The sequence below is a fragment of the Jaculus jaculus genome, chromosome 23 (assembly GCF_020740685.1).
Source record: "Jaculus jaculus isolate mJacJac1 chromosome 23, mJacJac1.mat.Y.cur, whole genome shotgun sequence".
Lineage (NCBI taxonomy): Eukaryota > Metazoa > Chordata > Mammalia > Rodentia > Dipodidae > Jaculus > Jaculus jaculus.
In genome coordinates, this window is record NC_059124.1 from 9,971,767 (window position 1) to 10,112,263 (window position 140,497).

Below are 140,497 nucleotides of genomic sequence, written 5' to 3' on the forward strand. Positions count from 1 at the left end.
GTTACTGTAAGGGACTTTGATATAAGAGACATAGTGAGAGAATGGGCACACCAGGGCCTCCAGCCACTGCAAACTCCAGATGCATGTGCCACCTTGTGCATCTGGCTTGTGTGGGTTCTGCAGAATTGAACCTGGGTCCTTAGGCTTTGCAGACAACTGCCTTAACCACTAAGCCATCTCTCCAGCCCATGGGATGAACGTGTATATATATATATATACATACACGTGTATATATATATATATATATGTATATATATATATATATATATATATATATATATATATATATATATATATATATATATGTGTGTTGAGGTAGGTCTCACTCTAGCCTAGGCTGACCTGTAATTCTCTCTGCAGTCTCAGGCTGGCCTCAAACTCACAGCAATCTTCCTACTTCTGCCTCTTGAGTGCTGGGATTAAAGGCAGGTGCCACCATGCCTGGCAGTTCTTTGTAATATTTCAGAAAACAAAATACAATTAAAATCCCTTCCCAAGGACTGGAGAGTTGGCTTTAGTGGTTAAAGACACTTGCTTGCGAAGCTTGACAGACTGGGTTCAGTTCCCTAGCACCCATGAAAGCCAGACGCATCGAACAGTACTTGCATCCGGAGTTCGTTTGCCACAGCAAGAGGACCTGATGTGCCCATTCTCATTAGTACTCTTTCTCTCTCTGTCTTTCTCTGTAAACAAATAAATATTTGAAAACAAAATCCCTTCCCCTTACCCATGCCCTGTGAACAAGGAGTGAGAAGGTGAGTTGCCCACAGGTAAGTACAGAAAAACGGTCAGAAAACACTGGGGAGAAGGCTCACCAGGCAAGGGTGCTCGCCTCTCACGCATGAGGACTTGAGTTCGATCCCCAGCATCCGTGTAAAAAGCTGGGCATGGCTGTTCACACCAGCAATCCCAGTGCTGAGGGGCTGGAGACAGGACTGCCAGGGCATCAGGTCTAACTGAAAGCATGGTGAGGTCTAGGCTCAGGGAGAAGCTCTGTCTCAAGGAAATACGGTGGAGGAAAGGGACACTCAGTGTCTTCCTCTGGCCTCTGCATGCGTGTACACAAGATGCATACATCTACACACACCCATGCATGTGCCATATACACTGTGTGTACGCGTGTGTATGCATGCACGCACACACCCTCAATTTTTTTTTTTAAATAAAATCAAAAGATGTTTAAGGAGCTGGAGAAATGGCTTAGCGGTTAGGGCACTTGCCTGTGACATCTAAGGACCCAGGCTTGGTTTGCCAGTATGCAGGTAAAGCCAAATGCACAAAGTGACACATGCGTCTGGAGTTCATTTGCAGCAGCTAGAGGCCTTGGCATGCCCATTCTCTCTCTCTTCCCACCTCTCTCCAATAAATAAATATTATTAAAAATATTAGTGCCGGGCGTGGTGGCGCACGCCTTTAATCCCAGCACTCGGGAGGCAGAGGTAGGAGGATCGCCATGAGTTCAAGGCCACCCTGAGACTACAGAGTTAATTCCAGGTCAGCCTGGACCAGAGTGAGACCCTACCTCGAAAAACCAAAAAAAAAAAAAAAAAAAAATTGTATTTTTAGTTATTTTTCAGAGAAAGAGAGACAGAGAGAATGGGCGCGCCAGGGACTGCAGCCACCGCAAACGAACTGCAGATGCGCGCGCCCCCTTGTGCATCTGGCTAACGTGGGTCCTGGGGAATCGAACCTGAGTCATTTGACTTTGCAGGCAAACGCCTTCACTGCCAAGCCATCCCTCCAGCCCAAACATTTTCTTTTGAAGACAGAAGATGTTTAAGGTGATGGGTCCCGGTATAGTGGCGCACCCCTGTAATCTGGGCGCTCGGGATTACCATGAGGTGGGGGGCCATCCTGGGCCGCAGAGTCAAACCCTGTTCACAAACAAACGATGGACAGACAGGGTCCTCCAAGTGGAGACTGCTTCTCCGGTACAGGGCTCCCGCGACGCAAAACTCGGGCAAGCAGAGGGGATGCTGGGGTTAGAGGCGGCTCAGCCCGGGATCCCGTCCCGCGCCTGGCCGGTCCTCCGTGCCAGAGCGCCCGGGTGCCCCCCGCCCCGCCCCGCCCCGCGCGGGCCGCTCAGTCCCCGCCGCCCATCACCGCCTCGATCCAGTCCACGTGGTTGAGCACTTTGGTGTAGAAGCCATAGCCCTCGCCGCAGCCCGCGCCCCACGACACGACGCCCGCGGCCACCCACTGGAGGGCGAGCTCGTCCCACACCGCGAACACGCTGCCGCTGTCGCCCTGGCAGACGCCGCCGCCGGGCCGCGCGCGCTCGCGGGCGCAGAACATGTCCTCGGAGAAGACCTCGCGGCGGCCGCGGTCGCGCAGCCAGGCCCGGCAGTCGCCGGCGGGCGCCACCCGCAGGCGCGAGAACTTCAGCGCGGCGGGCAGCCGGCCGCGGTCCACGCCGAAGCCGCTCACGACGCCCTCGCGGCCCGCGCGGTAGAGGCGGCGGCGGCGCGGCAGGCACACGGGCCGCAGGCGCGGGCCCAGGGCCGCGGGGCGCGCCAGCTCCAGCAGCGCCAGGTCGGCGCCGAAGTGCCCGGGCGCGCGCGCGCGGTACGCGGGGTGCACGACCACGCGGCGCACCGCGCGGCGCCCCAGCCGCAGCAGCTCGGCCACCTCGGTGCCGCCCAGGAACACGCCCGCGCTCCGGTTGCCGCGGGCCGGCGCGCCGCCCTTGGGGTAGACGGTGTGCGCCGCGGTGAGCACCCACCGGTCGCCCAGCAGGGCTCCGCCCCCGCGGCCGTGGATGTAGATCAAGGCTTGCCACGGGAAGTCGCCCGGCTGCGCCCGCGAAGAGCTCTGCGCCACCAGGGTCACCGGCCAGCCGCACACTGGGAGAGAGGAGAGGGGAGGGGAGGGACCATCAGCGGCTGCGGGGGAAGATGTCCCGGGAGCCGAGCCGGGGAGGCAGAGGTGGGAGGATCGCCGTGAGTTCGAGGCCACCCTGAGACTACATAGTGAGTTCCAGGTCAGCCTGGGCTAGAGTGAGAACCTCCCTTGAAAAACAAACAAGTAATTCCAGCCATGAGCCTGGCGTGGTGGCGCAAGCCTTTAATCCCAGCACTCCGAAGGCAGAGGTGGAAGGATCGCGGTGAGTTCGAGGCCACCCTGAGACTCCATAGTGAGTTCCAGGTCAGGCTGGACTAGAGTGAGAGCCTACCTCGGAAAAACAACAACAACAAAAATAAATAAATAAATAAATAAAAATAAAAATAATTCCAGCCATAAACCGGGCATGGTGGTGCATGCCTTTAATCCTAGCACTCGGGAGGCAGAAGTGGGAGGATTCGCCATGAGTTCGAGGCCACCCTGAGACTACATAGTGAATGCTAGGTCAGCCTGTCCTAGAGCGAGACTCTATCTCGAAACCCACCGCCCCCCCCAATTAAAAAAAAAAAGATGCCCAGTGAGGTGCTGTGGTGGGCCAAGGTGCGGCTCTGGGGGCCAGAACCTCACGCAATATTGAGCTGGGCAGTGACTCAATCCTGACCCCACAGCACACGTATCCTGTATGGCACAGGACAGTGCAGTGAGGGGTGGACAGCCAATCCAGCAGTGGGCTCTCCTCCATCTTTAAGCCGCTCCGGACCTCTTGGTGGGACCATGCCAGCATACTCCTACGATTTGCCTTTGGTGCCTCTTGTCTGCTGTCCGTCTCACTTCTCCATTTCTAGCATCTCCCACAGCGCCCTCCCAGGAAGCTTCAGGCTGCCTTCCGAGGGATCTGTGCACCAGATGGCCTGAGGGAGGCACTGCTTTGATTTTAAAATGTGGATTTTAGGGCTGGGGAGAAGGCTTAGCGGTTAGGCGCTTGTCTGTGAAGTGTAAGGACCCAAGTTCAAGGCTTGATTCCCCAGGACCCACATAAGCCAGATGCACAAGGGGTGCATATATCTGGAGTTTGTTTGCAGTGGCTGGAGGGCCTGGCCTGCCCATTCTCTCTCTCTCTCCCTCTCTGTCACTCTCAAATAAAAATAAAATGTGGATTTTAGCTGGGATCCACTTCAAGATGCGTGCTTAGCAAGGGCTAGGCCTCAGGTCCAATCCCAAGTGCCCCGGCCCTCCCACACAAGTGGGTTTCACCAGCTGCAGTAAGTAGTACAAGCTTGTAATCTGAACACTTGGAGGAAGAGATCAAGAGTTCAAGTTACATGAAACCCTGTGTCAAAAGAACACAATAAAAAAGAAAAAGTAGATTTCAGAACTGATGCACTTGAACTCTGGTAGTGCTGCCCAGATGCACAGTGGTGCGGTGGCCGTGGAAACAGCACGGTGGCTCCTCAAAAAGCTACACACAGCCCGGCGTGGTGGCGCACGCCTTTAATCCCAGCACTGGGGAGGCAGAGGTAGGAGGATCGCTGTGAGTTCAAGGCCACCCTGAGACTCCATAGTGAATTCCAGGTCAGCCTGGGCCAGAGTGAGACCCTACCTTGAAAAACAAAAACCAAAACAAAACAAAAAAGCTACACACAGAATCCTCATAGGCTACAGCACCTCCAGTCCACCAGATCTGGAAACGTGTGCTATACAAAAACTTGTGCACACTCATACCAGTATTATTCACAAAAGATAAAAACCGAAAACCAGGGCTGGAGAGATGGCTTAGTGGTTAACGCACTTGCCTGTGAAGCCTAAGGACCCAGGTTCAATCCCCCAGTACCCATGTAAGCCAGATGCACAAGGTGGCACATGCATTTGGAGTTCGTTTGCAGTGGCTAGAGGCCCTGGTACGCCCACTCTCTATCTGCCTCTTTCTCTCTCTCAAATAAATATAAATAAGAAATATTACAACAAAGCAAAAACTGAAAACCAACCTAAATCCAAAATGCCCATCATTAATAAAATGTATTGTATCCAGTAAGCAAAGGGATGTTACTTAGCCATAAAAGAATGAAATAGTGGGGCTGGGGATATAGCTAAGTGGTAGAGCTCTTGCAGGGTATGCAGGAGGCCCCAGGTTTGAAACCCAGCACCACAGAGCGTGAGAATGTAGAAAGAAGCTGGTGGTACATGCTTGCTTACTGTGCTTGAGGCTATGAGTCAAGCCCCAGTAACACACACACAGGCACATGCATGCACGCGCACACACGCATACGCTATCCCAGCTCTAGGGAGGTGGAGGCAGGAAGAGCAGGAGTTCAAAATTATTTTTGGCTATACAGGGAGTTTGAGGCCTGCCTGGCCTACATGAGACTGTCTCAGAAAAACCACCAAAGCAAAACAATCAAAAGAACGAAGTACTGTTATAACATGTGGTAAGCATTGCAGACATTGTGGTAAAGGCGAGAGGCCAATCGTAAAGATTGAATACATGATCACATCTGCATGAAACATCCAGAATAAGCAAATGCAGAGAGGCAGATGATAGATTGCCAGAGGACTGTGTAGGAGCAACTTGTAGGTCCTGTTTTTCAATTTTTAATTTATTTTTAGTTTTTTTTTTTTTCCTGTGGTAAGCCCCACAGACTGCCCCCTTTTATGAGAGGGAGAGAGGGAGGTACAGGGAGAGAGAATTGCCATGCCAGGGCCTGAGCCACTACAATAGAACTCCAGATGCGTGTGCCACCGAGTGGGCACGTGTGACCTTGTGCTTGTGTCACTGTGTGTCTGGCTTAGGTGGGACCCGGAGAATCAAACATGGGTCCTCGGGCTTCACAGACACACTGCTGGCATTGTTTTTATAGGGAAGAAGGATGCAGAGGTTCTGGAATCAGTTGTAATGTTTTTGCCTTATTTATTTATTTTTGTTGAGGCAGGGTCTCGCTCTAGCCCAGGCTGACCTGGAACTCGCTCTGGAGCTCAGGCTGGCCTCAGATTCATGGCCACCCTCCTACCTCAGCTTCCTGAGTGCTGAGATTAAAGGCGTGGGCCACCATGCCCGGCTTATTTATGCCTTTTCAGTATTGAGAGTATACTAAAAACTACTCAATCATGTACTTCCAAGTGGGCATCTCAAAGTCAGAGGGCTGGAAGACAGGTGGAGCACTCACTTGGCGTAAGGCCCTACGTGTGAGCTCTCGCACAGGAAAGAACAAAAGTGGAGCTGCTGCCTACAAGGCATGCCTGTTGGGTAAGTTTTGAGGGCCACAGAACCTGGCTGTGTCCTTGGAAACAGCACCATTCAAAGACGGCGGCCCTTTAAAACTTAATGAATGATTAATTAATTTTTTGGTGGTTCTGAGGATTGAGCCCAGGACCTTGTGCATTCCACAGAATGAAGGGAAGAGAGAGAGAGAGAGAGAGAGAGAGAGAGAGAGAGAATGGGTGCTCCAGGTCCTCCAGCCACTGCAAACGAATTCGAGACACCTGGCATCTGGCTTATGTGGGTCCTGGGGAATTGAACCTGAGTCTTTTGGCTTTTCAGGCAGGTGCCTTAATTGCTAAGCCATCCTTCCAGCCCAAGTCCTCCTTCTCTAATGGGCCTTCTTGATAGCCCTTTCCATGCAAGCCTTCTGCTTTCCTGTTCCCTTTCTATTTCCAAGCACACTACATATCCCACAGCTTCCAGTACAGACAAGGCTTACTGAAGATGTGGCCACTGGAACAGGAAGCAGGTAGCTACTCACCAGGCACACACCGAGGAACCTCCTCCCCGTTCTGTTTGTCCTTCCTAGTCCCTTGGGCTGGGCAGCTGAGTGTCCCTGAGGGGCAAAGTGAGGGGAGGAAAAATAGGAAGGTTAGGACTGGAGTTGTTGGGCTAACAGGGCAGGTGCTCAAGGGGCTTCAGGGTTTGGGGAGGAAGCAAGATGGTTGGGAACTCCCTCCTTAGCAGGTGGACACTCACCAGCGGATTCCACCTCATAATAGGGGTCCTGGCAGTGGTTCTGGATATTGTGGGAATCCGCTAAAGGCGTCATGACAGCCTCGGAGGTCCCTCTGGCCTGGACGACAGTCTGACTATTGCCTGCAGCTAAAGGACAGCAAAAGTCGTTAAGGCCCCCAGACAACTACCTGACAGCTCAGGTGCTGTTTCTGACCATGGCTATATTTAGTTTAACCCGATCAATACTTTAAAAAATTTAGCTCATTAAGAATATGATAGCCTGACATGGTGGCTCCTGGTTGTTGTTTTTTGTTTTTTTTTTTTCGAGGTAGGGTCTCACTCTGGTCCAGGCTGACCTGGAATTCACTATGTAGTCTCAGGGTGGCCTCGAACTCATGGTGATCCTCCTACCTCTGCCTCCTGAGTACGGGGATTAAAGGTGTGCACCACCACGCCCAGTTCATGGCTCATGTTTTTAGTCCCAGCTCTTGGGAGGCCGAGGTAAGAGGATGGCCTTGAGTTTGAGGCCACCCTGAGACTACGTAGTGGATTCCAGGTCAGCCTGGGCTACAGCAAAACCCTACCTTAAAAACCAAAATAAACAAAAACAAACAAGTGTAATAAAAGCATTGAGGCTGGGGAGATGGTTCAGTGGTGAAGAGCACTTGCTGCTTAAGCATGAGGGCTACTCCAGCAAGAGACAGCTGAGTTCAACCCCCAAGAGCCCACATAAAGCCGGGCGTGGTGGTGCACACCTTTAATCCCAGCACTCGGGAGGCAGAGGTAGGAGGGTCCCCACGAGTTCGAGGCCACCATGAGACTCCATAATGAATTCCAGGTCAGCCTGTGCTAGAGAGAGACCCTACCTCGAAAAACCAAAACAAACAAACAAACAGAACCCATGTAAAAGCTGGGTAACCCCAGTCCATGGGGTTGAGGTGCCAGTGGAGTTGGAAATTTGCTGGGGCTTGCTGACAAAGAGCAGCTCCCAGATGAGGGAGAGATTTTGTCTTGAGAAGTAGAGATGGGGCTGGAGAGATGGCATAGTGGTTAAGGCATTTGCCTGTAAAGCCAAAGGACCCAGGTTCGATTCTCCTGGACCCATATAAGCCAGATGCACAAGGGGGCGTATGCATCTAGAGTTCATTTGCAGTGGCTGGAGGCCCTGGAGCACCAATTCTCTCTCTCCGTCTCTCTTTCTCTCTCAAATAAATAACAAATTATATATATATATGGAGAGATGAGTGATGAGAGAAGGACACTGGTTGCTCTCCTGGCCCACACAAACACACAGACACACCACTCCACAATATTATACAAACACATGCACACTACATATGACATACATGTATACATACAACATGCATCACACACACACTACTCCACATTATTACACACACACACAGATGAGTGTTGAGAGAAGCACACCTGATGTTCTCCTCTGGCCTCTGCACACACGCATAGACTACACATCACACACACTACAGTATCACAAATACACACACACATGCCTACACCACATATCACACACACCACACCACAAATGACACACACAGACATATGCCACATACCACACAACAGTATTATACACACACATGCACACATACATACGCCATACATCACACACACATGCATACATCACACGTCACACACCACAATATCACAAATATACACACATACCCACATGTATACACCACACATGACACATACCATGCCACCCACACCGCACCACAATTACACACACATGCATATACCACACATCACACACACCACAATATTATACACATGCACACACATGAATACACTACACATCACACACACCACACTATACCATACATACACATACACACCACAATACATTACACCACAATGTCACACACACACACATGTGCATACACATCTCACATACCACACCACAATATTACACATATCTACCCACACATGCATATAACACATATCACACACACCACACCAAATCTTTCCCTCTCTTTCTCTCTCTCTCTCTCTCACACACACACACACACACACACACACACACACAAAAGAGTAATTTATTTAATTTCTCAATTTTTGAGACAAAGAGAGGGAGAAAGAGGCAAAGAGAGAGAGACATACACAGAGAAAGACAGAGAGAGAAAATGGGCATGCCAGGGCCTTTCAGCCACTGTGAACAAACCCCAGATGTGTGATACACCCTTATACACATGTGTTATATACCCTTATACACATGTGCAACATTACATGCGTGTATCACTTTTGCATCTGGCTATATGTGGGACCTAGAGATTTGAACAAGTGTTTTTAGGCTTTTCGGGCAAGTGCCTTAACTGCTAAGCCATCTCTCCAGCCTGATATATTTAATTTTTAATTAGTTTTCATTGATCAGATGTTTGGCACTCAGAGTTTGGAAGTGGCTGTGATGAGTGGAGGATGAAGAAACAGGCACTTCGAAACATGAGGGGTGGGAGTGTAAATTACCAAGTTCTTTTGGGAGGGGTATTAAAATTTTCAAGGGCTGCAGTAAGCACTCCTCTAAATGTTCATACCCATATATTAATGCTACTCTCACTTTTGGTAGAGATTCATATCCATCCATAAGACAAGAAGATAGCTAACTACCCACCACGATACTGGCCACCTCTACTACATCTTCCAGAGCCCAAAAGAAATTGCAGAGGAAGAGGTGACATGAACATGGCTCTTACTGCTAGCCTGACAACCAGCTCCAAAATGATGGTGACAAATACGGTGATCAATCAAAACATATCAAAGCATAAATCCAGAGGCTACAAAGAACTCAACACTAAATCAGACTGCCAACAGGTCTTCCATGGCTCAGGGAACATTGTGGAAGAGTGGGCAGAAAGATTGTAAGAGCCACAGGGTGGGCAGGAATGCCCTGAGGCATGGTCTCTCTGCCCCATTGCCCTATAGAGTCTGACCAAGGCTTTCATGACCCCATAGTGAATACCATAACCCCACTGAGGAGTGCCTCAGGGTAAGGGCAGCTGGGGCAATGGGATATAAGAGTATATCCTATTATAATATGTATAAAATAAAAAATTTAAAAAATTACCATTAGAAAACCTGGAATTTCACTTAAAAATCTGGATTTCTGATTTCTCCTAGTCTGTACAATGGGCTTATCGACCTGCCTGGGAATATGACTGGAGCCAAGTACTGCCTGCCTCTTAACTGGGCTGCGGGAAGGTTGGGCAGTCCAGGTGTCCTGAAGTCCAGCCACAGCAGTCACTCATGCTTCCACTTGGCCCTGCAAGATAACAGGGGCTAGGGCCAGGGTCACAGAGGGTCCTTCCCTCTCCCTAGGAGGGACACTCACCCACGGCCTGGTAGACGGCCAGGAATCCTCTGTGGAGATGGGTGGCTTTGCTCTTGGAGGAAGAATGTGTCTGGAAGATCAGCTGCAAACTCCTCCCTGGAGACACAAACTCTCTGTGGCCAGGGCTGCCCAGTGGGGAGCCCTGATGCCCACACAGCTGGGTCTGATCCATCCCACCGGTTGAAATCTGAAAGGGAAGGCACAGTGAGGGGACAGCCAGTATGGGGCAAATCCGCACCACTGGCAAGGTCACGTTTGTCCTCACACAAGTTATGTGTGGAGGGTCCCGGGCTTACAAGCTGTTCCTGTTTTAGTCCTGTTAAGAAACTTCTTGTCTAAAAGCTGGGTGTGATGGCACATGCCTTTAATCCCAGCACTTGGGAGGCATGGGTGGGAGGATTGCCATGAGTTCAAGGCCAGCCTGAGACTCCATAGTGAATTCCAGGTCAGCCTGGGCCAGAGTGAGACCCTACCTCAAAAAAAGAAACAGAAAAAAATATCTTGTCTCATTATTGCCTTTGGTGCTTCTTCCAGAACAACACAGAGAAATAACAGTCTCTCTCTCTCCATATATATATATATATATATATATATATATATATATATATGCACATACATATATATATATATGTATGTATGTACGTATCTCTCCCTCTCTCTCTTGGGTTTTTTGAGGTAGGGTCTCACTCTAGTCCAGGCTGACCTGGGATTCTCAGGGTGGCCTTGAACTCACAGCAATCCTCCTACCTCAGCCTCCCAAGTACTGGAATTAAAGGTGTGTGCCACCATGCCCGGCCTAGAGTGTTGAATTCATTCTTCTTCTAAGATACTGCTTGGGAACCCCAGGCTTCCTGCCATTTTCACTGGATCGTCAATTCTAAGAAGAAACGATATCTGTGCTGCCCAGCACTGAGTCCCTTATGCTCACCACAGGGTCTCTAGCGCCCCGGCCGTGAGTCAGCGTGTGTGCATGTGCAGCCCTGTGCTGTATGGATAGGAAGGCCTTACAACACCAGGCCCTCCTCTCCATCCTTATACCCAGTACATCAGCTCTCTCTAGACTGCTCTGGTAGAAGGTGTGAACGTGGACCTTGTTGCAGTCGGGTTCACGTCGCTGGCAGAAAACACCCAACCAAGAGCAGCTTGTGGGGAAAAAAGGGGTTATTTTGGCTTTCAGACTTGAGAGGATTCTCCATAATGGCAGGGGAAAGTGATGGTATGAGCATAGGGTGTACATCACATCCTGGCCAACATCAGATAGACAACGGCAATGGGAGAGTGTGTCAAACGATGGCAAGAGGAAGCTGGTTATAACACCCATAAGCCCCCCCCCCAATAATACATTACGTCCAGGAGGCTTTAATTCCCAAGTTGCCATCAGCTGGGAACCTTGTATTCAGAACATCGAAGTTTATGGGGGACCCCTGAATCAAGCCACCACATTCTGCCTCTAATCCCCATAAATTGATAACCAAACAAGATGTAAAATGCACTGCACACATCCAATTTTAAAAGTCCCATAGATTTGATCAATTCCAATGATATTCAAACATCCCCATAGTCCAAGGTTTTTTAACTGAGCCATCATTAAAAAAAAAACCAAAAATGCCCCCCAAAATCAATAATGGCACAGAATAAATACTCACAGTACAAATGATGGCATTGGGCATAGCAAAGAAATATTCAACCAATATAGGATTTAAACAAGACAAACATCAAACTGTGTAGCCCCAAGTCCAACAACTATAGTCAGTGACAAGTCTTCACGTTTGATAATTCTAACCAAAGAAAAGTCTCTGAAGTTCCAATTCCACCTATCCAGCTAGGCTATTCACAGTTCCAGAAAACTTTGTATGGTGTCAGCAGCTCTCCTGGGCAGCCATCTAATAGTCCTGGAATCTTCACTGGGTCTCCACTGCAACCCACAGTTCATCCTCATGGCTGTATTGGGCTCCACATGTAATTCAACAAGCCTGCTTCATACTGCCCATGACCATTTCCAAATTATAACATTGTTTTTCAAATTCAATGGCCCTCTCTTTCCTACATTTGTTATTCTCCATAATACCAAGTGGGTTACCAACTAGTTAATCCAGAGGGGAATAAAGCAGACTATGAAGAACAGGACACTCCTTGAGCATTTAGGTCCCTTCAAAAAAAACTACATTCTTCCTGTCATTTCAGTGCAGGTGAGCTGGTCCAATTTCAATGGTTGTAATCAATTGCAGCTGAACAGGCAGCAGTTTCACCCAAAGACTTTATTATTATTTTTTTTTCTGTGCTATATCCCTCGGCTCACACCAGTTCATTTCTACACAATGCAACCCTGAACAAGTTCTCAGGACCCAGGCAAAACAGCAAGCCTCTCACACAAACTGCTTCTAGTCCGGTCCAGGCAAAGCTCTTTTTCACCCTCATAAGCCAAACCTTACAGTACATAGTTCTTACTGCATTCAGGTCTTTCAACTCTGACTGCAATAGTCCATCAAGTTGTACTTACAGCACTGCAAGGCATCTCTCAGGCCAAGGTTTCAAATTCGTCCACATCCTCCTGCAAAGCGGCTCCAAAAGACCAAAGCCACACAGATAGGTGTCCAGCAGCAATGACATCACTTCTCAGAACCAACTTCACTGTTGCAGTCAGGTTTGCATTGCTGGCAAAAAACACCTGACCAAGAGCAGCTTGTGGGAAAAAGAGTTTATTCTGGCTTGAAGACTGAAGGGGAAGCTTCACCATGTCAGGGGAAAGTGATGGCATGAGCAGAGGGTGGACATCACCTCCTGGCCAACATCAGATGGACAACAGCAACAGGAGAGTGTGCCAAACACTGGCAAGAGGAAGCTGGTTATAACACCCATCCATTAGCCCTCCCCCAACAATAACTGCTTCCAGAAGACTTTAATTCCCGAATTGCCATCAGCTAGGGACGTAGCATTCAGAGCACCTAAATTGATGGAGGACACCTGAGTCAAACCAGCACAAATCTGAAACTTTGGACTTGAGGCTCTAAGTTCACTTGACAGGTGAAGGGCAACACTAAAAACAGAGGGATCAAGAGAAAGTGTATCACTCAGGAGCATCTTCCTCCCTGCTTCCTTTTCTCAGCTTGTTTCCAGAATGTTGGGACCCCTGAGTGGGAGACTGGTGGAGGCCTATTCAGAGAATCTGTTCCAAAGGAAATGCTTCTGTGCACTGACCACTTGGAGATGCCCAACACACCTCCAGGTCATCCTGCTGATAACGTCATGCTGTGATGTAAATAGTTACAAAGCTCAGGTTGAAATGTAACTGCGGTGTAATAGTGCCACAGGTGAAACTGAAGAGAGAAGGAACAGACGAGCGCCTTCATTGTGGGAATCAGTTACTTGTTGCAGGAATGAGTTCCTGATAAAAGTAATGAGGTGGGCCCGTGTTTTCCTTTCAGTGTACTGCATGCTTCTTGCTTTTCCACCGCGTTGTGACTCTGTGAAGCCCTCCACACTGCCAGATGCAGTGGCATGCTCTTCGATTTCCCAGGCTTCAGACATGAGCCAGACTAACTTCTATCCAGTCTGTTGTGCTTTGTTAGACAGACAAAAAAAATGAACAGAGAAACTATTTTAAGCCCATCACTTGGCAAATTTTAGTTGTTCAGACAGAACTTCAAATCAGCATTTTAGTATTTTATTCTTAAAGATGAATGGGCAAAGATTATTAGACATTACAGGAAATTCTCTAAGAAACAAAGACGAGATTGAGACAGGCAAACAGTGAAGAGACTTGTATGAAATAGAATAAAAGAAACAGAAGTTTGATGGCTAATATTGAATCAATTTGACAGGGTTTAGAATTGAAGGAGGATACAAGAAATCTAGATTAAAAAAATATTTTATTTATGTGTTTATTGGAGAGAGAGAGAGCAAGAGGCAGATATAGAGAGAAAATGGCTGTGCCAGAGTCTCCAGCCACTGCAAACAAACTCCAGAAGCATGTACCGCCTTGCGCATCTGGCTTATGTGGGTACTGGCGAATCGAACCTGGGTTCTTAGGCTCCACAGGCAAGTACCTTAACCTCTAAACCATCCCTCCAGCCCAAAAGCTAGCTTTTAAAAAAATTTTACATATTTATTTGAGAGAGAGAGAGAGAGAGAGAGACAGAGGAAGAGGCCAATAGAGAGAATGGGCACGCCAGGGCCTCCAGCCACTGCAAACGAACTCTAGACGCATGCGCCCCTTGTGCATCTGGCTTACATGGGGCTTGGGGAATTGAACCAGGGTCCTTAGGATTCACAGGCAACCACCTTTAACCACTAAGCCATTTCCCCAGCCTGAAAGCTAGCTTTTTAAAGGGCAGTTCTAGTTAAAGATTGAGGCCCAAAGAGAACCAGGAGATGCCACCCACATGCCACCTCACCCTGGCACAACAGTGGAACTCTTGGCAGAAATGGAACTTGTGTCTGATGTAGACTGATGTTTAGGCCTCCTGTTGCCCACGGTCTAGCACACTACCTAGATGGGCCGGCTGTGGACCCATCCTCCAAATCTATAAACCAATGGGGCCTTCCCCTTGCCTATAAAGGTTGCTGTTTTCTTTATGTCACTAGCTCCACCTAGCTTTGCCCCCCTTCCTCCAAGCTCTGCTTAGCTCCACTCCGCTTTTCTGTTAAATATTTTATTTATTTACTTACTCACTTTGAGAGAGAAAGAGAGAGAGAGAGAGAGAAAGACATATATATATAGAGAAAATGAGCATGCCAAGGCCTCCACCCACTGCAAATGAACTCCAGACGCATGTTCCCCCTTGTGCATCTGGCTTATGCGGGCCCTGAGGAATCAAAACTGGGTCATTAGGCTTTGCAGGCAAGTGCCTTAACTGTAAGCCATCTCTCCACCACCTCTTTGCTCCTGATGGTACTAAAGCTCTCCAGAGGCTAACTGCTCTACTACTGAACTGGTCAAGAATTTCTCTAACCTGATGAAACAATGGTTTATTTGTTTTGGTTATTTTTATTTATTTGAGAGTGACAGACAGAGGGAGAAAGAGGCAGAAAGAGAGAGAGAGATTGGGCACGCCAGGGCCTCCAGCCACTGCAAATGAGTTCCAGATGCATGTGCCCCTTGTGCATCTGGCTAACGTGGGTCCTGGGGAATTGAACCTCAAACTGGGGTCCTTAGGCTTCACAGGCAAGTGCTTAACCACTAGGTCATCTCTCCAGCCCCTATTATAGTTTTAAGAGTGATGACCATGGTGAAATGCCGCCTAATCCCATGTGTCCAGGAACAGATCAAAAGACTAACAGAAAGCGTCATGACTAAGCAAATCCTAAGGTCTGACAAAAACAGCTTACTACTATTAAAGGGCTCACAGACTAAAGGCCCAAGAATGTTAGACAACGTTGATGAAAAGATTAATGGTGTGTGATAAAAGAGGGAGGGATTGGGAGAAATACAGAGACATGCTATCTTTTCTGTTAAAGGGTTAAAAAGAGGAACTGACTTTTGGAAGGTCACCATTCTGTGGGAAGCCACCTTCCTGAGTCAGTCTCTTTGAGACCAAAAGAGTTAAGAGTTCTGAGACCAAGAGAGTCAGTGTCCTTGAGATAAACAATCCTTGAAAGCAAAGCTTCCATTTCTGCACCTGCTAAAGTGTCCCTAAATCTTCCTTGCTTTGCTTTACCTCGGAAATCATGTCATTTTTACTTATTTATTTTCCTTGCTTTATTTTATTTTTTTAAAATTTTTATTAGCATTTTCCATGATTATAAAAAAATATCCCATGGTAATTCCCTCCCTCCTCCCCCCCATCATGTCACTTTTATGTTAGCCAATCACATGTGATTGTGAAGCCAAACTCTGACTCAGATAATTCTCAGGAGCCTGCTATGTTGGGGAAACATCAGCAGGACCATTCCTTGTGTGCCTGCTTGCCAGAATTTATTATTATTATTATTATTATTATTATTATTATTATTATTATTACTTTAATGAGAGAGAATTGGCACACCAGGGCCTCCAGCCGCTGCAGTTGAACTCCAGACGCACGCACCACCTGTGTGCTTATGCGACCTTGTGCTTGTGTCACCTTGTGAGTCTGGCTTATGTGGGATGTGGAGAGTTGAACACTGGTCCCTGGGCTTCTCAGGCAAGCGATTTAACTGCTAAGCCATCTCTCCAGCCCACCAGAATTCTTTGAAAAGCTATGCACCCTTTTGCAGAGGTAAACATCATCTTACCAATGTACTTCGGACTGTGTGGTCATTCCCAAACCCTAGACTTATCTCTAACGTGGCACTCAGGTCAGCATAGGTCAGGCAAAGGAAAAGTCCAGAAAGAGGGAGCGCAGCACTCCCCAGATGTGGGAAGGCTGGCAAATCAAAGAGCCCTGGCAGAGGAGATAAATTAACAAACGCCTTCAGGAAGGACGGGGTCAACAACAACAGGGCCTGGTAGACTGAACTCCATGTTTGAGTGCTTTAGGAGAAGATTTAAAGCCCTGGCCAAGAGTTCGGGGAGATTAGTTATTGACAGAACTAAACAAACTGAACATCAAAACCAAACCATCTACCATCCTCCCTTCAAAGAGCTCCATGACTTTGCTGACTCTTGGGAAACCCACAAGTCAGAGAAAGAATTACCATATAGCATGCATTCAGATGTGAATGCTTTTGTACTGGCTATATTTCTTGTTGCTGGAATGAAATATCTAACACAAGTCAGCTTATGGGAGGAATGTTTACTCCAGTTCACAGTTCAAGGTTACAGTCTACCACAGCAAGGAAGGCATGGCAGCTGGTCACTTTCAGTCCACGCAACGAAGGCTGGTGCTCAGCGAGCTTCATCCTTTCCTTCAGTTCAGGACCCCAGCCCATGGAACGGTGCCACCCACAGCTAAGGTGAGCCCTCCAGCTTCTATTTAGAGAATGTGGAATCTCCCTCATAGGCATGCCAGAAACTCATCTCCGTAGTCACTCACTCACAGGCAAACCCACTGGTTTACTTCCCAGGAGATTCTTGGTCCTGTGAAGATGACAACAGAAGCCAACACAGTTTTATAGTAATAACTATAAAATATTGATTTTTATTAATATGATGATATAGGAAAATAGGAGAATGGGGGAAGGGAGACGTGAGTAGGGAAGGTCCAACTGATAGATGAAAAACCAAAAGCAAATACCAGATTGTCATTCACACGTGAGGAGGTACATGCCCGCTGAGACGGCTGTGTCAGTTGGAAATGACTGCCCCTGGGGAGCGCTTAAATGGACGAGGCTGTTTCTCTTTATAATCCTTAAAGGACTCTGGTGTTTTTTTTTTTTAAAAAAACTTTATTTTTATTTATTTATTATATAGAGAGAGGCAGAGAGAGGGTGAGAGAGAATGGGCATGTCAGGGCCTCCAGCCACTGCAAACAAACTCCAGACACATGCGCTCCCTTGTGCATCTGGCTTGCGTGGATTCTAAGGAATTGAACCTGGGTCCTTTGGCTTTGCAGGCAAATGCCTTAACCACTAAGCCATCTCTCCAGCCCAATTTCTGCTTTTTTATGGATTGAATTTAGGGCACTGTTTATGATTAGCAAGCAGTCTACCACTGAGCTAGCTACCTCCTAGTCCTTTAAAAAAGTTTTGAATCTGGGCATGGTGGTGTAGACTTGTAATCCAGACACTCAAGAAGCAGTAGAGTTACGGGTTCAAGGTTAGCATGGGCAACTGTTATTTTTTTAAGACAGGATCTCTCTAATGTAGTTCAGGCAGATCTTGATCTTTTGACCCTCCTGTCTTAGCCTCCCAAGATAAAAGGCTTGTGCCATCACATCTGGTTAGAACATTTTTTGTCTTTGTTCTCTGAGGTAGGGTCTTGCTCTAGCCCAGACTGACCTGGAGTTTACTATGTAGTCTCAGGGTGGTCTCAAACTCACACCGATCCTTGTGTTGGGATTAAAGGAATGCACTGCCATGCCTGGCAGAACACTTTAAAACAATTATGTGTGTGTCTTATTTTGACATAAATAAAACTTAAACGAAAAGATAATATAAAGTGCAGGATCATTTTTAATTTTCAATAGCACCCCTGCTGTGAGTTTTGTGACATACCCTCTAAGGTGAACTCAGTCTTTACTATGATCTTGCACGATTATTAATGTCCAGCTTTCTAACCCAGCAAAGCAGGAGCCCAACACCACCTTACAAGTGAGGCCCTGACCTTTTTCTCTACATAACTGTAGTGGTTTTGGGTCACTTTTAAATCTTCTGAACTGCAGCCCCCTCTCCCTTGCTCGTTGGGCCCCAGATGGTAGCCAGGGACAGATAAGGTCGTGAGAGGCCATGTGAGGGGCCGGCAGCACCCGGGCCCCTGACTTGGGCTCTTTCCTCCTCTTCTAGATGGGTGATTCAGGGGCCCACCACCCCTCTCCTGACTGCCCACACCCCCAGCTCACTGTGACAGAGTCCCCTTCACAGTCCACAGATGGCTCTAGGTCGAAGTCCTGGAAGACCAGCCTCACGGCAAAGCCCTCTGGAGCCCAGATGTGTGTGCGGCTCTCCTGGCCTTTGAGGTATGGCTCTGGATATCCTGGGGACGTCAGCTGCTTCGGGAGTTGTTGGGCCAAGAGCACCGAGCCCCATGTGGGGCCAGCCTGGAAGACTTCCCAAAGGAGCAGCCAGTACCTGTGAGTCGGGGAGACAAGATAAAGCTCGGCTCGGTGGCAGGGCTGGGGATGCAAGTGATGGGGAGGCTGGCAGAGGCAGGGGCCAGCAGCGCAGACCACGCTCCCGAGGCCCGGGGCCTGCCCCAGGGGCCTGTCCTCAGCCCCAGTCCCTCCAGCCTCTGGCACGATCCGAGCTCCAAGGCTGCAGGGTGCACCCTTGGGAGAGCTTGCCCCGCTCCCCTGCCTGGAAAGCCTTGTGGACTTGTGCCCCAGCCATTGCAACCCCTGACTGGGGCACAAGTAAGGGGCACTTAAACATGCTTCCTGGCTCCAGGTATCGAGCAGACCTCCTTCAGGGGGGGCCACAGGCAAGTTCCGGTTTCCCCTGGGTCAGATCACTTGCCCTCTCCCTCCCTCTCTCTCTCTCTCTGTGTGTGTTCATATGCAACCTTGTATCCCATTTTCCCCTCTGCCAGCCCCTTCCTCCTGTAGGCCCCTCTGGGGGCAAACTCACATCTTGCCCAGGCAGCTTGCGTTGGGAGAGCCCCGGCGGGATAGTCTCCCCACTCTGGGACTAGGCCTCTGGAACTGGCCCGAGGGCTTGGGGCCAGGGCACAGGAAGGTGGGGCTGGAAAGGAGAAGTTACTGGAAATGAGTTGAGCAAGTCTACCCGTTCCTTTTGCTAATAGTCTGGGTTGAGCGTCACCTGCTGTCAGGCCAAGGAATACTCCTTGGGCACAATGTGAGAGAAAAAGAGATTGCCAAAAACCACCCTGGTCTTCAGAGATCAGGGTGGAAGGACACTCACCCTTGAGGTTTTTGTATCTTTCTGTGTTGTTTTCAGATAGAGCTTCATGCAGCCCATGGTGACCCCAAACTCACTATGCAACCAAGGCTGCCCTTGAACTCCTGACCCACCTGCCTCCTCTTCCTGAGTGCTGGGGTTGGTTAAAGGCTACCACGTGTGTGCCTCCATGACGGCTGTTATTTTATTATTATTATTTTTTTTTTTTTTGAGACAGGGTTTCATTCTTTAGCTCAGCCAGCATGGAACTTATGGCAATCTTCCTGCCTCAGCACCCATCCCCCCGTACTAAATTACAGGTGTGCACCTTCACTCCTGGCTCTTTTGTGCTACTTAAAAATAATTTGACCATATTTTGAGAGACAGAGAGAGAGAGAATATGGGTGGTGTGCCAGGGCCTTTTGGCTGCTGCAAACAAACTCCAGATGGGTGTGTCCCCTTGTGCACATGTGTGATATTGCACGTTTGAGTCACTGCATCTTTTTTTTTTTTTTAACATGCTTTCATTCTATTATGTGGGGCCTGGAGATTCGCCCATTCTTAGGTCTCACAGCAAGTGCTTTATCTGCTAAGCCGTCTCTCCAGCCTGACTGCGGCTCTTCACGGGCCCTATCACGTCCTCCTTGCCCTTCCCATTCAGTTACAGAAGCAGCTTGTCTCTTGGAGAGCTTGAAGCATGTGACCCGAACACTCCTGAGCCTTCTTTTCCCAGAGTCAGTGGGGTTATGCATTTAGCCTTTTGAATCCCACCCACAACCTCTGGAGGTCCACCAGATTCCTGTTAAAGTATGCCCATATCTCCAGGGGCTCAGTGCAGCTTCCCCTCACGGAAACTGAGGCAGACACCAGATCCGAGGCTCTCCCTGCACCCACCAGGAAGGATTCTCACTCGTGGCCTGGCGGGCGTGGGTATCGGGAAGGCTGTGAGGAGGGTGGTGCTGTCCCGAGAGGCAGGAGATATGGTTCTAGACTCTCCCACCTTTCTCAAAGGAACTAGGACTCCCTCCACTTTGCGGGTGGTAATGTGGCTTTTCACAAAGGCAGCAGGAGACTAACCGAAACAGTATGCTTTGGATCTTTGGCCTTTGAGGATGTCAGTGCCAGGAGGGCACAGCCTGTGGTAGTGAGGTTATGGCAGAAGGCAAGGGTCAGGGCACACATGATTTTGCAGGTACAGTCCTGAGATCAAGTCTACCCTGTCAGTCACACACCAACCACAAACACACCTGTGGGTGGTCTCTCATAGCTATCCTTTTCTTTTTCTGGCTGGGGATGGAACCCAGAGCCTTGTACGTGCTAGGTAATCACTCTACCACTGAGCTACAGATAGAGCTGTCATTAAAAAAAAAAATTGCTTTTTTTTATTTACTTATTTGAGAGGGATAGACAGAGAGAGAAAGAGGCAGATAGAGAGAGAGAGAGAATGGGTGCTCCAGAGCCTCTAGCCACTGCGAACGAACTCCGGACATGTGCGCCCCTTTGTGCATCTGGCTAACGTGGGTTCTGGGGAATCAAGCCTTGAACCAGGGTCCTCAGACTTCACAGGCAAGCACTTAACCATCTCTCCAGCCCAGCCCAGCCCAGCCCTCTTTTTTTTTTTATTCTAAATCTATCTATCCTTTTCTTTCTTCCTTCCTTCCTTCCTTCCTTCCTTCCTTCCTTCCTTCCTTCCTTCCTTCCTTCCTTCCTTCGAGAAAGGGTGGGGGGGGGAGAGAGAGGGGCATGCCAGGGCCTCCAGCCACTTCAAGCTCCAGACACATGTGCCACCATGTGCATTTGGCTTATGTGGGACCTCGGAATTGAACTGCTGAATCATCTCCCTAGCCCTTTAAAACATATGCTTTTATCCTATTACTAATTACACTTCATATATACTTGAGGATATAATACAATATGAACATTTTAAAATCATAATTCCCTCCTATTTCCTTCTTCTGTCTACCCTGCACATCTCCCTTCCACTGAACCCCTTCTTCTTTTCAACCAGCCCCTTTCCTGCTTTGATGCCTTTTCCTCTCCTCTTCCACAGTCCATGAAGGGATGTTGATGGCTCCAACATTGTGCAGATCTTGTGCAGGTAATAACAATTGCTGCGAAATCACGAATGCAACAGCCAGTGGATATCCAGAGACACGTTCCAAAGCACACCTCCCCGTCCCCTGGCTCTTATGTTCATTCTACCCTTGCTTCTTCATGTCCCTGATCCTTAGAGGGGAGGTCAGAGATGACTCATTTAGTGCCAAGCACTCAAGAGTCGCTTATTCTCAGAAATGTTATGATTTTTAAAAAATTAATTAATTAATTAATTAATGATGAAGGAGGGGAGAGACAGAAAATGGGTACTCCAGGGCCTCCAGCCACAGCTAACATACTCCAGATGCATATGCCACCATGTGCATCTGGCTGGGGAATTGAATGTGGGTCCTTATGCTTTGCAGGCGAATGCTTTAATTGCTAAGCCATCTTTCCAGCCCTCTTGATGAGTTTTGAGTCTCTTTAGTAGTCAATGACATCTGCAAAAAGAATGAGAAAATGTGAAAGCTTCACTAATCTATGGGCGTGCATATAGATATTCAGAGCGTGACTTGACGGACACAATTTACCATTTAGCCAGACAAGCTGTGGTAGTTTGAGGGTGGAATATCCCCCATTTCCTTACGTGTTTGTAATTAAGCCTCATATTGAATCCTTCCTTGGTGGCAATTTGGGAAGTAGAGCCTTGACGGGGGAGGTACGCCACTTGGGGTGAGCCTTGCAAACCCCCTTTGCCAGAGTGAGCTCACTTGCTTGCTGCTTCCTGCCAGCTGCTGAGGCAAGATGCGACACTTAGCCTCTGCTCTGCCATGCTTTGTTGCTGCAATGAAACTTCTCAAAACCGGAAACTGAACCAAACCTTTCCTCCCATCATCTGCTTCTGGTCAGGTGATTTCTTCCAGCAACGTGAAGGTAACAGCAACAGAGAATTGGCGCCTGCAAGTGGGGTTGTTGCTTTGATGAACCTGACTGTGTGCTTTTTAGTCATTTCAAACTGATTTGTGGGGGGAGAGGGTGGAGGGAGATGGAAGGATTTGGAATTTTGGACTAGCGAGGCCTTTCAGTGCTGCAAGCAGAGCTTGGTAGGCCATTCTAGTGAGATTTTGAAAGGCCTAAATTCAAAGAGAACAGTGGACTATGGAGGCTAAGCTTATGAGGTCTAAAAGGGCAAAGAGAACTTTCCTGCGAATTGAGCTAAAAGTTGCATTCTGCCTGTGTCCTGAAAACTTGTGGAAAGGTGAATTTCAAAGTGATGACCCGATGTGTTTGGTAGAGGAGGTGTGAGCAGGCTTGAAACCTGGGCACATAGACGGCAGTCTTCAGCTGCGATTGTTTAAGAGCACTGCCGTTGGGGGTGGCCGTCGGTTCTGCATTGGGACCACAGAAAGAGTGCTTAGGGTTCCTAAGGGATGAAAGCTGAAGGAGTTTCTTCTCAAAATTGTTTTTTTTCCCCTCTATGTTGTCAAATCTGGTAGCGCGCCTGGGACTGGGTTTGGAAGTATGACCAATGCAGAAAAGAGAGGGTCATGGGAGTTCCAGTTTGGTGTTTTGGAGCTGACCCCCTAGGTAATGTGGAGCAGGGTCATAGTTCCTGTGCAGAGAACATGAAACACCATGGCAAGGAGCCATGGGGATGAACTGAGGTTTGCAGTGGAGGCTCTAGAATTGTGAAGATGCCGGGTCTATGAGGCAGCCACCGAGGCAAGCTTCTTGCTCTGGTTCAGGTGGATTTGCCTGGAAAGTAGACAGCCAAGGCTGGAGTAGAATTTGGAGCCAAGTGACGTTGTCACGTGTCCCAGATGCTGGACATAGAGATGCAGGGTGGGATGTTTGCCTTGCTTGTTTTTGATTTTGCATTAGTCCAATCTTTCCTTGCTATGCCCAGTTTTTTTCTTTATGAAATGAGAATGTTTATTCTGTGCTATTATGTGTTAAAAGTATTTAATGTTGTTTTGATTTTACAAGCTCACAGTTAAGGGATTGTTTTGAGCTGCAGATGAGATGAAATGAGATCATGAGCTGGTCATGGGTCGGTCTCTCTCTCTCTCTCTCTGTGTGTGTGTGTAATGTGGTATTTTGAATGCGAAAGATCCCTTGAAGCCTCTGTGTCTTTGATGAACCCTCATACTTAATTCCCAGCTGGTGGTACTTCGGGAGGCAATGCCTCTCTGGAGGAGGTGTATTGTTGCGACAGGTTTGGGTGTGTCACAGGCCATGCCCGCCTGGACAGAGCTGGCTCAGTCTCCTGCTCGTTCTTGCCAGCTGCTATGGTGAGATGCGATGCCCAGCCTGTGCTCTTCTATGCTTTGCTGCATGGTGAAACTTCTAGAAATTGTAAGATGAAGGAGGACTCTTTCCTCCCGTCTGTTGCTTCAGGTTATGTGCTTTATTCTGGCAATATGAAGGTAACCGCGATAAAAGTTAGTGTCACGGGCTCTGGAACTGTGGGCAGAGGAGCAGTTCCAAGGCTGAGCTGGCACTCCTTCCTTAATGTTCCCATCTCTAGATGAAGAAGCTGGCACTCCTTCCTTAATGTTTCCATCTCCAGAGGAAGAGGCCACAGCTGGCAGTCTCTGGCTTTCCCCTGGATCCTGAGCTCTGCAAGTGCTTTTGTTTTCCTTCTCATTGTATGATGTACGGCTCATATCCAGACTGATAGCTACTTGCAGGAACCAGGTATTTCTACCTTGGCTCCCTTAAACAATGCATACATGGCATAGCCTACAAGAAGCCTAGTTAATGCTGGGAAGATTGGAGCCTGCATTTGAGCCACTGCTCATTTCAAGATAGTTTGCAGTTAAGTTAAGTTCATTGCCTGCTTGAAAAACTGAGGATGCACTGCAGAAGATCCTCACAGTGGTTTTCTATGAGTCACTTACTCTGCTACGGTTTGAATGTGGTCTATAAAATTCATATTTACAATTAAATTACCATACTATGGTTTGAATGTGGTCTCAAAAATTTGTGTTTTGGAAACCTAATCTGCAAATTCATGTTAATGACATTTGGCGGCGGGAGCCTCTGAGAAGCGATGGGGGTTAGATGAGGTGTTGAGGCTAGATCCTCGGGATGGCATTCTGCTGCCTTTCTAAGAAGAGGAAGAGAAACCGAGGTAGCACACTTGTCACATGATGCCCTCTTCCATGTTATGACGTAGTAAACGAGGCCCTCACCAGTGGACAAGCAGGTCTGGATATCATGCTCTTGGACTACCCAACTATCCAAACTGTGAGAAATACATTTCGTTTCTCTAAAATTTTCTCAGTCTAAGGTATTTTGTGATGACAAAAGAGAGTGGACTAAGACATATCATATCAAGGACATAATCTGTGACATAATCTTCACTGCTTGATTGATGTGATTTGGAATCATAGCTGATCTTCATTGTTTGCTTACTGGGCTTTGGAATCACTTGGAGGTCAATCTCTGCGCTTGTCTGTGCCGAAGCTTCTAGATATGTTTAGCTAAGGAGGCAAGATCTACTCTTAATGTAGATTAATGTAAATTGGGCATAGCAAGCTGTTATGCTTCTCCTACCACGATAGACCTGAATCCTCTCAAATTGTGTCCAAAATAAACCTTTCTACGTTAAGTTGCTTTCCTCAGGTATTTTGTCACAACAACAAGGAAAGTAATGAATATAAAATACAAGATTAGGGCTGGAGAGATGGCTTAGTGGTTAAGCGCTTGCCTGTGAAGCCTAAGGACCCCGGTTCGAGGCTCGGTTCCCCAGGTCCCACGTTAGCCAGATGCACAAGGGGGCACACGTGTCTGGAGTTCGTTTGTAAAGGCTGGAAGCCCTGGCATGCCCATTCTCTCTCTCTCCCTCTGTCTTTCTCTCTATGTCTGTCGCTCTCAAATAAATAAATAAATAAATAAATAAATAAATTTAAAATACAAGATTATTTTAAAAATAGATGAGAGGAAAAATAGCCATGCTCATGAGAAAAGTCAATTTATAAAGACAAGCCTTCAAAGTGACTCTGATATTAGTGTCAGTAACAGGATTTTAGTCTATAAGGATATAAAGAAAAATAGGATCATAATAAAGAAAGAAGATAGGAACTACACAGAGCAGTAAACTTTCATGATAATTAAATTTATGTCACAAGACATGCCTACTTCTAGTGAAGGCCTTCATTACCAATGATAGCCACTATGACTGAATAGACAAATTCACCAGCAGAAACGTACCATCCAGAATCACTGGGGTAGACAAAACCTTGAAAGAACTAATTTGTTTATAAAACATGTCTACCCAGATGCCAGGAAGAAGGGCACACAGTTCAGTTTTAAAACTATTCATTTACCTATTAGCTACTTACTTATTTGAGATAAGCCTAATGTAATCCAACTTGTCCTTAAACAGTCTATGTAGCTGAGGATGACCTTAATGATGCCTCCATATTACATGCTCAAAGTGACAGAATTACAGGTGTGCACCACAACGCCAGGCACAGTGGATGTTACAACTCACACAGGACCTGGAAATTGAGTTAAGGACACTGGAAGCAGCATGAATGGGAGAAGGGGACCGACACTTCCATGAATTTGCAGTTGTAGAAGTTACAAATAGACACAGTGACTGCCCCTCCAAATTGAGCAGAACCTCCTTTAGGTCATGTGAGACCATATTATGTTCTATTTACCCTCTAATTTGTTTTTTCGGTCAGTTATGTAAAATAAATTTACACATACTCTTGTCCTCCCAGATATTTGCAGAGAAGTCTTCAAATTCTAAATAAATTGTAATAGATTTAATGAGCAGCTGCAAAGTCTGTATGTCTTACCCGTCTGTAGCATATGAAGAAAAGTGCACTTAGCATCCTGTGTAAAATGTGTCTGTGTAATCAGAAAAAGAAGAGCAATACACCAACAACCACAATTGAATTATAGGACAGAAGAAAGTAATGTATGAAGGAGAACAGATTTGAAAGTGCATGCCTGTGATGACAGCACTCAGGTGATGACCAGGTGTTGTGCATTCCTGTGATGACAGCACCCTGGAATTTACCAGAATTTAGCAGAATTATGAGGTATATTTGGGGTCCTCCCTTGAAAATTTACTGTATTTGTTTAATGGAATAATGAAGTGTCAGAAACAATTATTATTGGGCTTGAGAATGGATAAATAGAGATGATCATGTTATGGGAAACTATGTCACTCAGAGATCGCAACAGAGATAGAATGGGGAACCAGCACATTTATTCATGTCAACATAGACTCAGTGGAATATCTTCCCAAGCCTGAGTTCTGGTCTGTGATAGCTTGGAGCTTTATAGACAAATATGGCATGCAGTGGGGAATTGTCTTGCATTCTTTCCATGGTTAGTGGGTTACAGTTTTCTAAAGTTACACTATTTGCATGCACAAACATTCAGTTGGAAGTACAAATGTTGAACAGAAAGCTCTGTGCTCGGGGTGTCTGTTTCCATGGCTGCACCTGCTAGATACAAGCAGGGTGCAGCTGCATAGTTTGGTCAGAAACTCAGGGTCATGATGTCTCCTTGGTAAAGCTAGTACAGTAGAAATTGTGTCCTAGAATATTATCTGAGCCTGGTTTCTTTATTAAATTTCTTCTAATAGAATCCCACCTGAGGAATAGGAAAACATTGTTTTAGAAATTAGCAGAAACTCACGAGGGACTTCTGGTGTTTTATTGGCCATTCCAAAGCAGCCTGGGGGGGCAGGGGTTGGAAGGAGATGGAATAAGCAGAAAATACCACAATACACTCCTCTACCGAAAAGTGAGAGTGTATAAGGAGCTGTCAAGCACAGCAGAGAAGCAGGAAGACTCAGTGCTTCCAGTCCCCATGCAGACAGCAAGGTCCAGCGCCTGCTGCTGCACTGGCGGTCCTCGTGCAAGCCCCCACTGGTCCTTGGGGTGCAGGAGCAGAACCCAGGTGAAGGGATTTTCCACTCACACCACCCCCATCACAAAGTCAAGAAACATGAAGTGGAAGACAAATGGGACCAGCTGAGCAGCTGTGGTACATCAGACACCCTCCTCACCGCAAGGGCCAGCTCTGGGGAACCACTGGAGAACCACCCAAACCTACACAGCAGCCTGGCACGTAGGCCTGCATTTAAGTGCTGATCACACTGCCCACGTCAGCATGGATCTGCCATTCTTAAGTAAGCTGCATTTGGGGGTTGACTTTTGGGCCTTTTGATGATCTCTGATTTACAATGCCTTTTTCTTCTTCTGTCATTACCCGGGGCAGGGTCTCACTCAGCCACAGGCTGACCTGGAACCCTTTCCAGACCAGAAATCTCAGCCTCCCAGTTGACAAGACTCAGGGTGGGGGGCAACCCACTCCCTTGGGGACTTTGACTTTATTAGATTATCTGTTTGTTTCAATGCCCAGTTTTACAAGAGTGCTCTGTGCTAGTCATGATTGAGTGTGCATATTGCTCAGTCGAATTTTAGAATTCACCTGTATTTTAGTCCACACATCCTACTAGGACACTTGCACAGTAGGCAAAGCCAACACCTAGGGTCCCTTCTGGTGTTACTCTGGGAGTAATGTAAGAGCCACACCTGGCACCTTAAAGCTCCTACCCTGAAGATATATAATACAAGATTTACATGTCTAAGAATACTTCAGATAATTAGAAAACTCAAGCATCAAATTGACTCATGATGAAAAAAATCCCTACATTATAATACAAGAAACACAAAAGTCTAGACAATTATAATTCCACCAAAAATTATAAGTCCATCAGAAATGTCTAATTTAATGAGACTGATTTAGATGAAATAACTGAGGAAGAATTCAAAAGAATGATTATAACTATGTTCAAAGAAATTAAAGAATGGGAATGCAATCTGGTCCAGCCATTGTGGAAAACAGTGTGGAGGTTCCTAAAACAGCTAAAGATTGATCTACCATATGACCCAGCTATAGCACTCCTAGGCATATATCCAAAGGACTCATCTCATTTCCTTAGAAGTACGTGCTCAACCATGTTTATTGCTGCTCAATTTATATTAGCCGGGAAATGGAACCAGCCTAGATGTCCCTCAACTGATGAGTGGATAATGAAGATGTGGCACATTTATACAATGGAGTTCTACTCAGTGGTAAAGAAAAATGAAGTTATGAAATTTGCAGAAAAATGGATGGACCTGGAAAGGATTATACTAAGTGAGGTAACCCAGGTCCAGAAAGCCAAGCGCCACATGTTCTCTCTCATATGTGGATCCTAGCTACAGATGATTGGGCTTCTGTGTGAGAATGAAAATACTTAGTAGCAGAGGCCAGTAAGTTGAAAAGGAGACATAAAGGGAAGAGAAAGGAAGGAAGGAGGATACTTAATAGGCTGATATTGTATATATGTAATTACAATGATTGTAATGGGGAGGTAATATGATGGAGAATGGAATTTCAAATGGGAAAGTGTGGGGGTGGGGAGGGAGGGAATTACCATGGGATATATTTTTTAATCATGGAAAATGTTAATAAAAATTAAAAAAAAAAGAAATTAAAGAAGAAATCACAGGAATCAAAGAAGAAAACAAACTCATGAGGAACATAGGAAACCAACCTAATGAAATAAGGAAGTTAACACAAAACATGAGTAAGGAAATAGAAGTAAAGAAAAAAATTCTAATCAGAAATACTAGAAACAAAAATCAAGGTAAGTCAAGTAGAAAACTCTGTAGCAAGTTCCACCAGGAGAATGGATGAAGGAGAGGACAGAGTATCTAAGGTAGAAGACCAGGTGGCAGATTTACTATAGTCCAACAAAGAGAAAGACAAACTAATAGGAAGGCATGAATGGGAATTTCAAAACATTCAAGATACTATGAAGAGATCAAACATAAGAATTCATGGCATAGAAGGAGAAGAATTTCACTCTGAAGGCATAATAAGCATTTTCAACAAAATCATAGAAGAAAATTTCCCCCCGACAGGGAAAGAGATGCCAGTGCAGATACAGGAAGCCTACAGAATGTCAAACAGACAAAACCTGGAAAGAACCTCTCCTCACCATATTATAATTAAACTACAAAACACACAAACCAACAAAAATACATTGAAAGCAGCAAAAGTGAGGCATCAAGTCACCTATGAAGACCAGCCCATCAGGATCACAGCAGATTACTCAACACAAACTTTAAAAGCAATAAGGGCTTAGAATGATGTATTCCAAGTTCTGAAAGATAACAACTATCAACAAAGGCTACTTTATCCTGCAAAGCTATATATCCAAATGGATGGAGAAATAAGGACATTCCACAACAAAAACAGGCTAAAGGAATATATGACAACTAAGCCAACTCTACAGAAATGCTTCAAGGGATCTTCCACACAGAAGAGAAAAAGCACACACAAAACCCTTAGGAGTAAAGTAAGAGTAAAAGATGATGACATCAAAATAAAAGAGACTATTTGAGAAGGGGAGGTGATATGATGGAGAGTAGATTTGTGAAGGGGAAAGTGTGGGAGGGGGCAACTATCATGGTTTATTGTCTATAATTATGAAAGTTCTCAATAAAACAACTTAAAAAAGAAAAAAAAAATATCAGAGAGCCAGAGACCCAGAGGCCCCCAACACCTCATCACTGAAGCAGACCAAAAATGAACCCAACATGGCTCAGGGAAATTTTGTGGAAGAGGGGGCGGAAAGAATGTCAGAGCCACATGTTGGGTCATGATATGCAGAGACATTTATCCTACCCATAACTGAGGGCTAACTCCACAATGCACGACCCATATACCTCAACAAGGAGGGGCCAAGGGGAGAGGGTAAGTTTGAGATGTAGCTCAGTTGGTACAGTGGTAGCCTAGCATTCATGGGGCCCTGGGTTTTACCCCAAACACCTAGTAAACTGGGTGTGTTGGCACATGCTTGCAATCCCAGTGCTGTGGATTGTGAGGGCGAGGGACTCTTTCTGGGTTTTGGTTGGGCTCAGTTTAGGGGTTAGGGTGTCAGATAGTCAATGGTTACTGGGACTCCCCAAAGCCAGTGAGTCTTGAGTCCTACTACCCACAAAGAATTGGCATGTGCTGATAAAGTAGAGGGGCAAAAGTTCATTTTCAGAAAGTTTGAAAGCCAGGCCACCAGGCTTTAAGAGCAAGCACCTTGAACCACTGAGCCAGCTCTCCAGCCTCAAGGATGTTATCTAGTGAAATGTCCATAATGTTGAATCACTTCTATAGTTAAAAGAATAAGTTTATTTAAAATTATAAACAGGCAGCTGGAGAGATGGCTCAGTGGTTAAAGTGCTTGCATGCAAAGCCCAACGTCCCAGGTTCAATTCCTCAGTATCCACATAAAGCCAGATGCACAAGGTCACACACACTTCTGGAGTTCATTTGCAGAGGCTGGAGACCCTGGTGCACCCATTCTCTCTGTCTCTCTGTACTTGCAAACAAAAATAATAAATAAAATATTCTAAAATCACAAGTGTAAACTGGATGTTGTGGGGACACACGTGTAATTCCTTATTACACTCAGGATGCCGAGGCAGGGTTGTGAGTTTGAGATGATCCTGGGATAATGAGGAGATGCTGACTCAAGAAAATAACAACAACAACAAAAATACAAAACAAACAAACAAACAAACAAAACCAAACACCCTAAAAGGTGGGGGGCGGGTCATAATTGTGACTGGTCTTTTTTAAGCTGGTTAGGAATCTATGTTGCCCTCAATACACAGCATTACCCCCTCTCAGCTTCTCAAGTGCTGGGATTACAGGTGAGAGCCCCCACTCCGGTCCCAAATGAGCGATCTGGAGAGAGCCGGTTTTGGGAGCGTCTTGGCTGCGTGTGGTCCCCCTCCTAAGGTGGCCCTGGGACTTCTTTGTCTTCAGATATAAACCTGGACTCGCGCGTGGATCCTTCCTTCCAAGTTTGGAGAGCCCCGAGCCAGGGCAAGGTGCTCCAGGGACCAGGACGTGTCTGAGAGCAAGCTGATATGCCTCCCTCAGCCTCTAGCTTCCACTCTCATCTAAGTTTGCTTGACTTGTTTCTCATTAACCGAGGAGGGCAAAGAGCGCAGGCAGGGACGGGGAACGAAGGAAAGCAGAGAGGAGCCGTGGATGGAAGTCTAGGAAGGACAGAAAGACCCGCCCCCTCTATTTACTTACTTATTTATTTATTTAGGTTTTTTGAGGTAGGGTCTCACTCTGGCCCAGGCTGACCTGGAATTCACTATGTAGTCTGAAGGTGGCCTCGAACTCACGGCGATCCTCCTACCTCTGCCTCCCGAGTGCTGGGATTAAAGGCGTGCGCCACCACGCCCGGGCTAGAAATATACACTTTTGAAGTTTGGGCTTTTTTTCAAAAAGAAAGTTGTTTTACTTTGAAAAAAAAAAATAAAAAAAAACAACCCAAAATCCCTGCTGGTGCTGCCACCTGCTGTCTCGTTGGGAAATGCCCGACCGAGGAGACCTCTCGTCCCACCACTGCGGCTTTTCCGCACCTCGATTTGGGGAGGAATGCGCCCTCCTGCGCAAACCCCTGCGGGGGGCCAAGGGCCGGGCAGAGCTGGGTGTCCCGCTCCGACTTCGCTGGGGAAGGGACCCTGGGCCCTCTGGGTTCAGAAGGGAGGTGCCAGGCGGCAGCAGGGGTTCTGTGGCCTCACTTGGGTCGGGAGCCTAGACTCCCGTCCTGAAGGGACCTCAGGGACGTGGGCAGGCCAAGGGACAAGGTGGTTCTGGTGAGCCTTGGTTTGTCTTGTAGCCTCACGTGTGTCAGGTTTGCAAAGTGGGGCTGTGACTCCCGTAGGCCTGGGGCCTCAAGCTCTCAAGACCACCCTCCTCACCCGGGTCAGGACCCTCCTTAGCGGAGCACTTCGAAGACTGAGCCTGTAAATGGGCCAAAGACGAAGCCCGCATGCGGGTGGCCTCTTCCTGCTTGTTAACATAGATGGACCCTGTGGAACTGAGCCTGGCTCCTTCGTCCTTGCAGGCATGTGCCTGAACCGCCGAGCCACCCCTACGGCCCCTCTTCTTGCTTTGTAGCCGGTTGCGGTTGTCCTCGTGGCCTCGAGGTTTGGCCATGCGAGTGCGCTCCAGGCCCACGGCTGATCCCACACAGCACCAGAAATGTGGCTTCCATCTGCATGCGTGGCACCCTGGTCAGCACCGTGGTCTTCAGTGATCAGAGCCCAAAGACCAGCAGGAGGCAGAGGTAGAAAGGACGGCTCCATGCCACAGTGAGCAGGTTCAGACCCAGGCACCACTACTTAGACGCTCTGTGACTGTGGCCAGCTGGTATAATTTCTGTGCTGCCCATGTTCTCCGCTGGAGAACACAGCATGGAGACCCGCACCTGAGGGCTTGTTGGGAGATCAAATGGGTTAGTAACAACCGAAATTGCTTAGGACAGTAACCATCAGCGCTTGCTTAAGGAGACAAAACAAGAAAATGATTAGGTCAGTGGCTCCCAACCAGGAGCAGTGAATGTTTGCTAGCTAGAGATTAAAAAATAGATATATAAATAAATAAAATAAATACTACTGCCACCTGGTGGACCGCGACTGGCAATGCTTCTGGGCTTTTTTTCACAGAGTCGCCAGGCTTAAATGCCAAGGTTGACAAAGCCTGGATTAAGTGGTCAACTGCAATCTGCTTGGTTTCAAATCCTACATTTATTTTATAGCTTACGTAAAACTTTTTTTTTTCTAAAGTGATTCCTTATGACATCTTTACTGTTGTGTGAAAGTTAATTTCCTTAACTGTAAAGTGGGGCAATAAGGTGATGGGTCTCATTTTCCTTCCTCTCCTTCCCTCCCTCCCCTTCTCTCTCTTGCTGGCAGTAAGGCCTCGTGCATCCCAGCCCAGCCAAACCTTGCTGTGTAGCCAAGGTGACTTTGAACTGATCTTCCTGCCTCTACCTCCGAAATGCTACGGTAATAGGCATGTACTACTAAGCAGGCTGAGATACACTCTTAAAAAAAATTTTTTTAATTTACTTATGATGAGAGAGAAAGAGAGGAGAGAATGGTGGGCCAGGACCTCTTGATGCTGCAAAATTAACTCTAGATGCATACACCACTTTGTGCATCTGGCTTTATGTGGGTCCTGGGGAATTGAACCTGGACCTGCAGGCTTTTTGAACAAGTGCCTTTAACTACTGAACCAGCTCCCCAGCCCCAAGATAGGATTCTCAGGAGGAGTAAATGATGCCTGGCATGTGGCATTTACACCACAGATGCCAGCCATCATGTCTCCTCTGGCAAGCCTTACTTGGCCTTGGGTGACATGACTCTCTCTGTGCTTATTGGACACTTGAAGGTATGATGCATGATATCTTCTGTCCCTTTGCCTGTGTCTCTCAGACGACTGGAAGTGCCTTGAGGGAAGGCCCAGAGACTTACTCCTGCAAGGTTCAGCGCCGCAGGACTGAGTGCAGCCCTGTGATGTACAGGTAACACCTGTGTCTGTGGGCAGGTGAGGCAGAGCAGGGAAGTAGGGACCGGGTCCTGGACTTGGAGTTGAGGGAGGAAGAAGAGCAGGTGGTGGGCAGGTGTGTCCAGGACTCGGGGTGCTAATGAGTGCCAACGGCCTGAGCATGGTCCTGCTCCGTTTTCTGTTTTCCAGTGATAGTTCTGGCCTTTGCCATGTGACCTCACTGTTCGCTGTTGGCTACTATTATGGGCTGGGGGTAAAATGTCCCCATAGACTCAGGAGTTTAACATTTGGCCTTAAGTGGTGGCACTATTTTGGGAGGCTGGGGAACCTTTGGTGAGCAGAAGTGGGTGGCTGGGGGAGGGCCTAAAGTCGTGTGTGCTTCTGGCACTGGTCTAAGAGTCCTGCTTCCTGACCCCCCAGGGTGTGAGCTCGTTACACCTCAAGCTCCACTTCAGCAGACTACGGGCTCTGCTCCTGTCTCCTTGCCTTCTCCAGCACGGCGGACTGGAGATCCATGAGCAAAATGAGCCCTTCTTCCCCCAGTTGTTCTCTGTCCTGGTGACTCCAGAAGTAACGAACACTGGTGCCTCCCTCTTCATTGATGGGAACAGGAACAATCCTGTGACTGGAGAGAGCAGGATCTGCCCTGGAGCTGGCCTAGCTGCTCCTCACTAAGGCTCTACCACCTGGTAGTGGGGGTCTGGTGGCTGGCAGATCTGGCCCGCTGGTTACTCTGCTTTGATTGCTGGCAGCAGAAGGTGGGCATGGTCTCTGGATGCTAAGGACAGAGCTATAGAAAGGCATTGTTGTCGCCTTCCCTGGAGCCCTCCTCCCTCAGCTGTCAGATCTGGTTCCGCAGCCTCCCACCGCTGGCCTCTCATCCTCTTTTGTTAGAAGCTTTTTTGTTTGGCAGGACTGGGGTAGGGTTTTGCTGTAGCACGGGCTGGCTTGGAACTCGCTATGTAGTCTCAGGCTGGCCTCAAACTCACAGTGATCCTACCCCTGCCTTCCCAGTGCTGGGATTAAAGTCACAGAGAGAAAGAAAGAGAGAGAATGTATGAGAACGGGTGCTCCAGGGCCTTGAGCCACTGCAAACAAACTACAGACACATGCACTACTTTGTGCATCTGGCTTTCCGTGCGTGCACGTGTGCGTACTGGGGAATCAAACCTGGGCCATCAGGCTTTGCCAGCAAGTGCCTTTAATCATTGAGCCATCTCTCCAGCCCCATTAAAACCTTTTTTTAAAAATATTTTTTGTTCATTATTTATTTATTTATTTGAGAGTGACAGACACAGGGAGAAAGACAGATAGAGGTAGAGAGAGAGAATGGGCATCCAGCCACTGCAAACGAACTCCAGACGCGTGCGCCCCCTTGTGCATCTGGCTAACGTGGGACCTGGGGAACCGAGCCTCAAACCGGGGTCCTTAGGCTTCATAGGCAAGCGCTTAACCACTAAGCCATCTCTCTAGCCCCATTAAAACCTTTTTTTATTCACAGTTTTCACACATGTACATTATATATGTTGATCATAATCCCCCCTGTTACCTTCTTTTACCTTTTTTGTACCCCCTCCTCTGTCCTCCTTCCACTGAACTCTTTCCTGTTTCCAACCAGCTCCTATTCTATTTGTTTGTTTACTTGTTTTGTTTTTCTTTTTTCCTCTCTATCTTGTTTTTTGGTCCCCTTCTCCCAGTGCTGGGACTAAAAGCATGTGCCACCACACCTGATTATTCCCTTTTTTCTTTTATGTCTTGTCTTTTTTTTTTTAATTTTTAATTTTAATTTTAATTTATTTATTTGAAAGCAATGGACAGAGAGAGAAAGAGGCAGAAAGAGAGAGAGAGACAGAGAGAGAATGGGCGCACCAGAGCCTCCAGCCACTGCAAATGAACTCCAGATGTGTGCGCCCCCTTGTGCATCTGGCTAACGTGGGTCCCGGGGAATTGAACCTGAGTCCTTTGGCTTTGCAGGCAAGCACCTTAACCACTAAGCCACCTCTCCAGCCTTTCCTGTTGAAGCCATGGAATCAGGTCACATACCTGTGAAAGTGGTGGGGAGTCACTTGAGATGCAAGATGTTCCGGAGACCTGGGTCCTTTGTCAGCACTTAGAGGTGGAGCTTGCAGAGGGGAAAAGGGGAAAGCTGCCTATGTCTGAACTTTACTCTTTTGATACTGGGATATGGCCCTGTGCTGGGTTGTCCGATGGTATTGGGGTTTCCAGCTAGGATAGGAGGCCTGTAAGCACTGAGTATAGAGCAGCATCTTTTTATTTTTAGCTTTTGGTTTTTGGAGGTGGGGTCTCACTCTAGCCCAGGCTGACCTGGAATTCACTCAGGGTGGTCTCAAACTCATGCGATCCTCCTACCTCTGCCTCTTGAGTGCTGGGATTAAAGGCGTGCACCACCACACCTGGCTCCTATTTGTTTTTGTTTTGTTTTGTTTCTTAAGTAGGGCCTCCTTCTAGCCCAGGCTGGCCTGGAATTCACTGTGTAGTCTCAGGCTGGCCTCAGACTCAGTGATCCTCCTACCTCAGCCTTCTGAGTGTTGGGATTAAAGCTGTGTGCCACCATGCCCGGCTTAGAGCTGCATCTTTTTGTGTCTGGACCTGTTTTTATTACCCCAGGTCACCCCACCCCATTCTTTTGCCAGTTTTGTAGATACCGAGGCTTAGGATGGATGGAAGTCACTTATGATGAAGTTTAAGAACTATGTGATGGTTATCTGTTGTGTAACAAATTGCCCAAGCTCTTAGCAGTTTAAAGTGACCAACGTATGATTCCTCACAGTTGCTGGAAATGAGGAATGCAGAAGCATCTAGAAGGGCGCTCTTGACTCCGAGCCTCTCACAAGGCTCCAGTGCAGGGATCTCTTCCTCCATGCATGATGAGATATCCACAGGCTCAATCTTTTCAGGAATCCACAGGTGTTGTGAATTCATGAGTGTAAAGCCATATTGTGTCCAGAAGACAGTGTTTTGCCCCCCCCCCCCCAATCCTTCTGCTCTTAAATTCACTCCCTCTTCTGTGAAGTTCCCTGAGCCTTGAGGGAGTGATTTAGATGTCCCGTTTAAGGCTGAGCACACAGTAGTCTCTTATTCCTGGCCTTCTGGGGTCAAGGCTGCAAGAAGTACTAATCTATGGGAGCAGATTAGATATTTGGAAAGCCGTTGAACACACTGTCCATTTAGCATAACCATAGTGGTAGGTTCCCCCTAGGGTCCATGTCCCTAGCCACAGGCTTTTGCTGGGCTTACAGCATCAGGCATGGATGTACTCTTGTGAAGTGGGTCCAAATCCAATCTTAAAGCAGTTGGTTACCCCCATAACCTTTATGCCATGGCTGCACCAGTGGGCATCTCTTGAACAGTAGGTTGGCTATGGAATACATGGGGTTCACATCCAGATAGGACTGCTGATGGCTTTTCCACTCCAGCAGCTCCCACAGCACGTTCTGATATAAAGACAGTCAGCTGTCAGGGAGGGCACTGGGCAGAACAAGGTGTAACCCACAGGGAGCCACATACAAGGGGAGGCGAGGCTTAGGTAGGAGAGCAAAGAGTTAATAAGACCCAAGGAGTTGTTGAAAAGGAGAGAGGCAGGTTAGAGAAGCCTCAGGTAATCTTACTATCCTAATGGAGTTTAATCACTGCGTGTCCTGAGAATCCTACACGAGTTTATTTCCTAAGGGAGTGCACTCCAAGGCTGAGGAGTCCTGTTCTAAACCTCACGGACCGTACATCCACCTTCTCTTGCAGGAACATCCCAAGTCAAGTCTCCGTAAGCACATTGCCTATGCACTAAGCTTACTCAGTGTGGAGATTCTGCTGCCCAGTGCACTATCCCAGCCACCCAATGCAGAACCCATGGGCAGGGTGGTACTTGTGCCTCAGCCAATCACACTGTGTATTTCACTGTTCCATTGCCCTCTTCTTCCTCCAAGACTAGTAAACCCTTATTCAAACAGTCCACCTTATCCTTTCTGTAAAACTTAGACATGTAGTGGCTGTGGGGACAGTAAGCCCAGACTGGGATGGGGAGCAGCCTCACGGCGAGGGGGCTTTGCCCTCTGGTCACCCATTTCCAAATGTGTTCTCTCAGCTCTGGGGACCCAGCAGGGTAAACTTTAGTCTAAGGATGACAAAGGATTTCTTGCTGCTGTGTAAAGGACATGGAACAAACTTCTTCCTAAAATAGGTAGAGAGAGGAAGGGGGAGGCCAAGGGAAGGGGCTGGTGCAGAAGGCAAGAGCATCGCCGACAGGGAGCTGAAGAGGGCCAGCTGGTGATGAGATGTGGGCACGCAGAGGTGAAGCAGCTCGTCAAGGGCCACACAGGGTTGTTGTAGCAGTGACTCCTCCAGAGGTGTCTCTAGCTCCTCCTGCTGCCACCTGCCTTGGTCCATGAAGAAGCCACAACTGGCTGGAGAGATGGGTTAGTGGTTAAGGCGCTTAACCACTTCCCGTGAAACCCAAGGACTCATGTTCAACTCTCCAGGTCCCACGTCAGCACAAAGGTGATGCAAACGCCTGGAGTTCGATGGCAGTGGTTGAGGTCCTGGCATGCCAATTCTTTCTCTCTCTCTCTGTCTCTATCTCTCTGAAGAAGCTGTTAGCCCAGGCTTGGACAGGAAAGAGGCTGTAACCCAATCAGTGTGGAAAGTGAGCCCCAGGCAGTTCTGCAGTTCTGGGGGACAGAAGGAGGAGTGGAGGCCAACTGTACAGCCAACACATGTGGCTGGCACTCCTTTCCCTGCCTTTCAGCTTCCCCTTGGCTGGCAGGAAAGCAAGAGTGGCCAACACAGGAGCAGAACGAGGCTCCTCCACACTGGTGCACAGACTCTTTTGGGCACCGGGAGTTGGGCTATGTTGGAATATTATAGTCTGGGGCTCTAGTAGGGGGCAACTCCGTGGCAAGTGACCTATCTATGAACCTATGGCACTTGGCTATGAGGTGACCCTCTGGGTAGGGGAGCAGGATGCTCACCCTCCAGCAAGATGGCAGACCTGGAAGCTGTGAAGAAGGGGCCATGTTGCTCTTGATATAGGGCAGGTAGGGAAGGTCAGTCCATCATCCCGTGGAGGCTGAGTGCCCTCTGATGTGCAGTGGGTGTTCATCCAAGAGCACTGGTGCCCACGGAACTGGTTCTGGCCCACCCTGGTGGCTGGGATCTGAGGGTGGGGGAAGGCAACTGGCTCCTGGTCAGGCATCTTGGCCTCAGGGTCGGGACAGGGGCCCTGCCTTGTAGGAGAGTAGCTGTTCCATCATTTACAGATGTAAATGAGCATTCTGGATTTCTGATCATGTCCCTGGGATCTAAAACTCTGATCAGCAAAGCCCACTTCATAATTTAGAATGCCCTAGGAAGGGCCAAGAACGGGGCTCACTCCATCTGTGGCTATCGCCTCTCCTTGACTTTTCTTTCTTTCTTTTTTTTTTTAATATTTATTTATTTGCAAGGAGAGAGAGAGAGGGAGGGAGGAGAGAGACAAACAGAATGGGCATGCTGGGGCCTCTAGTCACTACAAATGCACTTCAGATGCATGCACCACTTTGTGCAGCTGGCTTATGTGGGTCCTAGGGAATCGAACCTGGGTCCTTTGGCTTTGCAGGTAAATGTCTTAACCACTAAGCTATCTCTTCAGTCCTCCCTTGCATTCTCCCTTTTTTTTTAATTTTTATTTATTTATTTGAGAGCGACAGACAGAGAGAAAGAGGCAGATAGAGAGAAAGAATGGGCATGCCAGGGCCTCCAGCCACTGCAAACGAACTCCAGACATGTGTGCTCCCTTGTGCATCTGGCTAAAGTGGGTCCTGGGGAATCGACCTCGAACTGGGGTTCTTAGGCTTCACAGACAAGCGATTAACCGCTAAGCCATCTCTCCAGCCCTCTTCTTTTTTTAAAAAAAATATTTTTATTTTTATTTATTTATTTGAGAGAAAGAATTGGGCGACTCCAGTCCCTGCAAACAAACTCTGGACGCATGCACCATCTTGTGCATCTGGCTTATGTGGGTCCTGGAGAACTGAACCTGGGTCCTTTGGCTTTGCAGGCAAACACCTTAACTGCTGAGCCATCTCTCCAGCACTCCCTGCCTTTTATTTACTTCCATGCGGGTCCCCCTGGCAGCAATCTCTTCCCTGTAAGGATCAATGGAGCTAGATTGGAATGAGGGGCAAGGTCTTGGGAGGGCAGTGCATGGGTTTGGAAATGGGGTGTGGGGGGGGTGGAGTGGGCGGGGTGGGAGAAAGGTGATGGAGGAGGGAAGAATTGAGTTGGGAGGACCTCTGGTTTCCGCTGCAGAGTCGCGCCCCCTGCTGCCCACAGGGAAAACAGCACCCTGGCTGCTCAGTCTTGGTAGCGTGAGGCTTCCTGGGCGGCTTCCCTGAACCCCTCAATCACTCTGTGCCTGCTGTGCTCCTTAGGAGTCTCCCGGATGAACGGTCTCGGGGGTCTTGGGGGCACACAGTCGGACGGAGGATGGGGCCTGCAGTGGGAGTGCTGGGGAGCATCATGTCACAGTGAGGTGAGCCTGCAACTGAGCCCCAGGGATTCTGGGGTTGTCACGTCCCACAAGGCTGGGGTTACAAGCATGTGCGGCCAATCGAAGATGTTTATGTGGGTGCTGGGGAATTGAACTCAGGGCAGCCGGCCCCTCTCAGGTCCGCAAGCTTGTACAGCAAGCATTCTCCCCCACCGAGCAATCTCCCCAGCCCCCACTGCGAATTTTGAGGACCTACACCCACTTCACACTTTGGCTCTGACAGCGAGGAGCTTTCCTGCTCCCGAGGCAGACCCTTTAGCAGGATGCAGTGAGAACAGCGGGCAGACCCCTGAACTCAGAGCCCCAAGGCTGCTGACTGGGGTGCTGGCTTGAGAAGGAACATGGCAGGCACATGGGAAGCTGGGGTGTCTATGAGGGTGGCGGAGCCGCTCTTGGCTTTGGTTGGGCCCTGACCCAGGAGTTAGGGTGCCAAATGGCCACAGTAACACACTCCAGCTTCTTATCTTATGAATTTGAAGAATAAACGCCACAAACTACAGTTTAAGAAGATTTTATTATGGAAGAAAGAAGGCAGGAGGGGGTTCCAGGCAGTGGGGAGAGTTGCTGGTCAGGGTCTTTTATGGGAACGTCCTGGGCGGGGGCTGAGCCTGTGAGTCCAGTCAGTCCCCATGCCAGGTGTCCAGGCACCTTGTAGTCTCACTCACAGCTTTCTTTCAGGTTTCCAGGGAGGGGGATTCCTTTAGGAAAAAGACATGAGGAGAAACCAGATTCCTCCTTACAGGCTCAAGGGTATTTCCTGCTTCTAGCCCTCTGCTCCCTGGCCGATTTCGATCTCTTTCTCCTCTCTAGCGAGGCAACTGTAACTGCCTCAGGAGGATCCGAGGAGGTCCTGTTGGTGGCTTTCAGTGGCTCATCAACTTCCCGCTGTGCTCAGAATGTTCAGGGAGAGGTTGGCCAGAGGAAAACTCTTCAGTCTAACCCAGGCCTATCACAGGGTCCGACCTAGTTCTTGGCCAGAGCCCAGTGACTGCTTTTCTGTGAGCCATGCCTCACAACACCTGGTACTTTATTACCACTGTTGTTGTTATTAATTATTTTAAGTACTGGACCTCACCACACAGTTCACACTGGCCTCAAACTTGATGATCTTGTCTCAATCTCCCAAGAGCCTGGATTTTACCTGTGTACAATCATACCTGGATTCCAGGGGGTTTCCAACCTCTACCCTCCATCCCTCCACCTGGCTTTGTCCTTACCCCCACTCTGAGCCCCTTTCTCTGTGACACTTGCTCGACAGTACTTCTATTGTGAAAGAACCAAGGCCCTCGGAGGTAGGGTAGAGGCTGAGCTAGCCCTGACCCTGAACCAGCTCCTCTCTTCTGCGCTGTTTTCCAGAGCAGCGACTCTGCCATCCGTGGACAGGTCCTGCTCTCCTCAGCCGTCTCCCTTGTCCTCTGCCTCCAGCCTTGCTAGCAGAGGGTCCCTACAGTCACGCCTGCTGGCCTCCTTCCTGCCACTTTCACCCCCAGATGCTCCTCATCCCTCGGTAGCTTCGTCCCTTTTTTCAGTCCCCCTTGGCCTTCTTGCTGCCTGTTGTTCTGAAGGTCGCCATAGAGGTCTGGGCGTTGTTTGGAAGCTTGAAGCCTCCCCCAGAACTGGACGAAGGTCTTGCTCAGCCCTTTCCTTTTCTTCAGCAAGTAGGACAGAAGCGTGAACACCAGACATCCGCAGCTGTGCGTGGGGTACAGTCTGGGGCGCTCTGTGGGTGGCGACCACACCTCGGGCCTCGTTCTGTTGGTCACACAGGGGGCTGCGGCTACAGCTCAGTAAGTAGAAGCCCCGCGTAGCGTGCATGGGGCCATGGGTTTGATTCCTAGCATGAGCTTGTAAAGCAGGCACAGTGGGGCACGCCTGTAGTCCTAGCATGAGCTTGCGAAGCAGGCACGGTGGGGCACGCCTGCAGTCCTAGCATGAGCTTATAAAGCAGGCACGGTGGGGCACGCCTGCAGTCCTAGCATGAGCTTGTAAAGCAGACATGGTGGGGCACGCCTGCAGTCCTAGCATGAGCTTGTAAAGCAGACATGGTGGGGCACGCCTGCAGTCCTAGCATGAGCTTGTAAAGCAGACACGGTGGGGCACGCCTGCAGTCCTAGCATGAGCTTGTAAAGCAGGCACGGTGGGGCACGCCTGCAGTCCTAGCATGAGCTTGTAAAGCAGACATGGTGGGGCACGCCTGCAGTCCTAGCATGAGCTTGCAAAGCAGGCATGGTGGGGCACGCCTGTAGTCCTAGCATGAGCTTGCGAAGCAGGCATGGTGGGGCACGCCTGCAGTCCTAGCATGAGCTTGCGAAGCAGGCACGGCGGGGCACGCCTGCAGTCCTAGCATGAGCTTATAAACCAGGCACGGTGGGGCACGCCTGTAGTCCTAGCATGAGCTTGCGAAGCAGGCACGGTGGGGCACGCCTGCAGTCCTAGCATGAGCTTATAAAGCAGGCATGGTGGGGCACGCCTGTAGTCCTAGCATGAGCTTATAAAGCAGACACGGTGGGGCACGCCTGCAGTCCTAGCATGAGCTTGCGAAGCAGGCACGGTGGGGCACGCCTGTAGTCCTAGCACTCTGAAGGCGGTGACAAGATCAAGTTCATTGTTGGCTACACAGTGAGCTTGCGGCTAGCCTCAGCTATATGAGACTGTCTAAGAAGTTTATAAAACAAAAAGGAGGAGGAGGACATGAACACAGAGACTACCAGGACCTTCTATTTAAACTTGAACCTAGTCCTAGGCTCCCCAGAACAACATTTTCACTACCCACAAGTGCTCCGAGGGGAGTAAAAGGTCAAGTCAACTGGAGAGATTATTTCCCCATTGCCCATGTCTGTCACCTGCGACACCAGACCTTGACCTGGAAGAGGCCACTGTTGGCCAGTGGAGTGTGGGCAGAAAGGACTGTGGAGCCTTCCAGTTACAGATTAACACGGGGAGTGAAGAGGAACTGGAGGGGGGGGGCAAGTGGTCTGAGGTGGGAGGCTGACCTACCCAGCCTGGGTTGGACTAAGATTTTGACTGGGCTTGTCGGCGGGGACTCCGTTCCTCTGAGGCTACCGGATTTTCCTGAAGACCTGCTTGCACACTGCGTCCCTCGCGGTCAGCTCCTGAGGACAGAGGAGGAGGATGAGGAGAGGAAAGGAGGTTCTTTCCCATGGGAACTCTGTTCCTCAAGTTCTCAAGTTTCATTTAATCTCTCAGGAACAGCAGCCTTTGACATATGGGGATTGTATTAGTGGGTTTTTTTTTGTTGTTGTTGTTTTTCAAGTAGGGCCTCCCTCTAGCCCAGGCTGACCTGGAATTCACTCGGTAGTCTCAGGGTGGCCTTGAACTCCTACCTCTGCCTCCCAAGTGCTGGGATTAAAGGCGTACGCCACCACACCCAGCTGTATTAGTGTTTTGAATCCTCCTCTTGTATGGAAGAGGAAGGAAGGATGCTAGGTCCGAAACGTGGAATGACTGTCTCTCTCTCTCTCCAGTATCATTTATGGGCTTCATCTGAAGTGAATTCTGCGCTGCAGACAAAAGGAGGGCCTCTCCCAGACATACCCGTTTGGGCCTCTCTCTTGTATCAACTTACCAGATGCAGTCTATCTCCCTCGAGCCAGTGTCTCCAGCCCCGGTTGGGAACCTCCCCTTTCTGCACACACACCAGCTGCTCGTCCTCCCACGTTACTATGGTCTACAGGGGGAAGGCAGGATGAAAGAAAAGTTGGAGGCAGGACACCCCAAATCTTTCCAATCACTCTTCGTTCAGCAGGACTCCCCTCCCCAGCTTTTGAAGGGCTGAGTGGTCTTCAGTGACCTTTGGGGAAGAGAAGGGGGGGGATTAAGACAACTGTGGGTGGAGATGGGGACACAGACGATGAGGATGGAGATAAGAACTTTGGATGGTCGGAGAGACTTTGAGAAAGACGGGAGGTCTGCTGGGAGGCTCCTCTCTTCTTTCTTGGTGTCAGTGGCAGTTGACATATTCTTAGAGACACTCTGCTCTTCAGGCGGTGGTGACCACTGGGGACTCAAGAACTCGTTAAAGTGCTAGGAAGAAGGGGCAGTGGAGTGGTCAGCGCTAAGTGAGACATCTCTGTCACACCCTGCAAGGCTCAGGAACTATTGAGGAAGGGGGGGGGGTGAGTGCTTTGGAATGCTGTCTTCCAGACCCAAAGTGGCCACGGTTATCCTGACTTCACAGTGGCTGGTACGTAAGACCTGCATAACAAGAGAGGAAATGATGTTATTTATTTATTTATTCGAGAGCGCACAGTGCACAGGTCAACACAAGAATATTCGGATGGGGAGGAAAGGGCCATTCGAAGGCAGAGTTAATCAGGCTGCAACTGGGGAGAGTGCCTTGCCTTCCGTGGAGGGGGCTGAGCACAGGCCCTGGCACATGCCAGGCAAGTGCTCTGCTATTTTTTTTTTTTTTGGTTTTTCGAGGTAGGGTCTCACTCTAGCCCAGGCTGACCTGGAATTCACTCTGTAATCTCAGGGTGGCCTCAAACTCATGGCAATCCTCTTACCTCTGCCTCCCAAATGCTGCAATTAAAGGCATGCACCACCATGCCTAGCCTCTACTATTGAGCTATAATATTCTCAGCTCTCTTTTTACTTTTTATTTATTTATTTATAGTTTTTATTTATTATTTATTATTTGAGAGTGAGAGAGGAAGAGGGAGGGAGGGAGAGAGAGAGAATGGGCATGCCGGGGCCATCAGCTTCTGCAAATGAACTCCATAATCATGTGCCACCTTGTGCATTGGGCCTATGTGGGTTCTGGGGAATCAAACCTGGGTCCTTTGGCTTTCCAGGCAATTACCTTAACTGACAGCCATCTCTCTAGCCCTTTACTTTTTATTTTGAGTAAGGGCCTCACTAACTTACTTAGGCTTAATTTGAACTCATTTTGTAACCAGTAGGCCTTGAACATGCAATTCTCTGGACTAGCTGCAATTATACAGGTCGGTGCTACCAGCTATGGTTAATAATGGAAGATTTCAATCAAGAAAGAAATATTGCAGAAGCAAGAAAAAGGGTAGATATTTCTGAAGGGCTGAAACCCAGAGCATCTGTGAGGATACCACGAGAAGCTAGCTGCTTGCCAAGGTCTTTGAGTGTCCTCTGAAGCAAGCGGCCTTGATCTAGAATGTAATGGGCCATCATCAAGAGGCTCATGCCAGGGAATGACATGGCCATTTTTACGTTTCAGATGGATCCTGTGGCTACAGGTTAGGTTATGCAGAGTGTGTTAAATATGAAGACCAATATGGGGTAACAGGTGAGAAATGAGGGCCTGAATTAAGGTAGTAACAGTGAGAAAGGCTAAGAAAGAATGTATGACAGACAATCATTAGCATGATATACTACAGACATAAAATGAGTCATAGGTGCAAGTCACACAAACAAAAAAGCATTTCTAGTAAGAGCCCTATTAGAAAACTAAAAAGCCAAGTAGCTGGTACATTGACCAGTGCAAAGGGTTATCAAGATCCTGGGTGGTTTTGTGTTGTGTGTGTGTGTGTGTGTAGTATATGTAAGAGGCATTAATTAATAACTAACTCCTGGCTGGTGAGTGCCATTCACAGAGATGGAGAATATGGAAGTGGAAGAGCTTTGAGTAAGGAGATAATGAATTCAAGTTCAACCTTGAGTGCACAAGTGGAAATATTTTGCATGCAGTTGAACACATCACCCTGGAGCTCAGGTGATGACTGGCTGGAGAACCAGTGTCAAGGTCAGTTCACAGATGGGAGAAGAAACACGAAATATTGATGACTTAGCTCAAGAGTGGCGCATAGACAAAAAAAAAAAAAAAAATAGTCAAGAAGGAGCCAGGAATGGTGGCGCATGCCTTTAATCCCAGCACTCGGGAGGCAGAGGTAGGAGAATCGCCATGAGTTCAAGGCCACCCTGAGACTACATAGTGAATTCCAGGTCAGCCTGAGCTAGAGTGAAAACCTACCTTGAAAAACAAAAAATAAACAAACAAACAAAAAAAGCCAAGAAGAAAATACTGGGGGGGGGGGCGGGTGTCCAGTTTACGTGGTTAATAGGGCTAATAGGTCAAAAGAAAATACAGGAAAGAGGCAAAGTTCAAGGGACCTTGGCAACACACAGTGTCCCTGGCTTTTGGGTGACTGAATATCTGCTCCCTGACCTGGGGGTGGCTTGCTCTTTTTGTCCCTGTGACTGATGGTAAGAGGAAGAAGTAGGGGAGAGTCAGGGGAACACCAGGAGCATGTTGGTCCCAGAGCCTGGTACCTAGGGAACCCCATGGCCTGCTGTGGTGGTCACGCCCCTGGCTTTGGCCGAGAGGGGTCACCTGGGAGGAGGCACCTGCTCATCCTGCCCCCGTCCTTCCACCTCGAGGAGCAGTACCTGGCATTTCCGCCCGTCCACCATCCTGAGGTCCTCCTCAAACTCCACTCCCAGCTCAAAAGTCATAACGTAGTTGCGGAAAGTGCTGAGAGTCTTCACAACCATGCGTTCGCCCCGGTGCTCAATCTCCTTGTCCATCTTCAGCAGCAGCACTATCTTCCGCAGAACCACGTTGAGGTCTGAGGGGCAGAGTCTCCGTAAGGGCCCTGCTGGCCAGCGGGACACCCCCTGCCTGCAGCCACACTGCCAGGGCCCTGAGCCACCCCCTCCTCCCTCCTAAGGGCGCTTTGGCTGGAAAAGGAGCCTAATTACACGGCCAGGTGCCTGAGCCCCGCATTGACCAGCGAAGCATGCGAAGCCCCTTCTCAACGGGACCCTGAGGAGGGGGGGACATAGAGGGCATGGGAGGGCGAGGTCTTTACTTAGGGCCTCTAGGTAGTCCTCGAGGTTCTTCTGTGAGACAAAGCGGTAATAGCCCGTAAGGTTGGGAGGCATTGTCCACGCTGACCCTGATGCTCGCAGGACCGGGGTGCTGCCAGGGGTGCTCTCTGCCAAGGGAGGGTCACAGACGCCAGGCCAGTCTGTCCACACGGGCACAGGGTCAGCCAGGCAGGCTTTTATGGAGCCGGTGCTCTCCCCACCCCCTCGTGAGGAGTTTGGGGCTGGTGTTTGCAGCCTGGAGAGGTGGGGACTGGGCAAAGTCAGGCCTGGCCTCAGCTTTTCCCCAGAAAGGAGCCTGGAGCAGCATTGGGGGGTGGTTGGTCATCAGAACTTGGAGCTTCTGAGGGTTCAAGTTCATTGGCACTGAAGCTTTGGCCTTCACTCTCCATTTCTGGCAGTCCTGGGACTGTCCCCAAGCTCTGAGATACAGGCTCCTCCTGGAGACAGCTGTGGCTGATGCGGCTGTGTGGGGTGGGGATGCGAGCTTGCCAGATCCCAGGACTGGGGAGGGGGTGTGGGGGTACTGAAAGGTGTGAGGGGAGGAAGTGGGACAAGGGGACAACCATGTGGCCAAGAGCCTTGGTGAGTGGAGCCCTGGAGCCTGAAACTCCATAGCCCCCGAGACTGTCCGCTGAACTGGGTCTCCATGGCGGTTCTTGGTCCTGCAGGGCCTGAAAGAGGGAGATAGAGAAATTGGCAGCCAGGTCGGTGTTGAGTTCAAGGTTCTGAGGCAGAAGGCGAGGAAGGGGCTTGGTTGGCTATTGGTTGAAAATTCCTTACTCTTTGGTTTGGGACCCAGGGTTTCCTTGTCAGTCGGGAGTCCTGGGTGACATCATTCGCCCCCCAGCTACACTTTCCAGATGGTGTGGGGACACCGAGATGATAACGACTGTCTGCCCCTCAACTGCTCCCCTCCCCCCCAACCTGCTGTGTCCCTTAAGGTGAGGGGACTCAGGGAGGGTAGGGAACGGGAAAAGGAAGGCTTGGAATCCCTGCCCTCCACGGGTGTGTGTCGAGAGTGGCGCAGGACGACCCTCCCTCTCGTGCAGCCCACGCCATCGCCCCGCGACCCTCCGCAGGCCACCCCCCCCCCCGCTCAGAGGCTGGGACTGCGCATGCTCACACGGAAGGCGCGCCGCCGAACTAGCTGCTGGAGTGGGCTGTGCAAAGAGGGGCGTGCAGACTCGGGGCTGGGTGACGTGGGTGCTGCCCCTCCTGGCCCCCCGCAGGCCCGCTGACGTCTACGTTCCCCACCCCCCAGGCTTCCAGATCGGCCTTGCAGCGCCCCTGCCATCTGCCACCTCCTCGCTGGCTTGCCGGCCTCCTCCCCAGCCCCCGCGGGGCCAAGGCCCCCTCAAACCGCAGCCGGGGGGGGGGGAGGACCTAGCACCTTCCCTCGCCCCAGCTCCGGGGGCCCCTCGCTCCCGCCCCCCCTGCAGCACCTGGCGTCCCCGGGCCCTCGATTGGCCAGCGGCCCCGTCCATCGTGGCCGGCCCGTGTGACGTCATCCTGCAGCAGCGGGGAAGGGGCGCGGGGGGGCGAGCGGGCGCGCGAGCTGGGCTGAAGGCGAGCCTCGCGTCCCAGCCGCCGCGCCGGGCTCTGCTCCGTGGACGACGTGCGGGGCAGGGTCCTTTCTGTCACTGCCCCCCACCCCCTCGCAGCGCCGGCACCCCTTCCCCAAGGCGGGGTTGCCCGAGCCTGGCTCCCGCAGCCTCGCCCGGCTTGGCGGCGCTGCCCAGCGCACCATGACCCCGCTGCTGCTGCCTCTCCTGCTGACCTCGGTGCTGCGGCCCAGCGCGGGGAACAAAGGTGAGAGGGGGCGGGGGAGGGGGCCTCGGGGTGCTCGAGCCCCTGGCAGGTGTCCCCTCCTTCGCGTCCTTTGCCTCAGACCTGCCCCTCTCCCTTCGCTCGCTTCCCATCTCCTCCTCTCTGGCTCGCCTCCTCCCGTGCGCTTTTCCCGCTGCCCCTCTTTGGTCCCCCATTCCCTCCTGGGGGGGGTCTCCCTGCCCCTCCCCCAGCTCCCCCATGCGGGTAGCTGCCTCCCCTGCGCAGAAGGGCTCGTCCCGAGGGGGACAGCCAGGGCTCAGCGGCTGTTTCCTGTGACAGATCCACCTGGTTGTCCCCATCCTCAGGGAGAGGGTCCCTTGCGGCTCAGCCATTCGGAGCACGTAGGTTTGTGCGTGTGCCTGTGCATTGGCTGGCTGGTGTGTTAGCTGGCTGTCCTCTCTGGCCCACAGCAGATGAACTCAGCTGGGTGAGGCTGTCAGAGGAGGGGGCACTGAGGGCAGAGGCTCTGGTGGACGAAAGAGAAGAGACAAGAAGGGGCAGAAATGGGGGCCGGGGTCACCAGGTGCCAGGAGGGAAGGGAAGCTGGGGAGGAGAATAGGAAAATGAGGCATGGCAGGGAGAGAAGAAGGGGATGGGGAAAGGTAGATGGAGACAGAAGAAAGAGGGAGGAAGCGAAGTAGAAAGGTGAGGAATGGAGCAAGACGCTGCCAAGGAAGAGCAAGGGAGCCTCGGAGTGAGGGCGGAGGTGCAGACCCAGGGGCACCAGGTAGTCAGAGAAGGACAGGGCTCTGAGCCCAGGGACCATGGAGAGAAGCCGGCTTGCAGGGCCTGACATCCTCAGCCCTTCCTGCCTCAGCATCTCCGCCTGGCTCTTGCCACTTCCTGTGCGGCCTCCTGTGCACCATCTTGTGGCTTCCTGCCCAGCCATTAGTGAAGGGGGCTCTGCTGGTCATCAGCAAGAAAAGGGCAGGCCTGCACATACCGGGACATCCGTCCAGGTGTGGTTAGAGAGGAATGGAGATCAGAATTGGTTGCTCATCATGAGGTACTGGGGTGAGGTTCCTCTGGTGACTCAGTTTCCCTCTGGTGATACATCCTTCCTTGCCTACATCTGGCTTTGGGAGCTCGGGAGGGCAGAATAGGATTAGGTAGGACACAGGGGTGAGGTAGAAGGGGAAGAGACGCGTGTGCTTTCTTCCAAAGCCTCTCACCAGGCTTGAAGGTTGGACTTGGGGAGAAGACCCCCACTGAACAGTCTGGTAGAATATGGGGTGATAGGAATGGGGCTGAGCCCTGTGCTTGTCTTGGATTGGCTGGGGCTGAGGGGAGAAGAAAAATCGGGGTTCAGTCATGAGTAGTCATAAGAAGTAGGGAGTGTGGGTTTGGAGGCCCTGAAAGGACGAGGAATGTGCTAGTTGTGACTGGGTTCTCCTCGGTGTGGGGGTGGGGAATTAGGGAGGGATTTGTCATGTTTTTAGGCCAGTTCGATAATCCCTTAGGATGTGGGCTCCTCTGGGTCTGGTCACTGCCATTGATTTCTCTGCTCCCTCCCTTCCTCTCTCTGTACCCCTCCTTCTGGCCTATATACCTTCTCTTCTTTCCTGCTTTCCCTTCCCTTGTTCTGGGAGAGTGGCCCGAGGTCGGGGTCTGACTGGGAGAAGAGCAGAGCGAAGGGATTGTGATTGAAATGGGGAAAGGGGGGGCGGGTAAACGATCAAGATCTCAGAGAACTTGCTGATCTTTTTCTAGTCTTTTTTCTCTTCTTCCCTTCATCCATCCTTTCCCTTCCCTTCCCTTTTGAGGGCTCACCACTGCTTCTCCAGTGTCATCACTTTTCCTCAGCACGGGAGTCCTTGGAGAAGATTCTCTTGGTTCCTGACTATGGTTCCCAGGGGAGAGAGTGGTCCCTCCCCCTCAGGAAGGCAGTTGCCATGGAAACTGTCTATCCTGCTATAGGAGAAGGTTGTGGCCTACCACAGACCCTCTGAAACCCTCCCTCTTGCGAAGCGCTCCTCCAGCAGGGCGTGGAAAGGGTGTTGAGGCCGGGGTGCGGGCTGTGTGGATCAACAAGGGCGAGCCGAGGTCCGGCTCACTGACTTTCTTTCCTCTCCCTGGGACCCGGCCAGCCAACAAGCACAAGCCATGGATCGAGGCGGAATACCAGGGTATCGTTATGGAGAATGACAACACTGTCCTGCTGAACCCTCCACTCTTTGCCTTGGATAAAGATGCCCCCCTGCGCTATGCGGGTAATTGGGGCTGGGGTGGCAAGGCAGGGTGGGGGGCAAAGGCCCGGGAAAGCAGCAGAGGAAGGGGTGGGTTGTGCTGGAGAATGGACAAATCAAAAAAAGATGCTAGGGTGGTCATGCAGGTGTTAAACATACCTAATCCTGCCAGACATCAGGCTAATCACTGGTGCTTCATGTATACAAACAAGAGGAGGGGCTGGGGTGTGGCAGGAGAGGGGCAGCTGGACCTGCCCCAGGTGAGGAGGGAGGACTGGGGGGATCCAGGTGGTGGGGAGCTTCACCTCTTCCCTCCCGGCATTGCCAGGTGAGATCTGCGGCTTCCGGCTCCATGGGTCCGGGGTGCCCTTTGAGGCTGTGATCCTGGACAAGGCGACTGGTGAAGGGCTGATCCGGGCCAAGGAGCCTGTGGACTGTGAGGCCCAGAAGGAGCACACCTTCACCATCCAAGCATATGACTGTGGCGAGGGTCCTGATGGTGCCAACACCAAAAAGTCCCACAAGTGAGAAAGGCCTGTCCCCTGCCTGTCCTCCCTGCTGCTAGACCCGCTCCATCCCTGCCCATGCCAAATTGAATATCCACCCCACCTCTGCTATTCATAGAGCTTAGGGGTCCTTGGCCAAGGTTATAGGTAAACAGCAGAGTTCGGTGGGATTTCATCTGTGCTCTGCCTCTTATGACCCTGGACAGCACCCTTAGCCCTATGGACTTGGTTTTCCTGATGTGTGAGATGGAGAGGTTGCTGAGAGGACTGCAGGAGATGTTTTGCATAACAAGTGTGCACCGTAGTGTCTGCAGGGCTCAGTACAAGGTGGTGAGTAAGAACAGCTCTGAGGGGCAGGGCAGGGCAGGGCATGGGCTACAACTGGAAAGAGACTTGGATTCCAGACACCAACATCTGTGCCCTGCTTACTTCTTCTTCTTCTTTTTAAGGATTTCCTTTTTTTCTTTTTAAAAATTTTATTTACCAGAGAGCGAGAGCGAGAGCGAGAGCGAGAGCGAGAGAGAGAGAGAGAGAGGGAGGGAGGGAAAGGGGGGTAGGATGAGGAGAGCGCCAGGGCCTCCAGTCACTGCAAACAAAATCTAGATGCATGCGCCACCTTGTGCATCTGGCTTACATGGGTCCTGGGGAATCAAACCTGGGTCCTCTGGCTTTGCAGGCGAATGACTTAACTGCTAAGCCACCTGCCCAACCCCTAACGTATTTGAGAATAGGAGAAAGATTAGGATTCTTAGGCCACTAAAAGGCATTAGAGATTAGAAAGCTCCTTGTGACTCAGTTTCCCATTTAGAGATAGGACCTGTGCCTTGGACTTGGGAGCCTGGACCTTGGCTAGGTGCGGGGCTCAGCATGAAGGGCTTAGACCTGGCCCGGTGGCCTGGGTAAGTGTGTGAGTGGGAAAGGGCCACAGCTGACATGCACAGCGCACCGTGTGCGTGAAAGGCTGCTCAGACTTGTCAGACAGCCTTCCACTCTGTGCAGCCTGCATTTCTCCTCTCACAGCTGGTTGTAACTTGGCTTTTGTTCTGCGTCTTTCTCAGCTCTCCAGTTGGCGAGACCTCCTGGACTTTTTGTTTTACCCCTCTGTCTTTGCACTCTAGTGAGGGCGCATCTCACCCCACCCAGAGCTCTGTGTATGTTAGGGTGCACGTGGGCGGTGTGCGCTGCACAAAGAGAACTTGAAAGAGATCTGGATACACATGTGTACACATGGGTTCATTTTCTTCCTCCTTGTTCTGTACAGAATTCATCAAAATTAGCTGCTAGTGTCCCTGGGGCCTTGTTCCTTGCTCCCTGTATCGTTGGGCTCTCCCCGTTTGACCCGATTTCTACCGTGACTTTGGCCCCTCCTGGTGTCCTGTGACGTGGAGATGAGCACTTTCTAAGATGGACTACCGCCCCCTGCTCTGACCTCCGTGGGGACGCCTGCCTGCGCCTCGCTCGGCATTTGCAGGCTGGGCAACGCTTCCTTATCTCTCCTGCTCTGGTATGTGCAGGGCAACTGTACACGTGAGGGTCAACGACGTGAACGAGTTTGCCCCGGTGTTTGTGGAGCGACTGTACCGCGCTGCTGTGACAGAAGGGAAGCTGTACGACCGCATCCTCCGGGTGGAAGCCGTTGACGGTGACTGCTCGCCCCAGTACAGCCAGATCTGCTACTACGAGATCCTCACGCCCAACACCCCGTTCCTCATCGACAATGATGGTGAGCTCAGCCCTGCACCCCGCACCCCCAGGACAGCCTCGGGCGGCGCTCCGCGTCTGCCCCCCCAGCCCCCTCCTCTGCCTCCGCTGCTGGGGTGGGCGTCTCCTCCCAGTCGCCGAGCCCACTGAGCGTTGCCTCCTGGCTTCCCGCTCCCGTCCCAGGGAACATCGAGAACACGGAGAAGCTGCAGTACAGTGGCGAGAAGCTCTACACGTTCACGGTGACGGCTTACGACTGTGGGAAGAAGAGGGCTGCCGATGACGCGCAGGTGGAGATCCAGGTGAAGCCCACCTGCAAACCCAGCTGGCAAGGTGAGGAGCGGCGCGTGGACTGTCGGCCACCCGGCACCTGTCGCGTTTGCTTTTCCTTTTGTCCCTTTGAGCAACCCTGGCAGCTGGGCCAGGGTGGGGGCCATTTCAGGGCCAGGGTTCCAGTGGCGATGGCAGGAGAGGCCATCTTACCTGCTGCCATCTCTTCCTCTGTGTCACCTGTGCAGGCTGGAACAAAAGGATTGAGTACGCGCCGGGTGCTGGGAGCCTGGCTTTGTTCCCTGGTATCCGCTTGGAGACCTGTGATGAACCGCTGTGGAACATTCAGGCCACCATAGAGCTGCAGACCAGCCACGTGGCCAAGGGCTGCGACCGCGACAATTACTCAGAAAGGGCGCTGCGGAAGCTCTGTGGTGCGTGCTGCCTCCCCAGCATGCCTCAGGCCTGCGCCTTGCCAACCAGCTTGTGCCTCCTCTGCCTCTTTCCCGAGAGCATGCCTCCTCTGGCCATCGCAGGGGTGTGTGTGTGTGTGTGTGTGTTCCACAGGAGTTTTGTCACGTGGGCAGTTTTTGTGGCCCCAAGGGCAGGTCAGTTCAGCATGGGTGAAGATGCATCATTGTTGGACCCGGCACTAGATATGTTATGGAACAGTAGCTGAGCGGGATGAAGAATTGCAGAATGAGAGCTCTTTCTAGAAGAGAGATCTTTCTCTCCTTGAAAGGTCACGAGAAGCAGTGGGATGCCGTCAGTTCTCTCTCTGTTTCATCACTTGCTCTTCTGTTGCCTGATGCTTGTGCCTCTTGGCTCCCCCAGGTGCTGCCACTGGGGAGGTGGACCTGTTGCCTATGCCTGGTCCCAATGCCAACTGGACAGCGGGGCTCTCAGTTCACTACAGCCAGGACAGCAGCCTCATCTATTGGTTCAACGGTACCCAAGCTGTGCAGGTGCCACTGGGCGGCACAGCAGGGCTGGGTTCTGGGCCTCAGGATGGCCTCAGTGACCACTTTACCCTGTCCTTCTGGATGAAGCATGGTGTGACTCCCAACAAGGGCAAGAAGGAGGAGGAGACCATTGTGTGTAACACGGTCCAGAACGGTGAGCTTCTGCCAGACCTGGGCTGGACGCTTGTCCACTCGAGGGATGGCTTCTCTCACTTGAGGTGGGGGGGGGGAGACTGGCTTTTTGTGTGGCTCCTGTCACCACTCACTGTCCAGTGTCAGATACAGACAGGCCGTATCTCCTCTGTTCATTTGTGAGTTGCCAATGATAGTGGTGGTTCTGTTTGTCTCACTGTGGCGCCCAGTTTGGCTTTGAACTCAGTGCAGCCCCCCTGCCTTGGCATACCAAATGCCGGAATTACACTCATGCATCATCATGCCTGGCTTTTTAAAGGTAGGGTCTCGCTTTAGCCCGGGCTGACCTGGAACTCACTCTGCAGTCCCAGGCTGGCCTTGAACTCACAGCAATCTTCCTACCTCTGTCTCCCCAGTGCTGGGATTTAAAGGCATGTGCCACCATGCCCGACTCAAATTTTCTTTTGTCTCTTCTCCTTTTTTCTCTTTTTGGTTTTTCAAGATAGGGTCTTGCTCTTGCTCAGGCTGATCTGGAATTCACTATGTAGTCACAGGGGCCTCGAACTCACATGATCCTCCTACCTCTGCCTCCCTAGTGCTGAGATTCAAGGCATGTACCACCATGCCCAGATACCATACCTGGCTTTAAAATTTTTATATGTTTATTAGCATACAAAGAACTAGTTATTTTGTTATTTTAAAACCCTTCCTAGTTTCCTTAGTTGCTGGGATTGCAAATGCCACCATGCTTGGCTTTGTCCTATTTTGTTACTCTTTGAAATTCTGAGATTTAGCCCCAATACTCCTGCTCTGAGTTCAGGGGGACTCCCCATTACCATTAGCCTACCCAAGTCAATCTCCCTGCATCCCTGCCCTGTCTCTTTTCCTGTGAATGCCCCTCCACTGCACATGGGAAAGCTGAGTACTGGTGCAACCATTCTGTTTTCTTTCTACCATTACCCCAGTCTCTGAGAGCAGCCGGGCTTCATCTGCAGGTGCCCCTCTTCCCTCAACTGCAGTGGGACATGCCTCTGGGGTGGGCTCAGCTGTGACCTGCTGTGTTATTTCTAGTCATGTCTCCAACCTCATTGCTCTTGACCTGAAAAGGGTTGTCACCTCGTATGTATTTGTTAAACAGAAGAGCAGTGAAGAGCTGGGGGTGGGGAGTGGAGCAGGCTGGACAGTGTCCCCTTCGGCCAGCCAGTGCCCAAGAGGTCCTAGTTATCGTTTGGGCCTGAGAGAGAGAGAGAGAGAGAGAAGAGGGAGCCCCGTATTCTTACTCTCTCCCTACTGCTTTTTTAATTTTTGGTTTTTTGAGGTAGGGTCTCACTCTGGCCCAAGCTGACCTGGAATTCACTAAGGAGTCTCAGGGTGGCCTCGAACTCACAGCGATCCTCCTACCTCTGCCTCTCGAGTGCTGGGATGAAAGGCGTGCCCCACCATGCCCGGCTCCTCCTTTTTCTTGCCTCAGGCCTGCGCCTTACTCTTGTCCTTCCCCTGTCCCCTCAGAGGATGGCTTCTCTCACTATTCACTGACGGTCCACGGCTGCAGAATTGCCTTTCTCTACTGGCCACTTCTTGAGAGCGCCCGCCCGGTGAAGTTCCTCTGGAAGCTGGAGCAGGTAAGGGCAGCTTCTGGCTCCTGGGAGGGCAGAGTAGACGGAGCCGACTTTCAGGAGAAGGGGTCCTAGAGCTGTGCTGGTATTTTCCAGGGTCCGCTGTGTCTTTTGTCTCATTCTTCATGTTCCGTCCCTGAGAAGTCTGTTCCAGGTTCTCTTGTTCTCAGTTCCCAAGGCTTGTGGCCTAAAGAAGTACTTCTGCATTAAGAGTTACTAGCACCAGGCGTAGTTGGCCATGTTTGGTTTAATCTCCTTCTTATCTAGAGCCTGGTACATGTCCTAGCTCGGCTGTAACCAGGAGACCAAGGGATGCGAGGGCTGCAGCAAGGCTTCGAGCTGCCCGGGGCCTGCTGCTGAGGCATCTTGGTTAATGTGCCTCACTTCATTATTTTTCAACTTGTTAAGCAAACATGAAAAAAAAATTCTGTCTCCTGGGGTGGTTGCAGGATTGAGTGATGTAATTGGAGCCTTATGGACTTAAAAGCACTCTATGAATGTTATTCCTCATTCTCTTTGCCTATGATTATGAAAAATAAATAAAGAGAGGCAAAAGCACATTCAAATCCCCTCTTGAGCCAACAATGGCAAGTTGCAGCCTGGTTTTTCTTCTTGAGCCTTGCTCTGAGGCCGGGCGGGCCTGGAATGTGCGGTCTTCCTGCTCCTGCCTCTCAGTGCTGGCTGCATAGGTTGGAGTAGTCATGTCTTCTCATTCATTCTCCAAGCCGGCTGCAAGGACAAGAGAGGACATTTAAGTCTCCATTTTCCTATCTTTCTTACAAGCCCTGTGAGGGTGGTTCAATAATCAAATGTCAAAAAAGAAAAAATAGAAAAGAAAGGCAGGAAGAAAGAAGACTTGAGTGGGAAAACGTGCAAACTAGATAATTGTGAGAGGTCTAAAGAAGGTTTTGCTGTTTGTGGTTTCTTTCTTTTTCTTTTTTTAAAGATTTCCATTGACCTCAGCCAAGTTTATTTATTTTTAATATTTTATTTATTTATTTGAGAGAGAGATACAGAGGAAGAGGCAGAGAGAGAACTGCAAATGAACTCCAGATGTATGCACCCCCTTGTGCATCTGGCTTACATGGGTCCTGGGGAATTGACCGGCGTCCTCAGGCTTCATAGACAAACACGTTAACCGCTAAGCCATTTCCCCAGCCATGTGGTTTCTTTTAAAGAGACAGTCTATTTGCTGCTTCTCAATCTTTCCCTTATGTTGCTCCATTGTCAGCTTATCCTTTCAGTTTTCTTTCTTTTTTCATCCTTGGGGTACTGGGGATTTAACCTAAGCCAAGTGCCTTAACCACTGAGCAATCTCTCCAGCTCAGTACTGGGGATTTAACGGGCTCTTGTACCTGTGGAACAAGTACTCTGTCACTGAACTATATCTTCAGGCCCCTTATTTTTCATTTTGAGACAAAGTCTTACTAAGATGCCTAGGTTGGCCTTGAACTCACTCAATAGGCAGGCTGGCCTTGAACTTGTGATCCTCTTACCTCAGCCTCTCAGTCAGCTGGCTAATCCTAGGAATATAGTGGAGTATAAGATGGAACAAAATGCTTGCCTTTATTGAACTTATATTTTAAACTTTTAATTAATTAATTTTGAAAGAGAGAATGGGTGAGCCACAGCTTTCAGCTACTGTAAACGAACTCAGACACATGCGCCTTCTTGTGTGCACGTGTGACATTGTGTGCTGACATCACTGCTTACGTGGGACTCGGAGATCTGAACATGAGTTCTTAGGCTTTACAGGCAAGTCCCTTAACCACTAACCCATCCCTCCAGCCCAAAGCTTACATTTTAGATGGGAAGGTGCGATTTTCTTCCTTTCCTTTCTTTTTCTTTTTGAAATCATAGGGATCAAAGCCAGTGCCTTGTACATGCTAAGTATTCACTGTGTTTTCCCATGCTATCCTTCCAACCTCTAGAAGAGGCTGGTTTAAATAGACAAGGCTGGGGTGTGGCTCAGTGGTAGAACATGTGTTTAGCATGCCTGATGCCCTGGACTTAATACCTAGCAGCCAACAACAAACATGTGAATAGAAGAAAATAGACATATAAAATGATAACTTGGGATAGATGCTGTGAAATAAAGGGGACGGCAAGGAGAGAGCAATTGGTCTTAGATGTTTAGGGAAGGCATGAGGTGAAATTTAAGCTCTGTCCTCAAGGACACACAGACAGCTGGCTGTGAATAGGATGTGAGGAGCAGATGGCAAAGGCCATGGGATAAGAAGGACCTCAGCATGGAGACAGTCCAGTCAGGCTGAGGAACAATAGCTGGGAGGGGCATGAAGATGATCTTGGAGAAATGGGCAATGACTGGATAGAACAGAGCAGTCTGTCAGCTGGAGTCAGTTTAGATTTTGTCTTGTGAGAGTTCAAAGCCCATTTTTGAAGAGTTTAAATCAGGAGTATGACCTGTTCAGATTTACATGTTAACAAGATCACTTTGGTAACTGTGGAAATACTGTAATGAAGAGATATCAGAGTGGAAGTAAGGTATAGGGAAATGGCTCATCAGTTAAAGGTGCTTGCTTGCAAAGCCTGATGGCCTGGGTTCAGTTCCCCAACCACCCATGAAAAGGTGGATGCAAGAAGTAGCATATATATATGTATGTATGTATGTATATATGTGTGTGTATATATATATCCGCAGAGATGGCCCAGCAGTTAAGGTACTTGCCTTCAAAACCCAGTGTCCTGGGTTTGATTCCCCAGGACCCATGTAAAGCCAGAGACACAAAGTGGTGCGCCATCTGGAGTTTGTTCTCAGTGGCTAGAAGCCCTAGCATGCCTAATCTCTCTCCTTCTCTCCTCTCTTCTTGCAACTAAATAAAACATATCTAAAAAAAGAAAATAGAAGAATGGAAGTAAGAACAGACTTGCAATCCCAATTCCCCAAGAGGCTGAGTCAGGAACACTGAAAATTCCAGGGCAGCTATAGGCTGAGAGAGAAGAGAAAAGAGAGAGAGAGAGGAGGAGAGAGAGCAGTTGATTATTGTAATACCTGTCTTGGGACCTCACCTGGAATGTGGCTGTGGAGATGAACAGCCCTACACAGAACCCTCCAAATGTTAGTTCTGTTTGGACCCCAGAGGACCAGCCCCTGCTGATGGCACTGGAGGAAGGTGTGGAAGGAGTCATGGGGAAGTATAGACTCCCATAATCACATGTTAGATCTGCCATGCCTGTGAAATATCTGGGTAGAAAGCCCAGCATTTGGGGAAAGATTTGGGCTGGAGATGGAGGTGGTCCTGTGATCAGCATAAATAAGGTGTCTGAATTCCTGCGAGCAGACGAGGTCACCCCTAGGAAGAGTGGGTAGAGGTGGAAATGGAAGAAGTCCAGGGTCTTGAGCCTTGAGGGAACCTGACGCCGGGACACTGATAAGGCAGAGAACTCCATTTCCTCTCCTGCCTGCCACACTCCTTGCTGACTGCCGGAGCATGCAGAGGCCAGCACTGATCTCAGGGGCTCCTGTTGGGCCACATTCATCCCATCCCGGAAACCCAGATGCCATATAGATGCGCATAAATACCTTTGGAAAAATATATTCACAATACAGTTTCTTGCTTATAGTAGTTTTGGTTGGTTGGTTGGTTGGTTATTATTTTGTTATTTGAGACAAGGGCTTGCTGTGTTGCCCAGGAAGGCCTCAAAGTCCTGGACTCGAGGAATTCTCCTTCCTCATCCTCCTGACCTGCTGGACTTTGGGCATGCACTCCTGTGCCTGGCTCCATGTTTATAGGTTTACTCGACTGCTGGAATTTTCCACACTGGGTTGGCGACCACATAACTTTTGGATAAGGCTTTTACTCCTTCAGCTGGGTTAGGTGCCCTTTTGGTAGAAGTAGGACTGGGCGGGACTGCCCCGTCTCCAGGAGACGGGTGGAGCTGGGCTGGTTCCCTGAAGATGAGGAAGCGGCGGGGCTCTGGCGTTGCCCTGTCCTCCAGGTGTGTGACAGCGAGTGGCACCACTACGCCCTGAACCTGGAGTTCCCCACTGTCACGCTCTACGCCGATGGCATCTCCTTCGACCCCGCCCTCATCCATGACAGCGGCCTCATCCACCCACCTCGCAGGGAACCTGCGCTCATGATTGGGGCCTGCTGGACTGGTGAGACCCCCGACCTTCTCAGCGACTATGCAGGGGTTAGGGTTGCAAAGGGAGGTCGGGAAGAGAGGAGTAAGGACAGCCCGACCTTGAGCTGAGGACATCTCTGTGCAGCTGGGTGGGGTGAGTGAATGATCGCCACTGGAGGAGACTTCGGTCTTCCATGCACGTCTGTTACGCGGGTCAGCATCTCCAATGTGGAGGAATTTCCTTTTCGAGTAGCCCCAAATCTCCTTTTGTTACTTCAGTTAGTTCCCACTTCATTCCTCGAAGTGGTGATGATTCCCACAGCCTGTTCCCCTGCCGGAGGACAGGGTCCTTCAGGACATCATCAGTCCTCTCATTTAGAGGCATTTCTTTCACTTTTTCCTTCTGTGAGAGCAGGTGTGCATCTGTCTCACCAACCACAGCTCCTGTGTTTCTTCATATTAATTATATTGTATTATATCACTATGTTATGTTTATTATGCGTTGTGATTATCACAACAGAGGCCTGACAGATTGGGCCATGACAAAAGGAGAACTGGGAACTCTGCTGAGAGCCTGCAAGTCCTGCTTGGGCACGACAGGATACTGAGCGGGCAAGCTTCCCGTTCGTGTACCAGCTCTGAGCTCACTGCCACGTTTTGTCCCCAGAGGAGAAGAACAGAGAGAAGGAGAAAGGAGGCGACAACAGTACAGATGGCACCCAAGGTACACTGGGCGAAAACCGGAGACCAGAGTCCCGGCTTTCTCATCTGGGCCACGCTGCGCGCTCCCTGTCGGCTTCTCTAGTGACCGTCCACTTGCCCCAGGGGGCCAGAGCCTCGGAGACACCCCCGGGCAGGGCCTTGAGCAAGAAGGTTGGACGTAGGTTGGCTGGATTCTGGATACTTTTTCCTGCCTACAGAATGCAGCAGTTTCTCTTTCTAACTTTCCACATAGCAGAAAGCTGGTGGGCAGGATTAGCCATGCAGTAGGGTGCAGACCGGGCATCTGTGAAGTTCACGCACAGTCATCCTGGTGTCCCTGCATGCCCCTGTACAGGTGTTCTCTCTCGCACTCTCCCCATGGCCCGTTGGTTTCTCCCATTTCTCCCTTTGGGTCTGGTTTCCTCCTTGTCTCTCTTCTCCTTGAAGCTTTTCACATTTCCCTTGCTTCTGTTCCTCTTTTCTTCCGCTTTCTTCTTTTCCATGCGTGTGTGTGTGTGTGCGTGTGCGTGTGTGTGCGTGTGTTTCTGGGAGGTGGAACCTGCAGCCTCACGCTTGCGAAGCCAACGTGCTGTGCTTTACTATTGAGCTGTGCCCTGTCCTGTCTTGTGTTTCACCTTTTCCTCTTCAAACTACCCTTTATCCTCGCGTTTCTCTCACCTGTCCTCTCTCCTTTCCTCGTTTGTGTTTGTACATTTTTCACTTTCTTTCTTAGGTCCTCTGCTTGCTCTCCCTTTCCTTCTGCTCTCAGTCTCTACCCTGGTCCTTCCTTCTCTTCTCTCCTCTCTCCTTCTCTCCTCACCTGGCCTGCTCCTGTGTTCCTGCCCTAGGAGACCCCTTGCTGATCCATCACTATTTCCACGGCTACCTGGCTGGTTTCAGCGTGCGCTCAGGTCGCCTGGAGAGCCGTGAGGTCATCGAGTGCCTCTATGCATGCCGGGAGGGGCTGGACTATAGGGATTTCGAGAGCCTGGGCAAAGGCATGAAGGTATAGCCTCCTCGACAACCTCTCCCTCCCCGCATGCCCCTCGACACCTCTGCTCCCTTCCTCTCCCGCCGCCCCGCCTCGCTCTCAGCCGTGTCTGTGTCTGGGACCCAGGTCCACGTGAACCCCTCGCAGTCCCTGCTCACCTTGGAGGGGGATGATGTGGAGACCTTCAACCATGCCCTGCAGCATGTGGCTTACATGAACACTCTGCGCTTTGCCACGCCCGGCGTCAGGCCCCTGCGCCTCACCACCGCTGTCAAGTGAGTGTGGGGTGGGTGGAGAAATCATGGAGCAGAGCCAGACAGTGGCACCGCTCACTGGCCTAGGACGTCTCCTAAAACGAGCCATCTCTCCCTCATTTTGCATTCTGCTCTGAGCTCTGGGAGAGGACACTTGGCCTGTGAAAGGTCATGTCGTCACGTTAGTGGAAGAGCCTGGGCTAGACTCAGCTTTCCCAGCAACCAGTTTCTTACTCTTCGCTTAGCCACACTTCAGGATTTGAGGGGGTTGCCCTCTGCTCTCTGCTGATACCTAAAGGGAGATAGTTAAGGTTGGAGGTGAGGGACTTTACACCAATTGGTTGGAGGACCCGGGAGAGATGGTGAGTGGTATTTGCTTCTCCTGTTCAGATCTTGATTCGTCAAGTTCTTACAAGTCAAATAGATAATCCTGGAAACCTATGGTCCCAGGCCAAACCTGGGGACAGAGCCATGTTCATCATTTGCATGTGGTCCATTGCTCCTCTTAAACTGTGATGGCGGACACGTAATTGGGACAGAGACCATGTAGACCCAAAATATGAGGATGTTGACTCTCTTGTCTTTTGTAGAAAAAGTTTGCTGACCTTTGAATTCTGAGCAAATGATTTTGACTTCTTTAAAGAAAAATTATAGATTATTTCGAGGTTTAAGTATACTTTAAGTATTTAAGAGTACAGACTGAGAGCTGGAGAGATGGCTTAGTAGTTAAGGTGTTTGCTTGAAAAGCCAAAGGACTCAGGTTTGATTCCCCAGGACCCACGTAAACTAGGTGCACAACGTGGTGCATGTGTCTGGAGTTCATTTTCAGTGGCTGAAGGCTCTGGTGTGCCCATTCTCTGTGTCTCAAACAGATAAATAAAAATAAAATTAAAAAGTCTTTTTTTTTTTAAAGACTGAGAAGCAATGGAAGCAAAATAGTTAAAGACATAAGGTCTGTTATTAGCTTTTGAGCAGATGTGGTAATGGAATTAGTGTGAAAACTAAGTGACAGAATTCAGCTCGCATGCCCAGCAGAGTGCATTTGGTAAGTGCTCCCGGTCACTCTGTGAAGGTTCCTTCGTTCCCTGTTATGGTTGGTGGACAGTTTTTAGGAGATATTGCCACTTAGTGGGTAGACCACATGGTTTGTGAGTCAGATTTTGTGGGTTCAGATATCTTAGGGAGGGGTTCTGAGCTCCCTAGCAGCTGGGCATGGTCGTCAGACTTTACCATCAGCCTTTTAGAAGGGCAAGGGCAGAGGCTGCTGGGCCCGGTGTGGTCACAGGCTACTCGGCATCATGTGGACGCAGACCAGAGCTGTGTACAAACCCCATGGGCTCTAGTCAGAGTTCCTGTTGAAGAGCTGCGCTCACAGCCGGTGTGGCAGCTCACGCCTTCAACCCCAGCATTTGGGAAGACTGAGGCAGGAGTTTCTCCATGAGTTCCAAGCCAGCCTGGGCTACAGAGCGAGATCCTACCTCAAACCACCGCCCCAAAGCCCAAACAAACAAAACCAAATAACAATAATAAAAACTAATTTCTATCCTTCAAGGCCCAAGGCCCTGCCTCATTCCTGTCACTGCACTCGGGAGCCGCATCAGAGAGGATGGCAGAGCTCTGGACAGCCTCCCACAGGGAAGAGGTGGTGGCTTCTTGGCTGACTAGCTCATCTGAGTTCCTCCTGGCTCTTCCAGGTCTGGATCTAGAGGCTTTTCCAAAGGTTTGGAGCCTGGCTCTGGTCCCTTAGAAGAGTGAAGGGGCACTGACTGTTTATGAACTTGAGAAAGACAGATCTTATTTCTCCATTTCCTCTGAGGTTATAGGAGAAAATGAGGAGGAGAGAGAGTGTGTGTGTTCTACTTGCAATAGACAGAGAGGTGTCTATCAGCACCTCCTCTGTCTGTCCGTAGTCTTCTTAGCCTCCCTTGTTCAGTTTTTGGATTTGGATCTTGGTCATTTAAAACTAGATATATGCAGCTATTTAAATTCAAGTTTTCTCTGTCAAGTACTGCGGATTGAACTTGGACTTTGTGCATGGTAGGCAAATGCTCTACCACTGAGCTATATCACCAGCCCTATTTTCACTTGTTTTTGTTTATTTCTATTTTTTATTTATTTATTTGAGAGTGACAGACAGAGAGAAAGAAGCAGAGAAAAAGAGAGAGGAGAATGGGTGCACCAGGGCCTCCAGCCACTGCAAATGAACTCTAGATGTGTGCATCCCCTTGTGCATCTGGTTTACATGGGTTCTGGGGAATTGAGCCTTGAACTTAGGCATCACAGGCAGGCGCTTAACCGCTAGGCCATCTCTTCAGCCCCCTATTTTAACTTTTTGTTTTGAGAGAGGGTCTTGTTATATTGACAAGGATAGCTTTGACCTTGCTGTACAGAGCAAGACCAGGCAAGACTTGAATTTGTGAACTTTTTGCCGCAGCCTCCCTGGTAGCTACAATTATAGGTCTGTATCGTCAGGTCTGGTAAGAGTTTTGTTTATTTACTGTAATCTACTTCTTGGAAGGCTCTCTACTCAAAGCATTACCCCCGAGTTGAGCACAACATTTTCTCTGGTTTGCCCCACTTTCCATGCTTTTGAATTCATACCCGCTTTCTGTAACCCTGCTCTGTTCTATCAGTGTCTCAGCACAGATGAGCCATTTCTGAAATAATTCACTTTAAATTTATTTATTTATTTGAGAGCAACAGACACAGAGAGAAAGACAGATAGAGGGAGAGAGAGAGAATGGGAACGCCAGGGCTTCCAGCCTCTGCAAATGAACTCCAGACGCGTGCGCCCCCCTGTGCATCTGGCTTACGTGGGACCTGGGGAACCGAGCCTCGAACCGAGGTCCTTAGGCTTCACAGGCAAGCGCTTAACCGCTAAGCCATCTCTCCAGCCCTGAAATAATTCACTTTAAGTAGCCAATACCCCCAACCCCAAACTTCTGTTTCTAATGTATCTCTGTTCTCAAAATCATCCAAACTTGAAACCCCAACTCCTCCTTGTTTCCCCTCTGTCTTTATCCTCTATTTCCCATCAGTTGCCAGGTCTCCCAGGTTCTGCCCTTGAACTGGATGTCTCAAATTTGTTTCCTCTTTTTCTGTTTCTAGCCCAAGCCCTCATTATTCTTACCTAGTCTGTTTCCCTAATCTAACTAGTTGACCTAGGTCTAGTTCATTTCCCTCCTAAGGCTAGGCCAATAATATTGAATCAGATGTGTGTGTATCTGCATGTGTGTAGGTGTGCATATGGGGGCCAGAGGACAACCTTGGACGTTGTTCCTTAGGAATGCTGTCCACTTTTCTTTGATAGGGTCTCTTTTTGGCCTGGAGTACACCAGTTAGGCTCCATTGGCTGGCCAGTGAGCTCCAGGGATCTGCTTCTCTCTGTCTCCCAGAGCTGGGATTATATGCCTGGGTTCTGGGATTGAACTCAGATCTTCATGCTAGCAAAGCAAGCACTTTACCCACTGAACTGTCTTCCCAGCCCTTCTCCCCACCCCACAACTTTTGTTTATGAGACAAAAATCTCACTATGTAGTCCAGGCTGACCTTGAATGTATGGTGATTCTCCTGTGGTGGTTTGACTTAGATGTCCCCCATAAACTTAGGCACCCTGAATGCTAGGTCCTCAGCTGATGGCAGTTTGGAGAGAGAAGCTTCCTGGAGGCAGTGCATTGTTGGGGGTAGGCTTGTGGGTGTTATACATAGCTTCCCCTTGTCAGTGTTTGGCACACTCTCCTGTTCCTGTTGTTCATCTCAACTTGGCCAGGAGGTCATATCCACCCTCTGCTCATGCCATTGTTTCCCATGCCATCATGGAGCTTCTCCTCAAGTCTATAAGCCAAAATAAACCCTATCCTCCCACAAGCTGCTCTTGGTCGGGTGTTTTCTACCAGCAATGTGAAACTGACTGCAACACTTCCTTAGTCATGGGATGGCAGGTACCAGCCACCATGCTTGGTCTTCATCTGCCTCGTGTTCCAGTAACAACAATGGAGGCTGGGAAGTTTGAGACTGGTGAGTCAGCATCTGACCAGGGACTCCTTGCTGCGTCATACAGTGGTGGTACAGCAGAGAGTCTGCGAAGGAGGGAGAGAAAGAAGGAGGGTGGGAGATTGAACCCTCAGCCTCACCTCTTTTATAAGCAGCACTCATCTATTCATGAGGATGCAGCCCTCATGACCTAATCTATTACTCCTAACACCTCTCCATTGGGAATTAAGTTTTCAACACATAACTTTTGGGAGACACACTTAAATTAAAAAATTTAAATTATAAAAAGAAATCAGGGCTGGAGAGATGGCTTAGTGGTTAAGGCATTTGCCTACAAAGCCAAAGGATCCCAGTGTGATTCTCCAGGACCCACGTAAGCCAGATGCACAAGGGGGCACATGTGTCTGGAGTTTGTTTGCAGCGGCTGGAGGCCCTGGTGCACCCATTCTCTCTCTCTTTTTCTCCCCCTCTTTCTATCAAATAAATAAATAAAATATTTTTTAAAGTTTTTTTGGTTCATTTTTATTTATTTATTAGAGATTAACAGAGAGAGGCAGATAGACAGAGAGAGAATGGGCGCACCAGGGCTTCCAGCTGCTGCAAACGAACTCCAGACACGTGCGCCCCCTTGTGCATCTGGCTAACGTGGGTCCTGGGGAATCGAGCCTTGAACTGGGATCCTTAGGCTTCACAGGCAAGTGCTTAACTGCTAAGCCATCTCTCCAGTCCAAAATATTTTTTAAAAAGAAAGCAGAAGATAAAGGAAAAAGGAAAAACTGATTCCAAGCAAATTCAAAAGTGATCCAGGCCAACATGACTTAAAACAAACAGAAACCAGCATCTTTCTCTCTAGCCCGGGTTGGCTTTGGACTCGTGATCTTTCTGCCTTAGCCTCCTGAGAGCTGGTGTTCTAAGGCTGGATATCACCAGGCCTAGCTCACATTCAGTCTTAAGATTTCACAACAATGGGCTGGTGCTGTAGCTCAGTTGGTAGAATCCCTGCCTAGCAAGCAGGGTCCCCCACACACTGCATACATTGGAAATGGTGATGCATGCTTGTAATTCCAGCCCTCAGGAGGTAGAGGCAGGAGGAACAGGTTCAAAGTCATCCTCATCTACAAAGAGTTTGAGGTCAGACTAGGCTATAAGATACCCTGTCTCAAAACAAATTGAGACAAAGCAAAAAAAAAAAAAAGATTAAAGAATAACCGCTGACTCTATTTTCTGCTTCTTGGGGTGGGGTCAGTCCTAAGGCTGAAGGAAACCTGTGGCTTGTGGGCTTCGGCCTGCTAGCAGCTCTCCTAGGCTGGCGTTGCATGCTGGGAGCTCTGTAGTTCTGGGTCCTCTGGTGACCTTGCCTCCACTACGGTAGGGAGACCTCCTGTGGAGGCTTTGAATACACCATCCCTCTCTGGACTGACCTCACAGGGACTGTCTCTGGTGTCTCTGCCCTTGACAGGTCTTTGCCTGAGTCTCCAGGCTGTCTGTGACATCTTTGACGTCTAAGTAAATAAACCGTGCCCTTGTTGGTTTTGCATTCTGAGAACCTGCAGAATTAGCCCCATATGGATGCTACCAAGGCTTGTGCCCTTGGACAGGTGTTCCAAGATGCATCTGTGGTACTCCTCCAGAAGGTGGGGAGCAGAGACCTGAGGGGGCCGGGGCTGCGAATGCCACCTTTTCTCGTGGTGCCCTGGCCTGCTGTCTGTGAGCTGCCTTGAATGTCCTTGAAATGCACATGAGGTTATGTTCACGTTGTCTTGAGAAATAGCACCTGGCCTTCTATCCAAGCTAATCACCTATCAAAGAGTTGTTCAGCCGTACTCTTGCAAGACTTTTCATTCTTACTTGGGCAGTGTGTGAATCCCTTGAATCTATAAGTTGCTTTCCCTTTAATTGTGAACTCCATCTTTAAATAGATTGTTTTCTTTTTTACTTTAATATATGTAGTTACAAGTAGCCATGCAACTTCTTCAATATTTCCTTAGCAGTTTCTTTCACTACCTTTCTGGTTCATTGTCCTCAAGTTCTGCTGCTGTGAAACGCTCAAACATAGATACAATTCAGCCCAATTTTTTGCCAGTTTATACAACGATGGCCTTTATCCCAGTTTCCAGTGAGATTGGCTGCATTTCCTTCTCAGACCTCATCACAATGACCTTTATGGTCCATGTTTCTAGCAACGTGTTGATTTTGACATCTTTAATCATCTCTAAGTTCTATTCTTTCCCCACAGTTCCTTTCTTCCTGAGCCTTCAGCAGAATCACCTTAGTGTTCCACTCATGACACCACAAGCTTGCCCACAGCATTCCTTCCAAAGCTGTTCCAGAGTTGTTTCCGCAGTGTTTGGCTTTTCTTTTCTTTTTTCTTTCAGTTTTTTGAGATAGGGTTCTCCAGCCCAGGCTGACCTGGAATTCACTATGTAATCTCAGGGTGGCCTCAAACTCAAGTGATCCTCCTACCTCTGCCTCCTGAGTGCTGGGATTAAAGGCGTGCGCCACCACGCCTGGCTCCTTTGGCAGTTCTTATAGTGATACCTGGCTTCTCTGTTTTCTGCAGTGTGCTGCCATAATGGAATATCAGAAGCTGGGGAATTTACAAAGAATACAGATTTCTTCTTGCTCTGAAGGCTGGGAAGTCCAAGGCTGTGAGCCTGGGGCTTGGGGGGTTGAGGGCTGCATTGTTACATTATGTAGGTGGAAAGGCAAGATGGGGTGAGAGAGAGAGGGAGAGGGAACGTTCCTTGGTGCAAACTTGGGACCCAGATGTTGGCTGCAGCTGGAGTGTGGTTAAAAACTTGACTCTGACACATGTTCCTTGCATGGTGCAGGTGCTTAAACTAAGAGTTTTGTTTTCCTCTCTCCCTTCCTTCTCTTCTTCATCCCTTCTCTTTCTCCTCCCCCTCTTCCCTGTCTCCCTCCTGCCTTTATATTTTCCTTCCTTCCTTCCTTCCTTCCTTCCTTCCTTCCTTCCTTCCTTCCTTCCTTTATTCCTTCCCTTCCTCTCTCTCTCTCTCCCTTCCTTCCTCCCTCCCTCCCTCTCTCCCTTCCCTCTTCTCTCTTTTGACATTTGAAATTTTATTCTTTTACAGAAAAGTTATGTTCTCAAAATGGATGTATAAGAGGGATTTATCATCAAAATGTAGAACTCCCTTTTTTTTTAAACATTGAATTTTTTCTTTTTTTTCTTTTCTTTTTTTTTTTTTTTTTTAGGGTAGGGTCTTGCTCTAGCTCAAGCTGACCTGGAATTCATTATGTAGTCTCAGGGTGGCCTTGAACTCATGACAATCCTCATAACCTCTGCCTCCCGAGTGCTGGGGTTAAAGGCGTGCACCACTACACTTGGCCAAATCATCTTTTTTATTTTTAAAGTAATGAACAAATTTATTGTGATCACTTAGTTTTGTATTTAACTCACTGATTAAAAGATATCACAGTCTTAATTATTGGGTACATTTGTTTTAAGTAGCCATAACCTAAAAGCAATCTTCTCTTTTTTGGCATGAACGTGGCGTGGTGTGTGACGTGTGGTAGATACATGTGTGTGCAGATGTGTGTACCCCATGTGCATGGTGTCAAGGACAAAGGAAAGGGTTCCCTCCTCTTACTCAGTCGCCTGTTTCCTTGAGCTGGAGGCTTCGTTCAGTCACAGCCAAGCTCTAGCGGGGCTGGACACCGATGAGCATGGTCACACCCATCTGTGTCATGAGCCCTGGGGAATCAAGTTTGGGTAACCTCAGGCTCTCATCCTTGCACACCCAGGGCTCTTACCCACTGAGCTATCTCCCCAGCCTGGCAATCTTTCCAAATTATTACAGCAGTTAAAGAGCCCTTAGTAAGTTCATGGTACATAGTGTTGTTCTAAATATATAATGCATGGTAGGACATCAACTTAGTGTCGTCTTTTTATTTGTCAATTAGTGTCTAACATAGTCAAACTAAGGAGAAATGTATATGTGACATGATCTTTTTTTATTTGTTGAAACAGGTCTTTCTGGAATTATAGTTATGCATTACCATGCCCAGCTATAAGCTTTTTAAAAAAAATAAATAAATAAAAATTTGTGGCAGGTTCTCACTCTAGCTTAGGCTGACCTGGAACTTCACTGTGTAGTACAGGCTGACCTTGAACTCACAGTGATTCTCTTACTTCACGAGTTTTGGTTTCTTATCCTTATTCCACAGAATGGGAACAAAACTATAATGAAATAATGTGACAAAATGATTCATAGAACGAGCTTTGATTGGGAGATGCCCTTGTCATTGGCGAGGTGGGGCTGGAGGAGCGCCCGGGAGCGCAGGTCCTGAGCAGCTGCCTTGCTGGCTGTTTGACTTGGCTGAGTCCTTTTGGCTGATGCCCAGATCACGCAGCTGCGTGGGATGGGGCTTCTAGGTCCAAGGGCATGCCATTGCGTGTACTCTGATAGCAAAGAACACTAAAGAAGTGAACATGGGCAAATATCATACCACATTCCACTTTTAGAGGTGAATATTTTGAGGCTCGTTTCTAGAGGAATGTATACCCAACCCATGTTATTTTACATCCTGGGTAAAGAAATGTGTGTTTATCCCTCCTTTTTTTTGAGGGAAGGCTTCACTAATCTAGGCTGAACTTGAACTTGCAGTCCTCCTGTCTCAGCTTCCTGAGTACTGGGATTCCACATGCCTGTAATGCTGGCACTCAGGGAAAGCCATGCCTGACTGTATGCGTATTTTGTTAGTTCAGTTTCTCTTATTTTCTTTTTCTTAAATTAATTTTCTTATTTATTTGAGAGGGAGAAAGAAGAAGGGGGGAGAGAGGGAGAGAGGGAGGGAGAGAGAATGGGCACCTCAGGGCCTCTAGCCACTGCAAATGAACTCCAGATGCATGCACCCCCTTGTGTATCTGGCTTACATGGGTCCTGGAGAGTTGAACCCAGATTCTTTGGTTTGGCAGGCAAATGCTTTAACTGCTAAGCCATCCCTCCAGCCCATCTTATTTTCTATTAAAATAGAATTTGATACACATTCCCATGATCTTGTGGAACAGTTGGATGATGTGGTCACCCCACAGGTAGGAGCTCTCTCACTGTCTGCCTCTGATCTTCCTACGTAGAAGGGAGGTCACCCCACTGTGCTGGGGAGGTTGTGGTTCAGAGACACTAGCCTCTCTGCTCTCACTCTGTCTGGGACAGTGTTCTACTGTCGAAGTGGAGCCCAGATGGGTGAGACAGAACGTACATATGTCTGTCTTTCTCTCACCACAACTGGAAAAATCTTTTTAAAAATTTTTTTTTGTTTATTTTTATTTATTTGAAAGCGATGGACAGAGAGAGAGAAAGAGGCAGATAGAGAGAGAGACAGGATGGGCACGCCAGGGCCTCTGGCCACTGCAAACAAACTCCAGACGCGTACGCCCCCTTGTGCATCTGGCTAACGTGGGTCCTGGAGAACTGAGCCTCGAACCGGGGTCCTTAGGCTTCACAGGCAAGCGCTTAACTGCTAAGCCATCTCTTCAGCACCCCCCCTGTTGTTTAAAGAAAACCCATATAGATAGAGAATGGGCATGCCAGGGCCTCTAGCCACTGCAAAAGACCTCCAGATGCGTGCACCCCTTGTGCATCTGGCTAACATGGGTCCTGGGAAATCGAACATCGAACCAGGGTCCTTAGGCTTGACAGGCAAGCGCTTAACCGCTAAGCCATCTCTCCAGCCCAAAATCTAACTTTTTAAAGGAAGGGGTTGCTAGGGTCACACATTGCCTCTCTCTGTTTTTTGCATAGGTGCTTCAGTGAAGAATCCTGTGTCTCTATCCCAGAAGTGGAAGGCTATGTGGTGGTTCTTCAGCCAGATGCCCCCCAGATCCTGCTGAGTGGCACAGCTCATTTTGCCCGCCCAGCTGTGGACTTTGAGGGTCCTGAGGGGGTCCCCTTGTTCCCTGATCTTCAAGTCACTTGCTCCATCTCTCACCAAGTGGAGACAAAAACAGATGAGAGCTGGCAGGGCACAGGTGAGGGTGAGTCTAGGGAGTAACGCAACCCGAGGAAGGCCGATGTCTGCACTTAGAGTGAGGGAATGAATCTGGGGAAGGAAAGGGAGATTAACTTCCTTCTGTGTTTTTTTTTAAAGATTTTAAAAATACATTATTTATTTATTTGAGAGAGAGGGAAAGAAAGAGAGAGAGGGAGAGAACCAACATACCAAGGCCTCCAGTTGCTGCAACTGAACTCCAGATGCATGTGATACCTTGTGCATCTGGCTTATGTGGGTCCTGGGAATCCAAGCTGTGTCCTTTGGCTTTGCAGGCAAACACTTAACCACTAAGCCATCCCTCCAGCCATTCCATCTGGTTTTTTTTTTTTTTCTTTTCCAAGGTAGGGTCTTGCTGTAGCCCAAGCTGACCAGGAATTCACTATGTAGTCTCAGGTGGGCCTGAAACTCATAGCGACCCTCCTACATCTGCCTCCCATGTGCTAGGATTAAAGGTGTGCACCACCACGCCTGACCCTTCTATTTTTATGTGAATGAGAACAACTTATCCTTAAGAAGCAGAGTTAGTAGTCCGCTCAGGGGTGCCATGGGTCTAAGGAAACGTTGCATGATGACATTCATGGGAATACTGTTGATTTCCCTTATGAAGTACCCTTGGGCAGGTAGGAGCAGTGGCCATGAGGGGATGACAGTGACAGGGTCTCAGAACTTCAACAAGCTCAGCATGACCTAGACCTTGACTCTTCCCTTCCCAGTGATGGATACACGCATGTCGGATGAGATTGTGCACAACCTGGATGGCTGTGAAATTTCTCTGGTGGGGGACGACCTAGACCCTGAGAGGGAAAGCCTGCTCTTAGACCTGGCGTCCTTGCAGCAACGAGGCCTGGAGCTCACCAACACGTCTGCCTACCTCACCATTGCTGGTCAGTGGGCCAAGAGCCTATTCTCTTGTGTGTGTGTGTGTGTGTGTGTGTGTGTGTGTGTGTGTGTGTGTGTGTATCCCACAATTTGTACATGGGTCCTCCTTCTCAGGGAGCCAAGAGCTGTTTTGTTCCTGCTTAATTGAGAGATCCCCTTGGGGACATGTGGCGGGATGGGAGTTCTGGATATTTCTCTCTTCTTTGTGCTCTTAGCAGCCTGGCTTTCCTTCACTCATGTTCCATTTGCCTTCAGGTTTCTGCCATTGATCTCTTCAGGTCTCTGTCATCTCTCTCTTCAGGTCTCTGCCGTCTCTCTCTTCAGGTCTCTGCCGTCTCTCTCTTCAGGTCTCTGCCATCTCTCTCTTCGGGTCTCTGTCATCTCTCTTCGGGTCTCTGTCGTCTCTCTCTTCGGGTCTCTGTCATCTCTCTCTTCAGGTCTCTGTCGTCTCTCTCTTCAGGTCTCTGTCATCTCTCTTCAGGTTTCTGCCATCGCTCTCTTCAGGTCTCTGTCATCTCTCTCTTCAGGTCTCTGCCGTCTCTCTCTTCAGGTCTCTGCCATCTCTCTCTTCGGGTCTCTGTCATCTCTCTCTTCGGGTCTCTGTTGTCTCTCTCTTCGGGTCTCTGTCGTCTCTCTCTTCAGGTCTCTGTCGTCTCTCTCTTCAGGCCTCTGTCATCTCTCTCTTCAGGCCTCTGTCGTCTCTCTCTTCGGGTCTCTGTCGTCTCTCTCTTCAGGTCTCTGTCGTCTCTCTCTTCAGGCCTCTGTCGTCTCTCTCTTCAGGTCTCTGTCGTCTCTCTCTTCGGGTCTCTGTCGTCTCTCTCTTCGGGTCTCTGTCGTCTCTCTCTTCGGGTCTCTGCCGTCTCTTCGGGTCTCTGCCATCTCTCTCTTCGGGTCTCTGCCATCTCTCTCTTCGGGTCTCTGTCATCTCTCTCTTCGGGTCTCTGTCGTCTCTCTCTTCGGGTCTCTGTTGTCTCTCTCTTCAGGTCTCTGTCATCTCTCTCTTCAGGCCTCTGTCGTCTCTCTCTTCGGGTCTCTGCCGTCTCTCTCTTCAGGTCTCTGCCATCTCTCTCTTCGGGTCTCTGTCATCTCTCTCTTCGGGTCTCTGTTGTCTCTCTCTTCAGGTCTCTGTCATCTCTCTCTTCAGGCCTCTGTCGTCTCTCTCTTCGGGTCTCTGTCGTCTCTCTCTTCGGGTCTCTGCCGTCTCTTCGGGTCTCTGCCATCTCTCTCTTCAGGTCTTTGCTGTCTCTCTCTTCGGGTCTCTGTCATCTGTCTCTTGCTTCAGCTTAGACTTTCCCGGTGAACTTGCTAATCCTGTGGCTCTTTGGTGTGGTCACCTTGTCTGTCTTTGCATGTACCCACCATAGCTCTAACTGGTTATTTCTTTTTTTTTTTTTAATGTTGTTTAAAACTTATTTATTTGAGAGCAACAGACAGAGAGAAAGAGGCAGACAGAGAGACCGAGAGAATGAGCATGCCAGGACTTCCAGCCACTGCAGAGGAACTCCAAACATGTGTGCCCCCTTGTGCATCTGGCTAACATGGGTCCTGGGGAATTGAGCCTCAAACTGTGGTCCTTAGGCTTCACAGGCAAGCGCTTAGCCACTAAGCCATCTCTCCAGCCCTAAGTGGTCATTTCTTAGGGAATGGTGGGAGTGATGATTTGGCAGCTTCCAGAAGAAGCCTGTGATTCTTGAAGGTCCCTCCATTTCCGTTCCCTTCCAGGCCTCTCTGAAGCTGTGTCCTTTCTGCCTGTTATCTCTCTTCCCTTAAAGATGTCCTTACATGTTCTTTTCCTTAAAAACCTGGATTCTGTTTCTCCCCTGGGAAGGCCCAGAAGCCACAGACTAGGAGAGAAGGGCAGAGCAGGAAATAGCTTTCAGTGGCTCAAGGTCAGCAGACCGAGGAGGGCAGAGGGCCACATTCTCCCGAGGAGACCGCAGGTCACCCTCACTGCTGCTGGGGCCACGACTGCTGCTACGGCTTCGTCCCCGCTGGGAGTCGAAGGCAGGTGCCACTTCCCGGCCCTGCTTCAGCTGTTTGCTTACTCCTCAGGGGTGGAGAGTATCACTGTGTATGAAGAAATCCTGAGGCAAGCTCGTTACCGGCTGAGACCTGGAGCTGCCCTGTATGCCAGGAAGTTCCGGCTCTCCTGCTCAGAAATGAATGGCCGTTATTCCAGCAATGAGTTCATTGTGGAGGTACCCAGAGCTCCTTTCCGTTCCCAGCTGCCTGCTCCTACGGAGGGCCCGGGGTGCAATGGGCTCCAGTAGATGGTTGGTGGGCAGGGATGTCACTTCACTGAGGTCTCCTAGACCCACAGTGGGTGATGGAGGAGGAGATGTGGGGCCACAGTCAAGAGATGGAGCTGGGCTTGGAGAGGGAGGCGGCCTGAGGGGAAGCAGGTGCACACGGAGCCCTTCCTCTGCCCAGGTCAGTGTCCTGCATAGCATGAACCGGGTGGCCCACCCCAGCCATGTACTCAGCTCCCAGCAATTCCTGCACCGGGGTCACCAGCCTCCTCCTGAGATGGCTGGACACAGCCTGGCCAGCTCCCACCGGAACTCTAGTACGTAAGCTGAATCGGGCTGGGCAGGAGGGGCGGCATGGGCATCCTTTCCTGTACCCCTGGGAGGGGAAGAGAGAGGCGGGCTAGTGGATTCTGTTCTCCGTGGTACCTGCCATGGTGACAGTCGTGGGTAATTCCTTTATCCTCCTGGATTGCTAACACCCTGAGAATCTGAGCCCCATCTCTGCACAGATGCTCATGCCTGGAACATGGGCTGTGGGCGAGGTGGGCATCTTTGTTATTCCTGTTGGCTGCCTTCCCTGGCCAAAAATTGCTAGTTCAGATTTAGAAATTCTCTGTAGTAAAGCTGTCAGGCATTTATTAAGCACCTATAGCATACTAGCTCTGTCCTAAGGATGTTATCTTGGATATGAAAGAATTAAAGAGCATGATCCCAGCACTCAGGAAGCTGAGGCAGGAAGATCTTGAGTTTAAGGTCTGCCTGTTCTACATAGTGAAACACACACACCCTCCCTTCCCCCCATCTCTCTCTCCCTCTCGTTCTCTCTCTCTCTCCATATATATATATATATATATATATATATATATATATATATATATATATATATATATATATAAAATGTAGTATATACTGTCTCTCTCCTAAAAGAACTAGTTAGTACGATTGCGTGTATGTTCCCTGTAAGTTATAAGGCTATTTCTACGACAACACATGCAGGCTTGCTCCCTGGCTGCAATTACTACCCATGGCGCAATGTTTATTTTCAAATATTAAGAGTTGCTTAATTGTAGAAAATACAAGTATAAAGAAGCAAACCGACCTTGCTTCTGTCAGAACGAGGTGACCCTGCTGATCCGATATGTTTTGTTCCAGTCTTCATGCCTTTTCTTCCTTTCTTTTCTTTATTTTGATTTCTATAAAGTTGAGATCAAACTATTTTGTAACCTGAGTTTTGCAGTTTACATTATATAAAAAACCTACTCTTGCATTATTAAAATCTGAAAATTGATGGTAACCTTGCTGAAAGATATTTTGGAATCCTTTTCAAAAAACTGTTTTCAAAGCTCATTTATGAGGTACGTTTATGCTTGTCAGTTTTGAGGCACACCTTGCTTTGGTCCCAGGTCAGTGTTACCCAACTTCTTTATTGACTTTTGTCAGAGTTGGCTCTGTATATCATTTTAAGTTTTTAAACATTAAATTCACCCTCAAGGGCCACAGACTTGCACATTTTGAAAGATGGCAAAAGGTGATGTCACCCACTCTATGGGCGACTCTAAGTCGTTCCGTGAAGGGTTTCTTGAGGAAATCCCGCACTGAAAGATCCCACTCAGTGTCTGTGGGGTTGGGTGCCGAGTGCTGGGTGCTGCTGCTGTGATTAGGCTCAAGATAGATTCAGGAGCTGCTGAGCCTGGCGAGGGTCTCAGGCCTGTCTTCTTTTCTGAGGCCCTGCGTGAGGGAGTCCTTGTTCTGATTGCCCAGGCCTTCCTCCCAGTCTGTCCCTGTCTGTCCCTCCTCCCGGCCACCACCCCGCAGCGCTTGTGAGTGTTGTCCTTGCTTGTTCCCTTAGTGGAGCCCAGGCTGCAACCCTTTGTTCTGAGCTGCATCCGGGTCAGCCTTTCTTCTCCCAAAGAGCTCAGCCTGCCTTTGCCTTTCCCTTATTTGGGCCAGAGCAGGCCCTCAGTTCACTTTCCTGTGGCTACACGTCTTGAGCACACCAGGTGCCCCACTTCAGCCATTGTCATTGAACCTGCTCCACACGCCTTTCCTGATCCCCTTCACCTCCTAAGCCCAAGTGTTGCAGAATCATGGTTTCACAATGTCAAAGTGCTCTAAGGACTAAAAACAGTGAGAGGGCCGGGTGTGTTGGATCATGCCTTTAATTCTAGCACTTGGGAGGCAGAGGTAGGAGGATCACCATGAGTTCAAGGCCACCCTGAGACTACAGAGTGAACTTCAGGTCAGCCTGGACTAGAGTGAGACCCTACCCTGAAAAACCAAAACAAACAAACAAACAAAACGGTGAGAGGTGCAGTCTTCTCCAATAAGACAAGGCCCATTTCTGAAGTTCCTAAGTGCACCAAAAAAAAAAGGAGGAGGAGGAAGAGGAGGAGGAGGAGAAGAGGAAGAAGAAGAAGAAGGAGAAGAAAGAAGGAGGAAGAAGGAAGAAGAAGCAAGAAGGAGATCTGAGTGTTTTAAGAAAACGGTCAGGAAGGTTTTGTTCTTTCACACGTAGAGTTGGAACTTGGACCCTGGAGAGTAGAAGCACGAGAAAGAAGAAGAATTTGAGGATGTGGGAGGCTGACTGGGCGTGTTTATAGCTAGAAGAATAAAGTCGCCGGAGAGGAGCGAGGCAAGATGATGAAGACATCAGTTATGTTCTTGTTCCAAACTATGATACCACAGTCATGTGGGGCACTTTTAAAACTCTTGCTGCCAGGCTGGGAAGATGGCGCAGCAGGTAAGAGTGTCCGCTGCTGAAGCATGAGGGCCGGGCCGGCGAGGGACGGAGACTGCTGGGGTTAGACTCGCCAGAACCCACATAAACAGCTGGGTGCACCCGCTAAGCCCGGCCTGCTGTGTGGCGACTTCCCGGGGCTTGCTGAAGGATGGCGGCTGCAGGTTGAGGGAGAGACCTTACTTCAAAGAAATATGTATGAGAGACAGGAGAAGACGCACCCAGTGTTCTCCCCTGGCTCCCACACGCACGTGCATGGGGTGCATGCATCTGCACACTTGTGCATACAGCACACTGCACACAATGCACACATGCACACACACCCTCATGGTGTCTGAGTGACACCCAAATTTAATGAAATCAAAATGTTTAAGAGTGAGAGACAGGTGCCAGTGTTTTCTAATGTAGTCCGCTGTGAAACGCAGTTTGGAAACCACGTCCACAATGTGTTCTTTTGCAAGGGCTGGAGCGTCACAGGAAGACCTACAAGGAATAGTATCAAAAAGAAAATGAGCATGGCACAGTGGTCTTTGCTTGTATTCTTAGTTACTTGGGTGGCTGAGGCAAGAGGCTTACTTGAGTGCAGGAATTGATGCCGTCTCATCAAACCAAACCAAAATAGACCAACCCAAATCAAAGTGCTTTAAGAAAAGAAAATGAATTAAGAAGTAAGGAGGACAACCTGGCAGGGAATGGCATTCATAAAGTACCCTGCGAGGTAAGTGTAACTGCAAAGCCGTGCCAGGTGTCTGAGTTTGAGGCAAAAGCCTACGCTGGCAGGAAGCCGCTGGCATTCCAGGAGCAGCTGTGGGACCGAGAGCTGTGGACTGGCTTTCAACACTCCCTGTGATCACGTGGGCCACTTGCTAAAATACCCCTTAATGGTGGCTATAGAGGTCATTGCTCAAGGTCAGAATTCACAGCTCAGCAAGAACACAGCAAGAAACGTTGATTGGGCTTTTTAAGTTCTTGGCTTCTGTTTGTAGATCAGTAACTACTTGCCCGTCTCCTGGCCCGTCATGATCAGTCCGGCTTGTTGGCCTATACCCCGAGCGCTTACATTGTGCCGCCGCTTATTCCTGGGAATCAATTTGTTATCTCCTTCCCCGTGCCACCGGCGCAGGGGCTCCAATGCGTCTAATTTCAGCTCCTTATTGTGGTTCCCACAGTGTAAGTCACCCGCTGTGGTCTGCACTCTGAGGTGGGGTGGCCTCCTTCTGGCTTAGCCACAGGGGCCATGAGCTCATGGAGTCATCATCCTGACTGGGGAACCCGGGAGGGACTATTTTGTGCAGAAGGGCGCTCTGCCTCTATTGTCCATTCTTCCCCATACCCTAGCCATTGAGAAATGCCAGTGGTGGCCTTGAACCCAGTGACCAGGAAGCCTGCCTCCTTAGCCCTGCCCCCACAGAGCTAGCTGTGGGCCCAAGTGGGCTATGGGTCAGGTCAGGATGGGAAGCCATTTGGAAGAGAGCCAGCAGGGAGGCCTCAGGGAGGCGGGTGAGTGCCTGGCCGGCCCAGGCAGCCCTTCTCCATTTACCTGGTTGGTCATGGAGCCGGTGGCAGTGTGAGCGTGCAGGCTGCCAGAAAGGAGGGGCTGGCAGCTGGGGCGTGGGGGTCTCCCGTGCCGTGCGCTTCTCTGTGCTCTGCTCTGTCTGCTGACTTGTGAGTCTCGGGATGTAGGTAAATCTGGGACTGCTTTGCAGTGTTGCCTGTGCATGCGGGCCTCTAGGGGCTTGCTTCTGAGCAGCTGAGCAGCGCCGAGGGTGGAGCTGCGGGGCATGCGTGCACACAAGTGGCGCGCCGTGATCCAGCTGCCCAAGAGGGCCCTGGGCACGGGGCTGCGTTTATGGGGACTCTTCCTCTGCTTGCTGTCCCGGGGGCTGTGGGGCCCCCTGCACTGTGTTCTCGTGCTTCTCCGAGTACTGTGCGTATGCCTGCGGAAGGGGGCCAGGGCTGCGCTCACAGCCGCTTACTCGGTGACTGTCAGGGCCCAGGTCTTTGGTATTTGTGTCTTCCTCCAAGGGGCTTCCTGGTTTGCCCAGCTGGCCGGGAGCTGTGTGGCTCTGCCCGTGCGGCTCTGCTGTGCCTTGCTGGAGACTTTGACGCGCATCCCCTTAACCCGGCTGGGTGGGCAGGCCAGCCAGCGGCTGGTGCAGGCAAGCGTGTGGGCTGCCCGAGGGCTGGCTGAGGTGTGGGGCATGGCAGCCTTTGTCCAGCTGTGGGCCCAGATGCTCTTCCTGGGCATGTGTCTGTGTATGCATGTGTTCTTTGCCATTATCAGCTCCAAGGTTTCTGTGAGAGTACTTGAGCCCTTCCATTTCTCACTGCCTGTCAAGGTCCATATGCCCCTGGGCCTGGGCGTCAGAGTGAGGCTACGGGGCTCCTGCCCCAGTAGGGTTGAGAAGGAGGTGGGGGCACCTCAGGTGCAGTCTGGGAAGGGGCAGAAGCTCCAAACATCCAGAATCCTCAAGTCTGTGAGAAGGGACGTGGTGCCAAGCAGGAGGGAGCACAGTTCAGGTGGGTGAGTGAAGGGGCTGCTTTTTGCCTCTTCGACTGGTCCCCCCCGCCTTGGGGCCAGCACCTCCTCTAGGCAGCCAAGTTAGGCCTCTCTTTCTGCTCCAGCTAAGCCCATGTGGTTGCCCTTCTCTGTCCCCTCTGGGCATGGATGTGTCTGTCTAGGTCCATACAGAAAGACCGGGCAGCGTCCTGGGCCTCCCTTGCCCTGTCTAATCCGGTAGGCACCGCATGGGCCTGCCCCACCCGCCGTCGTCTGTGGGTCCCTTTGGCCTTGTTCTAGCTGCTCTGCTCCCTCCCCTCCCTCCGCTCCCCTCTGGTGGGCTGCTGCTCTCCTGGCTTCTCAGGTGGTTCTCTTCCTGGGGACCACAGTGAATGCTGACCCCGCTGATTCCAGGATGCTTCTGCAGAGCCATCTCCCCCTCCCCCTTCCCACCGAGGGCCAGCCTCGTCACGTTTGACGCCTCCTGTCCCCTCCCCGCAGTGGTCCCTGGTGCCGCCACGCTCATCATCGTGGTGTGCGTGGGCTTCCTGGTGCTTATGGTCATCCTGGGCCTCCTGCGCATCCACTCCCTTCACCGCCGCGTCTCGGCTTCCAGCGGGTCCCCGGGGGTCTCCAGCGACCCCAAAGACCCGGATCTCTTCTGGGACGACTCCGCCCTCACCATTATTGTGAACCCCATGGAGGTGAGTGGTCTGGGGAGCTGGGGGTGCATCTCCATGGCAAAGACCCCCCCCATGAGGGTCTAGGCCTCTGGAGAAAGGCCTTGACAGAGCTGCAGAGCGCAGGGCAGAGGAATCAGCCAGAGGAGGAGGTGGGAAGAGGCAGTGTGTGTGTGTGTGTGTGTGTGTGTGTGTGTGTGTGTGTGTGTGCGCGCACACGCACTGCCCCAGAAGGGGAGGCTCTGGGCAGACCACTGAACTCTTGTCCCCTGTTCCCGCATCCCTTCCAGTCCTACCAGAACCGGCAGGCCTGTGTGGCAGGGGCCGCTGGTGGCCAGCAGGAGGATGAGGACAGCAGTGACTCCGAGGCAGCCGACTCCCCCAGCAGCGACGAGAGGCGCATCATTGAGAGCCCTCCGCACCGCTACTGAGGCTCCAGTCTTGCTGAGGAAGAGCTCTGACCTGGTGAGACGGGTGCCTAGGAAAGGACAAGAGGACATCTGGAGACGGGAGAGAAGAGAGGCCGAGAGGGAGAGAACTGTCCTTCAATCTCAAAACCCCAAGGGTCTCCCTGCCCCTCTTCGAGCCTGCTCCTGCCTTGGGCTGCCCTTGGCTGGCATGCTCCTGCGGTGTCCCCACAAACCGGCTTCATGAGGAAGGTGGCTCAATGACCTTGGCTGCCCCATAGGCCCCCTGTGGCAGTGTGTCCTTACTGCTGTCTCCCTCTGCCGGCTGTGCACAGTCCTGGGGAGGGAACACAAGGGCCATGGTTGGAGCGGTGGGACTGGGGAGAGGCTGCTGCTCTGCCATTCTCTACTCTTTCCTGCTCACAGGACTTTCCTGGATTGGGCCTACTTGCTTCCTGTACTTCCCCACACCCCACTTTCCCTTTCGCTCTGGGGACTCTTGCTTTGCTCCCTCCCTCCCCAGTCTCCTTCCTCTGTTGTCCTCTTTCCTCTCCTGCCTGTGCAATCCTGAGGGCCTGCAGCCCCTGTCCCTTCCCCCATGGCCTGCTTGTGCCTGGGTTGTGGGGAAGGAGGACCAGTGGGACCCTGGGTGTGTTATATATAATGTATATTTTTTCAGTGTTGTCGTGAGTGCAGCTACTGTGTTCCTGTGCGCAGCTCACAGCCTTGTGTGTGTGCCATTGTCATGTCCTGGGGTAAGGGAAAGGGATGGGCGTGGTGGGGGGAAACATCCTAGGGTTTTCAAATAAAACAACCATGAAAAAGCTACAGGATGGCTCCCACATGGCTGATCTTACATGATTATGAGTGGCAGGATCTCGGGTCTTGGGCCACCTGGGGCTCCAATGAGGTTAGACGAGTGGATAAGGTTGATTGTCTTAGACGCTCTGTCTTTAAATCTTTAAACCTGACCCCTAAGAAGGTAATATGGGAGCAGATGATTCCCACTGTCTGCTTCATTTAGCTCTGTGGAAAAGCGTGGACAACTTGGGGAGTGTCGCTGGGTGCATGCCCAGTGCTTGCTGGGGTCCCTGTCAGCTCCTCTCGTCACTTGAAACATTCCACCCAGAGCACATGGGCTCCCAGCCTGAAAACCTAAGAAAGCCTGAAAACCTAAGGGAGCAGGCAGGAGGTCCTGCTATGTGAAATGGGGGCTCTGATGCACTCCTTGCTGACCAATCCATGGCCCCCGCTTTGCCCATGTCCACATGGCTCCCCTGGCGGCTGGGTGGCCTTGACTTTGTCTATGCTGACTTGATCTGCTGGCCTGATATGAGGCAGATTCTGGTCCTTGCTTAGCCTTTTAAACCATCAATTTTTCTGGTCCAGGTCTTACCTAAGTCTCAGATGATGAAGGACAGGGTACAAGGATGGGTGTGGCGAAGGGGGAGAAACATCCTAGGATTTTCAAATGAAACAACCATAAAAAAGCTACAGGTTGGGCTGGAGAGATGCCTAAGGATGCAGGTTCAATTCCCCAGGAACCATGTAAGCCAGATGCACAGGGTGGCACCTGCAACTGGAGTTCATTTGCAGCGGCTGGAGGCCCTGGTGCACTCATTCTCTCTCACTCTATCTCCCTCTTCCCCTCTCTCTCCTCTCCCTAAATAGATAGACAGATAGTTAGATAAATAAATCATAAATAAATAAAAGCTGTAGGATGCAAGGCAGCCAAGGTGAGGGCAGGTGAGAGGTTCTTGGAACTGAGCAGATGGAAAGTGATGTGTGGGGATCAGGGCACCAACAGCGCCACAGCGTGCTTGGGAGGTACCAGGGAGCCAAGCCTTAGCTTCTTTCTGCAGACCAAGTGAGTCTGAGAGCCAACAAAGTTTCTCACACTTCCACATGGCTCTCTGAAGCAGCGGGGTGGTGCTGGTGCTTTCTGGCCCACTAGGGCTCCGTTCCCCTCCATGCCCACTTCCGCCAAGTGCCCTGCCTGGTCCTGGCTCATGGCTTTAACACTGAGCTATGTGTTGAAGGCTCCACATGTCTGCCTCTCACCCAGACCTCTTTCCTACCTGGGGGTCCTGTCCCTCAAACCTCAGCCTTTTCCCAAATCATACTCTCCCCCTCCCCCCCGGTTACCTCGCTCTATCCCCTCTACCAGTGACTGAAACCAGAAATCTTGGAGTCAGTCTAGGTACACATTTTCTCTTACACAACCCTAAGTCCAGATGGGGCCCCACCTGGTCATGGCCACTCTCTTGAGTCTCCCAGGCACGCTGTGGCACTGTTGGTGCCCTGATAACCACACGTTGCTTTCCATCTGCTCAGGTCCAAGAGTCTCACCTGCCCTCAACTTGGCTGCCTCGTTCCACTGCAGCCCACCCTTAACTGAGTCTCAGTGGTCTTTCTAAAATAAACTCTGCTTGCCCTCCTTCTTTGAGTCTTTCTGTCTCCTCTCTCTCTCTTTCTGTCTCTGTCTGTGACACACACACACACACACACACACACACGCACACACGCACTCACTCACGAAATAGAATCAGGCAAGATGCCATCTGCACTGGTGCAGGGATAGGGCAGCCGGCCACAGTTCTTATTCTGCTGTTCAAAGTCTCTGGGAAGACGTCCTCTAACCTCCTTCACAGAAGTTGGCAAAGGCTCAGGATGCCAGGCTTGACAGGGTTTCCAGTCCACCCAATCTCTAATTAGAAATGGCAAACACGTTTCCCCCGGCTTCACTCAAAACTTCCCTCCTGTGACAGGAAACCCTCTCCTCTTAGGTCCACTCTGCTGTGAAAATGAACCTGCTCTTCACAAGGTGCGCGGCGGGAGCTATGCCTTGGGGAAAAGCAATGCTGTACAGGCAGGTAGTTAACTACGAGCTTAAGAACAAAGCGTCCTTGTTTGCAAACAAGAAACCCGAACGACTTGCCTTTCCGTCGTCGTCAGGATGGATGGACGCAGCACAGGAGTGGCGTGGAAAGGTGTGGGTGTGACCTCTGTGGGAGACTGGACCCCTGCAACTTTAGAGCTGATCAGCAACACTTCTGAATATCCACACGGCACTTGGGGACTTTGCTGGGGAAGGTCAAGAACAAGTCTGCTCCCATCTGTTTAAGGCCTTTTAGACTTTAGCTCTTCAGGAGTTCCCAAAGGAAGATCCCCTAAGATCCCCCGACCTATCACAACTTGGGGCTCCTCTGGACTGCTTGTGGACCTGCTGGATCCCTCAGGCCCCTACGTGTGGCCTGGGGATGTTTGTAAACACTAAGTGAGGCTGAATGAGGTTCCACTGTATTTCGTGGGTACTGCTTTCCTGAATTCCACCTCTCAGGGGATCATCCTGTCCTCACCCAACATCTTGTGGAGACTGGCTGTGCTGTGCCGTGCCCTCTCTGCAGCTGCCTCCAGGAGGGGGAAAGGCAGGAGGGAAGGGGGCTGGAGTTAGCCCAGCAGGCAGGTAGCAGGGGAGGGGCTGCTGCTTCCGCTTCTCCTGAGTCATCACCTCTCTTGCTATATCATGCTGAGAGGACTGAAAAAACTCGTCTTCTGTAGGAAAAGAACAGATGGGCTCTAAATTTAGTGACAGTGCATAGAAGGAGTGGGGATGAGGGCTCTGGGACGTGGTGGAGGTGGCTTTGTTAGAAAGGAAACAAGAGGGAGATGCCTCAGCAGTGAAGAGGGCTTGCTGCTTAAACATGAGAGCCTCGCAGGCAAGAAACTGCCAAATTAACTCTCCAGGACCCAGTAAAAGGCTGGGCCTTGGCCACAATCTGCATCCCAGTCTTAGGGGGCAGGGTGGAGACCAGAGGACCAGAGAGTCACGGGGGCTTGCTACCCATCAGTTTGAACTCCCCCATAAACGCTTGCAGATTGAGACTGAACAGTCCTTCCTTGGTCGGCTGCAGTGCAGCTGGCTCTGGGAAAGTGGCTATTAGCTGGGCATGGTGACGCACGCCTTCAATCCCAGGGAGGCCTGGGATGTAGGAGGATCACCATGAATTTAAGGCCAGCCTGAGAATACACAGTGAATTCAGGCCAGCTGGGCTACAATGAGACCCTACCTCAAACAAGGAGGCTGTTATCAGGTACGAAAGCTGCATTTGAGAAGACCCCTGATTTGTCAGGCCACCGAAAGCACATCACCTTACCGTCTTCCCTTCCTACCACAGCACGACAGAGGGGTAATCAGCCCAGGGCTGGGGAGATGGCTCAGTGGTTAAGGGCACTTGCTTACAAAGCCTGTCATACGGTTCTTGAGGCTGAGAAGTCAAAGAACATGGTCTTGGCACCTGCCTGGTGTATGTCATTGTGTGGCATCATATGGTGGAAAGCAGAAGGGCAGAGAGGGTGACAGTAAGTAAGACAGGGGAGAGGGCCCAGAAGCACCCATTTTCTCAAAAGCCCATTCCCATGATAACGGTACCAGTATGTTCTTGGGAATAGAACCTTGTGAACTCATTGTCTGTTAGTGATCCCACTTCTTTAACTAAAAAGTATTGAATATATATGCCCACAATCATTTATCCTCTTCTGAATTCTCCTGCCATTGAATCACTTCTTCTTTCCAGCTAGTCTCTCTTCTATTTTATTTTATTTTTTGATTTTTTGAGGTAGGGTCTGGCTATAGCCCAGGCTGACCTGGAATTCACTATTTAGTCTCAGGGTGGGCTTGAACTCATAGCAATCCTCCTACTAAGATCTTCCTCCTGAGTGCTGGGATTAAAGGTGTGTGCCACCACGCCCAGCTTCTCTCTCCTATTTTAATATCATCCTTCCCTCTCCTGTTATGCAGGGCTGTATATCAGCCACTGTGAGGTCAGGATTACCATGGCCACTTTGAGTCTGGAAGACACCATTCCAAAGCACTCCCCCCACCTTCCTCGATAGTTCATGAGCCTTGGAGGGTGTGAGAGAGACGTCTCACTTAGTGCTGACCACTCCACTCTCATTTCGTCTCAGCACTTTGGTGAGTTTTAAGTCACCCCAATAGTCACCACTATCTGAAAAGAGAAACTTCTCTAGTTAAACCTGAGAGTAGCATTAATAAATGAGTATAAACTTAAGTGTTTAGAGGGCAATTTGGTGAGCATAATATATCTATTTATCCAGACAACAGTAGTAGGCCACTGCTCCCAGGCCCACTTTGTTCTGTTAACAGGGTCTCCCTGAACAGCCCCAGTTGGCCTTGAATTTGTGACCCTAACACCTCACCTCCCAAGTGCGGAGATTATAGAAACACTCCATCCATCACACGCATCTGCTTCCACTTCTCTATTGTAAAACCATCCAAAGGGGAGTTAAATTTCTTTCTTTTCATTTCTCTGTCATTTATTTATTTGATTTTTTGAGGTAGGGTCTCATTCTAGCTCAGGCTGACCTGGAATTCACTCTGTAGTCTCAGGGTGGCCTTGAACTCACGGCGATCCTCCTGCCTCTGCCTCCCGAGTGCTGGGATTAAAGGTGTGCGCCACCACTGCTGGTGGTCTTTTATTTTTGCTTTTTAATTGAAAACTTTAATATGTGAACATATAGTAATTTCATTGTGCTTTTTTTTATCTTTTTGAAATCTTTTTTCCCTCCCCCTCCCCTGAAGACACCTTTCTTTTTATATTTTGTTTATTTATTAGAGAAACGGTGGGGGGGAATGGCATGCTAGGGCCTCCAGCCACTGCAAATGAACGCCACACACGTGCACCCCCTTGTGCATCTTGTAGCTAACGTGGGTCCTGGGGAATTGAACCAAGGTCCTTTGGCTTTGTAGGCAAATGCCTTAACTGCTAAGCCATCCTTCCAGGCCCCTGAAGAACTTTTCTTTCATGGTATCACTTCCTCTGTCATTTTTTTTTTAAATTTATTTGCAAGCAGAGAGAGATAGAAGAGAGAGACAGACACAGAGAATGGGCTTTCCAGAGCCTCCACTCACTGTAGACTCCAGATGCATGAATCACTTTGTGCATCTAGCTTTACTTGGCTGCTGCAGAATCAAACTCAGGCCATTAGGTTCTGTAGCAATCTCTATAACCACTGAGGCATCTCTCCACTCCCCCTCTTCTGTTTTGCTGTTTTGATCCTTTTGTCCTCCTCTGTCCTCCATGTGAAAGTGATGGTGGACCCAGAACCTGGCTGGTCCTGTGAGAGTACTGGCAACCACTATGGGGCCATAAATGTCCCAGCTGGTTCACATTGGGAGGGCTGTGTCCCAAAGCACACCTGCGTACCTGTGGCTCTTACATGCTTTCCACCTCCTCTACCTGCAAAATGTTCCTTGAGCCTTGGAGGACATGGTAGAAGTCTACTTTAGTATTGAGCCTTTTAGTTTCTGCTTCTATAAATTCTGAGTCTTCCCGGGGTCTACCACCATCTCCGTGGAGACAGTTCTCGGCCCGCAGTGAGATCCGCACTCAGCTTCTTTCCGTGACTCCCTCCGCAGTGGCCTCTGAGCCCGGGTGGGTGAGTTAGAGATGACTCACCCAAGGCGAAGTCCTGGGCTGGTCCTTCTTCTTGTCGCCTTGACGAGACTTGGGTCTTCCTGGTATTTCCCTCCATCTGTATAAAGAAGGTTTTCTAATCAAAAGTGAGATCAGCATTGATCAAAGGGCTTAAACATACACACATAAAGACTTTTTGATGAGCATAACATCTCTCTTTAGCTCAAGCACAGTGAACACTTCCGTCTGGGGGCTATGATCTACCAAAGCAAAGATTCTTGACTCAATTTTCAGCACCAGGTGTGAATTCCATCCCATTGAACAAGGCCTCTTACCCAGTCAGAGAGCAGTTGGCTATCCTCGTAACTTATGTGCCACTATTGCACCCATGGGCACCTCTCGCCTGCTTCGTTGGTGGTATAGCTTCCAGGATTCACTGCTTGTCCAGACTGTAGATGACTTTTCTCGTCCAGCAGCTGGCATAGCTTCTTCCAACACTATGATAGCAACAACCCGGAGGTTTCCATCCCAGCTGCACCCGATTTCTCACTGCCTGGGAGTTTAGCCTGTTGAGTCGTCATCAACCAGGTCTTGCCATCTAGTTCTGCTAGGTAACCAAGCATTTTGGGAGTGGCCTGCATTGTTCAGGGGCCTCATGGGCCCTCCTGACCAACAGACCACTGTGACCACCATCTCTGGCAGTGAGATTTACCTGTAACAACCCGTGGTTTCAGGGTAAAGCTTTCTCCACCTCAGCAGGGTAATTTTGCTCAAGTTATCTCTCTCCTCTCTCTCTCTCTCTCTCTCTCTTTTTTTTTTAATAAATTTATCTTTTAATTATCTACCTGTTGCAGTCCAGTTTGCATTGTTGGTAGAAATCACCCAACCAAGAGCAGCAGGTGGGTAACAAGAGGTTTATTTTGGCTTACAGGCTCGAGGGGAATCTCCACGATGGCAGGGAAAAACAATGGCATCAGCACAGGGTGGACATCACCCCCGGCCAACATCAGGTGGACCTTAGCAACAGGAGAGTGTGCCAAACACTGGCATGAAAAAAACTGGCTAAAACACTCATAAGCCTGCCCCCAACAATACACTGCCTCCAGGAGGCGTTAATTTCCAATTGTCATCAGCTGGGGAAACTAGCGTCCAGAACACCTAAGTTTATGGGGACACCTGAATCAAACCCCACACTATCTAAGTGGGTTTCTATGGTACTCATTCATGTATTCATTCCATCTTTAGTTTTGTATATCCTTCCTTCTCTCCTCCCTCCATTTCTCCTTAGTCCCTCCCCACTCCTCCTCTCTTCAAACCTTGTCCTAGCTTCCTGACCACTAGTACTGACCCTTACTGCTACAGAAAAACAAATCTATTTCAAGCTAGGATCCACATATGAGGGAGGGCATGCATCATTTTTATTTTGGGGCCTGAGTTGCCTCATTTAGTTTATTTTTTTTCCAGGTCTATTTATTTTCCTGGAAATATAATAATTTACTTTTCTTTGCTGCTGAATAGAATTCCATATGTACCACACTGTCATTATCCATTAATAAGTTGTTAGGCATCTGGGCCGATTCTACTTCCTAGCTGTTGTGAATAGAACAGCAACAAACATGGCTGAGTGTCTCCATGGTAGTAGTCTTTTAGGGTAAACGTCCCAGAAACCTCCACGATGACTTCATGGAGGCTGTACCAGTTTATACTCCAACCAGCCGTGAAGGCTTCCCAAAGCTCCACACCCTTGCCACTATTTGCTGTCATTTGATTTTTTTTGATGATAGCCATTCTGTTTCTCTTATTGTTAATTTACAGCTTCATTGTGTTATGGTCAGATGTAACACAAGGAGTTATTTCAATTGTCCTGAATTTGTGGAGACTTGCTTTGGGTCCTAATAAGTGAAATGTGATCTCAAAGTGGTTTTAATTTGCATTTCAGATGGCTAATGGTGTTGAACAGTTTTTAGATGTTTATTGGTCATTTATATTTATATCCTTGAAAACTGTTCAGTTCCCTGCCCCATTTATTGACTGGATAGATGGATGTTTTATTGCTTAGTCTTGTATATAATTGATGCGAAACCTCTGTCAAATGTACAACTGGTGACTTACTCCTATTCCCTAGGTTGTCTATTGACTCAGCTGATGGTTTGCTTAGCCTTTTAGTTTCATGAGGTCCCAATGGTTAATGTCATATTCTCTGGACTACTTTTCTTTTCTTATTTCTTATTCTGAATATCTTTCCCTATGCCTATATCTAGTTATTTCACAGTTTTGGGTCCTGTTTTGATCTATTTGTAATTGATTTTCATGCAGGATGTGAGAGATGGATCTATATTCATTTTTCTACATGTAGCCATCCAGCTTCCCAGGACCATTTGTTGAAAATTCTGTCTTTTAAATCACCATAATAGGAGGAAAATATGACATCAAAATAAAAGAGAGAGTAATTGAGAGGGATAAAAGGTATGATGAAGAGTGGAGATGCAAATGGGAAAGTTTGGGTGAGGGATTTGCCATGGTTTATTGCCTATAATTATGGAAATTGTCAATAAAATACTTTAAAAAATTCTGTCTTTTCCCCATTATATGTTTTTGGCCTATTTGTCAAAAATCAGGTGGTTATAGTTACTTGAATTTATACCTAAGTCTTCCATTTCATGCATCTTTGTGTTTTTGTGTTAGTATGATGCCATTTGTTTAATCACTATGGCTTTGTAGTATAACTTGAAACCAGGTACCTTGATCAATACTGACAGTATTGATACTTGATACAACTGGTAATATTCTTTATGTTGAGGACATTTTTGGCTATTTGAGGTCTTTTGTGCTTCAATAATGAATTTTAAGATTATTTTTTGCTATTTTTGTGAAGAATGGTGCTGGAATTTTGATTGGACTTGCATTGAATCTGCTTTTGGGAGGATAGCCATTTTCACGGTATTAATTATTTCAATACAAGAACATGGAAAGTCTTCCACAAGTTCTTTCTTCATTGTTTTCATATAAATATATATTTTTTGGTTTTTCAAGGTAGGGTCTCACTCTGGTCCAGGCTGACCTGGAATTAACTCTGTAGTATCAGGGTGGCCTTGAACTCACGGCGATCCTCCTACCTCTGCCTCCCGAGTACTGGGATTAAAGGCGTGCACCACCACGCCTGACTGTTTTCATATTTTCATTGTAGAGGTCTTCTCTTTGCTTAGGAATATTCCAAGAGATTTAATTTTGTGTGGCTATTGTAAGCTGTTTCCCTGATTTCATTCTCAGTATGTTTGTCATTGGTATATGAGAAAGGTACTGACTATTGTGTGTGATTTTATGTCCTGCCACTTGGCTGAGTTTATCAGCTCTAGTTTTTAGATGGATTCTTTCAGGATTCTTAAATATAGAAAAAACCCATCTGCAAATACATCTTCTTTTCCAATTCCTATCCCTTTTCTTTTTTCTCCTGTCTTACTGTTCTAGCTGAGACTTCAAGTACTATGTTAAATAGCATGGGGAGAGTGGACACCCCTGTGTTGTTTCAGACCTTAATGGGAATGCTTCAAGTTTCCCCCCGTTTAGTATGATATTGTCTGTGGGTGTGCTAGATATAGTCTTTATTTTGTTGAGATATAATCCCTTCATTCCTAGTCTTTCCCATGTTTTCACCATAAGGGACGTTACATTTTGTCCAAGGCCTTTTCTGCATCTATTGAGATGATCAGGTGATTCCTGTCCTTAAGTCTATTTATGTGATATGTTTATTGATGTTCGTATGTTGAATCATCCCTGGAATGAAACCTCCTTCTTCATCAAGGTGGGTATTACACACACACACACACACACACACACACACACACACACACATATCTATATATATTTTTGGTTTTTTAAGGTAGAGTCTCACTCTAGCCTAGGCTGACCTGGAATTCATTATGGTGTCTCAGGGTGGCCTTGAACTCATGGCAATCCTCCTTCCTACCTCTGCCTCCTGAGTGCTGGGATTAAAGGCGTGCGCCACCATGCCCGGCGTCAACTTACTTTTCAACATGAGAGTGTGTGGGTGCGCCAGGACCTCTTGAAGCAAACAATCTTCAGATGCATGCATCACTTTATGCTCATAGATTCATGTGGATATTGGAGAATTGAACCTAAGCCAACAGACTGCAAGCAAGTATCTTTAGTTGCTGAGCCATTGCTCCAAGCCCCTTGATTCTTTCGCCTGCACCTACCAACCAGTTCGTAGGATTCCAGGCATCCGCCACCATGCTCCGCTTCTCTTTTTCTCTCCTCTTCCCCTTCCACTCCTTCTTCTTCAGGTAACGATTTCATCTTGTTGTAGCTTAGGCCGAACTCAAACTTGTGGCAATTCTTCTTCATTGTCTACCAAGTGCTGGGATTCCAGGAATGAGCCACCACACTTGCCGTTCTCCTGCCATAGTCTCTCAAGTGCTGAAACTGTAGGTTCTACAATTAAATGTTTGTTGTTGTTGTTTTTTGAGATAGGGTCTCGCTCTAGCTCAGGCTGACCTGGAATTCACTATGTGGTCTCAGAGAGGCCTCTAACTCATGGCGAACCTCCTACCCCTGCCTCCCAAGTGCTGGGATTAAAGGTGTGCACCACCACACCTGGCTCCATTAATTTTTTTTTTATTTTTTGGCTTTTTTGAGGTAGGGTCTCACTCTAGTCCAGGCTGACCTGGAATTCACTATGTGTTCTCAGGGTGGCCTTGAACTCATGGCGATCCACCTACCTCTGCCTCCCAAGTGCTGGGATTAAAGGCGTGGACCACCATGCCCGGCTATCCATTAATTTTTAATGTAAGTTTTGGAGGGGCCACTCAACCATATCAAGGGACAATTACTAACTCAAGGGGTTGAGTGAGGTTTGAAATAGATAACTTTTCCTGAATAACTTAGAATTTGGAACAAGGAAATGTGCACACTTATTTTTCAGCTGTTATTGCCATTAATTACTGAACAGCCAACTCATTTCTAGATCAAGTGACGCTGTGTCTTTAAGAGCATGAAGTTTCAGGAAGGCAGAGTCTTTCCATCTAAAACTCAAGCAGAGTGGGGGTATGATTGGATACATGCTTGGGTCCAGAGGCACCTGGGTGGTTTTCACCTTGGCTGCTTAGAGGAGTCTGATGGGATTCATGCCCAAAGGAAAGTGACTATAATTGCCAGGTTGCTTTAAATAGGTGCAGAGTAATTCTTTTTAATAGACCAGGATTTTATCAGACAGAAGCTATCAGTTTTAATAAGAGAAGTCTTTTAGACTTTTGGTGGCTACTTCTGTGGCTATTTGAGCTCCATGGAAAAGGTGGCCTGGCATTGTATATAAGGCAAAGAGAAATCAGTTCACCAAATAGATGGTCTTTTGGTCTCATCTCAAAATAGGCCTAATCTCAGAAAGAATCTTTTATTCTGTGTTTTCTGTCTAGGTTTTAAACTCAAAAGGAGATAATTGATTCCAAAGCATTTATGTCTATGAGCTTTGAGTAGGCCTCAGGAAGTGGGTCTGGCCAGTATCTTACTCTCAGCGTGAGCCACATTATGGGACAAAAGTGATGATGGATTTTGTCAAATGCCTTTCCTGCATCTATTGAGATGATCATGTGATTTTTTTGCCCTTCAGTCCATTTATATAATGTGTTATATTTATTGATTTGTGCATATTGAACCAACTCTGCATCATTGGGATAAAACCTACTTGGTCAGGTTGAATTATCTTTTTCTTATATTCTTGTATTCTGTTTGCCAGTATTTTGTTCAGAATTTTTGCATCTATGTTCATGAGGGAGATTGGTCTGTAATTTTCTTTTTTTGTTCTGTCATTGTCTGATTTTGGTATCAAGGTGATGCTGGCTTCGTAGAAGGAGTTTGTCAGGATTCCTTCCTTTTCTTTTTATGGACTTGGTTGAGAAGCATTGGTGTTGGTTCTTCCCTGAAGGTCTGGTAAAATTCACCAGTGAATCCATTTGGGCCTGGATTTCTTTTTTTAGTTGAGAGATTTATTTATTTTTATAACTGCTTGGCTCTGTGTATTTGTTATAGGTCTATTTAAATGGCTTATGTCATCTTGATTTAATTTTGTAGGTCATATAAATCTAGGAAATCATCCATTTCTTTCAGATTTTCAAACTTAGAGGGGCATATGTCCTTCTGATTTTCTGAATTTCTTTGGTATCTGTTGCAGTGGTGACTTTTTCATCTCTAATTTTACTAATTTTTGTCTATTCTCTCTTTCTTCAGGTCAGCTTTGCTCAGGGTTTATTAATCTTGTTTATCCTTTCAAAGAACCAACTCTTTGCTTATTGGTTCTTCTTAAAATTTTTTTGTTTCTATTGCATTAATTTCTGCCTTAATTTTTATTATTTCTTTCCATCTACTGACTTTTGGTCTGCCTTGTATTTCTTTTTCCAAGGCCTAAAGATATAGCATTAAGTTGTTTACATGCAACCTTTCTAATTTCTTAATACAGGTACTTAAAGCTATAAATTTCCACTGCCTTCAGTGTGTCACAATGGTTTTGGTATGTTGTGTTCCCATTATTTGATTCTATGAATATTTTGATTTCCTTCTTGACTTCTTCATTCACCCATTCATCATTTGTTTAGTTTCCATGATTTTGTCTATGTTCTGTATCTTTCCTTGCTGTTGATTTGCAGTTTAATTTCATTGTGATCAGATAGAGTGCAAGGAATTATTTCAACTTTCCTATATTTGCTAAGGTTTGCTTTGTGTCCTAATATATGGTCTATTTCAGAGAATGCTCCATGTGCTGCTGAAAAGAATGTGTATTCTGCAGCATTTGGATGAAATGTTCTGTAGTTATCTGTTAGGTCCATTTGTTCTATGATCTCATTTAATCCAGATGGTTCTCTGTTTATTTTTTGCTACAGTGACCTGTCAATTGATGAGAATGGGGTATTGAAGTCACCCACTACAACTGTGTTTGGTGTTATCTGTGATCTTAATTCTAGTATCATTTGATTGATGAAATTGGGAGTCTCTATGTTACGTGCACATATGTTTAAAATTGTAATGTCCTTCTGTTGGAGTGGTGCTTTAATCAATCTAAAGTGACCTTCTTTATCTTTCCTCACTAATGTTAGCTTGAAGTCTACCTGTTAGATATTAGGATAGTGAGATCTGCTTGTTTTCTAGGCCCATTTGTTTGAAATACTGTTTTACATCCTTTCACCCTAAGATAGTGTCCATCTTTTATAGAAAGGTACATTTCTTGGACTGTATCAGATATGCCACCTGGTCTTCTAGTTATATGTTCTGTCCTCTCCTTCCTCCATTCTACTGGTGAGATTTTCTACACAGTTTTCTATTTGACTTATTCTGTTTTTCATTTCTAGTATTTCTGATTGGTAGTTTTTCATTATTTCTATTTCCTTACTTATGTCTGGTATTTACCTCCTTATTTCATTAAGTTGGCTTCCTATGTTGTCTTGAGATTCATTCAGAAATTTCTTTTCTTCTTTTATTACTTTGATTTTTTTGAGAATCGATGTAAGTTTTTTTCAATCTTTGTCAGGCATTTCTTCTGAAACAGTTTCACTATACATCATTTCTAATGGATTTATAATTTTTGGTGGAATTGTATTGTTTTCATTTTGTGTTTCTTTTTCTTTCTTTCTTTTCTTTTCTTTTCTTTTTTTTTGGTTTTTCGAAGTAGGGTCTCACTCTAGCCCAGGCTGACCTGGAATTCACTATGGAGTCTCAGGGTGGCCTCGAACTCATGGCAATCCTCCTACCTCTGCCTCCTGAGTGCTGGGATTAAAGGCGTGTGCCACCACACCCGTCTCATTTTGTGTTTCTTGTAATATAAAGTGGAGGTTTTTGCATCTTGAGTTAATTTGATGCTTGGGTTTTTGTAATTGTCTGCGTGTTCTTGCCCATGTAAATCCAACTTTATATATCTTTAGTGTAGGAGTTTAAGGTGACAGGTGTAGCTCTTATACTCCAAGAGAAACTGAAGAAGTGACCCTAGGTGTTGGGTTTGCTTGCTACTCAAGTATTCCAGTAGACTGGATGGAACAAATTAATTGCAAGTTCTAGAATCAACTGAGCAATATACACATTCAATCAAAACCAACATAATGAATTCATGCAAGAGTGGGGATTAACACAAACCGATAGATAACCTTAGAAAGCCATAGTCCTTAAGGATGATCCTTAATCCTGTCAACTGGGAGGTTGGGATTTCTGGTTTGAAATGGGCTTCTTATCAGCCTGGGGCCATGTGAGAACCTGCCACCAATGACACAACAAAAAGTCAAAGGTCCTATAAACCAGGAAACATCAAAGGCCACAATAGCCAGCACCAAAATATCACTTATTTGAGAGTGGTAAAGCTAACTAAGAATATAGCAGTCAAATGTAACACATGACCTGTCCTGGCATGGAAAGACATTAGCACTTCTGGTTCAGGTCTATGTACCTGGCTTTGGGTAAGTAGGCCCTGCTACCTTTTGGGATGGCTTCCAATCTCACCAGTGCTTAGTGCTCACCATGATCCCTCTCTGTTGCACTCTTACATTCTTTCTGCCACCTCTGCCATAGTGGACCCTGGCTTTAGAAGGTGTGGTAGAGATGTTTCAGTGATCAGCACTCCACTGTCACGTCTTCTCAGCATTTTGGCATCTTTTGAGTCATCCCAGTAGTCATTGCCATCTGAAAAGAGAAGCTTCTCAACTGAAAGTGAGAGTAGCATTAATATATAGGTATGAATGCTAACAAAGTGCTTACAGGGCAGTTTGGTGAGCATAATATATGTGTTTAGCCAGACGCCAGCAGGCATTACACCCCCATCCTCCCGCATCATAGGGTTTGGACTATGTTTCCAGTTCCGGGCATATATTCCCTCCTGTGGAGCAGCCCTCCATTCCAATTAGAAAGTGGTTGGTTTCCCCCATAACAGACATGCCACTATTGCAACCATTGGCTCATTTGGCCTGGCTGGCCAAACTTGAGGCTTGTAGTGTCCACTATTGTTCATATCCAATCATGATGTCTCTCTCCCATAGAAGACAGTGCCTGCTGTGGCTTGCCTTGTACTTTCTATGTATCTGAGGCTCACCTTGAACTCCTGATCCTTTTGCTTCAGCCTCTCAAATGCTGGGATTATGGGTGTATGATGTCTGCACCATTATCTGAAAAACTAGGTTTCCATGTGGCTTATTTATAACAACTTAAATTTTGTTAACCTTCCCCAACCCTTCTTTTACTCGGTCTCTTCCCCTGACCTCACTTAGGGCATTGCACCTCCAGTCATCTGTCCATCTACTTACATACATACAATACCCTCTCCTTAAGCCCTCCCCTCTCCTCCCCCCTTATAGCTCCTTTCTAGCTTACTTGCCTCTGCTACCAATTTTTACTCCAACTCACATAGAAGTCTAAGCATTTGTAGGTAGGGCCTATATATGAGAGAGAACATGTGACATTTGGCTTTCTGGGCCACAGTTACCTCACTTAGTATATAATCCTTTCTAGGTCCATTTTCCTGCAAAATTTCATTTCATTTTTATTTGCCACTGAGTAGAACTGCATTGTATAAATGTACCACATCTTCATTATCCATTCATCAGCTGAGGAACATCAAGGCTTGTTCCATTTCCTAGCTACTGTGACTACAGCAGCAGTAAACATGGATGAGCAGGTATCTCTACGGTGGGTGTGACGAGTCATTAGGACATACTCCTCAGCGTGCTATAACTGGGTCACTATAAATCTATTTTTAGCTGCCTCAGGAACCTCCACAACACTGATTTCTACAATAGCTGTACTGGTTTACATTCCCACCAACAGTGTAGAAAGGTTGACCGTCCTTGCCAACATTTATTGCCATTTATTTTTTTGATGACAGCCATTCTGACAGGAATGAGATGGAATCTCACAGTGGTCTTAATTTGCATTTCCCTTATGGCTAACAGCTCTGTTTCTTTTTTTTTTCTTTTTTTTTCTGCTGTTTTCAACAGTGTCATGTAGCCACATATGATCTCAAATTCATAATATATCTAAGGATGGCCTTGAACTCCTTGTCCTCCTGCCTCTACTTTCAAAGTGTTGAGATTGCAACTTTGAGCCACCACACCTAGCTCTTCTGGTTCACATTTTAAAAATCTCTTTAAAACTTTTTTTTTTTTTTTTTTTTTTTGAGGTAGGATCTTGTTGTAGCCTAGGCTGACCTGGAATTCATGCTGTAGTCTCAGGGTGGCCTCAAACTCATGGCAATCTTCCTACCTCAGCTTCCCAAGTGCTGGGATTAATGGCATGCACTACCATGCCCAGCCTTAAAAGCTTTTTATTGACACTTTCCATACATATAGACAATATACCATGATCATAGTTCCCTCCCACCACCCTGCCTTTTCCCCCCTCCTAAATATCCCCTCCACTAAATTCATTCTTCTTTCCAACTAGTCTTCAATTCTAATGTCATTACTTTTTTCCTCCTATTATTCAGGCCTTGTGTAGGTAAGCATCAGCCACTGTGAGATTATGAAGACCATGGCCACTTTGTGTCTAGAAGACAGTATTGCAAAACTCCTCCCCTCCTTATGGCTCTTGCATTATTCCTGCCACTTATTCTGCAATGGTCCCTGAGCCTTGGAGGGTGTGAGAGAGATGTCTCACTTAGGACTGAACACTCCACTGTCACTTCTCAGCACTTTGGCCAGTTTTGAAAAATGTTTTGATTTATTGGCATGTGTGTGTGTGTGTGTGTGTGTGTGCGCGCATGCCACAGCCTCTAGCCACTGCAATGAACTCCAGATGCATGTGCCATTTTCTCCATCTGGTTTTATGTGGGTATGGGGGAATTTATCCTGAGCCAGCAGGCTTTGCAAGTAAGTGCCTTTAATGGCAAAGCCACCTTCCCAGCCCTCTGGTTCAGAGACAGAGAGAGAGAAAGAGAGAGAGAGAGAGAGGGAACACAGGACTACAAATGAACTCCAGATGCATGAGCCATTTTATGCATCAGGTTTTTGGTGGGTACTGGGAAATAAACCGGAATAGGCAGGCGTGGCAAATAACTCCTTCAACCACCAAACCATCTCCCCAGCCCCTCTGGTTCCTTTTTAACTAGCCAGTGAAACAGTTTGAGGATTTCTTGACAAAATGTTTCTGAAAGATTTTTTTTTATTTTAATTTTTCTTTGTTTATTCATGGGAGAGTGTGGAGCTAGGACCTGGAGGTCACATTCCTCCTGCCTTAGTCTCCCAAATGCTCAGATCATAGGCATGAGCTACCACGCCCAACAGCATCGAGAGTTTGTCTGTTTTCTCACTTCCTAGCAGAGCAGTTTGTTTAAAGTGAAAGCAAGAGGCCAAGACTCTGAACCGGGGTGTTAGGTGTTTAGGAAGAGTCCTTGAATCCCAAACCCTGCATTCGTGTTCTCATTTAACCAAATAACTGGCCAACCAAACTGAGAGAGATGATCATTCAATTATCACAAAACCAATGGAAGGAAAATGGATACATATACATGTTCTGAGAATTCACATGGTGGACCTGGAAGAAACAAATACAGAGAGTTAGAGAAGAAAAAAAGAAAGTACGGAGAGCGCCACCTGTTATGTGGGGGAGAGGAGTGGGTAGAGAGAGGTCGGGGATCGGGGGTTCTCTTCTCATCTCAACCCGGATGAAGGGAGACTCACCAGAATCTGGAGGTTCAGCAGTGATGAATGGGCAGGCAAGACAGCTTGTCCTCCCCTGGTGATACGTTCCTCATCTACCTTGTTTTGGCAGAGTTTCTCACTGGCTTGCCAGTTAAACTAGGTTGGCTGGTCAGAAAGCTAGGGCTCTTCTCTTCCTGTCCTCACCCCCCAGGGCTAGGACTACAAGCAAGAATACCACCCTGACCAGCTTTTAATTATTTTTTTCTTTTAATGTAGTTCAGGTTCTTGGACCAAACTCAGGTTCTTATGGTTTGCAAGGTAAGCACTTTACTAGCAGATCTCTCCCCAGGCCTTAATGTGGATTTCTTTAGGCTAATCCTGTTTGGGATTTGCTCAGTTTCTTGAATCTGTAGTGTTAGAGTACTTGTCAAATTTGGGAAATTGCCAATCACTACTTCTTTGGGTACCCTTTTCAGCCTTCTCATCTCCTCTCTCTAGCACTCCAATGCCAGACAAAGATGTTAGATTTTTCGTTATAGGCCCACATGTCCTTGTGGCTACTCTGGCCTCCCCTCCGCTCCCCGCCACCCCGACCAGCCATTTTTCCCTGCACTGTTCGGATTGGATCATTTCTATTGTCTCTTCTCCCGGGTCAGTGGTTCTCTTCTCTGGCTCATTGCACTCTGTTGCTGAGACTTTTAATTCTGATAATCATATCTTTCAGTTTTAAAATTTCCATATGGATCTGTAACTGTGCTAGAATCTAAATAAGCTCTCTAGTTTACTTGCTTTTAATTGACTTTAATAATCATCAGTTTTGGGCTGAGCACATGGCTCAGTGGGTAAGGCGTTTGCTGCACAACTCCGCGTGTGTGAGTTTGGGCCTCCAGACCCCGTGTAAAACCAGCAGCTGTGGTGGGCTTCTGTAGCCCTCATGAGCCTATGGTGAGAAGGGAAGGAAGAGAATTTCCTTGAAACTTGCAAATCAGCATTGACATACCCTGCCTCAAAATGAGATGGAAAGCAAACTGACCTTCTGTGCACAGTGGTAGGTGTGTACCTGCACACACACTAAATAATTTTAAAAAATCGCTAATCATGGGGCTGGAGGGATGGTCCAGTGGTTAAAGTGCTTGTCTGCAAAGCTTAAGGACCCATGTTCCATCTTTCTCCAGATCCCATGTAAGCCAGATACACAAAGGTGACCCAAGTGCTAGGTTGCACACACCCAGTAGGTGACGCAAGCATCTGGAGTTCAATTCAGTGGCTGGATCTGTGACATGCCAATTCTTTTTCTCTCTCTATAAAAAGAAAACCACTAACTTTGGTATTTACACAGTTGAGGAATATACTTATGCTCTACTAACTTCACTGTAGGTAACATCTCTGACATGTGGGTATGTGGGTATGATTCTATCAGTTGCCTAGGTTACTCTTCAATATCTTGAAGACTTTTTTTTTTTTTGCTGAAAACATTACTTTTCATTTGGACTGTAAATGACCTAAGGATGACTTGAGACAGGATGAACAAAGCTTTGTATCTCTGCCTTCATTTTGTATCCGTCTCCTTTGCTACCTTAACCTTTGGGTTAGATTTTGATCAATTCTGCAGGTAGGCTTATTAATCACTTCAGAAATACCTTATCTGGAGCTGTACTATAAGACTGATTTGATCTAAACTTACCTAAGCCCTTTCCTCTCCTTCAGGACTGATGAAACCAAGATAAGACTAAGCCAGTGTCCTGCTCCAGGTGACTGGAGCAGGGTCCAGAAGTTTAGTGATCAATTCTTGCCAACTACTCTCTGTTCCTCTTTTCTCTCCCTGTAAAACTGGTTGACACACCTGAGTTCTCTAGAAGTTCATTTTGTTGTTGTTGTTAAAGGCTTGCACCACCATGCCTGGCTGACCAAGCATTCCTTATTATTTATTTTATTTTTTATTTATTTTTGAGAGAGAGAAGCAGATAGGACAATGAGTACATGCCAGGGCCTCTAGACACTGCAAACAAACTCCAGATGCATGCGCCACCTTGGGCATCTGACTTACATGGGTCCTGCAGAAGCCTAAGTCCTTAGGCTTCTCAGGCAAGTGCCTTAGCTGCTGAGCCATTTCCCCAGCCCTAGACAGCCATTTTTGATGATAAGGTCCCACATTTAGTTTTCTGATTTTTAAAAAATATTTGTTAATTAAAGATGTATATATATATGTATACACACACATATGAGAAAGAATGGGAACAGTCATGTTACACTCCATTGTAAATGAACTCCTGACACATGAGCCACCTTGTGCATCTGGCTTTATGTGGCTACTGGGGAGCCAAACCTGGGCCTTTAGGCTTTGCAGGCAAGTGCTTTAACCACTAAGTGCTTTTAGTGCTGAGCTATCTCTAGCCCTGGTTTGCTGATTTTTTTAAAAAAAGATTGTGTGTGTGTATGTGTGGTAAGCCAGAGTACAGCCCCTGGTGTCAGTCCTTGCTTTCTACCTTTTTGTGAGACAGCATCCCTGATTGTTTACTCCTGTGTAGGCAAGTTCTCGCTGGTCTATGAGCTTTTGGGGATCCTCTTAACTGCACCTCCCATCTTACCATAGGAACATTGGGATTGCAGTGAATGTTGCCCCATCTGGTTTCATGTGAGCTCTGAGGATTTGCACTCAGGTCCTGACCCTGGCACAAAGCCATCCCCGCAGCCCTGCTGGCCTTTTAAACAAAGCTTCCTCTTTGTCCTAATAACTTGTTTTCTGGTCACTGGCCCATTGAGTGGCAAGCAGCTGGGCTTGGTGTGGTAACCATTCTTTGTTCTTGTTTGTTTGTTTTTAAAGGAATCTTCTTTGCTGAGGCTCTTTATATTTTTGTTTGCTTAATGTGTTTCTGATTGCTCAAGGAAGCATTTTAAAATCATATTAATTGTTTAGCACACAAAGAAATAGGTTTCACAAACATATACTTCAATTTGCCGCACACATCCACTCACTTTCCCTCCCCACTCTTGGTGGTACCCTTTCTTCCCCCCACATAGTCCTACCTTCTGCTAATGAAGCCTTTTCATGATGGACGCCTTAAAATAATACTAATATCACTGCCATCTTGGAAGTTGGCGTCTATTGGCTGACATTTTCCAGCTTGACAGTTTTTGGGTTCTTGGTGTACTGGAAATTTTGACTGAAACCTGGACATTTTGCATGGTGCTACAGAACCCTGAGTCTTATGTAAGTCTTTTGGTTTAAGCAGATTCTGTCTTCCCCCTGCCACTCAGAAGTAACAGCACAGGCCCTCCAGTGATGTTCAAGGGAAGGGCTTCTCACTGCTGTTGGCTTCCTAGCTCTCCACTTGGTCTCTACTGACTCTGCTGGTGGCTGCGTCTCATTACAGCTGGTGGGGATGAAATCTTGTCTCTTGACTCTGCCTCCTCTGATGCCATCTCAGGGCGGATTCTGTGATGTCTTCAGACAGCCTTGTTTTTATAAGGATTTTGTAAGTCAACATTTGAAAGTGTTTAAAACAATGCTTAGGATACGCTAAGTGTTACATGTGCCTGAAAACTGTAGGAATTTCATCTGTTCAATTTGATATTTATTCTATAAAAAAGTGATTTTATGGATAGAGTATTTAAAGTTGAGCTTGGATTAGCAAAATCTAGGATTTCAAATTTATTCAATAAGCTAAATATTAAGCACCCAAGTAATTTGATTAATCTTTGCCAAGCACCCTTGGACCAAGTTCTGGGAAGAATTCTTTGGCTCAGAGGTCAAAGCTCTCTAGGCTTTATAAGCAGGAGTTCTCTAGACTGGGCAGCAGTTTTGTATAATGGGTTGGTATCTAGAGTTAGGCTTCACCGAATTTGATTTCCTAGATGTTTGATTTGGGGCAAGTCTCATTTGTAAAGCAGGGCTAGTGTTATCTACTTAATGATTGACAGTCTAATCCTCATGACTTTAGTGTAACACCTGGATTTTAACAAGCATCCCATAACTGTGAGTTATTATTATTACCTTTCTCCTCAAAGCTTTCCACATGGTGAATTATTGCTAGGTGATTGCTAAATCACTAGCAGAGCAGGTTATGTGTGTAGTGTGTTTTGAGTGATATTGGGAGGCACTCTCTGGCTGCCTTTCTGCTCTGAAACTCGGCCACACCTTGCATTTTCAGTTATGCATCGCTTTCTCCAGCAATCCTCTAGTATAAAGTAGGTCCTTGGTGTGGCTCTGTAACAGGGTGCTAAGGGTCCAGGAAAGTCCGTGGGCCCCAAACCCTAGGATTGTTTCTAATTTTAGTCAAAGAATTGTATAAAAAAGAAAACTGAGAAGGATAATTATTAAGTTATATTTACTGAGGGAAGCAGAGCCAAGGAAAGGCACCCACCATGGCTAGAGATCCCACGTGGAGGGCCTGAGAAAAAAAGCATGGAAAGAAAAGAGAAAAAAGAAATTTCAAGAAGCTCCTACCACGTGGGGAGCTGGAGGAGATAAAGAACTCATGAGGAAAGTAAGGGCTGGGGGACCCTCCTGGTTGGGGCCTAGGCTGAGCCCCTCCCTGCTTGTCCTGGGTGGGGAGACCCAGCCAAGGGAAAAACTCCCCCACATCTGGAAATTCCCAAGTGATCAGAGAGAGTCAGTCCTCCCTTGCAAAGGTATTTATAGCCTTAGGGTGGTGGGCTGTCTTCTGGCCCAGGTCAACCAGAGGATTTGGGCTAGGGGCTGTTTCAAGAAGAGGATAGCTCTGGCACCAATTTCTGGGGGCTGAACTTGACCAACCACAATGTTTAAATCCTATGAAAGACCTCTCTCCCACGAGGGATCCTGCATGTTTGTGGAAAAATAGGTTTGCGGCACTAGGCAAGAGATCATCTTTGATATCTAGCAAGTGCAGACTTTTCTGTGCTTTTCAACTTCAGGGGTCCGTCACCCTGGCCCTCAGTTCAGCCTGGGAACAGTGAGCATACAGGGGCTGGCGTCTGTGGTCTCCAAGAACATGGAGTTAGGGTCTTCAAAAGAGCAAAAAAAGTAAGAAGGCAGAAGCATCCAGTCTTTGGCCCTGTCCAACTACTCAGATCCCCAGAGGGATGAAAATTTTGTGCTTCACCGACATCCACCTTTGAATCCTCGGGCCCCGAAAAACCAAGTCTGCCTGCCCCAGGGCGCCGCCTGCTGCACACTGGCCCCCTCTCCTGCAACCTTTCCCGCAACGGCACCTTCCCGTCCCAGCCACCGACCAGCAACTCTCAACCCCTCCTGTCCTTCCCGAAGACACCAGGGAGCCCCTTGGTCTTGGACCCAGGACAGACGTCAGCGTTTGCTTCCCGGTGACTTTCAGGCTTGACGCCCAAGCCATTTCTCGGGCAGATGGTGCAGCTTGTGGGTGAGGCTCACGTTCTGTGACCAAAGCATTTCTTGCCTCATGTTTTCTCCACCTAAGCGACAGTAATAAGACCATCATGACCTTGACCAGTGCAGAGGCTGGAGGGAGGAGGGTGGAGAGACTCACTACATCATCTCTGTTCACCCCGGCTTGAGGTCTTGGGATGCGTCGGACCTTATGTTAGTTTCCGGGATTTTGTCATCATACTGCGCCATTTCCCCATTACGCAGAGAGCGGAGAGGAATTAGGGGCAGGCCTCTTTCTCCACGCCGACGGTGACGCTGCCTTGAAGGGGCAAAGGCATGGCACCCGTCGCCCCAGGTCTCCCGGGTCGGGCCTGTCTCTTGCCTGGGTTTGGGGATGTCGGTCAGAGGGACCAGGCTCAGGGCGAGCGAGGATTCCCCTGGGTCACAGGGAGCCCCAGGGACGAGCCAGGACTCTGCATCCTTGGCTTTCCCCCAAGCCCGAGAAGCCTCTCTCAGCTCCATTCTTCTTTGCGCTTTGCGCTTAATCCAATCCTGGCGTTCCAGGGTCTCTCGGCAGGGCTGCCTCGGCCGACGCGCCAGGACTTCCCCTTTACGGCTCGGCTCTCTATCCCTTTAAGACTCCGGGCTCCGCCCCCCGCGCGGCCGCAGGTTTAAGGCCCCGCCCCTCCAGCCGGCTTCCGTTGGCTCCCGGCGGCGCGCGGCCGCTGCGGCCCCTTTAAGTCCGGGCCCCGCCCCCGCCCCTGTCCCTCCGCAGCCCGCCCCAGGTGCCCCGGCGGCTCGGGCGACGCGGCGCGCGGCGGTGAGCGCTGGCCCGAGGGGGCGCGAGGACGCGGCCCGGCTGCCCCCGCCGCTGCGGTCGTCTCTCGGGTCCGGAGGGCGGGGCGTCGGGATGGGGTGGTCGGGGCTTGGGAGGGGGCCGGCGGAGGGGGCCGGCCCCGCCCCCCGTGCTCGCGGGGCGGAGGGCTGCGGCTCGGGGTCGCGGTCCCGCGGCGTCCCCACTCTCCTCCCCGTCCAGCGGGAGTCCCGGTCGAGTCCCGTGCAGGAAGCCACTGTCCTGTTCCCCTGGGGGCCGGGCCCCTGGGCGGGGGCGGCGGGGCCTGCCGTGCCCTTGAGGGTAGGGGTGGTGGGCTCCGGCGAAAGCGGGTCTGGCGGGGGGGGACGGCTCCCCCGGGACTCCCGGTGGAGGGGCCGCGGGCGCCGGCGCTGGCTGGAGGAGGCCGGCGGCCTGCAGCCCTCCCGCGTGGGACCGATGTGCGCTCATCCCGGCCGGGGCTGAGCAGTGCATTGGGAGAAGTTGGCTCCAGGGACCTCATTTCCCATCCTCTCTGCTTCAGAGCTGGTGGTCACCATGGCAATGCGGGAGCTGGTGGAGGGCGAATGTGGGGGTGCCAACCCACTCATGAAGCTGGCGGGCCACTTCACCCAGGACAAGGCCCTGCGGCAGGAGGGACTGAGACCTGGCCCCTGGCCTCCCGTGGCTCCAGCCTCCGAGACGGTGAGCGCAAGCCCAGGGGAAGGGCTACGATGGAGGGTCCGGTGGTAACGTCTTCGCTGGTGCGCTACACGGAGTCGCAGTACCACTTACCACTGTGCTAAGTACTGTGCATCCTTTTAAAAGTTTTTATTTACTAATGAGAGCGAGGGAGACTGAGAGAGAATGGGCACACCAGGGTCTCTAGCCACTGCAAACGAACTCCAGGTGCATGTGCCACCTTGTTCAGCCGGCTTATGGATCTGGGGAATCGAACCTGGGTGCTTAGGCTTCACAATCACCTTAACCGCTAAGTCATCTCTCCGGTCCCCAGTACTGTGCACCTGTATATAGGGGAGGGCAACCATTTTATAGATGAAGGACTTAAGGTTTAGTGACTTGCCTAAAGCCATATAAGTGGCGCAAGTAGAACTGGACTGGACTGTAGCCTCTCTGCCTGTGGCTGTTGTCACCCTAGTAACATTACCTCCTTTTCTCTTCTGTCTTAGGTCTCCAAGCCTTTGGGAGTAGGCTCTGAGGATGAGGTAAATATACTGTCTTTTCTGTACTGTTCTCTGTTGTTCAACTTTTTTTTAAACCTTTCAACTTAATGTACTCATACTGGAATTTGGGCTCTTAACCAAATGAGGTTTTCCTGCTAGTATTTTTCTAATTCTTTTTTATTTTTGTATTTGATGCCAGTGGTTCACTTTACCATCTCTCTGTGACAGTTGGTGGCTGAATTCCTACAGGACCAGAATGCACACCTTGTTTCCCGCGCTCCTCAGACTTTTAAGATGGACGACCTTCTGGCAGAGATGCAGGAGATTGAACAGTCCAGCTTTCGCCAGGCTCCCCAGAGAGGTATGTCTGGGGTCTGCTGAGACATGAGGCCACTGCTTTCTGTGCACACAGGCCTTTAGGCCCCATATTTGGAACCCACTGGTATTAGGAGAATGAAATGGAGAGGAAACAAATGAAATGGTGTTTCCATGTGTCCTCAGGAGTGATTTTGAAGGAATGAAAGGTATATATTTGCTTCTCTCTTAGTTTTCTTTCTCTCTTTTTAAGCCCCTGGTGTGGCAGATCTGGCTTTGTCTGAAAACTGGGCGGAGGAGTTCCTTGCAGCTGGAGATGCTGTGGATGTAACTCAGGATTATAATGAGACTGACTGGTCTCAAGAACTCATCGCTGAAGTTACAGGTGAAGTTTGTCTTGGGAAAATATCTGACAGTTCTCACGGGATTTAAGGTTCTATACTTTTTTCCTGGTCCTCTCAGGGTGTGAGGTGATTTTGGCTGCTGAGACTTTTCTGGTCTCTTGACTCATTCTTGTAGAGCACCAGATCTAACTACTGTTAGTGACAATAATGGGTTGAATTATATTAAGCTGAGGACTAGATTTGAAGTGAATAAGAGATTTTGCACAGAGCAAGAGGGAGACAGACAGACACACAGAGACAGAGACCAAGATAAGGAGGGTAGATTAGCTTCTTTATTATTTGGAACTTTATTGTTGTAATGCAGTGGAGAGGAGCTTCAGATTGGATGGCTAGCTCAGGAAGAGAGAAATAGTCACAGTAGTACCTGGGATTCTGGCATTGAATGGGTGCACCAGGGCCTCCAGCCACTGCAAACGAACTCCAGACCCATGTGTCACATTGTGCATCTGGCTTATGGTGGTACAGGGGAATGGAATCTGGGTCTCCTTAACTGCTAAGCCATCTCTGCAGGCCTCACACCATTTTTATTATCTTAAAGATAGAGCTTCCTTCACACACAGCAGTACAACTGTAGGACCTAACCACTGCAGTCTACTCTTAGCATAAGCCATTGGTCTTTTTTTTTTTGTTTCTTCGAGGTAGGGTCTCACTCTGGCTGACCTGGAATTAACTATGTAGTCTCAGGGTGGCCTCCTACCTCTGCCTCCCCAGTGCTGGGATTAAAGGCATGTGCCCACACCATTGGTCTTTTTGATCAGAAATTTCTCCCTTTCCCATACTGTTAGTGTTGACTAACACAAACATGTTATTTTCACAACTGTGACAATATTTGATAGAACTTTTTTTCTTTTTTCTTTTTCTTTTGGTTTTTCGAGGTAGGGCCTCATGCTAGTCCAGGCTGACCTGAAACTTGCTGTATAGTCTCAGGGTGGCCTTGAACTCATGGAGATCCTCCTACCTCTGCCTCCTGAGTGCTGGGATTAAAGGTGTGCACCACCACACCCAGCCTTTTAAAGGAGGATGGAATACATTTTGGTTCAGTTTCAGAAGCTTCACTCTTTTTTTTTTTTTTTTTTTTTTTTTTAGAATTTTATTTTTATTTATTTTTTAGAGACAGAGAGAGGGAGAGAGAGAGAATGGGAGTACCAGGGCCTCTGGCCACTGTAAATGAATTCCAGATGCATGTGCCACCATGTGCATCAGGCTTATGTGGGACCTGGAGAATTGAACCTGGGTTCTTAGGCTTCACAGGCATGCACCCTAACCTCTAAGCCGTCTCTCCAGCCCCAGAAGCTTCACTCTTGATTCTGGGCCTGTGTTGAAGCAAAACCCATTCGTGGGAGCATGTGCCAGAGGATACTCATGTTAGGGCAGGCAGGAGGAGGGCAGGAGGAAGCCTGTGCCACCTGGCTTCCCCCCCACCCCGGATTCTTTCTGTGTCTCCAGTGGCACAGTCCACATGCAGGGTGGTTCTTCTGCCCATTGCTAATACTCACTGGAAACATTCTGACAGATGAGCCTGGTGAGGTGTTTGATTAATGCAGGCATCTGTCAGTCCAGCTGAATTGACATTAGTGGACATACAATTCATACTGAACTCATTTGCTCTTCACATGACACAAGGTTAGAATTTTTTACCTTATTACTACTGTTGTTATTTTTTTGGTGTTGGGGACAAAACCTAGGGGATCATGCATGCTAAGTATACCACAGCCCCTATAATTATAAAATATTGAAGTAACATTTTGGATCCAGGTGTGGTGGTGCATGCCTTTTATCCCAGCACTTGGGAGGCAGAAGTAGGATTATCATGAACTCTAGGTCAGCTTGAGCTAGAATGAGACCCTACCTCGAAAAAACAACCCCCCCCCCCCAAAGTAACATTTTGTAGACTAGGAAACTAAGATTTGGAAAGGTTAAAAACTTTGTCTAAAATCATCCAGTAGCAGATATATTTAAATTCATGCCTGTTTGTTCCTCGTCTCCATACTTCTGAAAATTACTACTGTATAATTGGAAATCTTTCTGGTGGAATTTCCTCAAGTCAAAATCTAATCTGTAGCCAAGACCCTCTGCTGGACAGAAATGTTCAAATTTTCACACAAAGCACAGACTTAAGTATTAACTCTTAGAGAGACTTCCACTATAGTGTGCAGACCCAGTCATTTTCAGTAATGCCAAAGAACAAAACCAAAAGCATCATTTCTGCTGTCAGTGTTGAGAAGGTTGAGATTTTGTTATAAGTTGCTCATACCAGTGAAGTCTCCCATAATTCACAGTTTGGAATAGGCTTTAGAAGCACATTGGCGCCCTCTCCCCTTTAAACTCTTGGAGAGCTCCTCTTTGCAGTATTTGGAACTGCGCCTGTGCATGAAGGTGGGGACCCTGGGACCTGGAAGGCAAGCTGTCTGGAGTTGGTGTTAAACTTGTCCTGTTGCTGCGGTGCATTGCTGTTCAATGCTGGCCCTTTGGTAATGGTTGGGTGCGTGGAGATTTAGGAGAAAAAGCTAATGGAAACTCATTTTCTAGTAATTCATTTAAAAATGCCTTTCATGGGCTGGAGAGATGGCTTAGCAGTTAAGCGCTTGCCTGTGAAGCCTAAGGACCCCGGTTGGAGGCTCGATTCCCCAGGACCCATGTTAGCCAGATGCACAAGGTGGCGCACACATCTGGAGTTCGTTTGTAGCAGCTGGAGGCCCTGGCGCACCCATTCTCTCTCTATCTGTCTCTCTCTGCCTCTTTCTCCCTCTGTCTGTTGCTCTCAATTAAAAATGCCTTTCTCTATTTTTAAACATTTATTTAAGAGAGGGAGAGAGAAAGAGAGGCAGATAGAAAAGAGAGAATAGGCACAACAGGTCCTCCAGCCAAGGCAAAGGAACTCCAGATGCATGTGCCACCTTGTGCATCTGACTTTACGTGGGCACTGGAACCTGGGTGCTTTGGCTTTTTAAAAAAATTTATTTAATTTATATATTTATTTATCTTTTTATTTTGGGGGGTAGAGTCTCACTCTAGCCTGGGTTGATCTGGAAATCACTCTGTAGTCTCAAGGTAGCCTCAACCTCTCGGTGATCCTCCTATCTCTTCCTCCAGAGTGCTGGGATTAAAGGTATTTAATTTATTTATTAGCGAGAGACAGGGAGAGAGAGATAATGACAGATATATGTAGAGAATGGGCATGCCAGGGCCTCCAGTCACTGCAAACAAACTGGATTCATATGTCATCTTGTGCAGCTGGCTTACAAGGTACTGGGGAATTGAACCTGAGTCCCTAGGTATCCCAGGCAAGTATCTTAACTGCTAAGCCATCTCTCCAGCCCCCTGTTTACAAGGTTTTACTTTGTAGCTGGCCTCAAACTCACAGCCTTGCCTCACCATCCCAAGTGCTAAGATTATAGGCATGTACCACAATGCCTGTGGATTCTTATTATAAATTCTTTTTTTTTGTTTTTCGAGGTAGGGTCTCACTCTAGTCCAGGCTGACCTGAAATTCACTATGTATTCTCAGGGTGGCCTTGAACTCATGGCAGTCCCCCTACCTCTGCCTCCCAAATGTTGGGATTAAAGGTGTGCACCACCACGCCTGGCCTTTTTTTTTTTTTTTTTTTTTTTTTGTTAGATAGGGTCTTACTCTAGTCCAGGCTGACCTGGAATTCACTATGTGTTTCAGACTGGCCTCAAACTCTCAGTGATCTTCCTACCTGTGCCTCCCAAGTGCTGGGATTAAAGGCATGCGTCACCATGCTCAGCTAAAGTCCTCATTTTTAAGATTCTAGAATCATTTAAAAGAGAGCTTAAAGAGCTTGCATATCACCTTTTTATTTATTTGCAATGAGAGAGAGCGAGCGATAGGGAAAGAATATGAGAGAATGAATGAGCATGCCAGGGCCTCTAGCTGATGCAAATGAACTCCAGATGCATGTGCCACTTTGTGCATCTGGCTTTATGTGGGTACTGGGGAATCGAACCTGGGTCATTAGACTTTGCAGGCAAGCGCCTTAACCTTTTTGTTTCAGTTGCTATTTTGCTATTTTTAAATGTGGAAGTGATTACAGTCTCAGTGGAATTTGCAAAAAACAAACAAACAAAAAAAGTAAAGGAAAGTTCTTTGTACCCGTCACCCGTTTCCCCATTTACAGTATTTTGCTTAACACTTACTTATTTCTAGCATTACATTCGGGGAATTGCCTTTGGTATAGTCCGCAGAAGTTATTAGTTCTTGCCAATCTCGTGTGTGTGTGTGTCCGTGTGTGTCTAGCTGTGCAGCTTCCTCACGTGTAGCGCGTATGTTCGTCCTCCATGGAGCTGGCCGTCCCATTTTCTGGCCACATGCTTCTGCGTCTTGTGCTTGTTCATATCTGGAGATGAAGCACGTCTTTGAGCACTCTCGACTTCAGACAGCCTCAGTTGGCATGGCATATTAGATTCATAGGGTGATGATGAAGTGATAGCTGTACTTTCATAGGGCAAGTTGTGAACAGTAGCAGAAGATGGTTGGTGATAAATTTCCCCTGATTGGAGGGGAAGAGGCTATGGAATAAAGGAATTGTTGCTTTGTAAGATTTTCTATGGATAGACAGTAATGGCAGTAGCTGATACTTGCTACCATGTGCTTTGTCTTTACAGAAACCCCCGTGAGCTACCTGTTACTATCTCTGCTTTATAGATAAGGAAATGAAAGCCTAGAGGTTTTTGTAACTTACCTGAAATGCACAGTGAATAAATGGTTGCGCTGGGATCTGAATGTGGGTAGCTCTAGGCTGTCTAGACTCTCCATTCATTTCCATAGTTCATTTATTGATAGGAGCAGGGAGTTCTGAATTTTTGTCCCTTGAACCTGTAATAGACATGCTTAGGTGCGTGAATACACAGTGGTAAGTTGTATGGCATGAATGTCATGAACTTGATATCCGGCTTGTCCATTCTCCTGTTGCACATGACCTATAGTAGTCTCTCCCCTCTGGCCTTGGTGCTCTGATTTCAGACATGGGCCAATGGATCTGATTTTCTGTAAGAATTTTGTTTGTGAAGCTAATTGTTTTTGGTTATTTGATTCATTTGTTATAGCATGCTCTCAGTGCCCGAGAATTCTAGGTCATGAATGTCAAATACTGGCAGACTCTCAACTCCTCCACCCCTTGCTAGGGCCTAAGTCAGAGGCTGTTGACTTCTCTCACTTCACAGTGTTTGCTTTTTCCCTGTGTGCTTCATGTCCAAGTATAGTCTCAGTCTTTGTGTTTCTCTCTTGCTTCTTGCAATGAGGAAGCATTTCGCAGGAGAGCTCTAGTGAAGGGCAGCTGTTCCATGTGGTTTGAGACGCACTCTGGCTTTGGTGAAGCGTCCAGGAGTGCAGAGAGCTGGAGGAGTGAAGGGCTGGTTCCTTTCCAACAGATGGCGACTAAGCTACTGGAAGGCATTATAAAGTCATTCTGGTGTTAAACATTTCTTTTTCAGTATCTGCCCTTTGGTCACCAATCAACTTGGGGCAAGGGAAGAAAAGTGTTACCCATAGGAACTAGAGAGCAGAATCTAAAGGTTCAGAGTCCTTGAAATTAAGCATATGATCCAAAACAATTGACAATTCTAATTTTTGTATTAATTGTACATTACCTGTATAATCAGGTATGCAGTCTGTAGCCTTTCGTCCTTTGGTTATTCAGATTTTTGACTATTTTCTCAGGCTTTGAGATCATTTTATTAAACTTATTCAGGCAAACTCTCAGGTAAAGTGGAATGTGCGTTCATGCTGAAGGGACAGGGAGGTCTTCGCGTGGGGACAGTGAGTGCCGCTGTGTCTGCGTGGCTGTAGAGCGGAAGGTCAGAGCACTGGGCTCGGCCTTTCTGCTTCCTTGTTCCTGAGGCGCCTAGAGTGCTTCTGCTCTGCTTCTTGCTTCAGGTTATAGGACAAAGTCCTGCAGGTTGAGAAACAGTTTAGCACTTTTATTCAGTTTATTGCCTTGATAATGTTTGTTTTGATGTCACACAGTGCCCTTTGTCACTAGAGCTTCAAAGATGACTTTATCATTACAAAAAACCATGACCCCCTCAGAACGAATCAAAAGTGACAGAGGCGGGTGTGGGGGTGCACACCCCTGTTCCTGGTCCTCAGAGGCTGAGGTGGAGGATCGTGAGTCCCAGGCTTCCGGGGTGGGGCCCAAGGGAGCCCGTGAGGGCTGCGAGTGTCTGCCACGTCACCAGGTGCTGGTTGTGAAGGTCCCGTGTGTGGATGCGCGCTGGACTGTGCTCAGGTCTGGCAGAGGTGGGACTTTGTGGTTTGTATGCTGCCTTTCCTGTTGTTTTTTATTAGAATATTTTATTTATTTACTTGAGAGAAAGGCAGGTAGAGAGAATATGGATGCCTCAGGCCCTCCAGCCACTGCAATCAAAATCCAGACACAACAGCCCCTTGTGCCTCTGGCTCACATGGCTCCTGGGGAATTGAATCTGGGTCGTTAGGCTTTGCAGGCAAACGCCTTAATCACCAAGCCATCTCTCCAGCCCTGCTTCTCCATTGTTAAACCCAGTAGGACCCCTGTAGGGAGTGTGTGACGGAGTGTGTAAGGACACCCTGCAGTTCCTGTGAGGAAACCCTGGTGCCTGCTGCTTCTTCCTGAGGGCTGTGAACTTTAAGAACCTGTTTGGAAGGATGTGGAAGAGAAAGAGGAAAGGAGGAAAAAGCACGTCATAGTGTGAATATGATCAAAATGCATGTATATGTATGGAAATGTTGTAGTGAAGCCCCTTAACTTTGTACTATCAATATATACCAATAAAGTAATAAACAACAAAAAATTTTCAGGAGAGAAAGGGAGGGAGAAAGAAGGAGAGATGACAGTGGGTCAGCATGAACGAGCATGAGAATACCAGGGGCTCCTGCTGCTGCAAACAAGCTCGAGATCCATGAGCCACGTTGTGCATCTGCCTCTACATGGGCACTGGGGAATCGAACCTGGGTGTCAGGCTTTGCAAGCAAGTGCCTTAACCTGCTGAGTCACCTCCCCAGTCCTTTTTTTTTTTTAAATTACTTTTGAAAGTTTCATGTATTTTGATCATATTCCCACCATTACCCTCTCTTATTTTTAATCCTCCCCCTTACCCACCCCCTTTCCCCAGCTGACCCTCTCCCTGCCTTCAGTATGTGTGTGTCCTACTGGGTGAATTAGGGCTGCTTCCGTGAGCGTAGATGGGGTCGGCCTTCAGCTGTCACTTGTGCTTCGGAGTTGAAGTCAGACATGCATCACTGTGGTTGGTCGGGTTGTGCTCTTACCCTTTCCTCCTTATCTGGTCTTTTGTTCCCAACTCTCCATAGACTTGCACTGCAGGCTGCTTGGAGTGGCTTAGCCAGTGGAGAGGCCGTTCTGAATTTGGCAGTGTTTCCTGTGGCCAGGGTCTCAGAGCAGGGCACAGGGTTGGTTGGCTGTGGCTTGTTAACCGAGTCTGTTGGGTACCTATGACTTTCCCTGATCCCATGCTGCAGCCTGAGTGAGTTCCCCAACTGCTCCTTGCAGACCCCTTGTCTGTGTCCCCTGCCCGCTGGGCTGAGGAGTATCTGGAACAGTCTGAGGAGAAGCTGTGGCTGGGAGAGCCAGAGGGAACAACCACCGCTGATCGCTGGTGAGTCCAGCGTCGTCTTCCTGGGTGTCATAAAGAGTACATGGATTCCTTTGGACCTTCCTCTATCCATATTCCTGTCAGCTTGCAGGCTCCTTTTTCTACTGTACCTTCTACGGTACTGTCCACCTGTATTATCCCCATAAATTGATATTTCAGTAATAGCAAGAATCCTAACTGCCTGTCTCTTCCCCTGCGCCTTCAGGACTGTGTCAGGGGAAGGAGAAGTGGAAAGACATAGTTAGTCCTTCCCATTCCTGTTCACCCTTCCTGCATCGCAGCTGGAGTGCTGCGTAGCCCTGAGAGTGGGGTGGCGTCTCTGCCCCGCCCCCGGAGCGTAGCCGGTGTGCTGGCGCTGGGGACTGGCGCGGGCCGGTGGAGGCTGCTGTGCTCTGAAGTCAGCTTTCCCGCCCCGTCCCCAGGCACGAGGAGTACCACCCCGAGGAGGACCTGCAGCGCACGGCCACTGACTTTGTGGCGAAGGTGGATGACCCCAAGTTGGCTAACTCTGAGGTGAGTCCTGTCGTCTGTCTCTGCTCAGCAGAGCTGGGATTGAGAGGCTCAAAGCCTTGCTTCCCTTCCTCTGCTTTGCGAAGGACAGCCTGAGATGTTAGGTCTCTTCTTCCTCTGAAGAACGGAGACCTGCTTGGAATCCTCCTCCTCCCATTATTTCCCGCAGTTCCCTGCCAACTAACCATTTCTCTTTTCTGGTACCTTCTGAACTTTTAAGAGGATAGAAATCTTTTTGTGTTTGGCCTCTGCTTTTTTCGGGGCCTTTAGCCTGTCCTGACCAGAGCTAGGGATGCTCAGGGGAGGGTGAGTCAGGGTCCTCAGGTGTGGTTAAGAGAGCACGCCTGGAAGTCCTGTCCCTGGCGCCCCTGTGTGTCTCTGTGCCCAGTTCCTGAAATTCGTGCGGCAGATTGGAGAGGGGCAGGTGTCCCTGGAGTCCGTTGCAGGGTCCGGCCGAGCTCAGGCAGAACAGTGGGCAGCTGAGTTTATACAGCAGCAGGTAGGACACTGTAACTTCCCAGCCCCACGTCAGAGCTAAGCTGGCGGTGCCCAGGCTTCGGGTTCAGTGCTCAGCGGCTCCAGGTGGGGAAGGGGCTTTACCGTTAGCTTGTCTTCACGGCGTCCAGGACCTGAGGGGGGGAGTCATTCTGAGTCTTCTCAGTGCATGTAGGTCATCTTGTCGAGTGGGCTCAGTCAGTGTTAGTGGGAATGAAGTTGGTGGAGGTGGTACTGACTGACTTGCTTTGTCACAGAACACATCAGATGCCTGGGTTGACCAGTTCACAAGACCAGTGAGCAACACGTCTGCACTCGATATGGAATTTGAGCGAGCAAAGTCAGCTATAGAGGTGAGAGAGCTGGTGTGGGGGTTGGCACCCCAAGAGCAAGCACTGCCACGGGGAGAGTGGGCATAGTAATTTCAGAGATGAAGAGCTGGGTGTTCATAATGTGCCTGGATCCTCTTGTCAGAATTACAAAGGTGTGGGGTGGGAGGGTGGTAAGAAATTCAGATTCTTGGACATTATTCCAGATTATTGCCTCAGAACCTAGGGAGTAGGACCCTGGGATGAGCGCTTTACAAAAGCCCTTCTGATGACTTCTGAACACACTAGAGAGTAGTTCCTGCCGCCCCGGGGAATGCACCCCAGTGGAGCTGGAGAGGGAGGGGTGGTCATGAAGCATCCTTTGCTCCACCCGCCTTCCCTTCCTTACAGTCTGATGTCGATTTCTGGGACAAGCTGCAGGCAGAGTTGGAGGAGATGGCAAAACGGGATGCTGAGGCCCACCCCTGGCTTTCCGACTATGATGACCTCACATCTGCTTCATACGATAAGGTAGGAGCTAGTTTTCCAGGTTCCAAAATTACCTTCTCTAATGACTTAATCCTGAATTTGAAGAGTGTATATACTGAAGCAGGGATTTTTAAAAAAAAAATTTTTTTTTTTAAATTTATTTATTTGAGAGCGACAGACACAGAGAGAAAGACAGATAGAGGGAGAGAGAGAATGGGCACGCCAGGGCTTCCAGCCTCTGCAAACGAACTCCAGATGCGTGCGCCCCCTTGTGCATCTGGCTAACGTGGGACCTGGGGAACCGAGCCTTGAACCGGGGTCCTTAGGCTTCACGGGCAAGCGCTTAACCGCTAAGCCATCTCTCCAGCCTGAAGCAGGGATTTTTTATGAGCTCCTTTTCATGAGAAGTGTGAATGATGCCTTTGCTGTTACTCTTCAACATTCCTTGAAGGTATATTTTATTCCTGAGATGAAAACGTTAATACGAGTACTCCCCCCCCCCCCGGAAGTAGGGTTTCACTCTTGCCCAGGTTGACCTGGAACTTACTTTGTATCCCAGACTAGCTTTGAACTCAGCTCCTACCCTACCCTCCTGAGTACTGGGATTAAAGGTGTGTACCACCACACCTGATAAAGAGTATTTTTTGTCAAATAATGACACTAAAATGACAGTGCCCATGAAGGAGAGTTACACATGGTAGGTAGTGAGGAACACAGAATAACTGGGGAGTTGGCCCTGTGGTTAAAGCGTTTGGTGTGTAGACGTGAAGATGTGGGTTTGAATCCTAACAGCCGAGCCTAGCACACCTGCAATCCCAGGGCCGAGCAGACAGAGATGCAGGATCCTTGTGTCTCCCATGCCAGCTAGCTGAGCTGAATTGGTGAGCTCCAGGCTCAGCAAGAGACCCTGTCTCAACAAATAAAAATGGAGCACAAAAGAGGGAGACAACTGATGCCTACCTCTTGCCTCTGCACACACACATGCACACATGCATGCACACCACACATGCAGTAGATGCCAAACAGAACAACAGAACCACAGATGGAGTAGCTCTGCTTTGGGGTTCATGTGGGACAGTACGATTCAGCTGCTCATTCCTTGATAAGAAGCTGCAGTGGATGGTCATCCTCTGCCTCCACACTGTAATCACAGCTGCTTTATTTTTTTTAGCTCGTGAGTTCAATTTAGGTTCTTTTTTCTTTTTCTTTCTTTCTTTCTTTTTTTTTTCTTTATAGGGTACTAGGGGTTAAATCCAGGACTAGAATGTGCCATCTTGTGCATCTGGCTTTACATGGATATGGGGGAATCAAGCCTGTGCTGTGAGACTTTGCAGGCAAGCGCCTTTAATTGCTGAGCCATCTTTCTAGCCCTCTACTTTCTTCTTGTAGAACCAAATTAAATCAAAGGATTAGACCAAATAACTTCAGTATTGGGAACATTCCCCAGGAAGTGATGAATGATGATTGAATTTTTAAAAAATATTTATTGGGTGGGAAGAGAGAATGGGTGTGCCAGGGTCTCTAGCTACTGCAAAAGAACTACAGACACTTGCGCCCCCTTGTGCATCTGGCTTTACCCAGGTACTGGGGACCCAAACCTGGGTCCTTAGGCTTCACAGGCAAGCACCATAACCACTGGGCCACCCAGCACAGCCGTTTGAACCTCGCTTGTGGTGTGAGAGAGGAGTCGCACTGTGAAGAGCACACCTGCCATGGGGTCTAGGGTGCTTGGAGGCGTGTCTAATGACGCAGCTGCTGTCGGAGCCCGCGGGAAAGGAAGGAGTTGCTTGGCTTGAAAAGGCAGAATAGGAACTGTGCCATTCCTCTTCCCAGGTCAGATGTGGTCGGGAAAGGGTTCTGGCTGGAAGCAGACCCTGAGATGCAAAGAAGGTGTGGATGTCTTGATGTAAGGGAGCTGCAAGAGGTGGGAGGATGAAGCTAGAGGTAACTTTAAGAGATTAGAGCTTGGGAGCCAACGTGAAGTTAGAACAAGGAAAATTGAAGTCGGATAATCATAATCTATATAATATATCTCTGGACATAGAAGCATCCCGTGTGATATAAGAGAAAGCTTGGGTTTTGCCGTTTTGTGTTCTTCCAAGTATGATAAGGGAAGAAAGAAAAGCTTATTTCTAGATGACACTTCTTTAGTATTAAACAATTTGATAAGTCACATAGGTCCCATTAATTTATAATTGGCAAGTTAGACATTTTAGATGAAAATGCCCGTGCTTTTGATAAAGGTAGATATAAATACTAATTTAATAAGAGCAACATGTCCTCTAAGTATTTTTTACTCCTATATTCTCATATTTATGACATGCTTGGCAGAATATCTTTTTTAATTTTTAAAAAAATTTTACTATGTTTTTGAGAAAGAGAGAGGGGCATAGGGAGAATGGGTGCACCAGATGCAGCTGCCCCCTTGTGGGCATGTGCGGCATTGCATGCTTGTGTCACATGGGATCTGGAGGATTTGAATAGGAGTTCTAAGGCTTCACAGGCAAGTACTTTAACTGCTAAGCTCTCTCTCCAGCCCCCAGCGTTACCATTTAAAAAATTATTTATTTGAGGGAGAGAGGTAGATAGATAGATACAGAGAGGGGGCCACATAGAGAATGGCTATGCCAGGGCCTCTAGTCACTGCAGATGAACTCCAGACGCATGCAGCACCTTGTGCATTTGGCTTGTTGCGGGTACTGGGGAATTGAACCTGGGTCCTTGGGCTTTACAGGCAAGTGCCTTAACCACTGAGCCATATCTCCAGCCCACTTTTTAAAATTAAAAGCTTAACTTTGTGTTTATCACTCTCATCTTTATGACATGCTGGGTAGAATACAATTAAATCTTAAAAATGTAAATAAGGAATAACAGTAATCTTAGCACTCAGGAGTCTGAGGTAGGAAGATTGTGAGTTTGAGGCTAGCCGGGTCTGTATAATAGCGAGACTGTGTTTTAGTACAAACACAAACTTATAGTTAGGTTTTTAGATTCCTGAACTAGATTTAATATCATTAATATTGGGATTAGAAACACTACCATTAATATTCCACAAAAAAATGCTGTATTGGGGCTTGGAAGATGGTTCAGTGGTTAAAGATGCTTACTTATAACGCTTCCTTCCCATTCTGGGTCCAGTTACCAAACCACCTATGCAAGCTGGATGCAAAAGTGGCACAAGCATCTGCCGCCAGGAGGCCCGGGGCTTCCGTATGTGTGCACATGAACTCATACACACCTGCCGTCAGGAGGCCCGGGGCTTCCGTATGTGTGCGCATGAACTCATGCACACATGCCAGCGTACAAATGCATAAAACATTTAAAAGGGCTGTACTTGATTTTTCACTAGTGGTGAAAACTAAATTCTGTCTCAAATGTAACTTACACTGAATTGTATGTCAATAATACTTTTAAAATGGGTGTGGAGAGGACTCAGTGGTTAAAGGCACTTGCTTGGAAAAGCCTGACAGCCCAGGTGCAGTTCTCCAGGACCCACATAAAGCCAGATGCACAAGGTGGCACATGCATCTGCTGTTCATTTTCAGTGACATTAAGCCCTGGGGTGCACATATTTTCATTCATTTTCTCCCTACTTCCCCTTTTCTTTCTTGCTGTTTAAAGCATTTTTAAAAAATGGGGATAGGACTTTTAATTGTCAAACTCATGGGTCTCTGTGCTTTTTTGAGAAATTGATAACCACTACATTTTTTTGTTTGTTTTTTCAAGGTAAGGTCTCACTCTAGTCCACGCTACCTGGAATTCACTTTGTAGTCGCAGGGTGTCCTTGAAATCACGGTGATACTCCTACCTCTGCCTTCCCAGTAATGGGATTAAAGGCGTGTACCACCACGCCTGGCTAACCATTACATTTTTAAGGTTATTTACACCTATTATTTAAAAAGATACTGCATACTGTTACCAAAAAGTGAAGTTCTGAGATGGCAGAAACTCTAGAAATGGTCCTCTTTCTTCAGTGTGACTGTAAGACTTTGGACCAGAAGGACACAGAGTGGCATGCCCAAGCCTGTTCGGCCGTGAAGGGACCCTTGAGAGGATTCTTTTTTGACTGGGAAAACATTTTAATTTTGATCAGCTCCTATTTGATGAGCAGTTACTAAACCCTCACGGATAGGTAGCATACCTGGGAAATGCAGAGAACGCTGCGGCTGGAAGATGATGGCGACGTCGACTCTGCATTGTCCGCTGGAAGCGCGCGAAGGGCGCTCATTGCTGCGACTGCCGCGTGCATGGGCTTTGTACATCAGGAAGTATCGATGGCAGTGAGCTTTTACCTACTAGCGAACACTATTTTAGACGCTTTGGTAAGGCTTTAGTGAGTACTTCCATTTGGTGCTCTCGGTAGCTTTGAGAGGCAGAATTCATTAGGCAATTGCACTATAGCTGGTAACAGTCTCTGTTTCCCATAGGAGAGCTTAAAGTGCAGTGCAGATTGATGATGATAGTAGCTGAGGTTGGGTGTAAAAGGTCTATTTCATTGACTTTTGAGAGTCAGGTGGGAATTAGCAAACCTATGGCCTGTAGAATAAATCTACCCGCCGTTTGTTTTTACATGGTACAGTAGCTGAGATGATTTTTTAACAATTTTAAATAACTGAACAAGATCAACATAAATAGTTTGTAACACATAAAAATCAAAGTGCAAATTTTAATGTCCATGAATAAGGCTTGAACAGCTGCCTTTGCATTGTTGCCGTGGAGTTGAGTATTTGGAACAGATCCACAAGGCCTGACATATTTATTGTTTGGTTTTTTATAAAGAAAACTTTCATATCTCTGGACCATGTTCATTTTCTGTATTCTGAATTTTTATACTGTCCAAAAATGTCTCAAGATTATAACTGTTTTACCATGAACATGCTCTGTGTACCTTTACATCAAGCTCATCTTTTATAATGTATTTCACTTGAATTCCCATTGTAAATGTGATGTTCTGTTGGGATTCAAGGTTGAAATTTTTACTCACTTTGCACCTGCATCGCTGCTGGCACAGTGCTAATTCTGAACAGTAGATGCATTTTATTACTCTCATATGATAGTTTCATATATTCTGTGCTGCCCTGTTCTGTTTAAAAAGCTGACACATAAACATGCTCTTGGCCTCTTCCATACATGGGATCAGCCACTCTCACTCCTCTCTGCTCTTGCCCCAGGTAAGGTAAGCTCAGTACTCTCTCGTCAGCTAAACTCCTCTGAGGATTAGCCTTTGTAAACAATCCTCAGATGGGCTCTCTTTAAGATCTTTAATTAGCCACCTACTACTTCAAGGTGTGCTCTCCCTAATAAAAAGGTGAAGTCCTGAGGTAGGAGGATGTGAGTTCGAGGCCACCCTGAGACTACATAGTGAAATCCAGGTCAGCCTGGGCTAGAGTGAGATCTTACCTTAAAAAACAAAACAAACAAAAGGTGAAGTTGATAACCATTACATTTTTTTGTTTGTTTTTTCAAGGTAAGGTCTCACTCTAGTCCACGCTACCTGGAATTCACTTTGTAGTCGCAGGGTGTCCTCGAAATCACAGTGATCCTCCTACCTCTGCCTTCCCAGTGATGGGATTAAAGGTGTGTGCCACCACGCCTGGCTAACCATTACATTTTCAACTCCCCACTTCTTCAGTCAGAGTTTGCCCTGTGAAGTCACTCAGTTAGAAACTGTCTGAGCCGGGCGTGGTGGCGCACGCCTTTAATCCCAGCACTCGGGAGGCAGAGGTAGGAGGATCGCCATGAGTTCACGGCCACCCTGAGATGACAGAGTTAATTCCAGGTCAGCCCAGACCAGAGTGAGACCCTACCTCGAAAAACAAAAAAAAAAAAGAAAAGAAAAGAAACTGTCTGAGACCATGTTGTATCACTGTCCAGCAAATTATTCCCTGTTCTACATTCGTCCCTAATCTTTTTACAACTTTAGTTTGTGAAAAATTATAGCCACTGATGACTTTTCTGGAAATATTTAAATGTTTCTAATTCTTGTTTCACAGTAATCACACACAAGGGTATCTTTATCGTATACAGTTGGATTCTAATTTGTCTGTATTGATACTATGTTTTAAACTGTGTTCACAAAGCCTCTGGCTGGTGTTTTTATTTTTTTATTTTGTGGTGATAGCTGTTTACCTCTGCTGTAGACAGTTCCACAGTGCTAGGATGAACTCCCAAACAGACACAGTTTATGGGAGGAACAGGATTTATTTCAAACTTACAGAGCCAGGGAAGTTCTGTGAGTGGTGGAAAAAGCTGCTCCCATTCATATATTCAAGCAGAGAGAGAGAAACCACTGCCAGTTAGCAAACCCCGAAATTGTAGCCAGCAGGTGCCCAGGCGGAGCCCAAACCTCTCCACTTATGTTTAGGCTAGAATTCAGATCTTCCCAGACACACCTTTGGGCTGGGCCCCAGGATCTGCCTCCAGTACACTTCCAGCCATGTGGCTAGAGATGCAAGTTACAAGCTTACAACAAGCACCTGAGTCCAGGGGGACACATTCAAACCACCATGACTTCCCAAAACGGACTATTTTTATTTGCTTGTCTGAAATCGTGTGGTTCACTAGGACTTCCATCTTACCTTATCATCTCCTTCCTTACCATGAGATGAACTGGACAGAACTTGTAAGCAGCGCAGCCATTCATGTTTGGACCCAGGTTTCAGTTATAATTTAGGCACAAATGAATAGTCTTACTTATGAATGGAATTGGGGAATAAATTAAACATTTCAGCTGTTACCCACTTAGTTTAAAAAGCAGCCTTGTGAGCTAGGTGAGACTTGCATTTGAAAGTAGGGCCTCTGAGTGATCACTGCACTTCTCTTACATCGTCTATGTCTTATGTATCTTGCATGTATATTGCAGAGTGACAGTAGGGACCACACTGCTCAAGTAATGAAGGGAGTTTATCTCTTCACTGTAACAAGTGAGTGCTGTTGAGAAATGTGTTCTGTCCAGTGGTGAGGAGTGAGATGTGGAGCTGCAGGCTTGTAAAGACTTTCTGAAGTTATCCTGCTGCCGTGACGAGCTGATTTGTAGACTCTGCTCACCTTTCAGTCTCTGTAAGTAGGAGGTGGCAGCATGAGTCTGACGCAGCTGATCGTATTCAGTCATAGGTGCTCTTTCTAGCGTGCAGACACCTCTGTGGAAACCTCCACTTTCCCCGCCTCCGCCTGGCTGTTGTCCTCCCCGCCCTCCTGCTCCGATTGCTCTGACTTCCTCTTGGGCATTCTCTGCTCTCCCCCTTTCTTAACAGGGGTACCAGTTCGAGGAGGAGAATCCCCTGCGTGACCACCCTCAGCCTTTTGAAGAAGGGCTGCGGCGACTTCAGGAGGGGGACCTGCCAAATGCCGTGCTGCTCTTTGAGGCAGCGGTGCAGCAGACCCCCGAGCACATGGAGGTGGGTGGAGCATCGCTGTACTGCCTCCTCCAGTTCGGGGACGGGCGCAGATGGGCTGTGATCTCCTCTCTTGGTTGAGAGTGACCTAGTGGGTTGGGGCGGCCCGAGGAGTTTGAAAGGGTGGAAAGGCAGTTATGCAACCTGTCACTTCCCCTTAGGCTTGGCAGTACCTGGGCACTACCCAGGCCGAGAACGAGCAAGAGCTCTTGGCCATCAGTGCTCTGCGGAGGTGAGTATGCTGAGGAGAGGGTGGGTTTGTGGGCTTTTAAACAGGCTTTCGGTGGAAGCCTCCCACTAGATCCTGTCCGGCCACTAGTGCATGTGTCCTCTCATGACGAAATGGTGAGGTTTTTCCAAGGCACACAGCTCACTAATGAGTTGTGAGTGGGGAGATCTGATTCTTAATCCTTCATCAGCTTTGATTTCTTTTGTGAGATCTTGGTTGGTCCCTTGGCTGTTCTTAAAACTTTCCCTTCTCAGACTGGAACGTTTATCATTAATTCTCAGTCAGAGGATTCTCTGTGTTGATTTGAGGGGACAGGAGAGGCGAGGCCACCACGACTGTGTTTCAGAGCTTGGCACAGGTCCCTTAGTTGAAGAGTCCATATGCTCATCATCCCTGTAGGTGTCTGGAGCTAAAACCGGATAACCGGACGGCACTGATGGCTCTGGCTGTGAGCTTTACCAACGAGTCCCTGCAGCGGCAGGCCTGTGAAGCGTTGAGAGACTGGCTGCGCTGCTCACCGGCTTATGCCCACCTGGTGTCACCCGGTGAAGGAGGGGCTGGCGGGGCAGGACTGGGCCCCAGCAAACGGGTCCTGGGATCCCTGCTGTCTGAGTGAGTATGGAGGGTTCCTGCCGTGAGGAAGGGTAACCTGAGCGCCAGCACAAGCATGATCTTGATTTGAGAAGCTTGGATGGGTTGAGACCCAAGGGCGGAGGAGTAGAGTGCTGTAGCTGTTGCCTTCTTGCTTGCACAGAACTGACTGCAAGCAGCTTATGGAAGGGGCGGGTTTGTCTGCAGCGTTGTTCCAAGGGGAGTGTCTTCGTGGTGGGAAAGCATGGCCGAGGCCCCGCCCAGCTCGTGAGCTGCGTGGTGGTGGGGCAGCGGAGTGTGGCCAGAGCTGGACCCGATCCCGGCTTGCTTCCGGTGATGCACTTCCTCCAGCAAGGCTGGGCCTACCAGAGGCCCCACAGCCTTCCCAAACAGTGTCGCCACTTGGGGATTAAGATTTCAAATACAGGAATCTGTGAGGGGCGTTTTGCACCACAGGTGGGTTATCCAGGACCACCGTGGGGTTTGCGCAGCGCCGTGCTGGGTGAAGCAGAACAATAGGTTCTAGGTTGGGATTTGGGCAAAGGAGATGACTGCGTGTTGATAGACCTTGGGGCAAAGTGTGACTTTTACACACTTGATTTGGAGGATAGGAATACAGATATATCCATCTACCTACTACTGTGTTTTTTTTTTCTCCTTATGTAGCTCCCTGTTTCTTGAAGTGAAAGAGCTCTTCCTGGAAGCTGTGCGTCTGGACCCTACATCCATTGACCCTGATGTTCAGTGCGGTTTGGGAGTCCTCTTCAACCTGAGCGGGGAATATGACAAGGCTGTGGACTGTTTTACAGCGGCCCTCAGCGTTCGTCCCAATGTGAGCCTCAGAGAAGGAATGGGAATGAAACTTGACTTGTCTGTTGAAAAATCATTTGTGAATGGGAGACTTCATTCCAGTGTCCAAGGACTGACATCTCCACAGGGCTGGGGGCACAGAAGCGGGGGAGCAGAGGGGCACCTGGACAGGGGAGCTCACACAGGGGAGCTGCACGGGGGACTGCTGAGGGGACTAGAGTAGGCTGATGGAGGCCGAGGTCGGTGTGAATGCAGGTCATGTTCTCAGCCCTGCCGCTTCCCTGTCCCAGGACTATTTGCTGTGGAATAAGCTGGGAGCCACCTTGGCCAACGGGAACCAGAGCGAAGAGGCGGTGGCTGCGTACCGCAGGGCCCTTGAGCTGCAGCCTGGCTACATCCGCTCTCGCTATAACCTGGGCATCAGCTGCATCAACCTCGGGGCTCACCGGTGAGTGTTTGTTGCGATGTGAGGCGTGAACCCTTCCTCCCTGCCTTTGGCTCCTAATGCTCTGATCCTGTCATTTGCCTCCTTCCCACCCATATCAGCTCTCCTGCCTCTTCTGTTGCTCTGCTTACCAAAACATTCCTCCTCTTCCCTACAGAGAGGCCGTGGAACACTTTCTGGAGGCCCTGAACATGCAGAGGAAGAGCCGGGGCCCTCGGGGTGAGGGAGGTGCCATGTCAGAGAACATCTGGAGCACCTTGCGATTGGCATTGTCTATGTTGGGCCAGAGTGATGCCTATGGGGCAGCTGATGCCCGGGACCTCTCTGCCCTGCTAGCTATGTTTGGCCTGCCCCAGTGACAGTGGGATGGTCTGCCCTGTGAGTGTGCGCTGCAGGGCCCGCTCTGAATGTGACTCCCTCTCCCCCAATGGGCCTACCAAGGGGGTGGGCTGATGACCACAAGCGGTGCTGCCTCTCGGGACCTCCCTCAGCGTGGGGTGGCACTCTGTTCTAGACCCTGCGTAATTGCAGGGAATGAGCAGCGTGCGGCCAACGTGGGGTGGGCAGCCTGTTCTAGACCCTGCGTAATTGCAGGGAGTGAGCACCGTGTGGCCTTTGGTAATTCAAGGGTTGTACACCCGGCTACAGATCTCTCTGCCCATCATGCCCTTTCTTGGTGCTGCTTTTTGGGTAGGATCCAACAATATGGGGGGAACTGTTGTCATCAGCTGCCATTTGATAGGGTCTGCCACATTTATAATATCTCTTCCTTGTCCCATTCTTACTAGGACTTGGTGGTATTCCAGCTTCCTTGGGCAGTTTTGTGTCAGAGGTTCTCCAGAGCATCTGTGCTGATGCCTTTGGGACGAATGTGTTAGGAGTCAGTCTGTTTGACTGCAACAGTGATGTGACTCTGTAGAGTTGAGATGAGGAGAGGCGATTCTAGTTCTGTCCTCCTGGGAGAGCTTGATTTTCTGTGGTGGACGCTGGAGCAGTAGATGCCTGTGTCGTTACCTTAGGGTCCTCAGGGACAACCTCCTTGCTGCAGCATGGACGTCATGTGCAAGGGAAGCTTCTCTGTGCAATGACCCCAGAGCTGTCGGTGGGACCTGTCCTGGCTTTTGGTGGGAGGCTGGGATGTGCTTCAGTGAGTGCAACAGTCCCTTCTCTTGGAGGCTTGTGAGTAGGAACTGAGTTGACTCTTCCAGCAGGTTGGTTCCAGAATTGCACTTTTGCCAAATTCCTAGCAAAGAAGGGATTCAGTGTTACCATAAGCCTTTGTTACACTTCTTGAAATGTCTCTAGGGGACGGCGTTGGAAAGCCCCTCCCTCACGTTACTTCTACAAGGTGACAACCGAGGGGGCATCTGGAGTCCCCGCGCCTCCGTGTGGGGGACACACAAAGCCCCAGAAAGGACTGCTAAGCCTCTTGCCTTGTCTTCAGTAACAAATAGTCAGATTTTTAAAAACTACCATGGTCCTAAGGTTCCATCCTGAAATTTATTTTTCTTTGTATGAATATGTATAAATGATTTAAAAATAAAAGTGTAAAATATTTGTATGAAGAATAAATGGAACTGAAATGAGTATGAGTTCTGCTGCAGGCTGCGTGGTTGGGGTAGTGGGAGGTGGTTTTGTTTGGCTGGCTGACTTTGAAGTTTTTCTGTCTTCCAAATTCAAACTGCATACTGATTACCTGTCTCACACCTCAGCAGTGTTATTAAGCACTTAATATCTACAAAGCCAACTGTGTTCATGGAGTGTCTGCTTGAGCAGGAAAGAAAGATGTTTAACAGTCACGAGTTTGGCACATGTGTCACTACTACAAAGGAAAATGTGGTGTGACATAATCTTTAGAGTTTTTGTTTTCTTAGTACTGTGGTTCAAAGCAGGTATATGGTAAATAAGAACTCTATCCTTGAACTACATCTTAGCCCTTTAAACTTTTATTTATTTATTTAAATTTTGAGGTCTTACTAAGTTGTTTAGGCTGGCTTTGAACTTACTGTGTACTGTGTCTGGGCTGCTCAGATTTGTAAGTAATAAATTGCCCTTCCAAGTAGCTGGGATTACAGGTGTGCACAGCCGTGCCTGGCTGTAGATTGCTTTGTGTTTATGAGTTGCACAGGATTTTGATCGTTTTTTTCAGTGCATAGAATCAAAGATTTTCATCTGGCTCTACCTCGTCTTACAGAAATAGAGTCGAGAGCCTTACTATGGTGAATATTTATTCTGAGTTGTTTTTTGGCTTTTTTTGGCTTGTGAAGGGTTTTGTTTAATACATCTGAAAAGAATGTATATACAAAGAAATGCGACATGAGAAAGCATTGGTTCAACACTAAAGAATCTATAAGAATTAGGATTTGGGGAATGTAGAGATTACCTAAACACTAAAAAAAATTGGAAACTGCAAACAAAATAATCTGATAAGATCTCCATTAACACTTATGAAGAGTCGTAAGACTTTTGCCATGATTTTTATTAAAGTAGAGAGCTTCAGCCAGTTGCTCAAGGGTTCCACATAGTCATAACAGAAAAAAGGGGATACCCTTGACTGGTCCCCATATTGGTAAGTACCCCCATTCCCCACATGCCCATAGCTTCTTAGTGAAGCAGGCCTGTGTTCTCATAGCGTCAGAGAGGATAGTCACCACGCCGGGCATCTTCCAGTACCGCCCTTCACAGGAATGCATGTGGCCGGCTTGCAGCTGGGTTCTAAGAACGCTGTACACTTGCAAGTCCATGCTAAGCATATAAGAAAATGACTGATGGTGGGGGCGCGTTGTTTCTTCATCAGGATCTCAACCCACTTGGTATATTTCAAAAGGTACAATACTTTTTTTTTTTCATTTATCAATGAAAGAAGTTAGAAATTACCTCCCCCCCCACACACACAATCAGCAAATGGCTAACAAATCTCCTTGGGAGTCACAGTCACATACACTGCATCCTAGAAAAGAGGAGGTGAGACAGCTTCCACCCACCTACATGAGCTTCAAAGACTGGATCTCCTCAAGGGTGGAGAACAGGCAGCTTTCAAAAAGGAGTATGTTTTTAATCAAGGTATTTACTGTACTCCTTCCTAAGAGCACCAGGTGAGGAACATAGTTTCTAACCTAGATCTAGGAAGTGGAATGTGGAATTAACCTGTCCTCCTCCCCTAAGGGCTGTCCACTGATTAATGAATTACAAAAAAAAAAAAAACACCAGAAAAAAAAAAATAAGACTATAAAACAAGCCCCACATACACTTCCCCCAAAAAAAGGAGAGAAGGAGGAAGAACACTGCTAAGATGTCCAGGATTTCTCTACCATGGAGCCGGGGAGCAGCATCAACAGTGTGCATCAGCCTGTCACAGAGTCGTCACAAGCATGCCTGCTTTTAAACAAGATGAAACCCCAGAAAGTTTGTTTTTGAAACAGGAAAACAAAAACTAGAACTCATCACTTTTCTGACAATACACAGTTATTCAAAATTGACTGGTCCTGGAAGGGCTAGGGGTCATTCCAACGGGCCTTGTCTCTCACAAGTGCATGTGGGGCAGGGTGCTTGCCGTTATTGCAGAAACGAATTTGAAGTTTTAATCTTTAGTTTGATTTAAACATTGCTTTTAGTATGATGGTAACAGCAGCTGTGCAGAAAGGGCTCTGGAGAGATGTCCACAGCAGCCCACGCCTGCGGCTCTTCTTCGGTCTGGAGGCTTTGGGGCAGCCACTGTTGCTTCATCAAACACATTTTTAGGCCTTTTTGTGTAAGAGCAGAACACTCCACATACTTGATAGCCTTCGGATCACGGGCCACCTTTTCAGCAGTCCCTGGGGTGACAGGCTTCTTGGCAACCTTCTCAATAGTGGAGGGATCATCTCTGAGATCAATTTGGGTCCCAACAAGCAAAAATGGAGTCTTTGGACAGTGGTGAGTTATCTCAGGAACCCACTTTTCTTTCACATTTTCAAGACCACTGAAAAACAGACTAGAAATACATGTTTGTGGATAACTTGGCGGTCGTAGTCTGTCATAAGCCTCTTGCCCTGCAGTATCAAAAAGTCCAAGACTGTATGGCTCTCCACCAATCCTAACTGTAAGTGCATAGTTGTCAAAAACAGTTGGTACATACTCAGATGGAAATTTGTTTGTTGTGTAGGATATTAGGAGATGTGTTTTACCAACAGCACCATCACCCACAACAACACACCTAATTGTCTGCATGGCGGAAATAGTTCTGTATCCACCTTTAATATTTCCAAGCTGATGTTGACCTTTAATCCCAGCACTCAAGGTCAAGGGAAAACATCACCTTCTGGCTTGGGCCAAAGGCATCTAGAGTTCATTTCCAATGGATAGAGGCCCTGGTGTACCAATTCTCTCCCCCACCCTCTGTTTCTCTCTATCTGTCTCTCTTCCCTCTGTCTCTCTGCTTGCAAATAAAAATATTTTAAACAAGATATTGATAGGGCTGGAAAAATGGCTTAGTTAAGGCAGTTGCTTGTGAAGGAACCCCAAGATGGGTACCCCACGTTCTGCCTGGATATGGCGGCACCCCAAATCACTCACGAGAAGCGGTCTTGATGCAAACTGCAAGAGGCATTTTATTCCAAGCGCGCTGGGTCCCACAGTCGTACATCGCACAGGGGTAGAGGACTGCAGAGCCCCGAATGCAGGAACGGGACAGTTTTTATAGGGTTTCTAACAAAGCCTGTGCATTAGACCAATCATTTTTTTAATATCAGGAGCCTGCAGGGTGCAAGCCAGTCAGTTTGTGACACTCCATAGTTTCTAAGCCAATTAGTTTAATTTGTTCAAGCCCCTCGTGGACCAATCATTCTCTTATGACCTTGGTGGTCAGCATTTGTGCAGGTCCTTGGGTGGGAGTAGCAGAGTGTGGTATCAGTCTCCTATGACCTTGGAGGTCAGCATTTGCACAGGTCCTTGGGTGCGGGTAGCAGAGTGTGGTATCAGTCTCCTATGACCTTGGTGGTCTGAGGCAGGCTGCTACAGCTTATGGTGCAAGCTACTAAGGCTTACAGTGTGGGCTATTAAGGCTTATGGTGCAGGCTATTAAGGCTTATGGTGCAGGCTATTTACAGAAACCAAATAAGTGGTTCACTTCATTACTCATTTCCCATCCTTGAGGGCTATCTCATGCCCTTTTTACCTAGTTTTATATTAGGAGCGGGTTCTGATATAATGAGAAGAGGGATTCTTTACTTGCTTCCAACAGAGAGTAAAGCCTGGAGTTTGAGGTATGCAGGGGCCCACTTAAGCTCCCTTTGGAGTGTGATAGTATTTCTGGGCTTCTGAATTCTTGGGCCTTTCATTTCCCACTTTTTCTCTTGTTAATAGTTCTAATCCTGGAACTTGGAAGGACTAAATGTAAGCTTCCTCTCTGCCCTGAAGGCCCTTATATTGTTGTCTAAGTATCATGATCTGGACCACGCTCACTCGTTCTCTAACAAAAGTAAAAATCTTATTAAGTATGCAAGGCCCAACTGAAACCATCAGGAGCAAAACCCATCAGGTCCCATCAGGGTGGAAAGCAGAGTAGTCATCCAGGGGGACTTGTTGAACCATCCCTCAAACCATCCTTGGTCAGTTTCCCTCTCCCTTCGATGCTTTTCTAGTCTTTCCCTGAGTTTGCTCATGGAGTCTCTGATAGCTCCTGAGTGATACATAAAAGCAACATTCTTCCTTTAAGGCTGCACATAATCCGCCTTCTTTTAGGAAAAGTAGGTCTAATCCCCTCCGGTTTTGTAAGACCACTTCAGATAAGGAGGTCAGGGACTCCTCTAGATTACTAACAGATTTCTCTAAAGCTTGGAGATCCTCATTTATGACAGCATGTAGTTCACCAAGCCCTCTTTCTAATTGTTGTGGTCCCGTGACCAGGGCTGTGGTCCCCGTCCCCACACCGGCAGCTATCCCTAAGCCAAGTATGACTGCTAGTGTAAGGGTTTCAGGCTCCCTTTTGGATCGGGTGGGATGATAGTCATATTCATCGATGACTACTTCCTCAGGATGGTAGTAAACCCGGGGGACAAGCTAGACCATTATACAGAAATTTTTGGATGGGTTAAAAACTGAAGTAGAAACACAGGGAGTTAGCCCAGTATCACATGCCCACCACCTGTTATACCCTGGCACTAGATATTGGTTCAGGTTAGAGTAACATTACAAAGATGCTGCCCCCCTTCCTGAGACCTCCAGGAGAGTCAACTTGTTTTTGGTCCCCCATGAACACCGGCTATTATGTTCTTTAGTCATATTAAACTCTCCCATAGTTGCCATCCCCTCATAGTAGGGTGGTCCTGAGGATAAACAAAGCCAGCAGGCAGAGGTAACGTTGGGGTTGGTGGCATTTATGGCGAGGAAGCCCCCTTGGATTAGGTTAAAGAGCCTCTGTCCTGTCCCATGTGGGGTTTCTGAGAGTGGGCTAGTCAAAGGGGTTCTAGCAGTCGTTATGTGATGGGTCTTGTCTGCCACTGTGGGTGGGAGCTTGGGTAATGCTACTTTAGGGGGTCCCTGTTCTACTAGAACTTTATTAGGTCCTACTGGTCTTGGGGTGGGAGGCTCTAAAGTCGTATAGTAAAGGTTAGGCCCTTATCCCATCCTGTCATATAAAACCTGAGTCCCCAAGTTTTTCCTTTTATACAGTCTCGGGACTCTCGACCTTGGGGGGTGAAAGAGATGCTGAGAGGAACTGCTTTTTTTCCATCTAATCCTTCCTGCACAGTAATCAGGTCCCAGGAGGAAACTGGGTGCCAGTAGGTATTGCCTGTAGTCTCACAACCCCAGTATATACAGTAGAACTGTTTTATCCCTCCACAACTTCGTTTAGAAGTTTGGGGGCAGACATAAAATGGAGTATGCTGCATCTTACTTTGGGCTGGCCCAGAGCTGCACCCCGGGTTGTCTGCCATGTATTGGCCTTGGGAGATGACCCCTTGTGTGAGTGCCCACTTAGCCACATGAGAGTGGACTTCTCTAGGGACCTCCTCCGGGGTGAGCTCTGGGATATCCCAAAATTCTACCCTGGCTACCAGGGCACATATGTCTGGGGTCAGGACAGGCCACCAAGTCCAGGAGGGCGCTTCCCTAGTTGCAGTCCATATTATATCCCCTGTTTGAGAAAGCACTTGCCAAGTCAACTTTTGGGGGGCATGGGGATTGGAGGCATCACCTAGCTGGAGAAGGAGAAGCCACATGGCGAAGCCTAAGTTTAAGGGGATTGTCTGTCTTCTCGGCTTGCCACTCGGGGCCTGGTGGCGGAGCGGGCTTGACGTGAGATGCATGGATCCAGGCGGGTATTCCTTCAACTTTCATGGCCGTTGGAGTGGTCAGTAGGATGAGGTAGGGGCCCTTCCACCGAGTCTCAAGGTTTCCTGCGCGGTGGCGTCTGACATAGACTGAATCTCCCACCTGGAAGCGATGTGGGACCTGTAAGTCTCCTTCTCCTGAGTAAGCCTCCCGGAGTAGCTTCCACGCTCGTTGTCTCACCCACTCGAGCACCTTGAGCCTAGAGAACAGAGGCTGGGAAAGCGGCACATCAGTACTATGTATAGAGGTTATTTCTACCAGTGGAGGAGGCCCCCCGTATAGCAATTCATAGGGGGTCAGTCCAAATTGTCCAGGTGTGTTTCTGACCCTAAAGAGCACAAGGGGTAGGAGAGCTATCCAATCATTAGCGCCAGTCTCTGCGGTCAATTTGGTGAGGGTCTCTTTAATGGTTCTATTCATCCTTTCTACCTGTCCTGAACTTTGGGGTCTGTATGCACAATGTAATTTCCAATCAATCCCCAATATTTTGGCCAGTCCTTGAACAACCTGGGAAACAAAGGCTAGACCATTGTCTGATCCTATTACCTTGGGTATCCCAAATCTTGGGAAAATTTCTTCCAGTATTTTCTTAGCCACCATGGTTGAGGTTTCTTTCTTGGTAGGATAAGCCTCTACCCATCCTGAAAAAGTGTCTACAAAAACTAGTAAATACTTATTACCATACTTAGCTGGTTTTACCTCAGTGAAGTCCACTTCCCAGTGAGCACCTGGGCTGTCTCCCCTTAGCCTCTTCCCAGGAGGCATTCTTGAGGGATTAGCATTGACCATCTGGCAAGGTACACAATGCTTGACTACTGAGCCAGCTATCTCTGGCAACCTCAGAATATGGTAAGGAGACGTCTGCAGCAGTTTTTGTAGATGTTTGGCCCCCAGATGGGTTAGGCGGTGTATTTGTTGAACGTACTCTAGTCCCTTTGCTTGAGGTAGAATCTCTTTTCCCTCTGAGGTAAAACAGGCCCCCTCTGGAGTTTCGGAGAACTGGCCTAACTTTCTAACTTCTTGCCAGTCACCTGGGGTATATCGTTGCTCACTTTTTTGGTTCTTTGGCTTTTCTATTATGGGCAGAAGGTTGACCCCCTGGGCAGCCTGCTTGGCCACTTGGTCAGCCATCTGGTTCCCTTTGGAGATAAAATCTTTGGCTTTTTGGTGGCCAGGGCAATGCATAATGGCCAGTCTTTTGGGTAGATGTAGAGCTTCTAGCAAACTTAGAATTTCTTTGTTTTTAATTTCTTTCCCTGCTGAAGTAAGTAGCCCTCTCTGTTTGTAGATGGCCCTGTGTATGTGTGCAGTAGCAAAAGCGTACCTGCTGTCCGTGTAGATATTCACAGACTTTCCTTCAGCTAGTCGTAAGGCCTGTGTGAGGGCCATGAGCTCAGCCTTTTGTGCTGAAGTTCCTTCTGGCAGACTGCTGGCCCAGACTGTTTGTGTTCTGTCTACTATCGCTGCCCCAGCCATCCTCTTACCTTCTACAATGTAACTGCTTCCATCTGTGAACCAGGTTAATGTTCCTCTAGTCAGTGGGACATCTGTGAGATCCTTTCGGATCCCAGTTTCCTCAACCAGCAGTTGATGACAGTCATGAGTCACTGTCTCATCAGTTTCTTCAGGCAGAAGAGTAGCGGGGTTGAGGATGGCAGGTGGGGCAAACGTTATCCTGTCGGTGAGGAGCAGGCTCTGGTAGTGAGTCATATGGGCGTTAGTCATCCATCGGTCTAGGGGCTGCTGGACAATGCTCTCCAGGGCATGGGGGGCAATGACAGTTATCCTCTGCCCTAGAGTTAGTTTATCAGCATCTTTGATCAACGTGGACACTGCACTATGGCTTTTAGACATATAGGACATCCACTAGCCACAGGGTCAAGTTTCTTTGATAGGTAGGCAACGGGTCTTCTCCATGGCCCTAAGGATTGGGTTAGGACTCCCCGGGCTATCCCCTTACGCTCATCTACGTAAAGGGTGAATGGTTTAGTCACATCAGGGAGGGCTAGGGCAGGTGCACTTAATAGTGCCTTCTTGACGGCATCAAATGCCCCCTGGTGTTCAGAGGTCCAAGTGAATTTTCCTTTCTCTTTAGTTAGTGGATAGAGGGGGGCTGCTAGGGTTGCAAACCCTGGGATCCATAGTCTGCAGAACCCAGCTGTCCCCAGGAACTCTAACTTGTCTGGCCATAGTTGGAACCGGTATTTGTACTACAGTCCTCTTTAGTGCCTCTGTCAGCCATCTTTGTCCATCCCGCAAGGAGTACCCCAAATATGTTACCTCTCTTTTGCATATTTGGGCCTTCTTAGCCGAGGCTTGGTAACCAAGGTCAGTCAGCTCTAGTAGTAATGCTTTTGTACCTTTTAGACAGTCCTGTTGGGTAGCTCCTGCCAGGAGTAAGTCATCAACATATTGAAGGAGGGTTACCTGTGGGTGTTGAACTCTAAAATTGGCTAGGACCCTGTGTAGGGCTTCATCAAAGATGGTTGGGGAGTTCTTGAATCCCTGGGGCAACCGGGTCCAGGTGAACTTCCCAGTCCTTCCTGTGTCTGGGTCTCTCCATTCAAAGGCAAAAAGAGGTTGGCTGTCCAAATGTATTCTTAGGCAGAAGAAAGCATCTTTTAGATCCAACACTGTATACCAAATCTGCTCTGGTGGGAGGGCACTAAGGAGGTTGTAAGGGTTTGGGACAGTTGGATGTATGTCCTGTACTCTTTTATTGACTTCTTTCAAATCCTGAACTGGGCGGTAATCATTGGTTCCGGGTTTTCTAACTGGCAGTAAGGGAGTGTTCCAGGGGGACTGAACCGGTACCAGAATACCTTGTTGAATCAGTCTTAGGATATGGGGCCGAATTCCTTCTCGGGCCTCTTGGCTCATGGGATATTGTTTGACTGATACTGGTGTAGCACTGGCTTTTAGTTGAATGACCTGTGGGGGTACTTGTTTCGCCAAGCCCATGCCCGCAGTTTCTGCCCAGGCTTGGGGAAATTGTTCTAACCAGGGCTTTAGGTCTTGATTAGGCTCTACCGGGGGACAGTATAATTGATACTCAGCATCTAGTCGGAGAGCCAACACGGTGATGGGTCGACCTCCAGCAGACACTTCTGGTTTTTCTGATTTGAAGGAAATTTGAACACCCATCTTGGTTAATAGGTCTCTACCAAGGAGGGGCGCTGGACATTCAGGAATGACTAAGAATGAGTGGGTTACCCGTCCCACTCCCAGGTCAACGGTTCTTCAGGTAGTCCATGAATATTGCCGTTGTCCAGTAGCACCCAGCACCCAGGATTTTTTATCTTTTAGCCCTCCCAGTGGTTGCAAGAGTACTGAATGTTCAGCGCCAGTGTCCACGAGGAATTCGACTGGCTTCCCCTCCACCTTCAGAGTTACCCTGGGCTTGGGGAGGGGCTCCGAACCCCGTCCTCCCTAGTCTTCATCTTCTCCAAGGGTTAGAACCCTAGGTCTTTTGCTGTTCTTCTTAGGGCAGTCTCTTGCCCAGTGCCCTTTCTCCTTGCAACAGGCACATTGATCTCTATCAAGTTGAGTCCTGTTGTCCAGGTTCCCTATCTGTCTAGGGCCTGTCCTAAACTTTCGAATATTTCTCTCTCTTTCTTTTTTTTCTACCACTGTGGCCAGGATCCTGGTCAGATTTTTCTCTTGTCATCTATTGCACCTATCCTCCCTTTCCTCTCTCTCTTTCTCACATCTCTCCTCATGTTCTTCTCTCTTTCTTTCCTTTGCTCCTTTTCCTCTTCTGTCTCCCTTTTGTAATATACCTTTTCTGCCTCTTTTACTAAATCATGCAGCTCAGCTTCCTGTAATCCCTCCAATCTCTGAAGTTTCTTTCTGATATCAGGAGCTGACTGTCCTATGAAAGCTAATGTTACTGAGCCTTTTTGAATCTCACAGGTGGGATCAAAGGGTGTGAACCTCCTAAATGCTTCCATGAACCTCTCAAGAAACATTGAGGGAGACTCCATTGGCCCCTGCATCACCTCTCTCACCTTGGCCAAATTGGTGGGTCTTCTGGAGGCACCCCGGAGACCCGCCACCAGAGCCTGGCGATAGATTTTTAAGCTCTCCCTACCTTCAGCCATATTGTGGTCCCAAACAGGGCAAGTCAGAGGGAACCCCATGTCTATCTCATGCTGCAGCTGCATGGGCCGCCCGTCGGCCCCAGGGACATTTTTTTCTGGCCTCTATTAAAATTCTCTCTCGTTCCTCGGTTGTGAAGAGTGTCTGCAACAGCTGTTGGCAATCGTTCCAAGCAGGCTGATGAGAAAACATAAGAGACTCCATCAGCCTCGTGAGGCATTGGGTTCCTCTGAAAAAGGGCGGTGGCTAGCTTTCCAGTTATAAAGATCTGCAGAGGAAAAAGGCCAATATTGGAGGGGTTGTAGTTGGCCCCCCAGCATGGGAAGACCTGCCTCGCATAGTGGCAGTGTTACAATTCCATTTGGTCCCTCCAGCAAATGGTAGCATCTCTCCAGCTCTGCGTCCTTGCGGCCGGCCCTCCCATTTCCAGGGGCTCGGGAGGGGCAGAGGGAGGAAGGTTGGGCAAGTTGGGAGGCGGAGGCTCAGGGAGGGCGGGGGGTGGAGGCTTGGGAAGGGTGGAGGGCGGAGTTTCGGGAAGGGCGAGGGGTGGAGGTTTGGGAAGGACGGAGGGTGGAGTTTTGGGAAGGGCGAGAGGCCCTCTCTCAGCTCCCGGGACTAGGTAAGGGGGGGGGAGGGCAGGCTGAGTCTCCAGCCAAGCCGGAGGCTCCTCAATCTCAGGATAGATGCGAGGGGGAGGTCTGGCTCCCTCAGGAGAGGGCTTTTTTGCATTTTCGAGAGTCAGGACTCTGGAGCTTGAGTTCCTTGGTTTATTCAGCCATGGCCTGACCCACGGCGGGGGGTTGTCCACCAAATCCTCCCAGGTGAGGATATAAGCCTCTTGGTTGGGATGGGAGCCTGGTCCATTCTGAAAAATAATATCTTTAACAGCCAGAATAGTCTCGGAATTAAAGGTTCCTTCTGATGGCCATCCGACCTCATAAGTTGGCCACTCAGAGGCACAAAACGTTTGCCAGGGTCTCCTTCTAACCTCAACTGACAAATTATGGGCCCTAGACTTAACTTCAGTCCAATGGTCAAGAGTCAAGCTAAGGGGCGTTGTCACCGTCTGTCCCATTTTAGAACTATAGACAAAGACACAAAGAACAACAACACACACAACTGAGACTAACATATCCAGACACCAGTGACCCGTCCGCATCTTCCACAAGCAGGCAAAAGAATCAGATGGCCGCGAAGGAGGAAGCTTCCTCTCTAACAACAGAACTCGGTCCTCTGATCGACAGTAGGAGACCACCAGGTGTCCCTGGCTCTCCTCATCTCCCAGGGTGTCCCCCAGGGTGGCAGCCTGTGATCCTCCTAGCACGTCTGCTGATCACGGCCCTCTGGTCCTTTATGGCCCTAGAGGACGGCTGCAAATCAAACCAAGCCAAAAGCGCGCGTCCCAGAAACCAGATACTCAGAATGAAATCACCGGCTGGCACACATTCACTCCAGAGGGGGCCCCCCTTACCTCCAAGTCAGTTCTCGCGTGTGTGAGAGGGCCTTCAGATCCAGGACGAGCCCCCAGTGAAGGAACCCCACGATGGGGACCCCACGCTCTGCCCAGATATGGCAGCACCCCAAATCACTCATGAGAAGCGGTCTTGATGCAAACTGCAAGAGGATTTTATTCCAAGCGCGCTGGGGCCCACAGTCATACATCACACAGGGGTAGAGGACTGCAGAGCCCCGAATGCAGGAACGGGACAGTTTTTATAGGGTTTCTAACAAAGCCTGTGCATTAGACCAATCATTTTTTTAATATCAGGAGCCTGCAGGGTGCAAGCCAGTCAGTTTGTGACACTCCATAGTTTCTAAGCCAATTAGTTTAATTTGTTCAAGCCCCTCGTGGACCAATCATTCTCTTATGACCTTGGTGGTCAGCATTTGTGCAGGTCCTTGGGTGGGAGTAGCAGAGTGTGGTATCAGTCTCCTATGACCTTGGAGGTCAGCATTTGCACAGGTCCTTGGGTGCGGGTAGCAGAGTGTGATATCAGTCTCCTATGACCTTGGTGGTCTGAGGCAGGCTGCTACAGCTTATGGTGCAAGCTACTAAGGCTTACAGTGTGGGCTATTAAGGCTTATGGTGCAGGCTA

The 140,497-nt window shown here is 48.5% G+C and overlaps 4 protein-coding genes and 1 pseudogene across 12 annotated transcripts; 2 read left to right on the forward strand and 3 right to left on the reverse strand.

Moving 5' to 3' along the window:
- Positions 1-2,082: 2,082 nt before the first annotated feature.
- C1rl (complement C1r subcomponent like) lies at positions 2,083-19,359 on the reverse strand. Its single transcript, XM_045139747.1, has 6 exons — positions 19,257-19,359; positions 18,533-18,761; positions 10,116-10,302; positions 6,797-6,922; positions 6,579-6,653; positions 2,083-2,843 (listed from the first exon to the last, which is right to left on the reverse strand). Coding segments are annotated over exons 1-6 (1,380 nt in total). The 5' UTR covers positions 19,259-19,359.
- A 21,627-nt stretch (positions 19,360-40,986) lies between these two features.
- On the reverse strand, positions 40,987-48,325 carry Rbp5 (retinol binding protein 5). Of its 3 annotated transcripts, XR_006634561.1 has the most exons (6): positions 48,094-48,323; positions 47,295-47,984; positions 46,873-47,051; positions 44,078-44,179; positions 43,489-43,604; positions 40,987-41,189 (listed from the first exon to the last, which is right to left on the reverse strand). XR_006634561.1 is itself a non-coding variant. In XM_045139749.1 (5 exons), the coding sequence occupies exons 2-5, from the start codon at positions 47,365-47,367 to the stop codon at positions 43,551-43,553; spliced, it is 408 nt and encodes a 135-aa protein (XP_044995684.1). In that variant the 5' UTR covers positions 47,368-47,984; positions 48,094-48,323; the 3' UTR covers positions 40,987-43,550. The 3 variants fall into 3 exon arrangements, 2 of the variants coding, with proteins under 2 accessions (XP_044995684.1, XP_044995685.1); XM_045139749.1 differs by having other exon boundaries at positions 40,987-43,604; XM_045139750.1 differs by lacking the exons at positions 40,987-41,189; positions 43,489-43,604; positions 44,078-44,179 and adding an exon at positions 44,187-44,706 and having other exon boundaries at positions 48,094-48,325.
- A 590-nt stretch (positions 48,326-48,915) lies between these two features.
- On the forward strand, positions 48,916-82,834 carry Clstn3 (calsyntenin 3). Of its 2 annotated transcripts, none has more exons than XM_045139740.1 (18): positions 48,916-49,122; positions 51,228-51,350; positions 51,655-51,850; positions 53,347-53,555; positions 53,717-53,866; positions 54,052-54,237; positions 54,638-54,919; positions 56,407-56,519; positions 60,474-60,636; positions 61,270-61,326; positions 62,153-62,310; positions 62,422-62,570; positions 72,305-72,537; positions 73,268-73,438; positions 75,486-75,631; positions 75,864-75,999; positions 81,421-81,623; positions 81,890-82,834. In XM_045139740.1, exons 1-18 carry the CDS (start codon positions 49,059-49,061, stop codon positions 82,028-82,030), a joined length of 2,880 nt encoding a protein of 959 aa, XP_044995675.1. In that variant the 5' UTR covers positions 48,916-49,058; the 3' UTR covers positions 82,031-82,834. The 2 variants fall into 2 exon arrangements, with proteins under 2 accessions (XP_044995675.1, XP_004668710.1); XM_004668653.2 differs by having other exon boundaries at positions 48,917-49,122; positions 72,305-72,531.
- Positions 82,835-105,322: 22,488 nt separating this feature from the next.
- On the forward strand, positions 105,323-128,576 carry Pex5 (peroxisomal biogenesis factor 5). 6 transcript variants are annotated; one of them, XM_045139743.1, is made up of 16 exons: positions 105,323-105,427; positions 106,749-106,909; positions 107,395-107,430; positions 107,617-107,749; positions 107,957-108,088; positions 115,616-115,721; positions 116,141-116,231; positions 116,617-116,727; positions 116,981-117,076; positions 117,443-117,562; positions 124,774-124,917; positions 125,076-125,146; positions 125,543-125,755; positions 126,401-126,566; positions 126,835-126,992; positions 127,147-128,576. In XM_045139743.1, exons 1-16 carry the CDS (start codon positions 105,412-105,414, stop codon positions 127,346-127,348), a joined length of 1,956 nt encoding a protein of 651 aa, XP_044995678.1. In that variant the 5' UTR covers positions 105,323-105,411; the 3' UTR covers positions 127,349-128,576. The 6 variants fall into 6 exon arrangements, with proteins under 6 accessions (XP_044995678.1, XP_044995677.1, XP_044995680.1 ...); XM_045139742.1 differs by lacking the exon at positions 105,323-105,427 and adding an exon at positions 105,656-105,748; XM_045139745.1 differs by lacking the exon at positions 105,323-105,427 and adding an exon at positions 106,172-106,213.
- A 2,000-nt stretch (positions 128,577-130,576) lies between these two features.
- On the reverse strand, positions 130,577-131,198 carry LOC101607441 (annotated as a pseudogene).
- Between the last annotated feature and the right edge of the window lie 9,299 nt (positions 131,199-140,497).

What these genes read in the sequence shown, in the direction of transcription:
- Clstn3 (XM_045139740.1), top strand. Translation starts at nt 49,059, where the DNA reads ATGACCCCGCTGCTGCTGCCTCTCCTGCTGACCTCGGTGCTGCGGCCC. An exon ending in CTGGCAGGGCACAGGTGAGG is followed by an intron (nt 72,538 to 73,267) that starts GTGAGTCTAGGG and finishes TTCCCTTCCCAG; the next exon opens with TGATGGATACACGCATGTCG. An exon ending in TTATTGTGAACCCCATGGAG is followed by an intron (nt 81,624 to 81,889) that starts GTGAGTGGTCTG and finishes CATCCCTTCCAG; the next exon opens with TCCTACCAGAACCGGCAGGC.
- Rbp5 (XM_045139749.1), bottom strand. Translation starts at nt 47,367, where the DNA reads ATGCCTCCCAACCTTACGGGCTATTACCGCTTTGTCTCACAGAAGAAC. An exon ending in TGGACGGGCGGAAATGCCAG is followed by an intron (nt 44,180 to 46,872) that starts GTACTGCTCCTC and finishes TTCCCCCTGTAG; the next exon opens with ACCATAGTAACGTGGGAGGA. An exon ending in AGGGAGATAGACTGCATCTG is followed by an intron (nt 43,605 to 44,077) that starts GTAAGTTGATAC and finishes CTCTGTCCTCAG; the next exon opens with GAGCTGACCGCGAGGGACGC.
- C1rl (XM_045139747.1), bottom strand. An exon ending in GGCCGTCTACCAGGCCGTGG is followed by an intron (nt 6,923 to 10,115) that starts GTGAGTGTCCCT and finishes GCTGTCCTTTAG; the next exon opens with CTGCAGGCAATAGTCAGACT. An exon ending in GGTTCCTCGGTGTGTGCCTG is followed by an intron (nt 2,844 to 6,578) that starts GTGAGTAGCTAC and finishes CCTCTCTCCCAG; the next exon opens with TGTGCGGCTGGCCGGTGACC.
- Pex5 (XM_045139742.1), top strand. An exon ending in ACAACCACCGCTGATCGCTG is followed by an intron (nt 115,722 to 116,140) that starts GTGAGTCCAGCG and finishes CCCCGTCCCCAG; the next exon opens with GCACGAGGAGTACCACCCCG. An exon ending in CTGGGATCCCTGCTGTCTGA is followed by an intron (nt 125,756 to 126,400) that starts GTGAGTATGGAG and finishes CTCCTTATGTAG; the next exon opens with CTCCCTGTTTCTTGAAGTGA.